Genomic DNA, 144,179 nt, shown 5'->3' with positions numbered 1-144,179 from the left:
TTGTTTATAAAATAGACAATAAAAGTTTATGCTTTTCAAGTCGTGTGAGTAAAATATGGAATGTTTCTTCATAAACAAACATGCTGTTTTTATTCACTGTTATCAAATGTTGATCATTAACATTATTAAAAGAAGTATATTCAACAGTAGGAAAGAAACAAATACATAGATACCAGATTGTCTGCTTTCATGGTGCTTAGAGAAATAAATGTTTAAGGGTTAATTGCAACAAAAAAGAATGGGATCATTGTTATAAATTTTGCATAGACCTTTAAGGAAGATTTAATATATCTTGAACTATATAGAAAAATAGGTATGAGAACAGTGTGAGCTAGACCCTGGATGTAGAAAAGAAAGTTGGTTTTCTAAGAGATAGTTCATATTGACTGAAGTGGAGATGGTATAAAACAAAAGACTGGAACTTTGGAATTGTAGATAATTTTGTTAACTAGAATTATATATATATAGATATTACTTTGTAACATATATATATATATATATATATATATATATATATATATATATATATATATATATATATATATGTTACTTTGTTTAGTAAGATAGCAGAGAGAGAGAGAGACAGAGAGGGAGAGACAGAGAGGGAGAGAGAGAGAGAGAGAAAGAGTCAGCAAAAGCCATTGAGGAGAAAGTTATAAGAATTCAAACTATGCTTATAAAGATTGATATCCAGCAATTTGACGATGTATAAAAGCATGGTGACCAGAAGGCGTGTTTTCTTATGTGGGAGATAGTGTTTATCTATGTCAAGTTTCAGGCATGACATAGGATAGCCCAAAGACTATGGTTATGATAACTGAAAGCATGTAAGAATATGACATATTTTAAGAAAAGAATTTTGATGACTCAATGAGTGCCTGATGGTTTTCAGGGAAAAAGGAAATATCAATAAAAATAAACTTTTTAGTTTGAGTGTAAAGGGCTTTAACAAGTACAGAAAAACTGAGAATGAGCCTACTTAGAATAACCTTTGAAAGCAGGATCAGAGGGTTAAATCACTAAACTAAGGATAATTTTCACCGGGAGGGTGAAATGTTACAAAACCCCAAGGAAAACAATATTTTAAGAAAGTTAACAGTGACTATTTTGTAATAAAACAGAACAAAACAAAAAAGGTGGACCTTCTATTTTCTATTTTAAATAGTTTATGGAACTTGAGTATTAACCTGTATATTTATGGCCTAATAGCCTCACATTCACTTGTCATGTGTATGTGATATATGGTAGTGTACAGTTTTTCTCCCTGATTATCGAATTATAAACTTTAAGTGGCAGATCACAGTACTTTCAGAGCTACCGAAAAGCTGACTTTAACATGGAATTTCTGAGGTATCTTTTCAGTGCAACTCCTCTTAAATGAATCCCAGTTTTAATAGAGGAGCTAAGACAAATGTAGGTGACTTCTTATGTCATTTGACAATCAAAAATATGGATTACGCATAGACAACTAGCTACTAAAAGTTAAGATAGTTAGAGCAATAAACCATTAAACTCAAGGTGTTATTGCTAATTAAAATAAAATGTAAAACCAAAATAATAATGTATAAATTAGGATAGGCTAATTTATTTACTATGAGGTAAAACCCTCAGATTTGGGTGGCTTAAGATAATTAAGACTTATGTTTGTACACATGCACAAAATACAGCACCTGCATGTGCTCCAATGGTGACTCAGTGATACAGGATGCTTCCAACTACAGTCTTTCTCCAGCATCAGCATGGCAGGGGAGGGTAGAAGAGGATATCACACCAGCAATTAAACCCTTCCACAGGAAGTGGCTCATTTGCATTCACAGCCCACTGGGAAGGATTTGTCAAATAGCCCTGCCCTATGACAAAATATAAGGAAAGGACTGTTGTCTTTGTCACAGAAAGGTGAGGAGTACTAAATTATAATTAGTATTTATCAATCTTTGAGTATAATTAATGTTTACCAATATTATCCTGAAAAGTACTAAGGAATCGTCCCAAATTCACACTATTAGCAGTCGGTTCGTTTATTTTCTTTCCATGAGGATTATTTATGTAAAAATCGTGTTTTTCCCTAAGATTATCTGGGGTTTTATTGAGAGTTTCTGATCACTATAAACTTCCTGTAATGATCATTTCTGCCAAAGAAACAAAGTGTAATGTGTGGAAAGTCTTTGACATCTTATTAACCATTCATTTGTTATAGTATTAGAAAGAGTTCACAAGGCTCCGTTACTTCACTATGTAGCACAACTCTTAGACTGATCTACAAGTATTTCATTGGGAACTTATCTGTATGTGTAAAAGGTTATTTTTATTTGTGTGTATGAGTCTGTGTGTGTGTGTGTGTGTGTGTGTGTGTGTGTATACATGAGTGTGTGTGTGATCCTTTCACTTTCTTGCTTTGATCACTTTAATAGTCTCCAATTGCTCTTAGGTTAAAGTTTATAGAATTTAACAATTCACATGACACCGATCATAATCTGGTCCCTACATGCTTTTCATTCTTAGCCACTTCTCCTTCTCCCTCATTATACTCCAAAAATAATGAGTATAATAATTTAACTTTCTCTTACTTTGAATGTGTCAAGCACCTTCCATCTCAAAATCTTCAGTATTATTTTCTCTTTGTAGCAATACCTTCATCGATGAATTTGCTCTGTCAACTCAGTGAATCTTTATGTGTCAGATTACATGATACATTATTATTTTATTCAGAAAAATTTCCATCTTAACTTAGTCCACCTTGCCTCAAAATACTTTGGTTTTCCTATATGTTGTTATAACAATGGAGATTTTCCTACTATAGCATATAAATATGTGTTTACCTGTTTCATATCTACCTTTCTCGTGTATTAAAACTCCTTGGAAACAGGCATAAGATGACCACTATAACCCTAGTATTTATCATACTGTCCATTAAATAATTATATGTTAATTTTATAAAAGAACAATTGAAAAATACTTAAGTTGCATATTAGTTTCTTTAATTTATCACATAGGCTTTGTTCTTTAAATGTGAGTCAACATAATATAGTCATGTGTTTGAGCATAACAATGTTTTGGTCAACTATGAACCCCATATGTGACAGTGGTCTCATAAAATTATAATTGAGCTGAGTTTTTGTGAGAAATAGAGGAATACATGGCTCAGGAGCATTTGTTTTTCCTCTGATGGGAGTAATATCTGTGGGGCTTGACATAGATTCCCTCTCACTCACAGAACCTCGATTTCAAGTGCACGGATCCCATTGCAATCAGTCAGCCAGTGACCTGTCTCAGCACAGAGGAGCCTGTCCCCTAGGGCTCCATATTCAGAGAGCAGCACAGCCCTCCCAGATCTAGCTTAATGGTCTTCAGAGTACCTTGTTAATTCTTTGTCGAGGACCGAAGACCGTGTACAAATGTCCAAGTCCATAGGAGTTACCAAAACAGGTATTAAATTCTATTACCACTTTAGTAAAAACTTTTTGGGGTCATGTAGAGCCAGTCTGTCCTTGTACTTTGGAAATATTTTCAGGGAGTAATGAAGTGCAGCATAGATAAGTTTTACTTCTATATCAATTTAATGCTGGAGAGAGAGCCCTTTTCTGCTAGAGAGAGGGTCAATGGAACCAAAACCAAATTTCCAATGTCAAAAAATTGAGTCCTCAGTTCTACATCCTCTCCATGTTAAACACCCTATTTATTTATTTATTTATTTATTCATTCATTCATTTATTTATAATGACTACCACAAGTTCCTTAGTTTGACTACTGCTCCAACATGCGATGGTCAAAACCACATTACCATGTGTCGTGCAGGGAGGCCTGCGGGGTCTCAGCTCCTGCTACCCACATAAGAATGCAGGATATGATGAGGACAAAAAAGAACACCCACAGAGCCATAGATGGGGGAGTCATACCGCTATATTCTCGTTGGCAGCACTATAGTCTCACTGGAGGCTGGATCCACACTGTCAGCAACCCGCCATCCTAACGGCAATCCACGCTTGTTAGCTCAGCCACCATCTTCTTGCTAGCCCCCCATTTTCTGCTAGCGTAGCCACAGCAGTTATATTAGTGGCCAATGGCTCACTGGTTACAGCTGATGACCAACTAGCCACAGCTGATGGCCATCTAATCACAATTGATGGCCATTTACTACCTGAGCCAGCACCTTTCCACGTGAGGCTGAGAGTCTGGAAACTGCACTCCTGGCTCTGTCCCCACACCATGACAATCACCTATGTTTCCTATGTCTCCATCTTGGTTTCTTATTCTTACTGATCCTCAGGTTACTTTGCACTCCCTTTGACAGTCACCATTATAGTGATCTATTCATTACCCAACGAGTTTTTCCTTGATGTTTCCAATCAGTCCTACCAACAACCCTGCTCATGGACAGCTTTGATGTTCTATTTCTGACCATATCAGAAAGAAGCAGGGGGAGGCTTTGTGGGATAGTGTTTATAAAGCCTACAGTAGTGTAAAGTAATGTCTGAGGCCTTCACATTCATTCACCGCTGACTCACCCAGAGCAAGTTCCAGGTCTGCAAGTTCCATTCATGGTAAATGTCTTATACAGGTACACCATTTTTTATCATTTATACCACATTTTACAGAACCTTTTCTATGGTTAGATATGTTTATATACACACATACTTACCCTTGTGTTACAATTGCCAACAGTATTCAGCATAGTAATATGCGCCATAGCTTTGCAGCCTAGGAACAATAAGCAATGCCATATAACCTAGGTGTGTAATAGGTTTGTGTAAGTGCACTCTATGACGTTTGCCCAACAAGGAAATCACCTAACAACACATTTCTCAACACATTTCTCAATTCTCTATTGCCATTGTTAAACTATACATGACTGTGTACTGTTTTCTTTTTCTCTCCCATTTAGAAAATAAACATAATTTCCTCTCACCAAAGTGTTTAGAAAGGTAAAAATGTCTTTGAATTATGAACATGTAAACCAATCCCAAATTCACTGAGGTTTGAATATATACCGACGGTGCCAAAAAAAAATGTATACCCATGACTTGTATTCATCTTTTGTTATCGGTCTATATTGTTACAAATTTAATATAGTTTTTCCTTTCTTAAAAGGTGTGTACCTTTTTTGGCACCGTGTGTATATACAACTGTACAATACTCAAAAGGAAGGGGAGAGAAGAAGAAGGAGGCAGCAACAGGAACATTCTGAAGATGAAGGAGCAGTCATAGCCATTTGACACTTTATCTGTGTTGAATGGAAAAGATATTAAAATCACAATTGACTCCATTTCCTCAAGACTCAGTGCAGGAAGTAAGCTTACTATAGACTGTGGCCACTTGCAATATGTTGGTATTCTGCCTGTTTCCCTTGTCTGTGGCCACAATGCAGACTCCTTATGGATATCTCGTGCTGGCTGGACTCCCAGAATTGGCTCCCAGCCCAGGTCTATCTTGTGTGTGGAATATTCCTCAGAGAGATTTTATTTGGAAACGTGACCACATTGGAGAGTATCAGAGCACTTAGATTTTCAGGTATTATAAATAGTGTATGTAGTTTTAAAACTGTACTTACCAAAGTCTTCCTAGAGTGAGAAGGTGACTACCAGAATTTCAAGTGTCTGAGATTTCTGGTTGGAGTAGAAATGTGAAACGTACTTGGGCATGTTTAGAACCAGAACAATAAAAACCACTAAAAAAAAAAAAAGAAAGAAAAAGGAAGAAATGTAGAGTACACCATTAAGTAACACACAGGACTAGACTGAGTCAGAGACCAAATGCCATGGTAGAGCAGTTCATTAAATTAGGTGTGTTAGTTTTATATTGCTGCTATGATTATTACCACTAATTTGGAATTTTAAAACAAGAGATATTTATTATCTCACAGTTATGTATGTCAGATCTGGTAGGATCTCTTGGATTCTCTGCTCACAAGACCAAAACCAAGGTGTGAGCTGAGCTAAGTCCTTGTCTAAAGGTTCTGGAGAATAATTCACTTTAGGCTTATTCAGATTGCTAGCTGATTGCAGAGTTTTGCAGTTGCAGAGCCTGCTCACTTGTTGGGGTTTATTCTCACTTGCTAGAGGCTGCCAGCATTTCCTGGCACGTGGCCTCCCTCATCTTCAAAATTTGCGACAGTAGCTGAAGTCCTTCTCATACTTCAGATTTCTCCTGCTTGTTTTTCCATCACATCTCTCTGACTCTGGCCGGAGAAATGTTTCTACTTTTAAGGATCCATACAATTAGATTTGGGCCAATCTGGTTAATCCAACATAATCTTCACATATCAAGATTTGTAATCTTAACCACATTTATAAACATATTCACAGCTTCTGGGGAGTAAGATGTGGCTATTTTGGGGAGACTGTTATTTAGCCGTTACTAGACTACATCAGGCTAATAGAAACGAGCAACCACACATTCCTTCTTTTTACAATCAAGAATGAACAGAGGATTAGAAATACAGTCAAAATGAACCATAGTTGAGTGTGCTGAAACTGAAACAGTCTTTCTTTTACTAATACAACTGGTACCAAGATTACATGCCCAGAGTCTCAGTGAAATGCTGTTATTTCAAACATATTTTTTATTGAGAGATGTCTAAAAAATAAGATGTTTCTGGGAGACGAATGAACTTCCAGAAATAAATCTGGTCCTCCCTACTTTACTTGGCTAAAATTATATGTGGTATGATGTGGTCAAATGCTAGCCTTCATTGAAGACATATGAATTGGATATTCTGGAATAACTTCCTCAATAATATTACATTTAATAAGAGCTAAGCTAGCTACCTCCTTATTTGTGCTATCTATTTCAAGTTGCATTGGAGAACAAAGTTACACTGTAGTTTCTTTTCTAATTTCTCTTTTATCTCAGCCAAATCGCACCAGTGATACCTTTACTTGATATATTTAGGAACTTGAAAATCTCATATTGATTTCTTTCCAAGCTTCAACTCAAATGGCACCCCAGAGTTTTTTAAAGTAAACACTGACTTAATGGGTCTCTTCTTAATGACAGATAATTGTGATAAGGGCATGACTTTTGGCAAGTGCAGGGGCTATCTCTGCTTGGCTTTTTGTGGTACACCTTAGAATAGGAGGCTATGAATGAAGACTCCTTTGACAGTGTGTGCAATGCCCAGCTACCTGTAAATCCACTTTGGCACAGAGAGATACTGCTGTATGCTCTACCTGTCTCTTTTAGGGAGTTCATAAACACAGCTTGGGTTATTTATTAGAGTTCAAAAACCTGGCAAAGAACATCTCTGCAGCTCTTTTTCATCTGCTGTGTAGACATGAAGATCAGTGACCCTTTCTGAATGATCGAGATTTTGACAGCTTAATTTCTGTGTCATGAGTTGCTAAGGTAACACTATTTTTGTGAATTCCACAGTTAATAAATCCTTAAGAAATGTCTTCCATTTTTAATGTTAAAAGTAATTTAATGTTAAAGTTAAAAGATATATTTCTTGCTTCACTTTATTCACTGAGGAAACTAAATCTACTTGTCGGCTATTGTCCTCTTTCACGTAATACCTGATTCAACCTGAACAGAAAATTTGACTTAAAACAGGATAACATTAACTGGAAAAGAAATAAGGTATCAAAATAGAAAATAGGGCAGCACCTTTTTGATAACTGGATTATGCTTTTGAGATGAGCAGACAAAAGTACAGTTTTCAAGTCCACTTTTAGGTTTTAGAGTTTGCGTTTTTATTTTCAAAGTCTGGTATTACTTAAGTTATATTTGCATATACACATAGCATTTCCAGAGGCAAACATGGAATATTCATTTTACAGTGCTGATTAACCAATTACCACAAACTTAGCTTCTTAAAACAACATCTATTTACTCTCTCACAATTTCTATAGTCAGAAATCCACATATCATTGAATTGAGCTCTCCACTCAAGGTCTCACAAGGCTGAAATCAAGGTGTCAACCAGAGTTACCCTCCTTCCTGGAGCTAAGGTTCCTCTTTCAAATTCAAATCGTTTTTGGCAGAATTCTGTTTCTTGTCTTTATTTAGAGTAAGGCTGCTGTCTGTAGGACAGGAACCATTTTCAGCTCCTAGAGGCCACTCACATTTCTTAGCCAGGTGGCCTCCTACGTATACCATCTCAACTTCCAATGTTTCTGAGTCCAGAAAGGACCGAGTTTTTTAAGGGCTTACTTGATTAAAGGAAGCCCACCAGGACCATCTCCTTTTGATTAAATCAAAGTTGACTGATTAGTAACAAAACCACAGGAATAATATTCCATCATAATCACAGGTTCTGCCAGAACTCCGGAGGGGTTGTTATACAAGGGCTATACAGCAGGGGCAGGAATCCTGAAGGCCATCTTAAATCCTGTCAACCAAAGGTAAATGGTATGCTTTCAAATGCAAAGCACTGCTATTCATAAAACAAATATTTCTAAACCCATTTTAAGGACTCATTGAAGACATTTTAAAAGGTAAAAACCCATAATTTTTGCATTTGCAAAAGTTCTTATTGTGTTTCCTATTTTGAGTCTTTACATTGATAAACTAGAAAAAAAAATCTAGCATATGCACCTGTCTATTATCTAACAATATAGACAGATAAGCTGTCAGAATATCAATATTTAAATAACAATAATAATTAGATCTTTACAACTACATGTATACATATATATGTTTCTGCTCCTCACCTAATTATTGCATATATAAATGTTGGTACATTTAGAAGAATTATCTCATATAATTTTGGACTTTAAAAATATCAAAAATTCTAAAAAACAGTCCAGTCTTAGGAAAATATTTCATTTTCTATAAAGTATCTATCACATGAAACAGAAATATAAAATGAGCACACAGCTTGAGAAATATACACTGGGAACAGGCCATCTCAATAATTTTATAGAAATTAGATGTCTTGATGGAGAATAGAAGTAACTGGTTAGACATATAAATCCAGGGAGATTTATGAGATGACAGTAAACATCATGTGAGAAATTAATCACCTGTTATAGGCCTTGTGCAGCTTTATCTTAAGGATTCAGAATGGAATTGTGTCACTGGCTATCAAATCTGGAAGTCAGTTACCCATTAATGCAAAGTACTCAAATGGACTATGAATCCAGTCATGAAAAAATATTGAAATAAACAAAAGAAATATATCTGAAAATCTTTCCTGTACAGGAAAATACAGGAAATACCTTTGGTCAAAATGTCACAGAAATTATAATATCACATAAATAAAACCAGTAAACGCATAAGTAATTTTACATAAAACATAAACATATGCTTCTAAAACTGTACAAATGTTCATAGATAGTGAGGAATCCAAAAAAGAATTAAACTAATTTGTAGTTTATCATGTTGAGAAAATCCAGCATCAATATATTGAAAACTCAATTTCTTTTCTATTGTTTCAAATATTTTTCTCTTCTTGTGTCCTAATATTTTCAAATATCATCACTGTTTACTTAGTCATAGTAAACACATTATACATCAACCATCAGAACACATCAACATATTTTGATTCCAGCGCAGAAAGTTATCTTCAATCTATTTGTCTTCTATGTTCATTGCAATTTTTTTTACAAATTGTATGAGTAAGCACAGATAAACCTATGGAAAACTTTAAGAAATACATAATGAGATATTTCTTTTTAACATTCTGATTTAGAAAGCCTGGATTGGGGTCCAGACATCTATCTTTTCTAAAAGCTTCACATGTTGTAGTAATGAGGTGTTTTGGTAAAAAAACACAACAGAAAACAAAGCAAGACAAAACGAAAAACTGCTTGGTTTTCTGACTTTCGCTATTGATAGGTACTCCTAAGTGGCTTTCTTTTTAATAATTTATTTCTTCATTACCAAACATCATCTACAAAGTTCTCAGAATATCCAACCTTAAAAATAATTGTTGGATCAAATATATGGTAATGGAAGGAGAACTGACTCTGGGTGGTGAACACACAATGGGATTTATAGATGATGTAATACAGAATTGTACACCTGAAATCTATGTAATTTTACTAACAATTGTCACCCCAATAAATTAAAAAAATAATAATTATTATATTAATTTGCCACTTGCACATTTCTTATTACCCCATCCTTTGTTAGAATTTCTAAGCGTGATATCTGAGATTCACCAAAATGTATGGTTGCTGATCTCATCTTGTACCAATTATAGCCTTTCTTCCAGCAGTATTGAATTTTCACTATTCACTGGTATAGCATACATTTTCATAGTACTGTGACTTTTCATACTCCTGCATGAGATGTTTCCACTCCCAAACTACTATCCGCCACATTTGCTGTCTATGAAAATTTTTACTCACTTTTAAGAGATGGCTTAAGTATTATCTTCTCAATGACATCTTACCTACTTATCCAAACAAAATTAGTTTATCACCCCTCTATGGTCCTGTCAAGTTTTCTCTATACTTTATTTAATGAGGTATGTACATTTTTACAAGTCTGTCTCATACCGAACTTCCACTTCTTAAAAAATAGAAACCTTGTTTTATTCATCTTTGAGCTAGCCATACTCCATGTAATTTTATACAGACCAGGGAACACAGACTTTCCTCAAGTATATATTTGTTTAATGAATAATGAGTGCATAAATGAATGAATGCTGTGTGCATCAGAGGGGGAAGTTGATTTCTTTTCAGAAAATTTTACCAGGTCTATTTCACTAGAGTTGAAATGATGATGATAAAATTGTGATAATTTGAGGAAGTATATAAAATAGTGTTTGTCTCAAATTAGTTGTGGAAATATATGTGTGGACCTTTATCAATTTGTCTTAAGTGAGAAATAGTAAAAGTGCCAGTGTAAAGTAAGTGTGACCTGGGCAAGGGCTCTGACTTGAAGCTATCATTTTAATTTTTCACTACATTTTGTCAGGAACTCAGCTGAGCTGGAAGGGATTACTGAGCTGCCAAGTGTCAGAGTAGCCAATTAAAGCAGCAAGCCAAAAATGAAAGAGGTTCAAGACATAACCACTTCCTGCAATACAATAAGCAAGAGGCTAAACCCCCCCAAAAAACAACTCTCACTGTGCAATTTTCCCCTAAGAATGGCACACCTGTGGAGGGTCAGGTAGATCAGCACAGATGTGGGAGTCCTCTTACTACTGAGTGAGCTCTGAACAAAAGGCTGTGGCAGTTTTATGGACCCTGGGGTGGGGCTGAGGGAAGGAGTAAGGGCTAGGAGAGCACTGAATCAGACAGCGGGAAAGATGTCAATGTTTTCCCCTTCTCTCACCAATAAGGAGGCCTCAGCAGAGGCTCCAGTAGCCAAGGGACCTTGGAATGAAGGCCCTGGGACTAGGAATGCAAATATACAGAACAGCATGACCATGCCAGGGGCCCTGAATCCTGGACTGCAAATCCCTGCAGAGACCACAGTATACTGATTGGCTGGGTGCCAAGTCTGGTCTGAGAGGGCAGCTTTTTCCATGAGGTCTGTCAGGTAAAGCTTTTGTAATTGCCTGTGCTCTAGTTTAGAAAGTCACATAGTTTTGGGGCCTGGAGTAGGACTCCTCACATTTGACTGTAAATTAAGTGACAAATTGATGCATTTGATAAAAATGGAAAGCAGTGAAAAAATACTTAGGAAGAAATTAATGTTTCACATAGTAAATGTGATCTTTCATTAACTAATTTCCATTACATAAATCTCCAACTGGTAGAAATCTAGAGGGTGTTAGGCACGGCCAGAGGAATGAGTCGCAGGAGACCAAAATTGGTCGATTAGAATTTATTTGTCATGTTTGAGCTGCTGGAGGTCAGGCTAGAAAAGACCATAACCTCACCAAGCAAAGAGGGGTATGGAGTTTTACAGGAGGGGGTAAATGAGGCTGTTCCCCCTTCAATGCTTCAGGGGTTTTTTGTTGACAAAGAGTTTCAGGGCATGACCAAGCCCTCCAGCTCCACACCCTCGCCCCAGGTAACCCTCCCAACTGCCCAGGCCCACCCAGGCGGTCACAGGCCCCTAGGAGATAAAGCAAGATAAGATGAAGACAATATGGCTTTTAAGATAAGGTTTCTGCTCCTCGCCTAAATATGGTTTAACAGAGGGTACTTAGGAGTGAGGCAGAAATTATTGCATTTGAAAAATTTTTTTCCAGTAATATTCTTGAATAAAGCCAGGCATCAGCATCAAATACAAAATAAGTATAATAGTTATTTATGAAGGATTTAATTGGTTTGTAAATTCATTTTACAAATATGAAAAAGAGATTTACCATGTATCAGACATAGTCTCTAATTTCACAAAGACTATAATGAGAGCCCATGAGGAAAAAAAAAATCATTGGTGGGTAGTATTGCAAAATTAAATTGAATTCTTGGAAGGAAAAACTGCAGTACAGAAGACAAAAAATTGCAAATCTGAGCTCCAGGAACTTTGATATTTGGAGGTCATTTCTTTTAAAAGGCATTTGTAGATAAGTTTATTGGAAACAGGAGATTGTAATATAATCATTTCTATCACGTGGGCATCTAAACTTTTTTTTTTTTTTAATACAAATATAAAACTAAGTGTTACAGTCTTGAGATATTGGCTTTCCAAGAGTTTGGGGGCACTGGACTTCCTTTAGACGATAACTGCAACATCAATTTTTCCCTGGGATTTCAGCCTGCTGGTCTTTCCTGCAAAATTTAGTCGTTCCAGCCGTCCCACCCACCATTTCCTTAAAATTCTCTCTCTCTCTCTCTCTCTCTCTCTCTCTCTCTCTCTCTCTCTCTCTCTCTCTCTCTCTCGTTCTGTTTCTTGGAAAATCCCAATACACCATAAAGTCTTTTTTTTTTTTCTCCTAAAGATGATTGATCATACTATCTCCCTCTATTCAAATTATTTACTCTGCCCAAGACATTTAAACATACTCTGACGACACATTGAACATTTATTGAACTATTATTTAAATGTTTTAATGTTCCAATTTTCTAACTTCTTTTTATTTAGTCATTTCTCAAAAAAATAAATAATAAATAAATGCATGCTCTTTTGAAGAAAGTATTATATCTCATAATGTTTCTTACAATGTCCAACAAATAGTTTTATATGTAAAATACAGTCAAATGAATTGCAATTCAATTTGATAATAGTTTGATAAATTTGTCCATATTTATTTTCCTGATCAACCTTCCTGTTCCATTTGGCTATGATGTGTAGCTGTGTGAGGCCTTATTTATCTGCGCTACATGGTGGTCCTCATAAACAAAAATGGCAATGACAAATGTCAAAATGGGACGGGAATGAACTCATGCTTCATCCACCTCTACCAAATATATGTGTGTGTATATATACATATACACACATATATATACATGTACATATATATATATGTGGGTGTGTGTGTGTGTATATATATATATATATATATATATATATATATATATATATATATATAATTTACGCACACACATATACAAGATCTGAAAAATAAGTCCAAGAACTCATCCTAGAAAAAGTGCTACATGCCTCATTGCTGAATATCACTACAGTCACCTTTGAAGTACTCCACTTGGGAAGCTATGCACCAATGTCAACACCTAGTCCATTCTTTAAAACAATTTTGGAACTCTTTTTCTGGAATGGCCATCAGAGCTGTCGTCATATTACCCTTGAGGTCCTGAATGTCATCAAAATATTTTCCTTTCAATATTTCCTTTATCTTCAGGTAAAGAAAGAAGTCATTGTGAGTAGGGAGGGTGTTCTGATAGTTATTTATTTGCTGACTAAAAACTCCCTCATGGACAGTGCCATGTGAGTTGGTGCATTGTTGTGATGCAAAAGCCATGAATTGTTGGCAAAAAGTTCAGGTCGTCTAACTTTTTCACACAGCCTTTTCAGCACTTCCAAATAGGAAACTTGGCTAACTGTTTGTCCAGTTGGTACAAATTCATAATGAATAATCCCTCTGATATCAAAAAAGTTTAGCAACATCACTGCAACAAGTTTTCAAACTTAATTGTCCAAATTTGTTTTGTGTGTGTGTTCATATATATATATATATATATATATATATATATATATATATATATACAAATATATACATATATTCACAAATGAGAGTGTCTTCTAGAGGAATTCTATACTTAACTTACTAACACCAGCTTTCATAAAGAGAAAGTTATCACAGTGCTGGTTTTGCATTATAATTGTTCCAATTTTAATAGAAAACAACAACCCTACAACCCTATAGATTTAACTGATTTTTTCCTGTACCTGTATAGAGAAGTTTTCATTATCTATTTTCATAGATGTATAATCAATTAATGCAGCCACTATTATTAATAAGTTACATACATCAATCATAACTAAATCAAGTTCAATATTTATTGACCCAAATATTGGTAATTCCTGAATAATAAATTTGGAAAAGTTTCTAAGGTCCTTGAAAATGTTCACCTCATTTAATATAGAAAAAAGAAAAAAAATGGCCCACATATTTTCTATTAAAACTTTAAAGCAATTCTTGTAAGATTTTTCTACCGTCATAGCGTTTATAATATTTTCATAGGTCATTAGACTTCCAGGTACTTGTTGGACATGTAAAATTCTCAATGGAACAAAAAAAATTTATTGACCGATATTGAATCTATTCTATTTTAAATTTAATTCACTTATAAAAAAGTCATACAGATTTATATTTAGTCAATACATGTTAAAATGCAATCTAAAGCCCAATTCATATTTTATTCTATTATATATTAATATAATATAAAATATATCTTCTTGATTTACTCTCATGTGCTTTAAATTTGCTAGAGTACTTAAAATATGTTTTAAAATGTATACATAAGACTGGTCATGGCCTGAAAAAAATGTTAGCCTTACGGTAATATCACAAGTTTGGCTTCTATCCTAATGGAATTGACATAAACTAGGTTTTCTTGCATATTTATCTTTCGATAAGGGGAATAACCATCTTTACAGAATTAGGTACGTTCTATTTCCCTTGACATTCAATTATTAACAAAAGCAGTATTTAAAGTGAGACATATAGAATTTGCCACACATGCTCATATTAAGAAATACTGTTTTGAACATATAAAACTAGGACTTAAAAACATGTATATCATTTGTTATCAAGTACCTTTGTCTTATTTATACCAATTCTGTTTTCTTGGACTCACATAATACTTTTCTCTAAGATAAATGCCACTTAGAGATATATTTGAATAGTTTTGATTTGCCTCGATTTATTTTCCTCTGCATGTTATTAACAGGAAATAAGCTCTCCAATGAGGAAAGTTGATATAATTATTAGAGAATCACGGTATCACATTTGAGTATTGATTGGCTGAATCAGACTTTCCCTTTCTTATTTTCTTGCTATTGTGATTTGAAAAACACTCAAAGAAGCTTCCGCGAACTGACAACTACCTGTACCATATGTGTCTGGGTTGAAAGAGGCCTTACAGTTTAATGATTGTAAGTCTTGCTGGCAGACTTACATTTCATGAAATCATGAGAGAATACTGAAGTAGCTTCAAACTTGTGTAAGTGGAAACTGTGCCTATAGCATATTCTTAGCCATGGCAAATGTTTCCAAAACCTCTTCCTCTAACAAAAAGAGCAAAGCTGGGATTCGAGAGGGAAAAGGGATATTTTATAACAGAAAAATTTAAAAGAACTGAGGAAGAAAAATAGAGAGGCACCAGGTACAATTTTACAAAAATCAATCACACACAGCAGTGAAAAATTTTGAATTTAACATATCTTTAGTTCCTTTAGTATTTCCTTTCTTTAATTATAGCCTCTCTACCAAACAGATCTGTTTGTGTTTAGAACTATCACCCTAGTTTTTTTTTTTTCTAATTCTGTAGAAGGTTCTCAACAACAAAAAAACCTTTTTAATTACATATAGAGTATAGTCTACTAGATCCATATTTAGATTCTGAAACATGTACAAATTAATTAAGCATTCCGTATTTTTTTGTTGTTCTGGTATCCCTCATTATTATCCCTTCCTGTAAACATATTTCTAATTGTTTATATGTCTGTGTTTGCTTATTTTACCATGAGCTGCTCAAATGAAGTAGCCATATTTGTCTTTAATGTTTTATCTTTAGTGTTTTCATATTTATCTTTAATATGTAATGATATTATTGGTATTTAGTAACTATCAATATATTTGTTATTGGAATATTTCTCTGATAAATCTAGGATATTACCACAAGTTAGTGCTGTTTTATTTGCTTTCCTTTATTTGTATCTAAATAAACATGAGATAATCATTTAGAGTATATAGAAGTTCTCTGCCTTCCAACCAAATAACTGCTTTTTCCTCCCTTTACTCATATATAATATGGAAAGCAGAGAAAAAAAACATAGAAAATAAAACAAAAAAAACTGTATAATATGGCGCTGGAAAAATTTTGGTTGTTGTTGTTGTTTTACATAGAAGTCTTGAAAAGTGAGGGGAAATCCATTATTTCTTCCCATCATTTAAATTGACCTTGGTGGGTCAAGCAAAGATGATTCCAAAATTAGTGTCTCTTTGGAGAACTTGGAAGCCTTTCCTTTAAAAGGAACAACTAATTTCTGTTATTATAGAGTATGCGTTTATAAAGTGATGCATTTGCTAACTGTGAATTAATAAAATTATAACGAACTATAGTATCACAGTCTTTATTCTAAAAGTATATATATGTGGGGTCCATGAACTGTTTCACACAGTAATTGTTTCCAAGCATATGGCCTTTGCTGGATCATGTAGATTATAGTACTGAATACCCTACACGATTTAGCAAACCCAAATTATCAGTGGGCTGAGTATTGTGTGGCAGCAAGCTGTGGAGAACATAACCAATTGCAAAATTTAAAGAAATAATAAAATACTTGACATGATAGCCTGGTCAGCGAAAAGAGGTCATAAACGCTTGAACACTATTTTCTTATTTTAGGAAAAGCCATAGAGTTGATATTAAAACACAAATATTATTTCATAGCTAGAGGTTCTGAAAGCGATGGAAAGATAAATGATGTTTATTGAAATAATTATTTGTATCATGCATTTGACATTATTCCATCAGGCCTTCAGTAGCCTAAGGCCTACTTCTACATAATGCGTGACAGACAGAATGAGTACTTTCCAATAAAGAAAACATTACAATTCCACAAAACTGTGCTAAGTTCAGTTATTTGAAAGGATCAGAGGGGTACTTAGTCAAGGAGCACCATGGCAGAGACTGAAAAATAAGAGGCCTTGACAAACAAGTTCTTATTCAAAGCATCCTTTGCTGAAGACATTGTAAGATGCGGAATGCTACCCAACACAGAGCTGCTAATATTGCATTATGAAAGGTGTCTTTTCTTAATACTTTGCAATTCTCTGAAAGAATAAAACCTAAATTAGAAATATTATATGGCACACTTATGAAAGCCACAGAAAGAAGTATCATACAGGTAGTTTTTCTCTTACAAGGAGGACAAAAGGAAAAAAAAACACTGCAGGACAATATAAATTATCCCCTTTCTACTATAAGCTCAAAGGCAGATGCTATTTCTGAATAATGAATACTAGCCTGATTTCCTTACCTTCCTTTTCCTTTGGCTAGCTTGTCTATAATATCAGTGGGATTAGGCAATCTGGCAGTTTTACTTAGTCTTCAGCATTTCTAACTTTGCAATTACTTGATGGATGGCAGCAAATTATCCAACTCTTTTTCTATCCTTGACCAGGACTACAAAGCTTCTTGTAAGAGTAAGTAGTTAATAAATATTTGCTGAGTGGAATATTAATAATCAAGCACAGAGTGCTTAGAAGGAATGTTCTTTGTGTCAGTTTTATCTGCTCTTGATTCTACTTAATTATCTTTTCCTTATTGAATTTTTTTATAACTTTGATGTTATTATGATACATGATCATTTTGGGAGCACTTTTAAAGTGTTCAAATACCTTTCACCTTTAGTATTATCCTCTCTCTCTCTCTCTCTCTCTCTCTTTCTCTCTCTCTCACACACACATACACACACACACAAATTGAAGGGTTGATATTCAAATCCATGCAGTTGGAAGTCTATCCATACTCCTCACAGAAAATAATCAAATGAAGTTTTTCACAGTTCAATTGAATTGTACTATTTTTATGAAAGTTATATAATACTTTCACTTTTGGTAATTGTATTAGTCAAGGTTTTCAAGAGAAACACAATCATTAGGAATACACGCATATATATGTGTGTGTATATATATATATATATATATGTATATATATGCAAATATAAATGTGTATATGTATTAAATCTACATCTCTCTAAATGTGTGTGTGTGTGTGTGTGTGTGTGTGTGTGTGTGTGTATGTATTTATAAATTGATTATTATAAGGAATTGGAATTGGCTCACATGATTATAGAGACTCTCAAGTCCCAAGATGTACAGGGAGAGTCAGCAAGCTGGGCAAGCAAGAGAGCCTGTGGTGTAGCAACAATTCAGAGGCCAATGGCTTCGAGATCCAGGAAAAACTGAGGTATCAGTTGCAGTCTGAAGGCAAGAAAAAGCTGATGATATACAAGTTCAAGTCATTCAGGCAATAGGACTTTCTCTTACTCTGGGGTTGGAGAGCAACTTTTTTGTTCTAGTCAGACCTTTAACTAATTGGATTAGGCCCACTCACATTATGGAGGGTAATCTGCTGTACTAAATCTACCAATTTAAATGTTACTCTCATCCAAAAACACCCTCCCAGACACACCCAGAATAATATCTGATTAAATATCTCGGGACCCCTTGGCCCAGGAAAGTTGATGCATAAAATTGACCATCACAGCAATGAATAGTTATTTTATCTACTATGTAGATTAAAATCATAAACTAGCAATAGATCTCTTGAAGGAGCTGCTCCATATGATACAATGATCCTAATTTGATGGTGTTAGCGTTATGAATTTTGATATGTTCGGTATAAGAACAAGCTTCCTTTCTTTGTTTCTTCATTTCTTTGTTTCTTTTCTGTTTCTTTTTCTTTCTTTCTTTCTTTCTTTCCTTCTTTCTTCTAATTTGGTAAAATCCAGTTTAAACATGTTTATATAATTTTTAAGTTGTGTTTAACTGAGTAAAAAAACTATTTGTTCTACTGTTTATATGGTTTCTATATATACAGTATAATATAATATGCATTTGCATGGTAGATAGTGCCTACTAAATAAATATCTGTTGATAGAAATAGTTTTTTTCTTTTTATTAAGATAGAATATGCATACCCAAGACACATCTTGATTTATTTGGCATGAATTTATGTCTGAAACCAGCCCCTCAAAATCAATTAACATAAATAAGTAAAGAAAAAAATAAATCATGCCAAATACATACCATACACACACAGACACACACACACAGACACACACAACTTAATGATTGTGGGTAAGATATCATAAAACAAACTATATGCAGAGGGTGCCAATAAAATGTATACACATTTTAAGAAAGGAGAAAACTATTAAAATTGTAATACTCAATATAGACTGATAACAAAAGATGAATACAAGTCATATGTATGCATTTTTGGGCACCCCCAATATAGAGTATATGCAAATACAGAAGAAATGAGTAAAAAGAGAGAGGAGAGATAAGGGTATACTCAAGGAATGGAGAGGGATACATCAAGAAGCAAAATGGCAGCAATCATCTCAATAACAGCAATAGAAGCTAGAGAACAATAGCACAAGTAGACGTAAAAATTCTAAAATATTGATTTCCAATACAGAATTTATAAAGGATTTTTATTTTCTCCAAAAGAGCATGCAGGTTAGAGAGTGAAAAAAGGTATACATATAAAAACTCAAAAATTCACTTTCCACTCACTTATTCTATGGATGCTACTGAAATTTGACACAAAGGATATCAAGAAGCGAGGGAGGGCAAATTTGTGTTACAGGAAATATAGGATCCAATACAGAAATATGATATAGGTAGATAGAGATATAGATGTAGATATAGATAGATATAGATATGTTTTATATGTCTGCAGGAAATTATAACGTTAGGATCTAAAATTAAAGCTACACACTTTTGACTACAAAACTAATTAGCAAATACAAGAAGAGATTATCTGCTCTATAATGTTTTAGTAGTATATTTATCACTATATGTTGTAACTCATTGAAGAATATTTATACAATGACTTTTAAGTTTTCACACTTTTAGCATTAAATGAAGCTACACAAAAATAGCAAAGCGACTTTCATAAAGCATTCATAGTGATGTCCAAGAGAGGACTCGCCCTGGAGCAGCATGTCTTCCCATGAGAAAGAATACAAGAATGAGACAGGTGCAGGAAAGCGCAAGGAGTTTATTGAAATGAAAGTACACACCTGAGAGTAAAGTGCGGGCAAACTCAGAGGTTGAGTCCTGCCGAGGAAGTCCTGATCATGGGTGTGTATATGTCCCAGGGTCAGATTTCTGTAAGTCTCTTTGTAGTAACCACAATGTAGATGAGATGATAATAACATTATAATTAGCTAAAGGTCAAGTCCCATCAAGGGGATTAGTCTTGCTGGATGAAACTGGTTCTTGTTCTTCTCCAGTTGCAGGTGCTGGAGACAGTCACTTGGTACTTGTGTAACCAGTGAGGTGCCTCAGTTGTACCCTGGAGGGGTTTGTCAATTTCCTAGGCTACCTATTTTGTCTCAATAGTAAATCCATGTATGTGATTCCAATGAAAAAGAGTGTTATGCTGACTCTGGGACTTTATTATATTGAACATGTGACTTTAAATTAATATAGAGTTAGGAATTTACATAATGAAAATAATATAGCTGATCATGAATGTTAATTCAATAACAAAGGATGTATTTCAATTGTGTGCATGCATATAGGCATAACTCAAGCAGAAATATAAAGAATGTATCCAAAATCCACAAGCTGTTCTTAATCTTTCACCATCCCCTCCCCAGTACCATTGATCCAACTACTTTTGCAAAATTGTTTCATTTTTCTCATAGTTTTTAAAATGCATGTTTCTAAATAATATAGTTCATGTACTATTTTTTTTTATTTGTTAACTTTAGATATTATGGTGTGTTTTCTATTATGGAAAAATGGGGTTTTCAGTTCTTTTTTGCAACCCTCTTCATATTTCTCAAAACCTATTACATTTTGTTCAAGTCAATATGCAATGCTTAATTATTCTGTATATGAAAACATTGTTATTTATTAAACTAAGAGATACATCACATTACCCATTACATATAAGTTTTATTTTCTCTCTAGAGTTAATTATTTTTGTGTCCAAAACTATCAGATGCTCTAAATGCCTAGCAATCTGTGCCCTAACAAGCTCTATAGGTGATTCTGATGCAAGCTAAAGTTGGAGATTCACTGTTATGAGGTCATAAGACAATAAGTTATCTTTAAATTTATTTTCCCCCATTGGGAGAAGTCCAATTGGTAACCTGTAGTAGACTTTCTCAATGGAATACTCCAGTGAGGTGGAAGAAGGAAGTGGTCATTTCCAAGTTCAGTATAAAAAGTAATTAAAACTCTTGAGTTTCCAGCACTGTGCCAATCTTTCTTGCCCAGTTTTCCTGACTCTAGCATCTCTTTCATGCCATTTCTCTAGAAATTAAGTCTTTACCAGTAAAGATGTAAAGAGAGGAGGCTGATCCAGGCTGGGTAGTGATAGGACGGCCGGTAAAGGAACGCGCATGGTCAGGCAAGTTAGGGAAGTTTTTATTGTAAGAGACAAAAGTTTATCTGGCTGAGCAAAAGATGGCTACAGCCCGGGCTGCATGTCTAAATGAGACTTGTGGCCCCAAAGGAGGGGGTGAGGAGGGTTTTATAGGGCCTGTGCTGACAGGGTAGCATTGTTTGAACAGAAAATGCTGACTGCCTGCAAGCCAGTAGCTGTTTTGTGGCATTTTCTGTTATTGCAGGTTTGGCTCTGTCTGCAGGTGCAGGCCAACAGACATTTTGTTGTTTTCTTGAAGACATGGCTCTGTCTGTAAGTCAACGTCTCTGAGACCTAACATTCAAAGACCTAACATTAAGTCAAGGTCTCTAACATTCAGAGACCTAACAGGGAGGTGTGGTGACAACTGACCTATAGGCAAACTCACATTTTATCCCTGTGCTTTAACTCCTGTTTTCTGGAGTACCTAGTATTAGAAAAGTGCTTGGAGAAATTTAAATATGACATTTTTTTTTTTCTTTTTTATATCTTACACAATAAACTAAATAACACAGCAATGGATCTTCCTGTTGCTTTTGGTTTTATGATAATAGAATGTTGAAAATTACCTTTTGAAGAAGTTATTTTTAATTGTATGAGTGTCCCTTTGCTAAAATAATTGACTCTATTTACCAGTTATCTCATTTACCATATGGTAAAATTATTTCTTTTGAGACACTCAGGTTTGGGAAGTCAAGATTATTCATGCAAAAATAATTAGTGAATGTCCACTATTTTCCAAATATTGACCTAGAAGCAGGATAACTTTCTGTTGTCATCTCCTTTAAGAGACTTATAGTCAAGTTCATGGAAAACTATACATACCCATAGGAGATCAAATAATAATGCAATTTAGTACAAACATGTTATTTTGGAATCGATATCAATGGGAATTTGAGTTACTCAAATAACTGCATTGAATTGGAATGATGATTTGGATAAAAAAAATGAGTGGGAGCATATTCCAAGTAGGTTAAAATATTATCAGATAATCTAAAGACAGTTAAAAATTCATGTAATTATCTTTATTCTACTTTTTTCTCTCAATATTCAAAATGACATTTTAAAATATAACCCATATTACCATATTTCCCTGAAAATAAGACCTAGCCTGACCATCAGCTCTAATGCGTCTTTTGGAACAAAAATTAATATAAGATCAGTCTTATTTTACTATAATATAAGACCAGGTCTTATAATATGATATAATGTAATGTATTATAATGTAATATAATATAATATAATATAATATAATATAATATAATATAATATAATGTAATACCGGGTCTTATATTAATTTTTGCTCCAATTACATATTTTCTAAAATATAGAAACGTATTTATATAAATAATACATTTTAATAACCATATTTCCAATATAATTTATACATATAAAATTGGTTTACATCTCTGTGCGTGTATGGATAGACATAGAGCACTGTATTAGGCCCTAAAATTTTTTCTCATGCAGTCATCAACACAATACTATCACTGAAGTACTATAATTTTTCTCATTTTTCAGATACAGAAACTTTAACTCATCAAAGGTTGTTAATGGAAGAAGAGGGATTCATACCTAGATGGTTCAACATGAGTCAGATAATAACCTAACTTTCATTCCAATTAAACACATTAAATAAATGTAGAATTTGAATACTTTATCCTCCAAGGAATCAGAGTGGTGTATGTTTTGGGGTACTAGGAAAATTGAGTTTTCTGTTCAGTTAGAGCTTAATGAGAATCAAATGTCTATTTTTCTTTTTTTTTGACAATTGTTGAACAGCTTGATAAGTATGTGCTCCAACATGTAATTACTTGGGGAGCAGCCAAATTCAGAAGGATAAACCTGAATGAGTCATAAATTGAAAGTAGTCGGAAAAGAGGGAGAATCTGGGTAGGAGTCAACGTAACAGAGAATAGCAGATAATAGAAAAAGTCTGTACTATTAGGCAAAGGCAGGAATAGACAAATTCCCTAGAAGGATTTGTACTCAGCAAAAGCATCTGGAAATTATGCCTTTTGAATAATTAAAAGTCTACTTCATATAGTATTTATCACTATAAATTTATTTCAAATTTATTTCAAATTTATATCATTTGCTGATTAAACATTAAACCAATATCATTAATTTTAACCATAGATAAATTTGAAATTTGAATGTTTGTTAAGAATTTACATAGGATTATTATTAATTTGTCTCCTACTTTTTTTTTTTTTTTTTTTTGTAAATCATCCCCTAAATACTAATTAAAATAAAGAAATATAATAAACCTTCTGTGTCTGGCAAAGTGACACACTGACGATTCTGAAACCTCCTTCAACATGCTGAATATATTTTGAAAATCTTTCAGTGTGTAGCATAGTTAGCAAGAATGTTTAAAAAAATGAAATCAATTAAAAATTTAAAAATACCTAGAAGAAAGCAAGCATTAATAGAGGAAAGCTCTCAAAAAAGCTACAGTTGCTCTGAGGAAATATGCAAATTTTAGGAGATTTTAGGTTTATGGTTTTAATCCAAGTGTAAAGAAAAACAAAACAAAAAACTTCAGACTGACAAAATGTCAGAACAAAAACTCCTCAATAGAAAGCCATGACTCCAAAATATTAAATCTCAATAAATACCTAACTGGGAGAAAAATATCACTTTCCAAAACAAAGAGACAATAAGTAAGGATAACAAATGAGGGAGTGGGGGACAAAAAGCCTTCCTTGACAATTCATAATCTTCCAATCTAGCCTGACACAGGATTGAGACCAGAAAACATATTACCTATAGAAACCAAATACAAAAGCGCAAATTTTATGTAGAATTTGAGTATTATCAATACTCCAGACACCTTGTAGAAGTAAGCATAGCCCTCATTATAGCAACAGATGTCATTACTGCCTTCAAAGTTTTCTGAACTAATACAGTGAAATAGTCATCTACTAAATGTAAGGAAATAAAACAATCAAAGAAACAGTTTACTGTGCGCAAGAGTTAGAATATACACAACAAAAGAATCAGAATCAGATGTAGAGTATTAAAAAGTATAAATATTATGTTTTAGTAATAAAAGGGGATGTTTAAGTAGGTGAAAGAGAGGAAGCTATCAAAATACTAAATATGATTTCAGAAATAAAAATTCTAGAAATAGAGAAAGAGCTCCTCAGATAAGATAAATAGAAGAGGCACGATGAGGAAAGAATGAAGCACAAATCATAATAAAATTACTCAGAATTCAGTTTAGAAAAACAGAGACAGAAAAATAAAAGGGAAATTAGACATTTGAGAATAAAATGAGATATTTTAGCACTTATTAGGAAAACCAAATGAAGCTGGTGAAGAAGGTAGTGATAAAGTTGTACTAGATGAGAAAATTTCAGAATTGATTTAAGATAAAACTGTTCAGACTCTGAAATCTTCATGATTCTTATGCAGGACAAATTAACATAATTCCATACCTAGAATCATCGTAATGTAACTACAAAACAATAATGACAAAGAAAAACCTTACCTAAATTAGCAAATAAATACATACAATCCCCAAAGGAACAGAGATCTGAGCACTTACAGCAACAGTATTTGTCAAACTCAATGGAATAATATCTCAAAATATTCACTGCCAATAACCATTATCTAGCCTAGCATAAAAATAAAATATGGTCAAGATCAAGAATGAAAGAAGGGCATGGCAGCAAAACAAAAGTTGAAAAGTTTATTGCCAACACAACTATGTTCAATAAGAATGAGCCAAACAAACTAATGGAAATATGGTCCAAAAATATGAATGAACACCGTCTGAAATATATAGGAAGAGATAAGAAGAAGAGGGAAATGTGAAATGACTACTTAATGGGTATGGAGTTTACTTTTGGGGTGATGAAAATGTTCTGGAACTATGAATTTTGATGGTTGTATAACATTTAAAATTTTCTAAATTCCACTCGAGTTTACACATTGAAATGGTTAAAATAGTCAATTTTATGTTATGTACTTTATCACAGTAAAAAACAATATTTACAAAGGCGTATTACCAGAACAGTTGTGCTATATAATGGCTTGAAGTTTACCTCATAAAGTGTAGTATTTCAAGAGTTTTTGAGTTCAAATCCTGGCTTCACCACACATTATCTACATATTCTTCTGTAATTTATGAGCCCTTCCTTGGTCTCTTGTTTATATAGTAAGATGGAGTTAATTATAATAACAACTACACTGTAAAGATTAATAATGTGATAAGGCATAGAAAATCCTAACATAAAATCTCATTTAGGTTTACATATTAACTTGTTATAATTTATTATGATCATTAATATCATTATTATTACTGCTAAGATCTTGCTTCTCATATTTTCTCAACTTGAAGTATTCATATCAAATTTTTGTGCCATTCTTCATATTCAGGTTGTGGATTAACTTTTCCGGAATACCTCTCCTAAACCCTCAGGTTACATTTATGCCTTTGCTCTCCACTTCCCTTGGTTGCTGTATATAACACCCCTTTAAGATTTAGGTCATATTGAATTTATTAGTTTATTTGTCTCATTCCTAAAGAGTCAGTTTCATAAAAGCAATGTATTTTTCAACGTTGATTCTTGAGCACATACTGCAACACAACACAGACATGCACACATAACACAACATCCAGAATTCATGTTTGCTCAATTGAACAGTATCATCTGCATGACTGACACATGCTTTATGTAGTTTCTTTTATTGAACATGTTTTATTTTCCATTTCATGAATGCCAAATTATGCCACTAAAGAATGTATGAACCTCTCAGTGTTTCCTATATTAAGGTAAAAGAAGAACTTAATAGTATATTCATTTAGCAAATATTTAGTAGCACTAACTGTATTCCAAATAGTAGTTCTCAAACTATTTTTATAGTTCTATGGTTTGTATATGAGTTTGGGAAAGAAAGAGAAAATACTTTAAGAGCCAAAGTGAAACCTTAAATACTGACTAAGAATGCATGCTGGCTAGGAGTTGCACTGATTCGCAGTTGGCATTTTTTTTGTTTTGTTTTACTGGGAAAAAGAAAGTTTTTTCCAAATAACAAAAAAGTACAAACAAAGATTAAACACACACATGCTTTTTGCAAAGATTTTCTCTGTCTAACCACATATTTAGTTAGTATTTAGACTATTACTCAAGCAAATGGCATGAGTAGAATGAGAGGAGCTATGATACAGTCAACCTGAATATCCACAGTGCTATCAGTTTGGCACAAAAGACCACAGAAGTGGTGAGTTACATCAGCGTGGCATTAATCTCCTAGGGAAAAAAAGCTAAGGGGGAAAATAAACAAACACAACAAAACAAAACACACACACATACAAAAAAACAAGCCATCATCCATAATCTTGTTAATTCTGAGAATGGAAATACATACATATTAGTAATTGCTTTTTATCCAGATATTGTAAAATTATATGACATATAATACTGTGTCTGACTGATTTTTCATTTTGAATAGTGTTTGTCAATTTCAGTGGCTACCAACTAAATTGTTGTCAAAACATTTAAATTATTATATACATGCAAAGCTGTCATTTTGTGCAGGTTTAAGGGATAAAGATGCATCAATTAATAATCCTGGTTTGACTTTATCTAAAAATTTTTTTTTCCATTTTGAGGTACATATAATACATAATTTGTACTCTCCCTCATGCATCTGCTTTTAGGAGCTTATTCACTGTGATACAGCATATTTTGCCCTAACCATATATAATAAAATGAAAGCAATAAAGAGCACTGTAATAAAATGGGATCCTGCAAGTTCTTTCAAAACCAACATACATTTGTTAGAAATCTCCATCAGGCTAGTCAATAAGGAAAATGATACAGTTACGGCTTTAGCTTTATGCATTTGAAAATTTGGTAACACAACAGAGAAACCATTTTTACTTTGCCTTGAATTAGAGCTCCACAAGCTGGGAGCACTTATCTTTTAGGAATGGTTTACGAGTCTACCGAGATATCAGCTAGGTTCGGGAATGCTTTGGGCATCCAGAGGACACCTAGGATGACCACAGCATGACTCGGATGCTTGTTCAAGTACCCAGTCTTTTATAGAAATGTATTGGAATAACCTCTGTGAGATACTATGCTAAAACCCATGGAGTCACCGGAGCTGCTGTCTTCTGCACAAAATAACTGGTACAAAGGGTAGAGGGTGTTAAAATCCAGTCCTAGTGTTGCTTCATCCACCAAGATAAATAGGCTTTTCGGTAATTTACGTGTGCTTTTGCCTTCCACTTCATCTTTCAATATCCGCACAGGGTGTGTCTGTCATGTTATGAAAATAAAATGTGACTTTAATGATGTAATAAGCAATGTTGATTATAATGATGATAGCTAGAAATTGAATGCTCCCTTTCTAGTCACTAACATATATTTACTTTAATTTTTATTACTCTTCCCAGAGGTAGTTAGCATTATTTATTTCTATCAATAAACATTATCAGGCATTACTATGAGCTATATGCTCTCCAAGTTGCTGTGGAATATCAACAAGAAAAAGACCTAGGCTCCCCTCAGGGGGCTTTCAATCTAGTAGTGCATGCAAATAATACAATGCCAAGTTTTATAAATGCAACAGTGGAGGGGGGAAAAAAAAGAAAAAACTGCACACTGTGAGATAACAACAAAAATACATAAATGATTCTGATTGAGTGATCGAGAGATATCATTGCAACCAAAAATATATTTGTCACTTAAAAGTATGTGAAATATATGAACAAACATGGAACAGACTAGAAGTACGGTGGCTGTTATGAGTGAAAAATGGAAAGAGACGGTCTTCTGTGCAGAAGAAAGTGAGAAACGAATTTATTTGAAACTGTCTACTTAATTTTGAAACCAGTAGTCAAACTGACAATTGGTTTTATCATCACCTCATTTCATTCTTGAAATCTACTCCAGTCAACAAAATTGTTTCTAAAATAGATATCTTATTTCTAAATAACATGAATTTATGAGTTACTGTGGTTTCTCTCTTTTTTTCCCTACACACATAAATATTTCCAGAAGTCAATTTAATTTCAATGTTAACCTCATACTCTTGAGATAAATCTTTGGGTCATAAATCGTTTTTAATTACTGGATTAAATCTGTTAATCTGTTTAAGATTTTCACATGTAGATTAGTTGGTGGTATTGAACTATACTTTTACATGAACTACCTTTACCTGGTTTTGTATTATATTAGTTCTCTATTTATGCATAGCACATTGCCACGAATTTAGTAACTTAAAAACTATACCATTTATTATGGCACACATGGGTAGGTCAGAAGTCTGGGATGGCTCAGAACTTGATGAAATCAAGATTCAGGGGAGACCTAGATCTTATCTGGAGGATCTAGGACAGAAGCACATCCAAATGTATTCAGGTTGTTAGCTGAATTCAGTTTCTTGGGTTGAAAGTCAGATCCCCATTTCCTTGCTGGCCATCTATCTACTTGGGGGCTGCTTTCAACTTCTAGAAAGAGCTTGCATTCCTCATCATGTGGTCTTTCATCTCTAAGCCAAAAGTAGTGCTTGTAATACTTCTAGTGCTTCAAATCTCTCTGATTTATCTGCTCGTATGATTAGGTTAGGCCCACGGAGATAATCTCCATATACAAGACCAACTGATTTAGGGACAGTCTGTTTGCAAACTCTCTTCACAACACTTCAGTTAGTGTTTGACAGAATATCAAGGGTGAGGATTTGGAGAACCATCTTTAGAACTCTTCCTATCATAGGTAACAAGATTATATTCCAGAAAGTAAATAGAGAGAAAAATGATAACTAACTTATTAGTTATCAAAATGATAACTAATGATAACTATCAAAATGATAATTAAAATGAAAACTAACATATATATGTATATATATATATATATATACACATATCTATATATATATATATATATATATATATATATATATATATATATATATCTCCAATTTTTGAATAAATGCATTCATTTATTGTTGGTAGAAATTACTGGTAAAAATAGCTGCACCACATGTTTCATTATTTAGTTTATATCCTGTGGGTATATTCCATTTCTTTAATGATTACATTTCTTATTTTAGTTTTGACAAAGTTTTGAATTAATTGGCATAAAGTGATAGAATATTCATTGATTTTTAAATTACTTCTCTATATGTAATAATGCTCCCTGTCAGTATGAATATTATTTGTGATCCCTCTCTCTCTCTCTTTTCCCTCTTCTTCCTTTTTCTCTCTCTCTCTCCATTCCTCCCCCTCTCTTGTTTAACATCTATATAGCTCTTTTCTATGTAGTTATACTTTTCAAATAAAATATTTTTGGCTTTGTTGATCCTTTAAAATTTGTTCAAAATTTATTTGATTCTGAGCTTACTTTTGCAACTTCTTTCCTTCTAATTAATGGATTTACTTTATTTTATTTTTATAATGTTTAAGTTGAATGATTAGATCATTTGTTTTCAGACTTTCATTTTTCTAACATATTCATTGAAAAATATGTTTTCCCTATATTTAAATGCATTTACACATATTTCAATATAGTATTTTGATGACTATTGAAATAATGTATTAAAATATGTGTATTTTCTAATTTCTTTTTTTTTTAAATTAAAGTTTACTGGGGTGACAATGGTTAGTAAAGTTACACAGGTTTCAAGTGTACAATTCTGTAGTACATCATCTATATATCACATAGTGTATCCACCACCCAGTCAGTTATTTTTTATATATAAGCTATCTCTGTTATTTTATTTTAATTTCCAAATATATTTAATTAAAATTTTTCTATTGATGTCTAACGTGATTGTAATATGGTCAGAGAAGTTAAATGTGGTCAAAATTAAATATTCTTTATGCTTAAGATTTATGTACAGGTGTTGATATTTTTTTATGATCTAATAAATGGTCCAGTTTTGTAAGTAGTCCACTATATCTTAAGGTGAGTATTTTAGCATTTTTAGATGTAAGTTTCAATATGTATTCATTACATCAGAGTTGTTATTTGTCTTCTATTTTTCTACTATGTACATAACTAGATTTCTTAGCAGTTGTTTTTATGTGAGAAAGAATTATATTCAATAAAATTTGAATGAAAATCCTATAGCAAAGCTTCAAAATGCAGTAAATATCTAGATTAAATGACCTACTCCTGATCATACAAAGATGCATACTATAGAGCACCTAAAACAAGATGGCATGTGAAAACCTCACAGTGTTGTAGATTTTGACAATTTCTCTTTCAAATATGTCTGTTATTAATTCTCATACTTTTAGGTAGAAACTAAAATTTCCTTTTGGTAAAATTTTCCCATTTTGTTACTATGTAGGGTCCAATATTTTATCCTAACAATATTTTTTAATAAGTGTAGATTTCCTGATATCAATATACCTGCACTTATTTTTATTTATTTTCACTTTGCTTGGTATAACCTTTCAGCTGTTTTTAAAGCCTTTTGTTCTCTATGTTTTAGATGTTTCTCCTGTAAGAAGCATATAACTGGATTTCTCATTCAATTTTAAAGCATGTGTCTTTTATCAGGAGAATTTCATCCATTTGAACTTGTTTCACTGGTATATTTTTGGTCAGTTTGCCCACCACAATCTATGCTTTCCTTTTACCCTTTTTACTATACTGAAAATTCCAGTAATGTGTATGTTAGCATCGTCATGCATTTTCATTTTATCATCATAATAGTTATCATAACTTCTAGGTATTTTGTAGTTGGTGCATTTTCAGCATATTTAATCCATTGTATTTTTTGAAATGTGAATTCCTGCTACTGAATTGTGATTTAAATTTTATTGTGTTATCCTGTCTCAATTAAAATTCTAAGAAATCTAACAAATTATGGTCATCTCAAACGAGGTAATAATGTTACTTTGAGTAAAACAATGTCTAAATGTTTAAATGCACTATAAAATAGTGATCATGATTCCAAAAAGTCAATAAGGCATATAAATAAAATGTGGCAGTTAGTATAGAACTCCATGCTTTTTGTTTAAATAAAATACAATTTTCAAATGTTCAGTTCCTCTTTATTTCTGGTGCAAAATTATAAAACACTTATTTTTTCTATATTTTGTTAGAGAAGTCAGTGATTAAATTATTCAATTGTTTGAAATAAAAATACACTTCTAAATAAAATTATATTATTCAATTTAAATATGTGGGTTATACTGTTTAAATTTTCATTTTAAATAAATTTTTTTATATAATGTATTTTGCACCTGTTAAAATTGTTTTCAAGAACATTTAGTGTTGGGGAAATACATAAGTTAACTAGAAAAAAAGAATGACAGGAAATATTTTTGTTGTACCTACTGAAAGTTACCAGTGGTATATGTAACATATTAGCAATCAAAAACCTGATAATTTACCATTGGTTTTAACATTTACTGTCACTAAACTTTCCCCAAGGTATTTCAATATTTTTAGCTGCCCCCTTACATCATTGGTTTAATGCTACCAATATAATCACAATTAATTTAAAATTGTGTAATGAATGTGCTTTGTAATATATACACTGTTCATTCAGTTTCTACCTCCTGATATGAACAATATGTGAATTATGTACTTTTTCCACATAATAATTCTTCAAAAACTTGATGGTAGCTATTTTGCCTAATTATTGTGTTTTAATAGTCTCTGTCAATGAATAATTGGCTTGCCCAGAATAAATGGTGATATTTTTCCTTGATTCATTCTATTACTCCATGATATAAGTCCTGGCCTTAAATAAGATTAAAATAAAATACATGTAAAGATTTTATATCATATTAAATTTGCAAAATGTCTATGAATGTGCCTGCAGGTAAATCTACCAGATAAGTCTTATTATGAGAATTATTTGTCACTGATCTTATGAAGGTTTTGAGTGAAACAAGTCATTTTTTTTCTAATTTTTTCCATTATGTAGAAATGTGTAGGAAATATCACATTGTTCATGTAAGAACAATGCTCTTTCAGTATAAGAATGAGTCAACCACTTCTTACTTTTGAGAGAAGGGAGGTTATGATGTTATTTGAATAAAGCAAATATTTCCACTGCCAACTGAGAAGACAAATTCCATAAACCAAGACCAATCTAGCTTTTTTCCCCAATTGTTTATATTATTTTTAACATAGCAATGCCAGTTGTTACACAATTAAATATCTGCCACATGATTGATTCATATTGTATCATAACACACTTAAATAAGATTCTCATATAGGTATTTAGAATTATGTTTATTCATTTAATGCAGTCGATCAAAAAGTGCTGACTGGACAGATATATTGTGCCACATATTGTGTTTGCCACTCAGGATTTATTTAAAAGACAAAATTCCTCCCGCCTCCCTGAAACTATAGATTTTCCCCCAAAATAAAGAAGAAAATACGAAATGAAGACGTTTTATAGGTGATTTGGATTATCTATGTAGCTTGCTAAAATGAAAAGTAATATTTATGAAATACATGATTATAAAACAAGCCATGAAATATAACCTACTTTATGATTTTAAATGTTTATGTGTTTCAAGAATAAGCCACTTATGTGTTTTAAATGATCATAGGCTCAAATAGTTTATTCCAAAAAATACTTTTTATTTTCTACGCATGAATATATATATATATATATATATATATATATATATATATATATATATAATATTTTATTTAGTTACAGATATTTTCACCAGAATATATATATATATATATAATATTTTATTTAGTTACAGATATTTTCACTTTAACCAAAATGGAAATGCAATTTTCTTGTGACTCAAAGACACCAAAATACAGAATAAGATTTTTTTTTTTAAATTGGAAACATGGGCTTGAAAAATTCAGAGAAAGAAATATAAATTAGAGAAGTCAAATTTTTTTGAAGCAGCACCTTTGACAGATTCATGACAAGACGGAAGAATAATTTTTGTTTTGAACAGTAGGGTGAAAGACTAATGGTAAGAAATACAAAAATCATTTTTATTGTGAGATGCAGTGCTGCGAGATTTGTGAGTTAAGAATTCTATTTTTTTTTTGAAGCTGAGGGTCAAAGATATATATGGATATATATATCTCCATATTTTTTTTTCCTAGAAAATTTACCTAGTGATTTTTTGGGAGCTAAAGTCAAGTTTGCTGATTGCTGATATTTTTTTCTTTGCACTAAGGTTGTTAAGTATATCAAAAGAAAGTTAGTTTACAAATACATTTTATTTCTCGATGTTCATCTGATTATGTCAAAGAAAAACATGCAAAGGTCGTGAGAGATTTAAGTCACCAAAAGGTCAGTATTTTTTCATATTATATGAAAGCTTATATTTTTTTCAATCTCTGGTGTCTCATTGAGGAAATAAATGTGTCTCTGCTGATAGGTAATGAATATATAAATTCTTCTGTGGCTATTTTGGAGATAAATTCTTGTTAGGGAAATATGTAAGACATATTTACCATCAGCATTGTATAAAGTCAGTTCTTTAAACTCTAGAGTTATTTTCCTCAAAGAGCAGTTGAGAAATTATTTTTAGCCCCTGCGTAATTTAAAGATATTAGAATCTGAAGTGATCAGATCATACCAAACTTAGAATTGAAAGGGGTTATGTTGTGTTATTCAAATTTCCCAAAGTACAGCCATGGTTCAGGAAAGACAAGTCTTAACATAGTGAATATGTTCATAATTAACTTTAGACTCAATACAACTGGATTTGAATCCTGACTATTTCAAGTTCTTCCTATGGGAATTTGACCAGGTTATTGAATCTTTCTATTTCTCTTATCTCATGTATAAAATTAAAATCCTAACACTTTATAACTCATTTCCTCATTATGAGCCTTAAATAGGCATTGTGTTGAAAGTTACCAGAGGGTAAAAGGGGAGGTGGGTGGTAGAAGAGGATAAGAGGGGGTGAAATATATGGTGATAGAAGGAGAACTGACTCTGGGTGGTGAGCACACAATGTGATATATAGCTGATGTATTATATTTATAGAAATGTACACTTGAGACCTTTGTAATTTTACTAACCATGTCATCCCAGTGAATTTAACTAAAAAAAAAAAAAAGTGATTATCATGGTGTCCAGCATAACATAAGAACTCAATAAGTAGATAGAATTATTTAGCAATAGTTGTCCTCAGTAGTGCTGTACTAGAGATATGTGGTTAATCAAACATTTTGGAAGAGAACCCACATTTCCTGTTTCCCAATGTAGCTTTTAGACATATCATTCAAGAATCTCTGAAAGACATTTTGAACATATTATTTCTTAGTAACATTCTAAATAATGAAAACTAATTTGGGAAATTTCTCTGCATAGCAAGACTTTTAGTCCCCAACCTCCACCTCCGCCTCAGCCAAAACAAGAACAACTACCATTTTTGCTAAATTTGTGTTTGTGGAACAGTACACTTGAAATGGACTTTACTTGACTTTTAAGTCCATAACATAAATATAATTAATGAAATAATTATAAATCACCTATGGTCTGAAATTTATTGTTGCACCTACTATCTGCCTATTTTAGCTTATATTTTAAATTCATGAAAATATCACTGAAAAAGAATGACAAAGATTATTGAGTTCTTACTATGTACCAAATAGTTTTCTATGCAATTTAAGTAAATTATATAATTTATATATGTTATTGAATCATTATAGCAATAACATGAGTTAGGTAAACTAGGATCCTCGTATTAGTTTTCTATGATTGCCACAACAAAGTACCATAGACAGGATGGCTTAAACAACAAAAATTTATTTCCTCACACTTCTGTAGACTAGTAGTTCCAGACCACCATGGTACTGGCAGGGTTTGTGTCTCTGAGGTCTGCCTTTTTTTTTTTTTGGGGGGGAGATGGCCATCTTCTCCCTGGATTTTCAAATGGCTTACATCTGTGCTTGTATCTTAATTTCTTCTTATAAGAATACAGTCATATTTGATTAGGGACCACTCTAGTGACCTCATTTAACCTTGATTACCTCTTTTAAGACCCTATCTCCTAACAGTGTCACCCTGAGGTACCACTGGGGTTAGGACTTCAACGTATGAATTTTGGAGAGACATAATTCATCCTATACCAATCCCCATTTTTAACAGGTGGGACAAGCCAAAGGGAGATAAATTAGTTTTCCTAAAGGCATATGACTAGCTATTAGTATACTTGGAATTTTAACTCAGGTACTCTGACAATAGAGGTCAACTCGTAGTACCATCTACACCATCTCTGCTAGAAATAGGTCAGAAAATATCCATGCCTGTGAAGCATCTAATAGTTTTTTTCTATAATAAAAACAAAACTATTTTCTTTTCTACTTAGCTGACTAATTCTCTAGGCTTTTTATATACTACTGTGAAGGGTGGTGGTTACCCAGACTATTACAGTATATAAACCAGAAACAGGGAGAATAAATCACTGAAACAGGAAAATTGTCATCCATAATAAAGAAATTTATATTACAGTCAATTAATCATGTGCATGAAATGTGTGCAAATGTATAGTAAAGAGTTAACCTTTGTATTAATATATAAAGAGTTCATAAAAACAGATAATAAAATATTAATCACTTAATAAATTAATGAGAAAATGGTATTGATAAGTATTAGTAGTTCATTTAGACAGTTCATTTAGACCTAATTAGAGTTGGTAAATGTTCTATCTCAAAGTAAAAACAAAACAAAACAAAACAGAAAAAATGAGGTACAACGTCTATATTAAATCAACGACTATTAAAGGCACTTAAGTTTTGGTTGTCACAAAAAAGAGATCTCCATTAATATCTGGAGAAAGTGTATATTGGCAAAACATGACAGGAAATAAAACTGGAAATGCACAACAAAATCTTTAAAACGGATTTGTCATTTGATCTCATAGTCTTCTGGGAATGTATAATAATAAAATAGTGTTAAATAATGCACTAACAATTGCACCAACACGTTCACTTTAATATTAGTTTAAATTAGTTTAATAATATTTTAAATAACCTCCATGACAACGTTATCATGAAAGGAAATAATTTAGTAAATTTTTCACATCCATATGTGAAAATTCACATCCAGGTGTGAATTATCATGCTATCTAAGATGATTTTGCTAAGCACCAGCAATATGAATGTTGGAAGGTAAAAATGGAGAGAAAACACTCAAAATATAAAGTTATATCTTTTCTGTGAAAAATAAAAATGACTGAAATATATTTTTATAAAAGTTAGTATCATTTTATAGTTTAGGCTTTTGATAGTTTTTAGTGAAATAATATAAACAATCAGAAAGTGAATGTAAAATGAATCTAATAAAAATGTTTAAATTTTCCCAAATAGATCTTAAGAGTGCAATATATATTTTTTTCTAGCCATAAATTGTGATAGAGGGAAAAATTAAGTACTTATTTTAGGATACAGTGTGAAGGAGGGGGATTTTACATTTACATGAGAAATGTACCGTTATTACTTTGTAAGATCAAGCCAGTACATGGAAAGGAGTCAACCATTAGTAAAACAGAATATTTCCAGGGCATGTCTATTTATTCAGACATATTTATTGAGGGCTTAATATGTAATGGACACTGGAGATATGTTAGTAAATAATACTGGGGAAAATCACTACTCTCATGGAATTAGTTCTTCTGCAGAGAAAGAGAAACAAACAAAAATAAGCACTTATATTTTAAGTTAGGTGGTAATGAGTACTCTGTAGTAAAATCAAGTAAGTAAAATGAGATGGGAAGTGCTGATCAGGCTGGGATTTTACATTTAACTCAAAATGGGATATTAAAAAAAAAAAAAAAAGGCCTCCATGAGAAACCAGAGTTTGTGCCAGGGATGGAAAGCAGTGAGTAGTAAGTCTAATGGATATTTGGGGAGAGGCATTCTAGAAAGAATGGCAAGTTGCAAAAGCCTTGAGAAGGAATGTGCCTGGCATGTTCAAAAGGAAGGATAGTGTGGCTGAAACTTGGTGAGCAAACGGGAGACTTGAGGTGAAAAGGTAACAAGAGGCTTCCTCCTATCAGGTATCTTAATAAATACTAATTTGAACATTTGGCTAAAAATTCTTCTTAGTCAACTAATAATGATATCATTTATTCATTTCACATTAAAGTACTTGTTCTCTTTATTTAAAAACATTGGTGTTGAAATGCATCTTGTATATTGCAAATGCATTCCCAGTTTCTCTTCAATTTGAAAGTATGAATGTTAACAGCAAATAAATAACCACTTAGCCTCTGAAAAGATAAATCTTTATTATTGCATACGTCATCATATTTTAATAAATTATACATTCATATATCGTGACACCTTGATAAAGTAAAAATAATAGAAATCATGTAATGTCTGTTCATATACTACAACGGAATTAAAATAGAAATCAAAAACCAAAAGACAACTAAAAAATCCCAGAATATGTGGAGATGAAACAACACACTTCTAAATAACATATGAGTCAAAGAAGAAATCTAGAGAAAATTAAAAAAAATATTTTATCTAAATAAAAAAACAACACAATTTATCAAAATTTGTGAGATCCAGTGAAAGAAGTGGTTAGAGGGAAATTTATATAATTTTAAAATCAATAATCTAAGTTTCCACCCTAGGAAACTAGAAAAAGAAGAGCAAATTGAATCCAAAGTAATGGAGCGCCTGTTCCAAGGAAAATGACCATTTTTTGTAATTTTATTTAATAAAAGACTTAATTAGTGTATATAGAAAATTCCTAAGTGTGGCAACCAATGAAACTGAAGGTTTTTTGCAAAAAAAAAAAAAAAACTATAAAAGCAGGAAATAATCTCTGTAGGAAGCTAATAAAGACTATTAGATAAGTACCTGAAGAAAAAGTAAAATAGAAGTTAAAAAAAATAGCTAGAATTTATTGATAAAAGTAAAATTAAGAAAATAAAACAATGATCTAGCAACTTGAATTTAGAGTTGATAAGTATTAAAAAAGAAAAAAAAAGTTTCAACCAGAAAACAAAAAATAAAATTACCAGTTGGTCAAACACCCCCCAAAAGACAATTAATCAAAGATTAACTGCATGTATTTTCTATTGCCTACAATGTAAAGTTATAAGCCTGGCATTATTCTTGCCACCTAGTTTTGCAAGAGTTGGTGTGATTTTATATATCTCCCCTACATGAAACCACTTGAGTCAATTATATTCTAATAAAATTTTACTAAGCCTGTATTTTATGATTTTTTATGTCAAGAAAATTTTATTATTATTGTTTACTGCAAATATGTCTGAGGCGTTCCTTCCCCTCATCTCCCATGCAAATAATGGTACTTATCTCTAGAGATCTCATGAGTTCTAATTTTTCCATTGATGTTGCGCTGAACCCTTTAGTTTATATCAATTCACACATCCTCAGACCTTCATATAATGCCCATTCAATCAGTTGATATATCATCCATCTCTCATCTTAAATAATAGAAAAACTGGTAATTTTTTAGTTATAAGTGTTTTTCTTTCAACTAGAATTGAAATTTTTTAACAATATAAACCTTAACTTTAACTGGATTTAGGTTAACCTGGATGTTAGCTGAATCGAAGAAATTTGCAATTTAGAGTAGAGAGTTCCTGGATTAGGGTAGATAACTTATTAATTTACATTCTTGTTAGAGAGTCTATCCACTCATTGATTTATTTATCTGCTTTAAAAATAAATAGTTATGAATTTCAATAATTGTTTACAATTTTGAAGATGCATTAAAAACCAGGCTTGAAAAAAGGCAATATGTCTGTAATAAATAAATCCATTAAAGGATTGTGTATGGTGATTTGTGTGATAAATAAAAGAAGTTAAAAAATAAAAAAAATAAAAAGAGAAGAGAATAAAGGGGAAGGGAAAGGAAGTTCTGTGAAAAAGAGTGACCTTTTGTTTGGATAGAAGAGTTGTCAAGGAAAAGAGGGAGACTATATCTATCCCTAGAAGCCAAATAAAAAGTGACTCCCTACGAACATTGTTCTTGAGATTAAGCTTGTTTGAAGGAAGCTGATATCAACATGTTACCACTAGGATTTGATAAGCTGGAAACATTTCTACCATGGTGTCCCCATTCAAAATCTGTTGAGAAGTTGTTGAGAGAGCTTGTCCTGAGTCCCTTGGAATTTCTTGCCTTATGTGAGACTGATGATTCTTCCCTATTCTCTTCTGATGTCAGGAGCTTGTGGAGGCATCCTTTATCATCAGGATAAGTAAGAACTGTGGTGAAAACATATGGTTCTTGATTTTTTTCTGTCTGATTTATGTCGCTTAGCATAATAATCTCAAGAACCGTCCATGTGTCACCAGTGACATTATTTCATCTTTTCTTATGGCAGAATAGTATTCCATTGTGTATATATACCACATCTTCTTTATCCAATCATCTATCACTTTGATTATTTCTGTGTCTTCGCCACCACAAATAAAGCTGCAGTGAACATTGGGGTATATATAGATTTATGGATAAATGTTTCCAGATTTTTGGAGTATATACCCATGAGAGGGATTGCTGGATCATATGGTAATTCTCTTCTTAATTTTTTCAGGGTAAACAGGGTCAGATATATGGTGATGGAAGGAGAACTGACTCTGGGTGGTGAACACACAATGGGATATATAGATGATACATTACAGAATTGTACAGTTGAAACCTATGCAATTTTACTAACCATTGTTACCACAATAAATTTTAATTAAAAAGAAAAAGAACTGTGGTGTCGGGAGGTTGCAAAGAAAGGAAGGAGAGCAGTTGCTTACATCCCTCTGAGAATACAGAATTTAACTCAGTGGTTCCTGTAACTCATACAAAGGACTCTGAAGAATAGAGAAGAAATACACAGCCTAGGGCTGCTCAGGTGTCCACTCAGCTAATTATTGGATAAAAGGATATTTGAAGGCTTGAGTATTTTAAGGAGCTGAAGGGAGACAAGATTATGTACTCCAGGGAGTCATCAACGAGAGGGACTTGAAGTGAGACCATCTACTATTCCCAAAGACATCTCCATCAGCGTGTTATGCAATCACATCAATGAAAGCAGTATAAGGAAAGAAACCAAGGTAATGAAGAGAGTGACCAAAGATACCTTGGAACACTGACAGAACACATTAAACTGCTCTAAACTCAGGCATTACACATTAAATATTCAGGTTTTGGGAGTGTCTAGAGAATGTCTGACACTCACAACCATTGGCAAGACAGGATTCACAATGGGTTGGAACCAATTCAGACAACACTGAACTCTAATACATTCCCCAAAGTACCTCTGAGGCTGCATACATGTCTCCTCCAAAAGCACTCACCGAAGCAAAAATGGAGAGGCTGAAAGAGTATCAATGCAACTCATTACAGTTATTAGAAAAACAGACTGCGTGTTTGAGGGTGGCTCAGTAGATAATCTCAATATGTTAAAAATAATTCCTAGAGAAGCATGCATATCTTAATTAAATTAGGACTTCTCTAAATAAGTAATCTCTAAGATTATTTGCTTTAATTTATAATTCAATTTGGTTTTTAAATTCAACTTCATAAGGCCCAACTGTCTTTCATGATAATAAAAGTTATTTCAAGACACTAGTGTCACAATATAAAGATAACAGAATCCACTTCTCAATTTTTTTTTCCATCCATATTATGGTTACAAAAGAAAGACGTTCCATAAATTCGACATTCAGCATCTTATATTTAAGGAAAACAGTTAAAGTGTAAAATAATGTATGAGTTTTAAGATATAGTAGATGCAGTAGAGTCCCTTTTCATTTCAGACAAGTTTATTGTCATTCTGAAAGTAAAATTCCTGAATTTCCCTATTGGAAAAAGAAGTGATCTTAGTGAAATCTTACTTTACACCGATTGAAGTTACACATATAGGGTTAAATTCACAACTGCATTTTTCACATATCTTGATGTTACACAAAAATTATTAGCATTCATATATATTATATAATGTTATATAAACATGAATGTATATTATATGATATATATGAATGGTAATTATATATATATATCAAACATAATAAGTTGCAGATCCAAACTAGAGCTCTTACCAAGTCAGGATAAATAAAAAAACACAGTGAGCTCCTCTCACCTGGGCCATTTCTTGTTTAGTTTCTAACAAATCAGTGATTTTTACATTGTTGCACAGGAGTTCATGACTAAAAGAGTCATTATTTTGGAACTGTTTAATGTGATGCTTCCACTTCAGTGGAAGAACTAAGCAGTAATAATGAGCAATTAGAGGATTCATATTGATACTGCATCAACCTAAAACATTTTACAGGGAATGTAATGATTTAATTTGGGCTCCAGAGAATAGAGAATTAGAATCTGCCAGATTTAGGTAGGTTTATCTTTTAATGTCTAAATTATCATCATGTGCTCTTTCCTAAATGTAGTAATTTTAGGTCTCTGACATATGTGCTATAGAGAAAAAAAATTAGGGCTGTTCTATTTGGGGAGTACGTAGATATTCTAAAGTAAAACCAAGAATTTGTCCCATAAGAAAATAGCTACACCAGAGATACTGAAATGGAAGAAGAAATGGGACTTCTTTTTCCTTCAGTACATTTAAGACCGATCTGGAATGACTAGATTACCAAGCAAATTCTCAGAATCTTAGCTGGTGCATCTTCCCTCTCAGGCTGTTTCTCCCACAATATCATCACTCAACAAATGGAAGAAATGACCAAGGAGATCTCAGAGAGATGTTGTATGTGTTCATAAATAAAAAGTAGAGATATCTCAAGCATGACCAGATGGAATAAATACGTCTGAAGTTTATCTCAGAGTAATAAATAAGTATTCAATAGTGAGGAATCAAATGATCAGAAAACAAAGGAAACATTTTTGAAGAGACTGTAAAGTGTTACAGATATATCAAGCAAGTTTAGAATGACACTGGCCAAGTCATAAACTGAAACTCATAGAGTGACTAAAAAATCCAGTGGGAGAATCGGCTGTTCTACTGCAGAACCATAATGAGGAGTCAAGAAGAGGCTAACCGTTACCCTGTTTAGTAAAATCCCTTTTTAAAAAAACATGGTTAGATAATGTTACTTTGCTTCAACATATAGTGACATACATTATTTTTCTAAAGCATTAATTTTTTTAAAGAGTTTTGAATATAATTACTTTATAATTCCACCAATATAATAAAAATTCAATCAGGAAATAAACATTTCAACAAATATTAAATAGTAATTATTTTAATACCTCTTTTCACGATCAAGAATGTCCTTACTTAATTGATATATTCTACCATTATTCCAATTCTAAGTGTGTTAAAAGTAGTTCCAAATCTCCATGATTATTTATTTGCATGTGATAGCTACACATGCAGATTGTGTGTGTTAAAATGACAATTAAAATACCACAATAAGAAGTGTCAGATGTGCTTAAATGGTGAATTATCATTTTAAGTGCTGTTTTGATAGAAGTAAAGTACAACCTCTTTTTACTAGATTATATCATTACAGGAAAATTAAGAATATATAAAACTTTAAAATACTTAGTCTTCATATGTTTACAACACTTAGATTCTAGGTTTAGTTAACTATGAAGGATTCTGGGTTTTATTGTTGTTTTTATTTGTTTTGTTTTGTTTTTCTTGCCTGATTATCTGATAAGATTACTTCTATCCTCCCAGAAATTCAAAACTTATGGTATGCAGGACTTTTGTTTTTTTTTCTTTTCTTTTTCTTTTTTTTTTACTTTTTGGTATTCTGTATACAAGGGAAATCATACAGCCTTGTTTCCACATACTGAGTGTCATAGATGCTCACAATTATTTAAAAACTAATAGAATTAAACAATTTCTGGTAGCAGTTCTATCTATTTTGAAAACCAGTGCACAACATTTTGTGGGATTTGTTTTACCTTCAATGAGGTGGAGATTGGTTAAGGGGCTGTAACTTGTGGGAATGGAAATGTGGTAGGATGTGACATAAATAAACATGTATTTTAGGGGCTAAGTTCTGGGTTACAAATGGAAGTTTGGCACAGTAATGGCAACAGGGAGAGAAAGTAGATCAATCAGGGAGTTATTGCAGAAATTTAACTCTGAAGTTATGAATATCTATGTAATCTATTTAAATATATCAGCATGAAACAAGATAAAAATGGAAAGAAAGGATATGTTTAGGCTAAGATTCAGAACTTCAGAGCAAGAAAAATTATGGTTATGGAGAAGTTGGAAAAGGCAGAGGAGAAAGGCAAAAAAGTTTGGTATCTTACTTAGATATTAGAGGAAAGCTTCTATGCTCATTTAAAAAGCAGGAAGATAAATGTATTTTGAAAATAAAAAAAAATAATTTCCAGAAATTATAGTACATTCTAAGAGAGCAATCTTGTAGGAGGATTTTGATAAACGTAAGAATGTAATTTATATATTAAAATAAAGGCAGCATTTGGATGAGATTTCAAAAGGGCTATTAATGTTTTTCTGATTATTAATAGCTGATGTGTTTTCCACTTTCTTGTCAGTGATATTGAAAAAAAAAATTAATGGAATGATTCAAATTAATTAATAGGCTTTTCAGTTCCAAATCAAATGTTCATATGTTTAGGAATAAAGAACTTGTAAAAACCCTGCACTTCATGTTAAACATTATTATACAATATGTATTGAATCACAAGCAATTCTGGGAAGAATTTAACTCTTTTCTTCTTTTATGTAACAAGTTGCTGGGTTAAGTGTAACAAGAAAGAGAAAAAGAAGAAAGCATAGGAGGAGGAGGACAAATTAAAGGAGAAGAGGAGGAAAAGGAAGGATTCAGGTCTTGAAATTAATAATAACATTATTAATGTTATTAGGAGGCTGGAACTATTGGACACTGGTCTAGTAGAAAGTCATGTCTGCATAATTTCAGCAGTGTATCTCTCAAGTAGATTCACATCTACATGTGAAAACATACATCCATTAAAAGAATAATACCAATATTATAACAATAAAACAATAAGATTTTTACATTTGCAATGTGCTAGGCATTGTTTAATAATGTTTACAAATGTTAACACACTGAATATTCACTTAAAACTTTTAGGTAAGTATTTTCTATTATTTATAGACAAGTAAACAAGATACATACATAGATGGTGTTTTCATTGGTGAATATCACTGGATGTGGTTAGCACTTTCAAGTAATGTTTCTTCAGTTAATATTTGTAGTTTATAAAAAATCATGCAAGTTCAGGATTCTTGAATTCATTATCTATGAGTTCTATAATGTGGTATCCACCACATTAAATTTGAAGTCATATAAATTTGGATTCAAATTGTGTCTTATTCAATCTCACATAAGAAATGTACCAATACTTTCTTAATTTAATTGTGTTGTTTTATAAAATTAGAATAACAATATCTCATATGTTTTTTAAGAATCAAATGTGATATTCGTTTAATAATTGAACTTGCTTATTCATTTACAAAATTCAAAAATTTTGTTGAATCTAATATATAAAAATGCATGAAACTGCTAATTATCGAAAACCTGTATAAATGACTTGTATATGAAAGATAAAAATTAAGAAACTCTACTTTAAAATTATGAAAATTATTTTGAAGCACACAGCAAGCTTATTACAAACAAATTATGTGCATGGGAACTTAAAATAGAAGACAATTTATAATTTTAATGTTACATTTTAAAATAATATAAAATTATTCTAGGTAGTGTATTTCAGCTTCTAATGTTGAGTCATTTATAACTTTTTTTAAAAAAATGAAAATATTTAGAACATATATAAAGTGACATTTATTTTATATTTTCAAATTATTTAAATATTTCATAATCAAATCTAATTTAACAATTCTTTAACTTATTTTTAAAATAATTTCAGTGCATTAAAATAATGTCAAAATATTATACAGAAATTATAGGTAGATGATAGATTGATACATAGCAGATAGATTTATTTCCTAAGACAGGAATTAAATATATACCTTAGGAAGTTAAAATAAATATATATATCACCATCATCTTGCCTATTAAATTTATAGATTTTCTAATCATAATTTTGTTGTCTGTTTTCTTTCTTTAGAACTCATTTCATTCAGTTTTGTTAAAAGCATGGGACATAATTATTTAAGATTTATTAGTATTATATATGTAGTTATTGTAGTATTTTAATCTGCATTATTAAACTAGATGAAAGTCTTTGGGATTTAAGTGCATTCAATTTAATGCGTGCTAGTTAACAGAATTTCTAGAAAACCGTTATTGGGGACCATTTCAACATGGCAGATAGCCAATAATATACTCAACCAACTTGTTTTTTAAATTTATCTATCTCTCAAAATAGACTAGACAAGTTATACAATAATACAGTACCATTGCCTGACTGGAATTTGAGTTTCTTTAGCGAAATACGTATAGAGATAAATTTACTAATATTAAACCCTGTTTGTCAAATTATGTTATCCTCAATAGGTACATTATGTAGATGCTTATTTGTTACATTTATACTTTATTTATGCATGAATTATAAAATATAAGGATATTTTACACAATTATTTTAACTATAATATGTAAATACGATCAGTTAATCAACTTGTTTGATCAACTAGTTTAACACATAGCATCTGCAAGATAAGTGTGGCATATATCATCACATATAATCATATTAAAGAGAAAACATGTCAAGTTTTAATGAAATTAAATAATGAATTATCACAACTGGTTCCTAAGATTAGTAATAGTGCATAAGAGGAAAGAAAACAGTAATGTTATACATTGATATTAACAAAAAAACATTTATAGGAAAGCACCTGCTAAATGAAGATGGGAGTGATTTTTAAATTTCTTTCAACTTCATTATTTTACACCCCCCAAAACCAACAACAGCAACAAAAACACTAGAATTGGAAAGTAACCAACAAAATTTTCACAGGGGCGATCACTCTTGAAAAAAGAGCAGTTTCTAAAGTCAGAGCAGAAAATGTTCACTTAAATTTTAGGTAAACAAAACTATGAACATATTAACTTATTTTATTTACTCAATCAATTTTACATACGTATCAGATATTGTGTCAGGAAATTAACCGCATTGAGAAAAAAGACACATTAGCAAAGTTTTGACATGGGTGAAATGGATGACTGAGGGTTATGAGAGTACAACAAAAGAGCATGAACTATTTGGGAGGTGTGGGAAAAAAGATAAAAAATATTCCCAAGAAAGACTAGATATAAAGCAATGAACAGATCATAGCCAACAAAGAAGAAAGCAGAAAGTTATTAAAAAAAAAAAAAAAAAAAAAGGAAAAAGGACATGAAAGTTATAAAGACATCAGGAAAGCAGAATAGCAGAGTGAGTTCAGGAATTTCAATTAATTCAATATGACTGAAGGTCACAGTGTTTAAAAAAGAATAGTGGGAATGAAGTGAGAACAGTAGAAAAAGTCCAGATCACAAAGAAGTTTGGAGTTTATCTAAAAGCAATAATATGCCATTTGAGTGGTTTAAGTATAGAAAATAAATAATTAAAATTACAAATTGGACTCAAAATGTATTAGGATGTTTTGGAGGAAGTCAATCTAAAGAGAGAAAATCTGAGGCTATTGCAATAAGTTTTCGTATTCGGTTTCACAGTGTATTCTTAGTAGAATAATTTACATATGAGATTCTCAGCAAGAAACATTCTGTTAAATACTACCTATTTTACATTACTCTTGCAAATTTACAAAATATTCTGACGTGTACTGCAATTAATAAATATATCTGTTTAACACACTTCCCAATCTTTATTTTTTCTTTTTCTTTTATTTTTTAACAAGATATCACATCAAATATTGATTCCTCCTTGAGCTACAAAATTATATCTCTAAACATCCACTGCTCGTATCTCTGTGTGTGTTTCTTATGCTGCACACACTATAAATGTGCAAACTACAAAACTTATTTTTCCTTTTTTTAGAATGAAAAATCATCTCACTCCACTGTTGGAAACCATCTAATGGCTTTTCATCTCACACCCCTAGAAGCCAAAGGCCTAACTTGTGGACAAGTTCTGCAGGATCTCAAAAGCTAAGGTTTTCTGACCTCAGCCTCTATTAGTTCTCCCACCATTTCTTCTGCTCACTTCACTAAACATATAGCTATATTCTGACTCCTCCACGCTCAGAGCTTTCCACTCTCTGTGCATCCAATCTGCAATGCTTTGGTACTTACTGAAAGGTTCACTCCTTTATTTCATCAAATTTGTACTCCTATGTCACTTTATTGAGGAAGTTTTCTTCAAACATTCCATTGTAACCTGGCATTCCTCCTCTCATGCCCAATTCTCTGCTGTTCTTATATTATTTCTTTTAGTACTAATCATCAGGCACACTATATGTTGCATTTATGGTTTTTTAACCAACTGTCTCCTCTTAATTGATTATAAGCTCATTGAGGGCAGTTTTGTCTCTTGGTGATAAGTTATAGTGTTAGTACCGAGAACAATGTCTAATTTATAAATGACATTCAAAATATTTGTTGACTCGGGGCTGGCCTGGTGCCTCAAATGGTTAGAGCTCCATGCTCCTAACTCCAAAGGCTGCCGGTTTGATTCCCACATGGGCCAGTGGGATCTCAACCACAAGATGGCTGGTTCAATTCCTCGAGTCCCGCAAGGGATGGTGGGCAGCGCCCCCTGCAACTAAGATTCAACTAAGATTGAACATGCCATCTTGAGCTGAGCTCCCGGATGGCTCAGTTGGTTGGAGCGCAGGCTCTCAACCACAAGGTTGCCGGTTTCGACTCCCGCAAGGGATGGTGGACTGTGCCCCCTGCAACTAGCAAAGGCAACTGGACCTGGAGCTGAGCTGTACCCTCCACAACTAAGACTGAAAGGACAACAACTTGACTTGGAAAAAAGTCCTGGAAGTACACACTGTTCTCCAATAAAGTCCCGTTCCCCTTCCCCAATAAAATCTAAAAATAAATAAATAAATAAATAAATAAATAAATATATATATATATATATTTGTTGACTCGATTAACATATAAATATAGTGTTGAGTAATGGAAATACAAAAATTTTAGTCCAATAAAGGTGAGATAGTTTAATTCTTTAAAAATTTTACTGCAAAGAAAAATACTTAAGGGTGTATTTTATTAATAAAGAACTCAGAATAAATAATAAAATGCAGAATAAACAAACAAGAGTGATGTAAAATGTGATTGTAAGTGAAAAAACAAAATCTGTGAACCTATTGGTAAATCTAATAATTATTCACCTTAAACAAATAGATGTAAATCTGTTATGGTTGTTTCAAAAACAAGGTCAAATTAAAGTAATGAAACTATTAAGGAGGATTATTCAAGTTTCTTTGATATGTGGTGGAATAATAAAGACATGGGTTACCTTCATGTTTAAATAGAATATCTAACTTCCCAACCAAGAAGAAAATAAAAGTAACTTTGCATTATTCCCTATGCTTTTACAAATTTGTAATATTTTCAAACAAAACAAAAAGAAAATGAGTCAATAAATAGCAATTCAAAATTAAAATAAAAAACAACAGCAAATAAGCAATAATAAAGACCTTTGTGATTTATTCTAGACCTGTTTTTTTCTATTTTATTTTCATCATCATGTAATCTTACTTACTCTTTTCAGAAATTTCAATAATGCTTTGTTTAGTAGCATTGTTCAACTATTTACCACTTGATCTCCACATCCCATACTATTCCACTTACCTGAAAATGTGTATTTGCCTGTGTGTGTGTATAAATAATGATTTTCAAAATGTTAATAAATATGATTACAGTACAAGTACAAAATATTATATTTAACCCACTAATAAAATATAGTAACCAATACAAGTCTAGGACCAGTTCAAAGAGCATTTGAAAAGGTATCATTCTGGAGCAATTAAATAAATAAAAAAATAAAAAATAAATAGGATGAGGTTGCTGTGCTAAATACAAAGTTAATTATATCGTGCAGTGTAAAAATCCTTAAGGCTTATCTGTAGCATAAATATTTACGTGTCTACTGAATAGAAAGTTACTGTTTAACAGGTAACTTCTCTAAATCTAGCATATGCAATCAATAGTAAACAATAAATTAATTTAAGAATACTATTCTAAATAATCCCTGGGTGGAATTCACCTCCATACCATTGAGAGGAAGTAATGAAAAGCGTTTTTCTGATTTTCATTGTCTGTAATAATTATGACAATATGTCCCTTAATTTGAATATACACACACTAATTTTCCAATTCATAAAGCACCCTACATTGCGCTGACACTTCCTTCCTCTTAAAGTAGAGATCATTGCTTTAACATATTCACCCCTAAAATACTATAAGTTCTTTATTCACATTTGCATTGTTTTTTTCCTTACATTTTCTTTACATTTGTCTTTTCTCTTTTTCTCTACGTTTCTTGAAGGAACAACAACAACAAAAAACAGACAAATCATATTAATGTCCCATTTCTCCAGGCATGATGCAGTGTACATATTTTATATTCAGTGACTGAAATTACTTTGCTATCATTTAAAAATATTTTTTGAACTTATTATAATTTTAATCATCTGTGAAAATAATTTAAAAAAACTTTATCAATGCAGCTTTACATTCTGAGAAGAAAATTTGGAAAAGTTACTATTTATATCAATTTTAATTTGTTTCAATATTCTCTAATATACATACCCCACTATTTATTCTTTGACTTTTGGTTCATCAGAAAATTTGAAATTCAAAACAGATTCTTAATATCTTCCATAGATCAAATGGAAATAAATATTTTAAAACCTGGTATTATGGCCACTTTCTTTGGGTCTGCAGAGCCCTACAGAAACTCTACATAACAGCACTGAGTACTTGTCAAGATATATTACTTTATAATTCACTTGACAATAAAATATGTGTTTAATAAAAATCTCTACTGTTGTCAGTCTCCATGTGCCTTCCAGAAGTGCTTAAAGGAGAGTTTTTTTTGTGATATGTTAAAAAGTTTACCCTGATTGAAAACTGACATGCTTAGACAAGTGTAGACTTTATTGGCACTCCTGCAAAATGGGGGTCATTCAGACTTAATGAAATTCACTATTTTATGAAAATCAATTGTTTAGCTTTAAAATGTATAAAAAATTGTTTGGAAGAAAATAAATTAACTGACTACAAATCCTTCGCTATCAAACTACAATAGTATAATAGTATAACAGTTCTTGCAGTCATTAAAAGTAAATAAATTGTCAAACTAAAATATATTTTATAATATATAACATAACAAAGCTGTATGTTGTTATATATTATTAAAATATATTTTAGTTTGACAATTTATTTGTTTTTCATGACTGCAAGAACTGTTATACTATTATACTATTGTAGTTTGATAGCGAAGGATTTGTAGTCAGTTAACTTATATATGTATATATGTATACACACACACACACACACACACACACACACACACACACACACACACACACACATGTTTCCCCAAAAATAAGATGTAGCCGGACAATCAGTTCTAATGCATCTTTTCGAGCAAAAATTAATATAAGACCCGGTCTTATATTATACTATATGAGACCCAGTCTTATAGTAAAATAATATGAGGTCTTATATTAATTTTTGCTTCAAAAGAAGCATTAGAGCTGATGATCCGGCAATGTCTTATTTTTGGGGAAACAGGGTATGTAGTCTACATAGTGTCAATAGATCTGTAACAGTAGTAATTGAAAAAAAATACACTAGTGGTTAATGTATTTCAAATTGGAGGAATGAGACTGTATTAGATTATTAGCATCTCATCTGGGGAACAAAATTAGGATAAAGTAACATGAAAATGGCATTGTTTAGAAAATTGTGCATGAAGAAGACGTTTTTCCCATTTTCTTCTTTGACATTAACCAAGCACAAATGAAGTCTAGAAATCTATCATTTTGACATCAGTATTGACAAAGAAGTAGTTCTTAATATTTTTAAAAAAAATATATCTCCTGGAAATGCTGATAAAAGCCATCGACCCTTGGGCTGACAAACTCCCAGACACACAGTTTTGAATAGAATTCAGGTTGTTCAGATTCCTCAATTAAAAAGGCTGATTAAAACAATTTTATATTAATTCAGTATGTATATTAGGTAATAAGTAAATAAATATAGCCAAATCTCAACAGTGGTTATATTATATGTTTGCTTTAGACTCAATCATCACTTTTTTTTCTGCTTATCTATAATTTTGGCTTACTCTATGACTGTAATCAATATAATAGCTTCATTTCATCTGGTTTATTTCTTAGGCTAGAAAATATTCATTAAAAGCAAATTAGATAATCCAGCATGATTACCCAATTAATTGATATAGCCAACACGTTTTAATTTTATTTTTACGTTTTTCATAATTTTAAAGCCATAATGAGTAACGTCAATAATTATAGTTAGATAATTGAACCCACTGACAATAACTACCTATTTTGCATCACTACCTATTTTAAAATCACAGCCTTGCTTACTGCTCTCTGAGATTGAGCCACTTGCTGTTTCCCCAAGTAAGTGAAGCCCTTTTTTTATTTGTCACACTTAAAGCCAAAGACACCTTTTGTGATTCTCACCCAGAAAGGTTTCCCATATCCTGTGACACTCTTTACAACATATACATGAAACTGTCTCTCCATCATATTATCTGTATAATTCAATCATCCAATAAATATTTATTAAATACCTACAGTCTCAGGCCTGGAGGTATACACAAAGATGAGGAAAATGACATTTGCCTCTGCTGTCATGGAGGTAAAGGATAGAAAGAAAGACACACATTAAAGAAGTAATTACCTGCCACTTACTAGTCTTATCACCTTGGACAAGTCACTACAATCAGAATCTACTGTTTAGTTTGAAATGGGGATAATAGAATGATACAGAGTTTCTGTAATGACTGGAAGAGCTCATGAGTGCCTGACATAGAGTGGGAGCTAGGTAAATATCAGTTGCCAAGTACTCATCCTTGAATTCACTCCTTTTCATAAAAAGTCTTTGGAATCTTTAAACAACACACAAATAAGCCCTGATTAAGGAAAGTCTTCCTGAAGAAATGACACTAAAATTTAAGACCTGAAGGTAGAATAGGATAGTTGCTTTAGAATATTTCAGTCTAAGGAAGCGATATATTTGAAGACACTGGGCTATGAGATAATATAAAAAAGAGCAAAAAGGAACTTCTAGAGTTCAGTGAAAAGAGCAAAAGGGAGGATAATGAACAAATTTCTCTGTGATGTCGGGCAGAGATGTGTCCATTCAAGTTCTTGACTCCCTGACTCTTAAGTAAAGCCTTTGCATTTCATCCAAGAGCAAATAAGATTCTGGGACAGGACTTTTTTTTTTAAGAAAAGCGGCATGATTGCCATTTTGTTACTAAAAACTGCTTTGCCTTCACTTCTAAAACTTCCAAAGTCCACTTCAACTCCAGTGTCTTTTTGGCAATGGTTACCCAGCATTGGAACCCTGCAAGTGGTATGAGGCACAGTCCCCTTAACCTCTTTTCTGAAGAATATTAAAATTAAAATTACATTATTCTGAGGTCTGTGGAAATTCTGTGAATCTGGCCTTATTTCAAGTACAATTTTCTTTAGCAACCACGTATAGTAGGTAAGTCACCCAGTCAACTCACCTAATTCTGGTGAGACCTTGGTCCTTGGCATCTTCCTTTGTGTCTATAATCTCATGAGGGATGACTGATGTGCTCTGAAGGCCAATTACAGGTGGAGGGGGAAAAAAGTACTAAAAAAAATCATAATAAATATGGATAATTATAGTAAAAAATATATCCAAGCTGAAATCATTTCTAAAAATAAACTAGATATGGAAATTTAACAATTAATGCCATCATTCATTTCCATAACATGTATGTGATTGATGGAAGGAAAATCACATTTCTTCTATGTTCCCAAATTACCTCTATCGGAAGAAGGGTAAAGAAGAGTTTTGTTGTTTCGAAAAAATATGGGCTGACAAGAGGTTCTATACAAATACTGATTACCAGATTTAAAAACTCTCCTAACAGCATTTAATAAAAAAATAAATAAATAACTCTAACAAGTTTTCTGGAAACATTATTTTCACATATTAACATATTTTGGGGGCTGTGTCAGACTTTAATATAATAGCTCTTACAAATAGGACCACATGTTTTACTTCTGATTCTGTAACAGTAGCAAGAATCAGTTCAAAAGTTCTTTGAGTTTTTGGCACAGTAAATTCCAAAGGAATATGTATAAATATATGCCCTATTCATATTTTTAATTTGACATTTAAAATTTAATTTGATGTATACATTTAGAAGATTTTAAAGTATTTCCATTCAACTTTCCCGATAAAACTTCATGCAATGTATGCCTAAAAGACTATTTATAATCATATCATTTTTCTCTTCAAAAATTTATTCACAAAACATATATTATTTTTAATACTTCTAACAATAGGTATCATACTGTAAAAAAAATCTTGTACATTTTCATTTGTTTATAATTGAACATCACAGCATAAGTAACAACAGATTTTTTTACATGTTAAATTTTAATGGAAATGCTTCCTTTATTTAGATGAAAGAGATTCCCTTCTTCAATTACTGTTTCTTGTGTCTGTGGGTGGAAATTACTTATTGCTGGAATGAGGGCTGGTTTTGTATCCATGTCATTCTTATTAATTTATTTTTCAGATGTAAAGGCCAAGGCAATCCATGAAAATAAGAAAGCAATGGAAAGTTTTGTTACTGTGATGCCACCCTATTTTCTGAAATCCTTTTGAGTTATATAGCCAATATCATAGAAAAAAATAATTATTGAGAAAGATCTTAAGGTTATGTCTGCTAATGACTTGACTAGGTGCTCCTTGATTTGTTGAGAGTAAACATTTGGAAACCACCCTCTTGTAAAATCCTTTTGTTACCCAATCCTTATTTCCTAACATTCCTTTGATGAACTAGAGACATTCTTGTTTACAAAGTTGCATCAGAGTTAATGTTCAGGATTGTTGCGTAGTGTGTGTATATTTGGACAATTGAAGAACAACTGAGAAAGAAAGAGATGGGTGAGGAGACATTGTATCTCATCACAGGAATGCATTCTCAGATTTTGGAAAACTATAGACATGAATGTTGAGTATCTGTAAATCAATTCCCTTTAAATCAATTGTGTTCAAGTATCCATTAGAAAGCTATAGTACAACCATAGAAGTACCCTTTTTTTTTTTTTTTGAAGATCCCTTATCAGCCACCAAAGGCCCAGTAATGTCTCTACACTATTCCATAATGTAAGGCCACTCTCTGTGTTTTTCAAGTAATGGGAAATATTGATACCTGAAGCAAAACCAAGACTACCCTCCCGATTTTGTTACTGGATTAAATTACCTTTACCTTTTATAGCAGTTGAGTAATACATGTGAAAACATATTGAGAAATGTGAAGTGTTACTTAAAGTTATAATTCTGAGGGACACAGAGTGAAGTTAGAATACTGGACAGGTGCAGTCATGGAGCCTCCCTTCAAATATGATTTCAGGTACTTATGCAAGTCTCTCCCTTTTCAAAGTTATGTAAACCAACTGAACTGCAGTTGACTAATTTTTTAAATTAAGTATCATTATCATTTTCTGTAATAAATTCAAAAAGTTTTTTAAGATAGAGCAATACTTTAAAAAATAAAATGAGTCTTTCTAAAGATGATTTAGTTGCTTAAAGGAACCATGTTAGGTGTTTCAAGCATCCCTATGTTCACTCACAAACATTGGTTACTTTTGTTCATCAGGCGTCCTCCACCCATATCGTCCCATCAACATCTTGTGGGAAAAACAGCAAAACTTTGTGTGCTCACTGTTTCACTTTATCAGTATTCCAAGTGTCAATTCCTTTGATTAAGTTTAAGGAGGAGGAAAGAGAAAGGAACACAGAAGTATAATGTTCTTCCAATGCTCTTAAATAAGGGACAGTTGGCAAAGGATAAGTATAGTAAATAGTAAGTTATATATATATATATATATATATATATATATATATATATGCTTCTATGTATATTCTTAATTATGTACATATCCATCTTTTTATTCTATTTTTATTCTGTTTGGTTATCTTTAGTTAAATCTTTAATCAGCTCTTACCTGTTTCCTGAACTGACCTCAACTGTAAGATACAGTCATTAGCTAGGATAACACTCAAAAGAATGGGCAGAAAGATAAAACATTGATTATTTAACATGAATTTTATAATTGTTTTTATCTCTTCCCATTCTTCTGCTTTATTTTGAGATCTGCTTTTAAGCTCTAAGTTTAGTTCACATGCTATTCACAGGGATTCTGTGAATTCTGAATTCTGGCTGTAGATCAATTGCTTTCCATAGAGTCATCTGTTCAGATGGTTTTCCTTTATTTATTTTTTATATTTTTTCTTACCTTCTCAACCTATTTTTTGTTTTAAGGAGCTGTATTCCAGGGAGGATTGAATGGGGGGTAACAGTTTAGCTTCAGAGCCCCCTAATTTGTCTAGGCTCTGGAAGTGACTTTATCCACTTTTATATTCAAAATGTGTCCTATATTCTGTAATGAGGGCTTCCCAAATTGTACAAGTTTCTGATTCCTCAAAACCTGAATCTCTTCCTTTTTGTGATTGTCCTGTTGCTATAACACCCTTCTTATCACTTAACCTAAGTTTGGGGTAGAATATCTTGATGTAATGTATTCTTTTTCAATCTTCACCAAGACTTCTTGATGAAAGACAATTTTATGAAGTTACAGAAGAAACTGGGAAACTAGGTAAATAAATCGATACCACTGCCAAGAGCCCACAGATCCTGCCTTAACACTCTCCTGAAATTACTCATAATTAATTAAGCAACAGGGACTTTGATTTTTATAAAAAAACATTAACAAAAAAGAAAAAATGAATTCTAGTTTCTTGTAGCTCAAACACATCCTGAGTAAAGATAATCGTTGGCATGTTGTTGTTGTTGTTGTTATTGTTGCTGTTGTTGTTTGTGTGTGTGTGTGTGTGTGTGTGTGTGTGAGACATGTTTTCTTTCAGCAATTTCAACCATAGAAAATAATGTCAAAGAAAAATTGCAAGGAATCCTCTTCAAGAGTATTACACTAGAGGTCAATGCTACTGCAATAAAGAGGAGAGATGGAACTCAACTCTGTTAAAGCAAAAGGCATGAGAGTTTTTAAGCACTGGGGTGATGTAGTGGAAAAATACCCAAGGACATTAAGAGAAGGGTTGGTCAACATGATTAGGCCATGTATGTTTGGTAAGTGTGGTTTACCTAATTAGATTCCTACCCTTTCATAGAGACTGGGAGATAGGATCCCTATGTTTCTTTCTTTCATTCTTAAAACATTTTAAAAACTACAACTATTTCTATACTTTGGAAAAGTGTATAGGATGGAATTCTTAGCACTGAAAGAAAGAACAACCACTGAAAATTATAAAAGTCTGCTCTGTGAGCAAGCTGCATGACTAAGTAATCAAGGTAGTTAACATTTGACACCATGGAGACTGAGGTTTTTTGAGGCCCACACCATCCTCCAATCTCTGGTCATCCACTTCTGTGTAGTTTCATAGCAATCTTCAATAATTACATTTCAAAGAGGTGGTTCCCAGGTGTTTGAGAAAAATAAAACTGGCAAGAAAAGGGGATGAGATTTGTATCTCAAAGGACCAGAGAAAGAATTTACATTTGTAAATTTTCTGAAGTAAATGCTCTAAGAAAAGGGAGGTGAGAGGCTTGTAGTCAGGAAGAATCTTGTGTGAAGCTTAGTCAAGCTGAGAGGAATGCTGAGGCTATTTGGTCAGTAAGCAACTTGGAAAATACACACAATATTTGGAGTTTCATCTGTGACACTAAATAACATAGTAATAAGTATTGACAAATGTTCCTTGCAAGGGGCAGAATTAGAGATTGGAAAATAAAATTGGATATAGTGATACAGAGTTGAAATCATTGGTCATTTATAACATTTACTAAAAATATTAAATAAAACACTAAAACAGATTATTGTGGGATTTTGGTGAAGAGTAAGCAAAAGGTTGGTAAGTGGCATAAAGACTGTCAGGAAAAACTAGCTTTCAATACAACAGGCAATGAGGCAGATAAAAACAAAAAAAATCAGTTAAATATTTTATATTAAAAAAATCAGTGATGTCTCAGTACTGCTATATTTAAACATGAAAATATCTTTCCTTATATTGATAGTATATTAATTAGAAATAATTTGGTGCTGTGTTTGTTAGTGTTGGAGTCAAAACTCTCGAGCTAATTGGCAGTTTTATGATTCAGAATCACTTCTGCACATATGGAAACACAAATACAGGTTTCAAATTCTTTGAAATGAAATCAAGATCATTATATTAATAGAAAAGTACTTCCACAAGTCTTCAAAGATCTGTCTTCAATGAGATTCATATGCAACTAATCAAATAAAGCCAGGAGAGGTGCTAGAGAAGATTGTTTAAAATATACCCTCAGAGTACACTCTATTTGACATTATTTAAGGCCTTTTATTTTCTTTTTTTGTTTCCTTTTTAAAATAAATATATCATGATTTACACTTCAAAAATTAAAATATTTGTTGGAGAGCTGTTAATATTGAATATAGCTTTATCTTAAAATATAAAAATTGTACCCGATAGATTTTGACTCTCATGAAAATAAATACTAAGGCCGATAGGAAAAGAATACTTGATGAAGCACTGCCATCTTTTGGTTGTATAAATTAAAGATATAGAGAAGTTCAATATCCCAGGAAGTGATATATACATCTCAAATATTCAGAATTAAAATGTTGATAAATGGCAACGAAAATAGATGATAAAAATTAGGTTTCAGCAAAGATAGGCACATATCTTAGCAACAGAATTCTGAAAGAAAAAGTGTCAATGTAATTAAAGTCTGTTGGCATGGATAGAAAATAAGATAGAGCTAATATTATTTAGAACACTTGTTACTTGACCCCTGGTCTCCATATGAGGCAAATTAATTATGATAGAAAAACAGTTTTAAAATGACATATCCATTTAAATCTGTGGTTTGGAAGTAGATGTACGATACATTTGTTACAGAATCATTATTTAGCATTTATCAAGTTTTTAAGTTAAATTTATGTTACTAAATTAACCGACAATAAGATTTTTCAAAGAAAATTATTAAATTTAGGCTATGTTTGCACTACAGGTTATAAATCCAATTTAAAACACCCTGAAATTCTACATTTTTAATTATTTTCCAACTGATTATGTAGAATGATTTAGTGTTCTGACAGTTACTCCAGAATTTGCCATTGTTTCAGTATTTTAATTAAGGTCTTATGAGAACAATGATTGGAAAGCTTAAGTTCCTTGCTAAGTCACAATGGTAAACATATGGTGACATCACATCTATATTTGAGAAATCAAGGTGTCTTTCTAATAAAGCTTATATTTATAAGAAAGTCAATCTAAACAGATTGTCTGATTCTATTTTAACTGAGCCTTCCCTAGTCAAATTAATTAGGTGTACAGTGTATGACAATCAAATGTTTTATATTATGCAGTTAATTGGTTATTAAACATAAATTATATAAAATGAGGGCTTGCTGAGGAATGATTTAGAAAATATGGTTATTGCTGTATATATGGTAGTCATGTTTCTGAAACATTTTATATAATATTTGTGATTTCAATGATTTTAAAGAGAATTATAAATTAAAATTTCTACAACTTGTATTTTTAAACTTGAATAACATCTAAATGATTATTATTTCTTAAAGGAAGATACATCTGCACCCAACTGAAACTGAAACTTAGTTTTGCGATATTTTAATACTACTATCAGTAGTTTGGAAAAGTTTTTATTTCCTTTTTAATTTTCATAATCATGAATTTTTTTTTCAGAAAAGCCTTTCCTTGCCTTGAGATTATAATCATTAAAACCTTACAATATTTGTTCTAATACTCATGTAACTACATTGTATTCCCAAAATAAAATATTTAGGTAAAATATTCTTAAAATATCCGAATCCATTATTCTGATTACTTTAAAATCAGAAATTTCCCATTTGCACATCATTACATAAAATTATGTAATAATTTGATGCCTTGCGTATCAACATATTTTCTAATAAATTCTATCTTTATTTTTGTCTTTCTCTCTTTTATAAATGTCCATATTGTTTAAATTAAAAAAAAGAGTTATTTACATAAATCTTCCCTTGAAATAAAATATACCTAATTTGTTAATAGATTATTTTTAACTTCTTAAGCATTGGATATCGAATGACATTATTTGCGTATTTGCTTTCCTCATAAGTCTGTAAAAGTAGCTAAAATTCTCCAGTATGTATGCATGTGTGTATATGTATGCAAGTAAATAATGACCAGGTATCTTATCCAATGCATGCAATGTTAATGTTTGACAATACTTGCCTCATCCTTGTATATTTAAATTGTATTAACTATATTTGATCATTTAAGAGTTTTAAGGAGTTTTAGTTAAAATTCCTGAAGACACAGCATAAAGTCACACTTCCTGTAAGACATTTTTTGACCCTAAATAGATGTGACTTTTACATGATAACAAGTAGCACCAATATGAAAACCTACTTCTAGTATTTGTTTTTTATCTATTGGTATAATCAATCATTGCTAATGTGTTTGTTTGGGCATGTGACTCAATCGTGTTATACAAGATAAGAAAGGAAATATGCCAAGAGTTTTCCTGGAAAAAAATATTCATTTACTTAGTTTTTTAAGGAGTAGAACACAAGGAAGATGCAATGTCTTTACTCCTGCAATTGGTTTGTTATGCTGTGTTACTGAGATCAAGACTAAGCTCACCCATATCCTCAAATTTCCAAATACTGTGTACAGACGTGAAAGTTGGACAGTGAAAAAGGCTGATAGGAACAAATTTGATTCACTTGATATATGGTGTTGGAGGAGAGCTCTACGAACACCCTAGACCACCAGAAAGACAAACAAGTGGGTCCTAGAGCAAATTAGTCCCAAAACATCGCTGGAGGTAAAAATAGCAAAACTGAAGCTGTCCTACTTTTAACACATTATTCAAGTTTCTCTGGAAATGATAATAATCCTGGGAAAAATGGAAGGCAGCAGGAAAAGATGATCAAATATGCTATAGAATGACCACAAAAGAAGCCATAGACGTGTCTACAGGAGCTGAGCAGGGCTGTTGAGGATAGGACTGTGTGGATGTCACTCATTCATAGGGTCATCAGGAGTTAGTCAGATCAATGGCATTTAACACATAGATGGCTCGGCATTGTTTCTCCTCTCTTGTGACCATGAGGAGAACTGGTCGATACTTTTAAGAATATCAGGGTTGAAAGATTTCTGTCTCTCTGTCTCTGTCTCTCTGTCATTCTCTCTTCCACCTTGTCTTCTTTACTACTTTTTTACCTAGCATTTAAAAATACCTAGTCTATTTAGTATATAGCTTATAGGTTTCTGCCTCCCCAATGAGAACATAGCCTCCATATGTATAGGAATTTTTTTCTGTCTTGTTCATTGCATGTTATATGGTTATGGTAGCATGGCACACAATCCCAAAACTCAGAAATTGAAACAATATTTTATTGTTATTTCTCATAGATTTATGGGATGTCTGCGCTTAAATGGCTGGTTTTCACTAGGTGTCTCTTATATGGTTGTAGTCAAAAGACAGCTGTGATCAGAGTCAACTAAAAACTCATGTTGCTGGAAGTCCTCTGCAGGCTCAGGATGGACTGCTAACTGAAATGCTTCTGGGTAACCTTCCCAGAAATTTGGGAGAAGTTTGAGCTTCTCCCAGTGTTCCAAGAGAGACTGTGCTGAAACTGAGCATTCTGAGAACCCTGGGGGGAAGCTGCAAGGATTCTCACAACATTTTCTTGTTAATTCTAAAACATCATTTCTGCATGTTCCTGTAGAGAGTAAGGCCAGCCAATATTCAATTTTTAGGGGAATCAGACTCTATGTCACTCTGGGGGGAATATTAAAGAATTTGCAGCCATATTTAGAATAGCAGACGGTTAATCTCAGTGCTTAAATATATAGATATGTTTGGCCTGATATACAACAAGTATTCAATAAATATTCGTTGAATGAGTAAATGATAACTCATAGCCATGATGTCATCTTTAAACGGAAGAATTGACTAACTCTAGAATCACTTGTCTTCCTGTCTTCCTGCTATGAACTACACTAATTCCTTTCTTTGTAACTGTTTGAAACCGGCTTTTCCCTACTTATAGTTAGAAGCAACCTACATTATAAATAGATAATCAAGACCCTATGAATCTCAGGGGAAAAATAAATTGTTGAATTAGTTGTGTATACTCATTGAACTTGCCTGAATCCCTCAGCTGTTAGATAAGAGGTGTTCTTATCTAAATCTGACTTGTAGACCAAAGGTTTGTCATAAAATTGCCTGTTTTACCTGAATCATAGAACCCTCAAATGATGATAAGAATATTAGTTTTAAAGTCCTCTATTTCTTTTATCATAATTGTCATACAACTATTTTCAAATAATAACTATAAACCATTTTAACGGAGCATCTTCACTGTGACTGAATAAATCAATTCAGGCAAACCACTTGGCTGGAAAATGTTGGTCTCCACTGCTTTTGCCCATGATGAAAGAAATGACATAAAGGAAAAGATAAAAGTTATATTCTTTGGATTCTAAATATAGAGAATGAGAACAAATAAAGTAGAACAATAAAACATTTTGGTTTATCTATCACTGTTTTTAGTGAACTTGATGCTAAGCTTACTGAGAAATGTATCTAGTTAACAGAAAGGAAGTAGGTGTAGTTATGATCTGCAAAGAAGTCATAGTAGCAGATCTTAGCACTTTTGATTTGTAAGAAATTTCATAATGGTGGAAATAGAAAAATAAATTATACTGAATCTGGGGTAAATACAAGAAAATTATGCCATTGTGAAGTGAGCTGTCAGTGAAATGAAGGAGAAATATTATGTTCAAGGATGAAAAAAGAGTACTTTCAACTACTAACTGAAAGTTGGTGAAGGTAAAATTTTCAAGAATATACCTTGGAAAGAAGAGTTTTATTAGTATCTACCACATAGATTCTGAAATTCAAATAATTTCATCAATTAGCTCCATCTATTTTTAATCCAAAGCTTAAAATCTTTTTTTCTTTTTAATCTAGCTTGTTTTTTGATTTTTTGTTGTTGTTGTTGTTTTTAAATAGAAATCTTTGATTTCTCTAGGGCTTGTTAATCACTTATAAACTACATGTTTCACTAAAAGGTAATTTTAAATGAACCAGTGATATTTAAGAGATGCTTTTAAGGTTAAAATGGACTAAGGTCAATCTAAGAAGCAAAGACTAGACATGTCAATGTGCATAAATGATGCAATTTAAAGGTTGCAAAGGTGGTCTAGGGTCTGATTTCCAATACAACAGCTGTTTTAAAGCATGATTCTTCAGAAGCTTAGGGCAATTTTAAAACATTATGTTAACTATCCTTCTGTACCATCACGAAGGAGGCTGAACCTATTACATCCAATTTGCAGGTAATAAAAATAAGTCAATATGAGGTTAAGTAGCTTGTTCAAGGTCACCAAGCAAGTTCTAGTGGAGCTGAAAATGAAAGTCACATCTCATACACTTGAAATGATGTCATCTGACCAGGGGTTCTTATTCAGAGCTCATTATGCTAACATAAGACATGATTAAAACATTGATTTCATTGAAGATAGAACCTAAAAAGGTAAAAACACAAATATATTTTTCATGCAGAAAATTTTAATTTGCCACATTCCTGCTTAAAATTCCTAATTCCAAAGCACCTCATTTTCAAAAAAGAATGAAATCAAGGTAGACTCAAATGACAATGAAGTTAATATCACTACAGGGCAGTATAAGCTTGCAGACATCTGGGAAATTTGGGGCTATGATTGCTTGATCTATAAATGTACTGCTAGGGCACCAGTAGTTGTCTAATCTTTGTAGCCAAATTATTAGTCTTTGTGTAATTAAAGCATGATTATTTGAATCGGGCCCAGAAAATGAGATTGCATTGCTACGCTGTCACAGGAAAAAGAGAATCACTAAAAGACACTCCAGCTTTTCAAACAGAAACTAGACAGATAAATGAAAGTGCCTTGTGGTTTCTCATGCCAATGTCTAAAATGGTCACTTATTGACGGTGTTCAAAGCACAAAGGTTATTGCAAAACAGCTAATCAATTGTGTGTGCCTCCTTCATACAGCCAAATAAATTATTTCCCATTGAAATCACATTGACTATTTAGGAAAAACAAAGGAATAATTCGGCAAATATTTCAGTATTGGTTGTTTTTTAATAGATAAAAGGTTTATTTTGTTATTTTACTTTTACAAAAATACAAATGTCCTTCCCAAGAATCGAGTTGGAGTGGATGATTTTAAAGATGTAAAAATATGTTAAATGTAAGAAGAGTCGTAAGAAGGGATATTTTAACACAAAAACAATAACAAATGCAAGATTTAATGAGAAAAATTAAAATTGATAACTTCGGCACACCTTGGGTGCTTTCACAAGCTGATTGATTTCTGCAAAGTATAATGGTAAAATTGAACATATATTTAGAGCAAAGAGTATCCATATGCGTTTTTGTCATTTTTCAGCCATCATTATAGCTTTTATGGAATTGTTTTGGAATACAAGCCCCTCTCCAGCAAGCTAATAAATTCTCTATGTTATATGCTTTTCTGAATCTGTAATGAAACTCCCATTTCACCTTACATACCTTGAGAGTTAGCAGAACTGAGATTTTTACCCAGTGTCTGGACAACATTCAATTTCACACTAAAACATGTTTGCTTCTGACTTTTGCGCTCAGTTGGCATTACCATTTGCCACATAACTTGATGTGATACATTGGTGTCCCTTGACAAGCTAAGATGCCATGAAGACATTTAATTTTGCCTCATCCTTTGAGAGTTAAAATATGTGGGATATTTTTCCTATACTATAGCATGTAGAATCAATGTATAATAATGCAATAAAGACACTTTTTTCACTCAGGTTATATATTTCCTAATGTTTTGAACTACAGTCAGCATATTAACAATCATGACATAATACATTTCCAAAGTATTAGCTGCTTCCCATATTGCCAGTTTCTCTCTGATACTAAAGAGCAATGCCGGAGGCCTTGTACTCCAGAGATATAAAACTTCGAATTTGGAACAGGTTGCCTTTCTCTCAAACTATTATTGTCAGAATTCTTTGTGAATCAGCCAATAAATGTAATAACCCAGCAAGTGTGAAAACCAGAGTTAGGCATGTGCATTTTCTTACCCAAATGTTGAAAGATTGTATATGAAATTTACTTGAATTTGAGTTGATGAACAAAGTCATGCAGAGAAGTGCCAGAAAAGTCTTTTTAAATGGATTTTCAATGTTTACAGAAGAAAATATATACTCTTTAAACTGATATTCAGTGCTTTCCATAGTTTAAGTATCATATACCAGCTGGGGTTTGCCTTGCATCTCTCTTATTTTTGAACCCCATGCTCAAGAAAACAAGGTTAATCTTTAAAAACTCCATGAAATCATGTTCTTATGCACCATTTTCATTTCCTTTTGATTTCCACTTCACTGGTCTAATTCGGAATAAAGCCTTTCTGAAATTCTCCACCTTTCATTTGCCATTATGTCTCTCTGCTTTTTCTCTCATTCTTCCTTTCAAAATGAGGAAAAATAGAAACTAGGATGTTTTTACAGGATAAAATGAGATAATATATGTTTTTAAAATAATGTATTAGAGCTCCTACATAATATTACTTTTAAATCATTCTTGATATTTTAAAATTAATTATCCTGGAGTGTAATTATGACAGAGTGACTGTAATCCGACTGCCATTACAAATGTAGACCAGACTAGATTATTGGAGAAAATACATGCAACTCTTTCAGAAATTGAAAAAAACAGAGCAGGTCTACGACACTGAGAGGAAAAAACAAGTGAGGTGAATCCTGTAATCAAGATGGGCTTCTGTCTGAGGGAACTTTCAAGAACATAGTATGGGCAAGAAAGAGTTAAGCAGATCCTGAAGCTTTTATCAGGCAAGAAGAAGAGTTTGTATTTCAGGGAGCAGAGAGTAAGGTGGTTGGAGTAGGCAGAGCATAATAATGGAAACAGCTTTTATATAAAGTTTCAGAGAAAGAGCTCCAGAAATGCACAAACATTACCTTGAATTTTTGACTGAATACAAAGCTGAACATGTATAGGGAAAGAATCCAATACAATGACTAGAGAACAACAACTGAGAAATCAGTAACTACTAAGAAATTGTAAGCTGAAGATCTACCAGAACTCACACGACTAAAGGATGTTTAGATTTTGACTAGGTAGGGTAGAAAGCCCATGGTGAACACTTCATACATTCAATAGGAACACCAGAGAGGTCATTTCTTGACAGTAGGACTATAATAGCCCTAGAGTTAAATCCCTACTCTAGTTTTAAAATAAGAATGTTTAAAAACAATTCTCAGAAAGATGAAGATAATCCACAACTAAATTAAGTAAAGAAAACTCAATACTTTTAAAGAAAGACAAGAAACCTATGTGTTCTACAATATAGTATTCACAATATTCATTACCCATTTAAAAATCTTTAGACTTTTCAGATAAGAAAATTAGACCTAAAATGAGAAGAAAATTAGTTAATAAAAATCAACCCAAAAGTGGCAAAGATGATTAAATTAACATACAAGGACTGGGAAATAACTGCTGTAAATACATTCAAGAATCATAACAACATGAATATAATACAAAGAGGAATAGAAAGTGATAATTTGAATATTTACAGCTGAAAAATAAAATATCTGAAATGAAAAATCTACTATTTGTTTTTAACATAAGATTAGATACTATAAAACTAAAGATAGGTGAAGTTAAAAATAATTCAAGAGAAAGCATATAAAGTTAAACACAAAAAGAAAAAGAAAAAAATCAAAACTTAACAGAGGTCAAGTGATCTATGGGAAAATGGAAGGCAGTCTACTGCACATATACTGTTACCCAGGTAAAAAGGGAAATATTTGAACAAATAATAGCTAAAATTGGTCTGATTTTAATGAAAAAAATGTAAACTAAAATATTCAACAAAACTAAAAAAAAATGCACACATGATAAATGTTAAGATAACCACACCAAGGATCATCATAATTCAGCTATTTAAGACCAGTGATAATGAAAATAAATTTAAAAGTATTCATAAACAACCAACAAAGCTATATTACATCAGAGTGAAGAAACAGTGTCACAAGAAAACAATGGAGTGAAATTTTGAAAGTGTGGAGAGAAAAAAATATAAACATGACATTTAATTTTTGGTGAAAGTATAATTCAAAAATAAAGGCAAACAAACTTCAAACAATCTGACCTGTGGACTGAAACTTTAAAAAAAAATATTTTCATAAGAAAAGAAAAACAAAAATTAATGAAACTAAAAGTTAAAAAATTAATGAAACTGAAAAGTACTCAAATTGCCAATCTTATATCTACATTAACAAAAATGTTAAAATAGAACTTAGTAATATCTGGAATGAATGAAGGGTGTCACTATAGATTATATATACACTAAAAATGATAATTAGGAAAGACTATTTACTGGCATAAAAACAAACATATAGACCACTGAAATAGACTAGAAAGACTACAAATAAAGCCATGTCTATACCATAAACTGACCTTTGAAACAGGTGCCAAGAATGCACAATGGTGAAAGAAGAGTTTCTTCAACAAACCATTTTGGGAAAACTCTATATCTGTATGCAAAAGAATAAAGTTCATTATTTTACACCATATGCAAAAATTAACTATAAATGAATAAAAGATTAAAATGTAAACCCTGAAATCAAAAACTCATAGAATAAAATATACAGAAAAAACTTCTTGACGTTGATCTTGGCAATGACTTCTTACATATGACACCAAAAGCACAGGCAACAAAAGCAAAAATAGACAAATGGAACTACATCAAATTTTAAAGCTACTATGTGGCAGAGGAAATAATCAACAAAATGAAAAGGCAAATCTAAACCACAGTGATATGTCACCTCACACCAGTTAGGGAGTTATATGTACATATCAAGTATTAAGGATGTGGAGGAAAGAGAACACTTGTACTCTATTGATGCAAATATAAATCAAAGCATCCACTATGAAAAATAGAATAAAGGCTCCTAAACAAATAAAAATAAAACAGAACTACCATATAATCCAGCAATCCTATTTCTGTGTATACTCGTATATCCAAAAAATTTCAAATCAAAATCTCAAAGACATATCTGTACACCCATGCTCATTGTAGCTTTATTCACAACAGGCAAGACATAGAAGCAACCTAAATTTCCATAGACAGATGAATGCATAAAGAAGATGTGGCATGTATATACAGACAATGGGATATTATTCAGGCATAGAAAAAAGAAATATAGCCATTTGCAACAATATGGATGAACCTGGATGACATTATGATACGTGAACTAAGCCAGACACAGAAAACAAAATACTACATAATATCAATTATATAAGGGATCTAAAATAATAAACTCATAGAAGCAGAGAGTAGAATGTGGTTGTCAGGGTCTGAGAGGAGGGGGAAATGGGCAGATATTAGCCAAAGGCTATAAAGTTTCAGTTATGCAAGATGAATAAATCCTAGAGATCTACTGCACAACATATGGCTTATAGTTAACAATAGTGTATTGTATACTTAAACACTTGCTAAGAGGGTAGCTCTTATGTTAAGTTTTCTTGTCTCACCTACATCCACAAAACAGGGTGGGAAGAAACATTTGGAGATGATGGATATATTTAGGGAATCAATGTGATGGTTTAGCAATGAGCTATTCTCCAAATTCGTCAAGTTGTATATATTAAATATGTACAGCTTTTTGTATGCAAAGTATACCTCAAGAAAGTGATTGCAAAAAGAAAGCAAATAAAAAAAATTATAACTTAGTCCCTCATTTCAAATTTCATTTTGAATGATACAATCATGATTGTATGATATTTTTGTAAGAATAGACATATTGATAAATGAAGCAGAATAAAAATTTCAAAAAGAGAACCTCATATATATGCACAACTGATACTTGATAAAGAATGTTCAATTTTTTTTTTTGGAACAACTTGAAATCCATATTAAGAAAAAAATAATCTTTACTATCTGAATAATCTTGACTACTACTATACAAATATTAACTCCAAATCAGTCATCAATTACAGTTGCAGTGATAAAACCTCTAGAAGTAAACATAGACATCTTGATGAACTTGCGGTAGGCAAAAATTTCTTAGGACATCCAAACCACAAAGCATGAAAGAAAAAGAAGATAAATTGGATGCCACTAATAGTAAACTCTACTGCTCTAAAAACGAAAAAAGGCACCATTAAGGAAAAAAAAAAGACAAGTTAGAGACTGGAAAGATATAGTTCCCTCATAGGTATTTGAGAAAGAACTTGTATTAATGCCACATAAAATATGCAAAGTGCTCAATAATCAGACCAATAAAAATTAAAAATGGGCTAAAATTAAATGAGCATTTTATCGACGAATATATGAATGGCTTATAAGCACATGAAGAGATGCTCATATCATTAATCATTTGAGAAAAGAAAATTAAAACCACAACACAATATCACTGCTCACCCACTAGTATGACTAATACTGAAGCTGGGAAGGATACAAAGCAACCGGAACTCTCATACATTGCTGGTAGAATGCAAAATAATACAGCCACTTTGGAAAACAATTTGACAGTTTCTTATCAAGTTTATCACACATTTGCTATCGACCTGGCAATTCCATTCCTAGGTATTTCCTGAAAAGAAATTAAAAGATGTGTCCAAGTAAAGATATATACACGAATGTTCAAAGCAGCTTGGTTCTTCAGACAAAAAGCAGAAATAACCTAAATTACATCAGTAGGAGAATCGGTAGACAAATTATGGTATATTCATACTGTAAATTAGTATTCATAGAAAAATAAAGTTACTGTCGGTACCCAGAAAAACATGAATGCAGCTAGCGTGCACAATGCTAGCGTGCACAATGAACGAAACAAACAAGAAAGATCACATATTGCATAACTTCATTAAATGAAATGGCTCTGACTAGTACTTATCCAGCCCATTTAACTATAACATTTTTCCTACATACAAAAATACTTGGAGTTGGATTCTAGCAAGGACTTATTAAAAAAAAAAAAAAAAAAACTACTTTAAAATAGTGATTAAGATTCTTATAAATACAAATATGTTTATATTTATATAAATATATATATAGTGGAAACATGGGGAACACTGTGATAAAACTTTTAAAGAAAACTATTGAATAAAGTAGAAATCAGCAGAGCGTAATAACGATCTTTTCGTTTGTGGATAAAAATCAGTTATTCCTGGAACAATCATTTACCTATTTAGAGCTTTTAGTAGGTAAAATATTTAGGGTATGTTTTGTCAACTTTGGAGCTATTGGCATTGATTAGTCTTTGTTGTGGAGTCCTATCCTGTACATTTTCGGATGTTTAGCTATGACTCTGACCTCTACCCAGTAGATGCCAATAGCACTGCCAATCCCAGTTATGACAACCAAAATTTTCTTCAGACATTGTTAAATATCCTCTGAGGGGCAAAATTGTCCTTGATTGAGGAGCACTGGTTTATAAGTCTTCACATACAAACTAGGCAAAATTAAGAAAACATATATGTACAAGAACAGATGGAAAATGGCACAAATTTTTTTTCCCAAGTGCACACTAGGTTTAATTCAAGGGGATTCTGTATATTTCCAGATACACGTCAATTCCTATAACCCAAATTTAATAATTATGCAATGCTTCCATCTGTAGTTCATGTTGTCCAATATTTGTCTAAGTGCTTGAATCCTGGTATTGATTTGTGAGGCCTTTTTATTCCTCATGAAATTGTGCCTTTCCATTTCAGCTGCTCACAAATTTGTCTCTAGCTTTGTTCTTACTGGAAAACATTAGTAGCCAATATTCTTTTTCTCAGTGTACTAGGAATCAATCATCCTTGTTTATAAATTTCAGCAAGTGAATTGTAATAACATTTTCTCAAGTGTTTACAAAAAATAATACCATGTGTTGCTATAGACAAAAGGCTACATTTTAAGTGCCACACAGCATATTACAAAATATTCTGTATCTTTAAAATTACTTTGTGTAAGTAAATTTTATATTGAATAAATGAGACAAGTTGGTCATTTAATCACATTTAAAAAAAAAGTCACACTATCAAAACTTTAGGAAAAGAGTGAATAGACACTACAAATTTAGCACTGTATAACACCGTGACCCGTGGGAAATTTAAATTATGTAGTCCAAAAGTGAGAGATTATAAAAATAATTATCAACACACTTTACAACAGAGGTCCTGTACTGGAGGAAGCAGACAGATGAAAATCACATAGGAATACATTTTCAGTTCATATAGTTCTTCCGTAAAACATTTTTGAGAACCTCTGTTTCATGGGAGAAAAATAGCATCCTTAATACTAAATGTTTATTTTATCTCATTTAAAATTTGTATTTAACACATTATTCTACTATGCTGTTAGAGCAACTCAGAATCAATGGTCTAAAGATTTATTTCAATCAGGGTTCATAGATTGGGCAAGGAAAAGTTTTGGCTACATAAAATAATGTATCTTAGTTCTCTTAGTGTATTCACCTAGGTAAAAGTTGAAAGAGCAAAAATTTTCTAGGATTTATGAACATAGACTAAAGGAACCCTTGTATTTTAGATACATTTGTAATTTTATAGAAGATCAGGCATGAGATGGGAAATAAGGATAAGGACAATAGGAGGCACAACATATTTATTAGAAAAAAATACTTTGTTGAGCAGGTACATTTATATTACACAAAAGTATTTCCTAAATATCAGTCACGGAACACTGCTAGCCCATGACAAAAGACCAAGGACCTAGAAAACATATATAAAAAATATATTTGGTAAACTGTGTCTGAATAGGAAACTTGTTTATTTTGAGATTGTCTTTTCTAATAAAATAAGCCTTCCTTTTCGAATGTTAATATTAGTGCATTAGTTGTCTTAGTTTCTTGTACATTTGATATGTTATTTGATATGTGTGTTCTTTTTAGCAATTTTTAAAAAATACAATTCCGTGTTGGCACCTACAAATTCTTCTTTAAAGTTCAGTCTTTTATAAAATCCAAAAGTTTGAGAAACATTCATTTAAAGTCTTTTATTAAAAATATCATTTTCTCTTGGAAGTAACATTCTCCTCATTTTAAGAAACCAATGAGAAAGAAGGACTTTAGGGAGGAATAAATTTGCTTTGTAGTCAGTTTTTCTGAGAGGCATCTATTCCAAAGGTGAAGGATAATGATCCCAAAAAGTATTTGAAGACTGAAAAGATATAAGAATGTTAATAGAAGGAAAGAAAGCTAAGCTGTTCTAAATTGCTTTAGGGATCACCTTTCTGAATATTATTCTTGGCAGGCTTATAGAGTCATTAATATTTCTTTTGAAATGTTAAAAAATGTGAATTACAATAATAGTCCTTAATTAGACTATAAAATGGTGGGTGTAGGCAAGATAAAACTCTGTATGTATCACAGCTTCAATTGTTTCAAATAATTGTATTGGATGCATTCTACCGCAAATCACTATGTTTCTACAGCAATTTGTGTAATCTATTGAGACAAAAATATTAACAATAAGCTCATTTTTAGAGTGATTTAATCAGAATATTAGGGATTTATTTGGTGTGTAAAGTAAATGAATGGAGACAAAATGACCAAGATTTTATTCAAATTTGTAAGTTGCAATCCAGCAAAAGTAAAATCTGTACATTTCTTTCCATTTCAGTTAATTATACTTTTTTGTATGTCTATTTTCTATCATGGAAGTAGTGTGTCACAGTGTTAACAAATCATGATATGGTATCATAGTCTCCAGATTTGGGTTCTGTCTCAAAAATTTTATAGTTAAGTGAACTTGAGCCAATTCTTATTTTTCCCATCTTTATTTTTTCATCTCTAGAATGGAGATCATCAGAGTAGTTGTTACTTCATAGAAAGCACTAAGCATATTGTCTGACTCATATTAAGGGTCCAATGTACATAAGTAATTTTTATTTAGCCATCATCATTTTCAAAGACATTTAGTAGTATTTAGGAAAATTGTAGATTATAGAATATCAAAACTGTTTTGTTTTTTTTTTAATAAAAATCCTCTCTGAAAAGAATAACCAAGTGATCATCTATCTAGTCATGTAAATGTTGAGGAAGTTAACGTTTGCTTAGGTAACCTGGCATATTAGGAGTTATGCAAGGGCAGAAAGAGAGGAGCGATTTTCTCTATGCTGACTTAGGTCCATGCTGTTATATTAGAAAGAAGGTATCTGAGTTTTGTGTGCTCCTTGAAAGCAAGCTGACTATTTCCTTCACCATGATTCATAGTCTCACCCCCACCCCCATTAAATTGAAACAACTAGGAATCATAAAGGTATTTGCTTCATCCCTGTGTATAACAGTCAACATAAGGAGCAGTACATGCATACAGATCTTTGCAACCCTCACCCACCTTTTTTTTTTTGTCACCATGTACCATCCCACTCCCAATCACCGAAATCCTTTCATGTATAACTTATGGTACATCACCTGCAACATTCTTTATATGTTCCAACTCCTTCAATGTTTCCATCCCTTCTTGTTCAGAAACTTGTTTCTCTTCTCAGTGTACTGTTTTACCTACTAGTCTCTCAAATGATGATTATTTTTTCTCTCATACTGCTTTATCCACTAGGTGTGAAAGTCACTTTCCCATTCCTCACTGAGACTTCCAGACCATTCTCCATTTTATTTCCCCTTTACTACATAGAATCTCAATGAATCAGATTCAATACATTTTATTGCAGCATGATATTAAAAGTCTTAACAATTTTTCTTGGTCATTTCACAATGTTGTTTCATCTTACCATTTCTTATTCTTCTCTTTTATGTAATTTTGACTTCATCCAAAGTGAACTACTTATATGCCCATTTCAACCTCCACATCCTTTCAGATCATGTTTATAATAAAACATTCAGTCAGCTGCCCATTCTATCATTAATTCAATATATCTTTATCCACCTGTCCTTATGAAGATGGAGGTCACAGAGTACAGCATGGCTAATTAAGCTAGATCAAGGTGATGGTGTGTAGGAATGAGGGTGGACAATTCAAGGAAAAGTCTTCTAGAGGCTTCGCTAGAGTTTGGAGATAGGAGTTCTTCTAATAAAAATGGTAGACATTTATTGTAGGCAAAATAAGAACATGAACAAAGCAGAGAGTATTGTACATTCAGGAACTGATTGCAAATAAAGGTTAGAGTCGTTCAAATAGATTAAATTGAGGAAAAATGTGGAGATGTAGTTAGGAAGTAGGACAGAATTAACTAATAAACAACCTTAAACTACAAGCTAATGAGCTTAGTTTTTTTATCAGTAGATATGTTGAGTCACATGAGAATTTGATTAAGTGATTTGAATGTTAGCCACCTTACTCTGACCGCAATGTGTAAGATGTACAGAATAAGGTGAGTACGATACTAGATGAGTTGAAAGAGTTTGTAATGATCCAGGTGAGAAAGAACAGGATTATGAAATTTATAAACTGGACACGAGGGTCATGTATAGAAAATGCAAAAGAGGTAATTCGGCCTTACCTCCTTACAATGAGGGGTCTGTGTGGTGCCATTCACTAGGACAAAGAAGGAGGAAAATGTTTTGATTAGAGAAGATAGTGAGATTACTGAGTGGGTGTGAATAGGAAAAGAAAAGGGGACAGCAGCAAAAAAGAATTTATTCTTTCATGAAGTCTGACTTTGAAGAAAGAATCAATAACACACATTTAGCAAATTATGTTCCAGTGCCAGTTCCTTCTTCTAGAATCTAAGCATGCAGTATCAAATAAACCAGACAACTCCTTGGGCAATAGCTAGAAAGGCACACTTGCTTCAGTATGTAGCCTTTCTTTTTGTTTTTGTTTTTTCCCCCCTTCCTTTAAATTAGAGGAAACTTAACAAAATGTTAGGCTCTAGAGAGGGAGATGCTAAAAAATGTAGGAGAAATGAGAAATAATAAAGAACTCAGGTTGTTATCTTGGAGGTCAAATGTTGGGTGGGAGGAGAGCAAGAATACAGGTGGATGCACTGTCTTTAAAACACACGAAGGGATTATTTATATAGTTATGCCACACTGAATTCCATCTTTATGTGTATGAGGATAAGTTGCCCAGTTGGTGTGTCACTAATGGCCTCATTTTTTAATTCTTATTGAAATACCAAGTCAAGTGCTGAGAGAGATGAGGGGTGACCTTTGGTAGAATTCACTTTTAATTATAATGGCTCTAAACTGTAGCATTTCTGCATGTCACCCTAGATGAACTGGATGGGTGGTTAGAGGCATGTGAGCATGGGTGCTGGACAAAGAGTTACAGACGCGATCCATAATGAGGGAAGGACATGACTAACTGGGAGATAAACAGTACTGATAGTGTTAATGTCAACGAGCTCTATTTTGTCAAGATTGCTTCCTAGCTGAAAAAATGTGTTCTGTTTTCAAAAATAGGAAGACTGGCATGAAGGGAGAAGCACAGTATTTAATTCATTGACGTAAGTTGTTAACATTTATTTTACTTTTTCTCTATACCATTGCAAGCTTCTATTTCTGACTTTCCTGACTGAATTTTATTTTTACTGTATCGTTCTTACAAAATGGGGTATGGAATGTGTATATAAAAATATGTGAGCAAAGGCATTTTAATGTGTTTCAATACTATTTATTATTTTTCCATAAAATAATTATGTATATTTAGTTAGATTTGTTCCTGGTACTTTATCGATTTTGTTGCTATCATAAATGTAATTTTTAAAACATACAGTCCCTAACAGATCTTTGTTACTGTGTAGAAATAAATAAAATTTTATACACTTACTTCTTAATCCAGCAATATTGCAAAATTAGCTTATCAATTACAATTAATTTGAATAGTCATACTATTACACCATCTAGAAGCAATGAAAGTTTTCTCTCTTTCCTTTGTGCAATACTTCTTTATCTTTTCTGGCCTTCTTACAACAGACAATGACTTCTGTAGAAGCAGTGGTGAGGAGCGCCTATCTTTTGCTCTTCATTTTTAAAAGTGTATTTCCAGAATTTCTGCTTTAGATTTAGATTTCTAGTCCCTCATTCCGATTAAGTATGTATCTCTTTTGTCTGATATTAGGAGAATTTTTTGTTTGTTTTATTTTAGTTTTTTAATCATGAGTGGATATGAATTAAAAAAAAAAATTTCAGAGGTCATCTATCGAGATAATCATGTGGTTTTTATCCTTTAATAAGTTAACTTTGGTGAATTGCACTGATCTATTTTCTAATGTAAAATCATTTCATTTTTTATATAAATCCCCATTTGGATTTTTTTTTTCAATTTCTAAATTTCTTGTGGATTTTTCTTTCATTTTATGTTCAACCTAGTAGCGTTACGGCAAAAATATGTCCAGTTCAAACTCAATTTTAACATTTGGTGAAGGCAGCTTTTCTAGTAAATATGTGCTTTTCACATATATTTCATGTATATTCTCTAATTATTTGGTACAATATTCTATGTGTGCGTTTTTTGAAGCCTGTTATTTGCACTGTTCAAATAATGTGTATCCTTATTGATTTTGATCTGCAAGTTCAATTAATTATTGAGAGAAATGTACTAAAATCTCCAATAATAATGGTGCTTTATCAGTTTCCCTTTGAAGTTCTATTTTTACCTCATCGACCTTGAGGCTATGGTAAACACATACTATTGTAGATTTTTACAGTCCCTGGTGAATTAAACTTGTTATCAGTAGGGAGTAAATATGGTTATTTCTAGAAATGCTTTTGGCGATCAGGTCTGTTTTGTCTGATTATTATAGATACATGAGCTCTCCCTGGGTATTGCCTGTTATATCCTTTTTCATTCATCATTTTCCCAACTTTCCATGTCGTTAACTTTCAAAAGTATCACCTGAGTAGAGAATACAGGATGAGGTCTTAAAATGGAGGTGGGACTTGGGTTGGTTCTATAGCGGCAGGGCGGTAGGTGGTAGCCACGTCAGAGGGACAGTTGGCCAGGTGCAGTGAGGGCCCCAGTGGTAGAAACCAGCTGATTTTCAAGAGTTGAGAAGGGCATTTCTAAGGCTTGCATTTCTGAGCAAATAATAACCAGTTGCTGGACAGAATAGAAGTGGTCGCATGCAGGACCTATGAATGACAGTCCTGTTTTTAAGAGTGGTGGTTCAGATTACAGGGAGAAAATGGTAGAGACATAAATACCCACGGACTGTTGAAGAACTTACGGATTTATCCACAATAAAAGCACTGGGTTTCACTTTGGATGGTGATCATAGCCTACTGTCAACATTGGCTGGTTGCGGTTCAGATCCTTTAGACAGGCCTTACCTTCCTCTGCCATTGAGTCTGTGCAGTTTAAAAATACAAAGCCCAGTCTGAGGTGCTGCAGCCACTCCCAAGCCTCTCTGATCCACCCTATGTGCAGTTGAAAAGCCAGCCATTTTACGACCTTCCAGTTCTCATTAAGCCTTCCAATTTAGTTCAAAGCATATTCAACTATTTCAATCGAAGTGCTTCCTGTATTTCTTTTGTGTCATTTCATTTTTCTCTGACTCTTCAACCAGTTAGAGAGATACTTATTTCAAAAGAGAGCTTACAGAGTCCAAGTTCACTGAGACTGCCTAGCAGAGACAGACCGCCCTCAAGAAGATAATTACCCCAACAGTTATGTGTAAAAGTAAAGAGGAAACTGTTTCCTTTGCCTGGCTGTGCGATATGGTCTATTGTTTGGAGTAGAAATGCCTTGGACATCCTTGATTAGTACACAATGAGTTAGGTGATCTTTTGTCATGCTAAATCAGATATTCATTTCCTGGAAACAGAGATCGGAAAGACTTATTCCATATCCTTAATCTTACACAACAGTTTATGTCAGCTCTTTGCCATAGAGATTAAAAATTAAAAGTTATTAGAATTATAATGGACTGAATTGTGTTCCTCCAAGATTTGTGTTGAGGCACTAACACCCAATGTGACTGTATTTGGAGATAGGGCCTTTTAAAGAAGCAATTCAGACTAAATTAGGTCATAAGGGAAAGGGTGGGACCCTAATCAAATATAACTGGTGTTCTTATAAGAAGTGGAAGAGGCAATGAGATGCACAATCACAAAGAAAGGATACGCCAGGACAGAGGGGGAAGGCAGCCATCTGCAAGCCAATGAGAGGCCTCAGAGATCAAACCTGCTGACACTTTGATTTTCGACTTCTATTCTTCAGAACTGTCAGAAAATGAATTTCTGTGGTTTAAGCTACCAGGAAGCAGCTCTAAACAAAACTAAAACAGAAATCTAATATATTCAGAGCAGTAACTAAAGAAAAATGTATGGCCATTATCATCATTCAGTGTCCTTGATTTGCTTTTTAGGAAAAATAGGCTAACAATCCCATATTGTGCAGGGGCTTGCACACATGTTAATTGCTTTGATATTGTCATTTGTCTACAAATGAATAAGTAGCCGACCTGAATTCTGTCATGTTGCCTTTAATACTAACTTGGGTCTTTGTGGAGATTCCTAATGACTTTTCTTAAATTGATGGGATTAAATTCCAAGGTGTTTCTTTTGGTGCCCAAGGAAACTACAGATTAAATTTGTGAACAGAGCGAGCCAACAGTGCACAAGTATAGAAAGTTCAAGCCTTCGTAATCAATTTTGTTTGGTAGCCAGTTAGTCAAGGAAAAAGAAAGTGAATGTTACTGGTTCAACATTAAAAAATCTCTTCTGATAGAGAAAGACTTCCCTGATAAAACAAACCAATAAATTAATAAATAATGCATTTTATGCTAGAAACACAAAGAATTCCAACCTAAAGGGTTTTTGTATAGTCACCACCTTTTCTAAGAATGTCTTGTGTGAGTTGAGGGTAACTTGCTGCTATTCCAGCTTTACTGAGCGATTACTTGGCACCATTCCATCATTTCCCAATATCAGTCATGTCCTCAGATTGGCCAGGTTTGGATTTTTCTTTCCTTTATTCTCCTTGATCCCCAGTAATATTGTTGTACTATGGCTTTGAATAGTCTCACCTCACCCTAAAAAGCAAACAGTACACCTGTCACAACCACCAGGCCCTGTGTAAGCATTCCTCATGTTAGTTCATACAGCAGGAAGAGTAAGGCAGAGATCAAAGATAGCAAAGGAAGTAATATTCATGATATAATCTCATTGGACTAGAAAGGATTTACTGGACTTTAGCCAAAGTTGCCTTTCATTGCACCTCTAATTCATGGAAATTATTTTATTGGCACTTACTGTGATACCGAAACTTCAAACAGATATTTTGGCTTTTAATTCTTATTTACACTGTAATTGGCATAAAATACATTTAGCTATATCTGCTTTTTCTGAAGAAATGTATTTCAATTTTACGTGTTGCTTGATGGAGTCTACAAAATTTTTTCAATATCTTATTTTAATGTAAGCAGTACAACTATTTAAATATTGAAGCATTATTTTCTAAGAAGGTATAGTTAAGAATTCTAGAAAAAATAATTGTTAGACATTTTAAAAAGTGGACTTGACAGCTTTTTCCTCTTCAGGACTGCTCTCGATTCTTCTCCTCTCTCCATCTTGGGAAGATGATCTTTGCAAAGTCCATTGACAGGTGCCATTGAACACTGGTCTCTAGTTGGATCAGCCAATGGGGACCCCCAGTAGATCTTAGGGGGATGTAGAGAAAGAGGTCAAGATGTTTATTCGCTTGGCTTCTTCCTTAAAAGATCACCTTGCACTTCACTCAAGGAGCCTTCCTCAACATAACTCTTCCCCTGCACTACTGGTTCCCATGCCTAGATCTTTGGACGTAAGGGTAATAATAGTCCCAAAGATATTAACTCCAAGTAACTGCACTATTCTTTATGCTTCCCTATACCAATATAAAATTTTGTAAATGTTCCATTTCTAAATTAATCCTACTGAAATTTTCATATGTTGAAATACCATCTGTGTTCTCTTTGAAACATTACTGATAAAACTGGAAAGGTCATTACCTGTGATCTTTGATATATTCAGTTTTATTTCTACTATTTTATTATGTGCTGGCTACTGTCTACTTTCCCTTCTATTTTAACCTTTCACTTTTTAAATTGAGGAGTCCTTCTCCCTTTTTTCTCATTCCATTTGTCCTTCTTATTTTTTTTTTAGAAGTTAGTACTCTTAGTCTGATAGTTGTCAGGTAATTCTAGCTATTTTAACATGAATACTTAATTACAGAAAGTTTAAAATTATCAACATTTTTACTCACCTTATTGATAGTACACTTAGAATAATTTAATTATGTGCCCCTTTCAAAACTAATATTCAATTGTTGTCAAGTATTTTGTTCTAGATCCTGCTCCTCCCCTGCAAAGAAAGCTGATATTATTATTATGGTTTTATATTATCATTCCTTCGGTACTTCTACTGATATTTTGACCATGATCATTATGTTCACCATTCCTATTTGCATAGCAGGTCTCCCATCTGGAATCACTCGTTATGTGCCCAAAAATACAATTTAAGATTTTTCTTTAGCTCTTCAACTCTGTTTTATTTTGTGAAAATATTTATTTTTGCTTTTATCCATAAAACATAGTTTTGCTGTTTAAAGAAGTCTAGGTTGACAATTCATTTCCCCGTTCCTCGCTGAGGATTTTATTCCTGTGTATTCTGGCCTCCATTATTGCAGTTGAGAGATTATCCATCAGTCTGTCATTCATTTGTAAATAATCCACGTGTTCTTTCTGGTAACTTTAAAAATCTTCCTTCTCCTATCCCCAGGTTTTCTGCAGGTCCTCTAGGATCTGTATAGCTCTGTTGGTGTATTATTTGTTTTACTATCCTGCTTAGTATTTGTTGGATTTCCTGGATCTAATGATTGGGTGCTTTAATAATTCTGAAATATTTGTAGTCAATATGGCTTAAATTGATACTTTTTTGGCATTGTCTGTATTATCTGACTCTGGAACATCAATTAGGTGAAAATTCTTCCTCTATCCTCCATGTTTAATAATCTTTTTTCCATAATTCTTTGTTTCCCCCTATCTTTTACTGCTACTGTCTAGGTAATTTATTTGGATCTAACTTTCAGATTTCTAAGTTTGTCTAGATGTATATAATTAATTTACTCTCTGATATTTGTATAATTATTTTAACCATTGTGATTTTTATTTCTAGGGTTATGTATGGTAATTTTTCAAAAGAGATAAATTAGTTTATGTTTTTGGTCTTTTAAAGATATATTTCAGTTTCTGTTTTATTGCTTTAAACACTTTAGGCGTCTGATCCTGATTATCCTGTAAGGTGAAAAATTTATTGTGTCCAAGTTTTTATTCATTATATTTTCTCCAATATTTTCTTCTCCTCTTGTGTTCTCTATCATATGGAATTGCCTCTCTATTTATGTAGCTTCCAAAGCAAAATCCAAGATTTCACCTTCAACATTTACTTTTACTCCCCTACCCCTTGATAAAGTCCAATCAGTTCTAAATTCTTAATATCACTTGAGCTTTTCTAATTCTCTCAAGACCTACTGATAATTTTATTTTTCCCTTTACAATTCTGATACCTTTTACTTTTTTTTTTTTCTTGACTCATTAATCTGGTTAAGACTTTCAGTAATATTTGAATAAAAGTGGTGAAAGTGGGCATTCTGGCTTTTCCTGATGTTAGAGGAAAAGTTTTCAGTATTTTACTAAGGATGTTAGCTGGAGGCTTGTCATACTTGTATATGGCCTTTATTATGTAGAGGTATGTTTCCTCTATGCCCAGTTCAAGAGTTTTTATCATGAAAGAATGTTGAATTTTATCAAATGCTTTCTCTGTATCTATAGAGATGATGATATAATTTTTATCCTTAATTTCCTTCATTTTATTAATGCTGTGTGTCACTTTTAATGATATGCAGATGTTGAACCATCCTTGCATCCCTGGAATAAATCCCATTTTATCATAGTTTTTGATCTTTTTAATTTGTTGTGAAACTTGGTTTGCTGTTATTTTGTTGAGGATATTTGCATCTATGTTCATCAGGAATATTAGCCGACAAATTTGTTTTCTTGTAATGTCCTTGTCTGACTTTAGTATTAGGATAATGTTGTCATGTATAATGAGACTGGAAGTGTTTTCTCCTCTTCAGTTTTTTAACAGTTTGAAAAAGATTGGCATTAACTATTTAAATGTTTGGTAGAATTTACCAGTAAAACTTTTGGTCCTGTGTGTGTGATACATAATTTTGATTACTGATTCAATTTCCTTATTTTTTATTGGTCTGTTCATGTTTTCTATTCTTTTTTATGATTTAATTTGAGTAGGTTGTATATTTCTAGCAATTTATCCAGTTTGTCTGAATCATCAATATTTTTGGCCTATAACTCTGTTATCTTGTTTGCATATTTTATCAGTAAGATTATTCTAAAATGAAAATGTTTTTATGTTATTCACCTATGTGAAATCTTCCATACCAGTTAGGATGTTTTATGAGACATTTCACAATAACATCACAATTACTATTTCAGCATTATAGCTACATTATTTTTACTCTCAGACTGACTCCAAGTTTAATTAATAATAAACTATTCATTCCTCTTCTGGGAACTGCACATAGTATTCACTGTTCCTTGAATGTGCACTTTTTCCAGCTCCATGAAAACCTATGTGGTTACTGTCATTAAGCTAGTTCATATAAATCAGCAACTTTGCAAAATCATCTCTAATTTTGCAGATGCTTGCTATGTTAGGCAACTTTCCTATATATTATATTTTGCCTGTGACTATCCTTATCTAGGGTTTTTCTGTTTGTTTGTTTGTGTTTTTGTGTTTTTTTTTTTTTGACTGCTTACTTCCTCCACTGCATTCCCTACTACATCCTGAGCTCCTGAGAACAGTAATAGAGTTATGTTACATGGGTTGGTCACTCTAAGAGATAATAAACAGTTAAATTAATCACTAATCCACATAATTTGCTAAAGAACTCAGGAATTTCTTAAAAACGATTAGCCTATAGGTATAATATTTATTTATTTTTACTGTTAACATGTGGTATCTACATAAAATTAAGTCAAAATATGAGACATCTGAGTTTGCTTCCAAGCATATGGGGTGGAAAATAGGAATAAGCTATACTAAATAATGCAACTCGAGTTTCTATTTGTCACTCTCTGTTAGCCCTGCATGACCTGAGCATTTCATGTAAAAACAGCATTTTCCAATTGCTTTTCTCTAGTGTTTTTATTGAAACAAAACGTATGATCTACTTCAGAGAATGCTGTACCTGTAATATACCCCTTGGCACATAATTTAAATTGATAGTGTAAGCATTGGTGTCTCCTTAAAATTTTGTATTTTTTTTTTCATTGCCTGCCTAGACTTCACTTTTGATATGTGTGCTGAGGACAATTAGGAGATGGTAAAATGGATAGTTGTGTTTTTAGATAGGGAAAAGTGTCATTTACAAAACTAAGTTTAAATACAGGAAATGGGACCTTAACTCACATATAATTGGTTAAAATATAGTCAATTTTTTTCCCATCAGTCTGACCATTATCTCATTTTATGTATTTTTGAATAGATATAAAATATAACTTGGCAATGGAGATTGAAAAAAAGTGTGTTTCTCTCTGTAAAAACTACAGATGAGTTTTCATGTTCTCTCTTATACATAATATTAAAACTCTATAGGAGGATTTGTATTAAAAATTATATCCTAAAATTAATTATTTGTAATAATCAAAGGAATAAAAATATAAAGAGTAAAAAAATATTGCATACGTACTGGAACCCAGGGCATGCTGTCCTCCAAATGTCATAAACTTTGAAAAACTTCTGTTACTTATATTGTGGGAAGGAATAGTCCTACATAAAAACCAAGATGACATTATTTGTTTTAGTAAAGAGGCATAGAAACAGAGAAAATAGCAGAGAAACTGTCACAAACATGCTAACATCTTACCAGTTACTCCAGTTGGCCCGTTTAAATCAAAAACCAGGGACAAAGGAGTATAGTGACTGAATATTGCAAGTAAAAGGTGAGACGTGGATTTGAAAGCAAACCTACAATGACTCATATGACATTTCCATATATATTTATGAAGTCAATAAATTCTATAGATTAGAAAAAGTACCAGTTATGTTTTTAAACAAAATGTTAAACAACAATATAATAGATTTTCTTTTCTCATATACAATCATCATTTCCAAGTATCAGAACAAAAGAAAAAAGTATGAATTAAAAATTGATAGTTAAGGTTTTCTAAACATGAATAATAGCTATAGATTGAAAACTATAAAATTAAAAGGCAAAAATGAATTGGAAAAATAACTTACAAATTATAGGACAGATACATAGGTTATGCAATCTCTGTATAAAATACTATTATGAAATATTTTTAAAAATATGTAGTGAAAAATAATATATATTAGAATTCACAAAAATTTTATATGGCAAACATTCATAAAAATAAAAAAGAAACATTAATTCAAAATAAAGTAACATTGATACACCACATGTCCTTCAAATTTCATTTTTTTTAAAGAAATATACTCAAAATTGTCAATGTGGAGAGAGAAATAAGGTGTTCTTTTGTGCTGCTGATGGGAATACAAATTAGTTTAAGTTGTCTAGAAATTATTTGGCAACGTCCATCCAGGCCTTAAGACGGATTATACTCTTTTATTTATAAATTCACCTTATAAAAGGTATAAGGAAATAATTTTGTATATAATCACAGTTCTGGAAGCTGAACATCCAAGATCAAGGCACAGGAAGATACGGTGTCTTGTGAGAGCCTGCTTGGTGGTTCATGGGCATCCATCTTCTGGCTGTGTCCTCATATGATGTAAGTGCAAGAGAACTCCCTGGGATCTTTTTTATGTAGACACTAATCTCATTCAGGACGGTTCTGCCTTCATGGCCTAATCACCCCTCAGATGCCCCATTTCCAAATGCAAACATACTGGAGATTACGTTTTAATATATAAATTTGGGGGGCACAGAAACATTAAGTCTATGATACTACCTCGTCAGTTTCTCATGAAGATAAAGTGAAAATAAAACATTTAATGAATTTAGCACAGTGACTGGCACATAGTGGATATTTAATAGATGTTAGTATAGGATTGAACATATGGGATATGTGAGAGGCAAATAAAATTCCTTCTGAGGATTCTAGCTTAGCCAAATGGACCAATAATTAATTATAAATAGAGCAGGAGACGGACTGCTTCAACAGTTTAAATATAATGTTTTCACAATTTCTGCCCCATCTTTTTCTTTAACCTCTGCTCTCCATATCATTACCTTTATACAAAATTTGTCAATACACCTTTAATTTATCAGACTTGAAGATCAGCCCAAAGCAAGTTTATCTGGTTAGTCACTGGACAAAAAAAGATATATGAGATAGAAAATTCTCCCTAATGCAAAACCACTGCAATAATTGCCATCCTACAAAATTCATTTTAATATTGGTATTAAAGAAAACACTGTTACATGAGCAGACAGATATGATGTTGACATTCTTAAGGCATGTATATTAGTGTATGCCTATTCATTCTGCAATGCATAATTAATATAAGGCTCACTTATATTTTACTGTTGGTATTAAAGACTAAACTGCTTCAAAATTCAGTCATAAAACTGAGGCTAACAGAAGATTGTCATTCCATCTATAGTAGTCTCCTTGACAAGTAATTGCTTTGTGTTGACCAAGCAACATTTTTCTAACAGTGTTCTCGCTGTAGTGTCTGTCAAAGGCCTATCATACTTTTCTATAATAAACTCTATTTTCTAGAAGCCTCTGCATTGGTCAGACAAATAAACAGTGGCATGACATTTTTCTTGCAGAATGTGGTCTTGTTCTGAAAGCAATTTTCCTTGTATAATTTCTATTTGAAAATCCATTCATTTGTGACAGCAGTGTAAAGAGAACATTAATTTTAGTAGTTTGGGGATTGTTTTCCTTAGTGGGCAATGCAACACTGTCTATGACAGTGGGGAAATAGTGAAATTGACAGCCCGCTGGCAGCCTCTCAGGAATAAGGCTATCTGAGAGACCAAAAAAAAAAAGGGCTTCATGCAACTTTTATGTAGTTAGTTGGAGATCCCATGTATCAAAAAATAACCATGTTTTACAAGTAAACATTGCACTACCATTGTATGGATAGCCAACTTTATAAGTGTCAAACCCCCTATGTGTAGTGGGCTACTTCTTTTAATGTATTGGGATTTCCAGTGGGAATTTGAGGAGTTTGAAAGATTGGAAATGGTGGATACAGCTGGAAGTTTCAGATCTCTTATTTTAGAAAAGCTTCCCTTCTAAATGCAATTACAAAGATTTATTTCTGCAGAATTACATTTTCCAGGAATCAGGGAGACTGTACTGCATAATACAAAGTATCTCAAGCTGCCTGTGCATAATATGTTCCAGACATAATTGTTGAAATACAGATTCATAGGATACAACCTGAGGTCTCTCTCTAAGGGATAGAGTCAGTTTTTTTGTTTTGTTTTGTTTTGTTTGTTGTTGTTGTTGTTTTAAATGGAGTTGTCATGTTGCTTATAATAAGGTGATTTTGGGGAAATGCCAGTATGTTTAAATATATAGGTTTTGCTGGAAAACGTTTGTGAATGAATGCCATTTCTGCAACTTACTACTCACTGATTTCAGGAAAGTATTTTATCTTTCTTAATCTCAATTTCCTTTTTAAAAATATCCAGTAAATTATACTTCCAAGGAAGCTGGTTTTGATACACAATCCCAACATACTTTATTCTCAGAAACACAGGATCAAAAAAGAAAAAAAATCCTCAATTCCTTGAAAAACTAGATATTGCATAAAATACACTGAGAACTCTCCTTGGCACTATAAATGAAGGAGTGGTTGATGTCAAAGTTGAGGTCACAAATCCAATTTTATAAACAGGTTTGAATTGTTCCACTGTACATCTTTTTTTTTTTTTTTTTTACTAAAATAAATTATAACTGGATTGAAGCCACATACACCAAAGTTTCCATTAATTATTTTTAAGGTGTTCTTTTTTGTTCTTTTTCCAAGCCTAAGGACTAAGTGATCAAGGAAAAGTAGGAAGCTTCCTCATACACTACCTTTAGTCTAAAGAGCCACCATTGTTGTGGCACCTTGTTCTATACCATTGCCGTAACCAATAATGCTCTTGTCCCCCAATGTTCACATCCTACTCCCCAGGACCCATGCATGGGTTCTGATACATTTTAAGAGGGATTAAGTTTGCATATAGAATTAGATTTTCTAATCAACTTATTAAAAATTATCTTAAATTGGATTACCCTGGATTATCCAGATGTGCCCAATGTAATCATTAGAGACCTTTAAAAGTGGAATAGGAAGGTAGAAAAGTTAGTGTTAGAATCAGAGAGAGAGATTTGAAGATGCTGTGCTCTGGCTTTAAAGATGGAAGAAAGGGCCATGGGCTAAAGCACTTAGGCAGCCCCCGGAATCTGGACAAGGCAAGGGAAATGGATTCTCTCCTGGAAACTCTAGAAGACAGCCTTTGTGACATCTTGATTTTAGCCCAATGTGACCCATGCCATCCTTTGAGCCTCTAAAACTGTAAGGTAATTTTTTTTATTGTTTTCAGCTACTACATTAGTGCTCATTTGTTACAGCTGCAAGGACCTTAGGATACCCATCTAAAAGGAGCCAACCTCACTGATAACTTTGCTCCCTAAATGCCGTTTGCTTGTTTCTAAGTCGATGGCATTTAGTTCTCAAGTATCAGTAGGCACTCAATGTATTTCCTTTTCACTCTTTCCAGTTTGGGATGTCCTCTTCCTCCAGGGCTGATATGCTTCCTTCTGTCTTTCAAATTGCCAGGCAAGTCATCCTAATTACTTTGACAAGCTTCAAACTCTGAAGACTAGAAGTCTCTTGGAATAACCTTTATGGTAACCTCTCCAGATTGTAAAAAGGATAATTGGAACAGAAGCCATTTAGTTCTCTTAAGATGGCTCTAGAAGCCCCAGTGCTTAGATAGAATATTTTCATCTTTCCTTCCATGAAGAGGGAAAGGGAGAGAGATGCTAAGTACAAAGCCCCAAGGAAGATAAGACAATAATTTATTTTGTATGTGGCATCATGTGGTTAAAAGGTGTTTTTTTTAAGCTTTTTTTTCCTGCATGATTTCCACATGAGTCAGATTTTTCGACATCGAAGAGAGCTAAAGTGTAAAAACCAAATATTCAACAAAAAATTCAATTAGATCTCAGAAATATTTGTTTAGCAATATTTATGTGTTTTGCATGATGTTACCTTAAATTTACAGTATGATTAAAATCTTTCAAAGTACGTTTCATGAGCCCATATTTTAATTTAAGCCTAAATAAAATCGCTCAGCAAACTAATGCTTATTAAAGAGCAATTATGTTCCCAGCACTAAGAGCTTTTTATTCACTGTGTGGGGACAGAGGCAGGAGTGCAATTTCCAGGCTCTTGCCCTCATGTGGAAAGGTGCTCACTCGGGTAGTAAATGGCCATCAACTGTGATTGGATGGCCATCAGCTGTGGCTAGTTGGCTGTCAGCTGTAACCAGTGAGCCATTGGCCACTAATATAACTGCCGTGGCTACGCTAGCAGAATATGGGGGCTAGCAAGGGCGGAGTGCGGGTTGTGAATTGCAGAGACGTGGGCCACAGGTTGCAGATAGTGTGGCTCCTGCTTCCTGTGCCTCCAACCCAGCCACCAGCGAGAATATAGTGGCATGACTCCCCTATCTATGGCTCCATGACTGTTCCTTTTTGGCCTCACCATATCCTGCATTCTTGTGCAGGGAGCAGGAGCAGAGACCCCGCATGACACCCTGCATGACGATATTATTCCTCTTATTTTCCCCATTTTAGCATTAGTAACTTGAGGCTCACAGAGCTTGACTTGAGGTTACATGATCTAGAAAGTGGTTTCTGAAAATACCACAGAAACCTAAAGTTTATGTGCATGTAAAACTCCCACTTATCAATTGAATTTAATTGACATAAAAAATATTGGTATAGTTTGGTCAATATTGTCCCAGAAATCAGGAAAAGGAATTGACGGATATCATCTTATACATCCTATCTGATTTTATGGTTTTTGTTTCTACAAAAAAAATGAGCTCACACCAGATTGTTCTATCAAGAACTAGTGACATTGTAATGCTGTAGTTACATTGGTTCTTGGATGATGTTGTCCAGAAAGTTAAAGATTTATGCAACTAAGTAATGAGAAATTAACACAAAGTAAAGTACACAGCTGAACATAGCAAATCTTAGAGGATTATGAAGTCATTATCTATCTATCAATCTACAGTGCTAGATATATATAGTATATCTATCCTATCCACAGTAATAGGTATAGGTATAGATATAGATATACAGAAGTAATCTACAGAACTCTTTCATGTTGTCTAGTGTCGTCCTCTGATAACAGCTGGAAATATTTATGTTATGCTTTTCCCTTTGTTAATGAGACAAAATGCAGCTGTTTATTTCTGACTGCATTGTATTAATACTTAGTACAAACACTGTCATTTCTTCCCCTCTAACCTGCAGTTCCTGCCGATGATATCCTTCCAACTTCGTTTCTACACCTAAGTGATCTCAACATTTTCTTATTATCCTTTTCCTCACCCCCTCCCTCTTCAAACTACCCTCACAATTTAAAGGCAAGGCTTATATTTATTGCCCTATGTAGTATTTATGTATTTGAACTGAACATGTATTTTAACGTATGTTTGTGGGTGCATTAGTTTTACCCAGGAATATTGAGGAAATCAGAAAATCTGGTCCTTGTAGTACAATGGGATTAATGACATAGCAAACATATTTCATGTTGATTACAAAGCTGTTGCCTAATGCATCAGACAGTCACATAAGATCTGCCGGCATTCTATTTTATCCCTTTTCAATTGAATGAGGCAGCACCGAATAACAGGTACACTTTGCTTCTATGAAAAGCCTGGGCTCAAGTGTTCAAATATGTTTTAAAATCTCTAGTAAACACTCCTTGTGAAAGGGTTTGATAAAAATTGTTATGTATTTCTGAAAATTGTATATAGACGTCTCCACCTTAGTTGTAAAGGCAGACATGTAAAAGAAATAATTGGTTTTCATTCCTGAGCCTGGACCATCCTTGGTCTTGCATGAAGTCACTGTCCCATTTTATTCTTCACATTTCTGCTAGGAACATAAGAAAGAACAGAACAGAACAGAACAGAACAGAACAGAACAGAACAGAACAGAACAGAAAAGAAGGAGGGAGGGAGGGAGGGAGGGATGGAGGGAGGGAGGGAGGGAAGAGAGAAAGAGAAAGAAAGAAAGAAAGAAAGAAAGAAAGAAAGAAAGAAAGAAAGAAAGAAAGAAAGAAAGAAAGAAAGAAAGAAAGAAAGAAAGAAAGAGGAAGGAAGGAAGGAAGGAAGGAAGGAAGGAAGGAAGGAAAGAAAGAAAGAAAGAAAGAAAGAAAGAAAGAAAGAAAGAAAGAAAGAAAGAAAGAAAGAGAAAGAAACAAAAAGCTACCTCTCATAGGTCTACACTACTCAGAATTAGTTGAAGCCTTCAAGTGTCAAGCACCTTTCCGTGAAGCCACATAACTTCCAGTCACAGGTCTTATAGGACATCACTTGAAGAAATGAGGACATGACAAAAGACTCACACTTTCAGTTCAACCAGTACATCTATGTTTACCTACATTTTGGAGAAATCTCTTGTATTCGATTTCAAATATGAGTGAGGAAAAGAAGAAAACAGCTGGTCTATGATTTCAAATTTAAATTAGACTTAAGCAAAATCACCCACAAACTAGCCACCAACTTATATGACATGTCTTAATTTAAACTGAAATATCCATATACTATACAAGTTTCAACAACCCCACTATATTTACTATTATGAAACTAGCTTGCCTTTCTTATCACTGTTTTAATAAAGTTTTTTTCCCCTATAATTTTCTTCTTTCTAAACCAAACTATCATTATGGATGAATTACATTCCTCTTCTGAAGCCTTCTAGAAGCCAAATATATGGTGTCTTTTTGTCCTCTTATGTCCTTCTAAATTGTCCAATAGTGTTTTAAGAGCTCTTACTAAGTTAGTCTCCATATTATGTTATAAGATGTCTATTAATTTATATTTTTCATTTTACTGCAACATCATTGCAATAAGAGTATTTTGGATATTTGTCAGAAATTAAGGTCCACTTTTCATTGGTTTATTGGCTCTGGAAGAATGAAACATGTAAGGAGAATGCCAATTATGTAATTGTGAGTACGGGAGCAAAATGACCAACTACCTGCTACCTGAACATGTATATTGAAGATATCAAAATATATTAGTAGTTGATTTCAGTCCTTGAGAGGGAGATTGCATTAATTAAGAGAGGGTTTCAGTCATGGGGTGGTCAGTAGGGTTTTAGAGATTATATACATGGATGTACACTACAGGTGTCTAGGCCAAAGATCAGCTATAAGAAAAGGTCAACCATACACACACACACACACACACACACACACACACACACACACACACACACACAGCTCAAGAAGGAACTAGTCCATTTGTCAGAACATAGAAAGAAAATCTGCATTATATAAATAGCTAGAGTAACTTGATAATGAGTATGGAGCTCTATAAATTTCTCTCTTTGATTCTGAGAAGTGAGGCAAGACCAGATCCTCAAATGGATTTCTAGTGGTCTGGACATGAAATCATTCCCCTATGTATGCCCCCTTGGCAATTACAAAGCCATAATTAGTGAACTTAAAATACTAGTAATCTCACCACCAGGACCACCAGTAGAAGAAAACCGTGTTCAGCTAAAGAACTAGTGAAAAGACAAAACTGAGAATGGTATATATTTTGCTCACTTTAGACTGTGCTATCTTGTATGGGAAATGTTTTCTTTCTTTCTCACTTTTCTTTCTTCCTCCCTTCTTTCCTTTCTTCATTCCTTGATTCCTTCTTTTCTTCTTTAAAGCAAATTAGTCACTTAACCATCAAAACATATAGAATAATTATTTAGTGCAATTTGTGTGTAATCAATAGCTCTAAATCTAAAATACAACAACAGTGAGGAAGTAGTCTAAAAGTTTGTTGTTGTTGCTGCTGTTTTTTACATTAGCATTTGATGCACTCTTTTTAAACATGTTACATACATCTGGGTGGATAGTTATAAAAATGTTCAACAGTTCTTACCGCTTTCAGGGTGTAATATAAAATTACAAGACAAGTTTCTCACCAAAGAAGTTATTCACATCATTTAAAAAAAAAAAAAAAGAAAGAAAGAATAGCTCTGTTTTGCTTGCGTGGGCATTATGAAAGAATGAGAGCTGATAACTAAACTAGGCACCTGATGATGAGTTGAAGAGGGTCCTTGAAAGTGCTATAGACAAAAGTGATACTCAGAGAGCATGTAGAAGCCGAACTTCCAACAGAATAGTAACTTTCTGAAAGGACTGAACCTGACATGCCATCCCAATATGAAGCCTTCAGAAATGAGGAAACTGTTTATCAACAATGTTCTGTTGCAAGAGTGAGGTGAAGAGGTGAGGAATTGGTGCTTCTCCCAGTGACAAGAGGTAACATAGCTAACTTTTAATCTCAATTTTATACATGGAGAGGTGCACTGTCAGTAAAGTGATTTTCTCAGTGTCATTCCCAGAAAGTTTAACCTTTTTATTCACTATTCCATGGAGCCACCTACAACTGAAACAATGACTATTAATTACTATTGGCCATTAGACTAGAATGCCACAGGCATCAAGAATACCTGTAACATCAAAGGTCAGCAAAATCAAGAAAACATTTTGTTATGACCATTATGTAGAATTGCAAGACTAAAGACTTAACTCCATTTAATATACAATGTATAACCAACATGAGATTTAAGAGTACTGGAACTGGAATTTTTAATGTCATCAGCAACAAGATCCTTAATATAGCTGTAACTATATTTCTTTCTCTGAAAGAAGGACTTGAAACATTCTTCCTTACCTGCCACTTAAGATTTTCTCTTGGATTTAATCAGATACAAATAGCAATAACTAACTCTTCTGGAAATTTTACATGTATTAAATATTTACCAATTTAATCTTTGTAAAAACCTTAGGGGGCAAGTACCATGTTTCCCCGGAAATAAGAACTAGCCGGACAATCAGTCCTAATGTGTCTTTTGGAGCAAAAATTAATATAAGACCTGGTATTATATTATATTATATTATATTATATTATATTATATTATATTATATCATATTATATTTATTAAATTAAATACCCTGTCTTATATTATAGTAAAATAAGACCGGATGTTATAATAATTTTTGCTCCAAAAGATGCATTAGAGCTGGCTAGGTCTTATTTTTGGGGAAACACGGTATGGTTATTTTCTCCTTTTACTCTCAAGTATGCAGAGATTAAATAACTTTCCAAGGCCACGCACAAGAGTTGAATTGTAGGAACTACCTATCAACACAGTAATTCTGATTCTAGCACTGGCAGATACAATCAATACATTATTTGAGACGATATCTTGGAACAGATGCAAGAATGCTTGGAAAACAATAAGTAAATGCATAAGAATAATGGTTTATTTTTCAGACTTTTTTTTCTACCATTTATGAGCATGTTGGAATGGTTGGGCTGGGTGCATCCTTTTATGTAATGCTTTATGGTATATGAAAAAGAAATTGACTTAAAATAAAAATATTATTTTAAGATGTGCATTAGCAGTTGATTATTAAAAACATCTAGGAATAGCTCATCTTCACTATATAAAAGGAGGGATATCGATACTTTTCAAAGAACAGAAAGAAAAATATATATAAGGCCTTCAGAAACTCAGCTATTTCTCTATGATCACCTAACTTACTCTTCTCTCTTTAATTAAACATGTTTTCCTGATTTCTCTCAGTTCAAACAATATTCAGAAAAGGACCCATCCAGAGGCCAAATTTACATTAATGTGGCATAGTCTCTTAAACTACAATATCCTATATTCAATTTTTACTCCTGAGAACAAAATTGCTGCTGTCCCAGTAGAGTCTACTACTATCCCACAACTGTGGCCAAAGATTTGAGTCATAAACAATACATAAACAATTGCAGTTTTATTTTCTAAGAATGTAAAACAGCCCATTTGTTGCTTATAACAATTATGGAAACACTTCTGAGATAATGGTGGGCAGGAGTCAGCATCTTCAGTTAGGAGAGTGAAAGGCATTTTGTATTTTTCGCAGATGCTGGCTCTTTTCCATCTTAGGTAGATGTTTCCTTATAGAATCAAGTCTTATTCATTGCTTATAGGCTCAGGCCAACCCACAATATATTAATATATACATAAACAGTAATATACTTTTAAAAAAGGAGAAAGTTTGTCATGACCATGTGGTATTATAGAGTGATGTCTCTAAACCCAAGAATTCTATAAGTTTCTTTTTTACTTCCCACATTTCCTACCCTGAATCTGCTGACCTTGTTCCTTTATTATATTAATAGTGTGTGGCCTTGGTTTGGGGATGATGGTTAAACCTCTTTTAAGAAACCGAAAATGATTTTCCCTCATTTATACAGAGCTGTAGGTGGCATGAATCATCTGCGTCTCAATGGTATTAGGAGGGGAGGGGAGAGCAGAAGGCAGCAGGTTCAAAGGAAATGAGGTAATACAGTGAAATACTGTGGTATTAACTTACTTCATTCAATCTCTTTCAACCTCCCCTATGTTCCATCCTCCCCATTTCTGTGGTTTGGGAGTTCACATAAATTTGAATCGTTTTGGTATCAATCTGGCTGTCAGTCCACAAATGCTTTTCAAACACTATGCTGTATGCCTGACAATTCACTGCAGAAAATAGAAACCTTTCAAGAGTGACTTGTATAGTCTCTATAAGAAACACATAGATTTACAGGACTCTGGTACTACTCTTTCTCTGAATTCACAGTCTCATCCCCACTTTCTTATTCTTCCCATTACCACCCAATTTAGTGCAAGAAACAGATTGTACCTTGAAGAGTGTTGTGCTTTGGAGGAGAGGGCACACTGAAAATGAGGAAAGGTATTAATTAGTCCAGCTGTCACTATAAGTGATGGTGGATTTATGGGGTAAAGATGTTCCTTTAGAATATACATATGGAATGTGGTATTAATCCTCTTAAATATTCTATTGTAAGAAAACACAGCTGCAGGTTCTTCTTACTCTCTGGGTAAGTGTAAGATCAAGCCCTGCTTATAAGGTGCAGGTTTGGGTTCAGTTAGGTACTTGTGGGTCAGAATGAACCACGCTCTCTATGAACTAAAATGAAAATAGAACTATAGATGTGAAGTAATGCCCACCTGATACTTTAATAACACTTAACCCAGAGACAAAGCTAGTCTTTATCGAAAGAAACATTTCATGACTCATTGACTATAATCCTGAAAGAAGCATTATGCACTTAACTACAAAGGGCTCTTGTAATTTTGAGAGACTAGCTGATGGCTCTAATTTTCATCTCCCATTCCTCACTTCAGGAATTTAATAGACAATATCAAGTGATAAAAAAGTTAGAAAAAGAAAACTGAATGGAGAATAAATTATGAAAAGTAGATCAATGATATGCAAAATACAATATCAAGAATATTGAAGAGTTATAGTCATATAATAAATAACTAACATAGTATAAGAAAAAATCTTAATTGAACATGTTACAGAAAGCTAGAAACTAGTTTTTGCTTTTGTTTTTGTTTTCTAATAAAAGTGTGTGTATGTGTATGGTATAAGCACATACATACGTAATTATAAATTTTCCAATAACTAGCAAGATAGGGATAAAATTAATAGTTTTGGCAATAGCTTTTCATCTAAATCATAATTGTTAAAATTCTCCACATTCTTAATTTAGTTGTTCAGGTCAACTAACATGCATTGATTCTCTCCAAAGGAATGGCACCAGGTGTAAGAATCTGGTTCCAATGATGTAGGTGATACAGTGAAAACTTGACTACTATCTCTGACCTCCAAGCCCTTATAAATAACTGAGTATGCATGTTAACTGTGTGTGTGTGTGTGTGTGTGTGTGTGTGTGTGTGTGTGTGTAGGGGGGTGACATGTGACACGTAGAGAAAAAGAAGTATTAAGAATAAGTAAATAACTAAAATAGCTGGGAGGATTTTAAAAATCCAAAGAAAATCATCAATTAAATAGAATTTTAGACTGGTAACTAAATAGGATAACTTTTGATACCATCTTCAACTCATCTACTCATCTTTTTCAACTTGTTTTATTATCTGTATACAATAATCAATATAATTTATTTCAGCCTTTAAACTACCTCTGGATGTGAAATGCATTAGAAACTCCAAGAAAAAGAAATTATACCTTGTAGAACTATAATTATTTATATATAATTATATATATATATATATATATATATATATATATATATATATATATAGTCACAGGATGTGGAGTACAGTATAAGGAATAGAGTCAGTGGAACTGTAACAGCTACATACAATGTCAGAGGGGTAGTAGATTTGGGGAGGGAGTTTATCACTTTGTGAGGGGTGTAAATGTCTCACTATTACATTGGTTTGTACACCTGAAACTAATAATGAAATAAAAAGAAATTATGTCTTGTAGTGGGAAATTTAGAAAAGATGTCACAAAAGATATAATATTTAAAAATGATTTTAATGTAAGTTTATTTCAGCTATACATTCAAAACAGACTTGAAAGAATAAAACTAATTTGCAAGTAACTTAAATAAACACCAGAAATAAAATACAAACTCTTCAAAGAAATAGAAAAGAAGTCAACACTCAGTGGGCACTATTACTGAAATGAATACTATGATGATTTAATTAAGTGTATTGTAAACCCTAAAAAACCCACAAAATATCAAAACATAGAATTTTATGTAAAAATCAAAAATATAGGTAAAAGAATTATAAGTTAATTCATAGAAGGCATAAAAAGATGAAATTAAGAGAACAGATGGGACTAATAGAAAACAAATAGCCATATATATATATATATATATATATATATATATATATATATCTCACATTTTAAATCTAATTGTATCATTAATTATATTAAATGCAAATTGCGTGAAGCCTAATTAAAATTAAAGATTGTAAAACTGGACACCCCCCAAAAAAAGAACTTAAATCTATGCTGTCCTCAAAATCACATTTTAATTATTGGGATACTAAAAGGCTAAAAGTTAAAGGATATGAAAAGATATACCATGAAAACAGTTATCAAAAGTGAGCTGGGGTGAGCATATTCCTATCAAGCAGACCTCAAAACATAGAATATATAAACTAAATGAGGCACATTTACTAATGATAAAGGGGGTCGATTCTTCAAGATGATATTATCATGCTAAATGAAACACATAACATAACTTTGAAAAAAATGTAAATAAAATGCTGATAGAACTGAAAGGAAAGACATGCAAATCCACAATTATTATTGTAAATTTCAACACTCCTCCCTCAATAATTGATAGGACCAGTAGTCCCTAAGATACAGAAGAGTTAAATAACAACATTAACCAACCATATCTAATTTATTTTTAAAAATCAGTTGAATACACAAATTTAAAAAAAAATGACATGGGCCTTTTAGCAAGGTAGACCATAATCTTGGCCATAAACCAATCCTCATATTTAAAATTATTGAAATTATAAAAATTATATTTTCAAATAATAATGAAATTACACTAGAATTTAATAACAGACAAAAAACTGGAAAATGCCCAAATATTTGGAAATTAAACAACACTTTTTCCTAAATAAACCAAGCATCAAAGAAGAAATCACAAGAAAATTTAGAAGTTATTTTGAAGTGAGTATAAATGAAAAACCAACATATCAAATTTTCTGGGGTGCAGCTGAAACAGTGGTTAATAACTTGCATGTAATCCTAGACTCAACAAAAGTAACGTATATGAGGTCTGACAATTAAGTTCTCAACTCATCCTAAAAAAGGTGATACATGCCTCATTGCTGAATATCACCTTTGAAGTACTCCCCTTGGGAAGCTATGCACCGATGCTGGTGCCTAGTCCATCCTTCAAAGCAATTTTGGAACTCTTTTTCTGGAATGGCCATCAGAACTGTCCTTGTATTAACCTTGATGTCCTGAATGTCATCAAAGTGTCTTCCTTTCAATATTTCCTTTATCTTCAGGTAAAGAAAGAAGTCATTGGGGGCCAGATCAGATGAGTAGGGAGGGTGTTCCAATACAGTTATTTGTTTACTGCCTAAAAACTCCCTCACAGACAGTGCCTTGTGAGCTGGTGCATTGTCGTGATGCAAGAGCCATGAATTGTTGATGAAAAGGTCATGTCATCTATGCAGCCTTTTCAGCACTTCCAAAATGTAAACTTGGTTAACTGTTTGTCCAGTTGGTACAAATTCATAATGAATAATCCCTCTGATATCAAAAAAGGTTAGCAACATCGTTGCAACAAATTTGTGAACTTTATTGTCAGACGCCCTATAAAGTAGGAAAAACTTGAGTTTAAATAAAGTAGCAAACTAAGTATATTTTTTTGTATGTGTTATTTGCTCTCTCAGTCCAACAGCATAAGCATATTTGAAGGCCTATAGTTTTCACACAAGCCAAACAACTTCTTAGTCCACGGAAACAGTGGAGCTACTTATTCCTATGGCTTTTGGCTTTAAAGGCTTTCTTAAAACTTGTTTTGAGAAACAGCTAAATTTTATTAAGAAATGTCAAAAGTTACCTGAAATCAGAATTTGAACAACTTTTCTATTATGTTTATTTGCTAAGGAAAATGATCAAATCTGAGAAAATTTTTCACTGCTTCTTTTTGGAGAAATCGGAGAGTTTCATACTCTAATATGATTCCTGTAACCAAATTGCTCTGGCCATGTCGAGAAAATTTCCCAGATACACTTAAATTGAGGCTTTAAGAGAATGTGACACAATAAAAGTGTGACACAAAGTAAAACTTCAGAACCTCTTTTTAAAATACCTCTTCTCACCATTGTGTCTTATCACCATCAATCTTACTTGATTTCCTGGTTATACCAGAGTGTACATGGCAGGAAGGTCAAGAAGAGAAATTGTGGCAAAATTCTGAGAGCCATTTGACATAGATTGTGAACAAATAGTAATGTTTCCCCACCCTGTGCTGTATTGTTATTAGTTCTGACTGCCTAAATATGTAAAATAACTGAGTTTAGATTGTGTCCAAGGACATTTCCCTAAGACTGGAGCCATAAATTCTTCAATGCTATTTTAAATTAGAAATATTTTCATAGAATGAATCATGATTTCTAATTCTATTTCATGTTTTACCTTTATTAAAATATTTATTAAAATATCTCACCATGAACTTACAAAAATTGCATGACTTTAAAAATGGCACATTTGCACTTGATCTTGAATAATGAGAGTGCAGCAGCAAAGCATGTGGAAAATTTTTGTCAGATAAGAAGTAAATGGGTATACTATTCAGGGAAAGACAATTATGATCCAGACAATCCAGAGAAGTAAATTTGCTAACTTCAGCTAAATGGGCATTAAGCTAATGACCTTGAATGAAGAAAATTATTGTACAGTTACTATCGTACTTACGAATGCCAAACCTAATGATTGGCTGAAAGGATAGCAGATACTCTATAAGATCAACTCCATTTAAACCAGAGCAATCTTTGTGTGATTCTGGACATGGTTGGAACATGTTGTAAAATACTGGTTGGCATATAGCCACTTAAAGGCATAATTACCCTTGAGAGAGCAAAGCACACAGTATATCAGAATCAATAATGTTATCTGAGAGAAAAGTTTGAGGAAATTGGTCTTATTCATTTTAATAAAGGAGCATTAACCTTTCATGACCTTATCGAAGATACAGAATTCTGAAAGCGATAGATAAAATTGATCCTAATAAATTCTTCTGTCCACTCTAAAAGTCAATAAGTAGAGAAAATGTTCTTGAAATTGGGTACCTTAGGGACAGAAATGAAATTGAGGTGTAGGCATTTCATTCACAGCATGGGATAAATTGCGACTAAGGCAGTCAGAGCATTTGAGCCTGTATGAATGTGTGAGTGAAATGCAGGACAATGGGGGAGCAACAGGATTTGGGGAAAACAGAATTCATAACTTACTATGGATTAAACCTTTTCAAGCCTAACCAATAAGGAGACACCACTTGAAATATTTATATTAAAGTCTGATAAAGCAAAGGATTTCAATTGTTACAGTAACCTCCTGGACTCTCCCTCTAGCAAATCTCTTCCTCAGCAGTTTTCTCTGCAAACTGACACCTGGTTCCTCTTAAAACATCACTTTCATCACCCTGCTCCTTTTAAATGGTATGTTGCCACCTAAATCATTAAATTGAAACTCATTATCCTGTCTTTCAAACATTCTAGATCTGACCCCAAAGTACCTTTCCAGAATCACTGGTCCCCAGAAAGACTCAAGGAATATAAAGGATCAAAAACAAATTTAAAAATTGCTGCAAAGTAAATTTTCAAGGTGAAAGTATAGAATGAACAGCATGTCAAATTTATTTGACAAGAGTTTTGTCCGTCTGTTTATTTTTTGTGTTTGTGTTTGTAGGAGGCCACAGTGGGAACACATCCATAGACTAGCATTCCATGGGACACATTTTGATAATGATCATTTTGAACGCAAGTGTAGACCAATATTATTATCCTATTTTAGTGTCACAGAACCAAAAATAAATTTCAGGAAAGTACGCTCTGGATCTTACCCCACACCCCAAATTCACATACTTTAATTTGAATACAGTGTAGAGGAATTCACAGAACTTCTGACAAACTTCCTGTTTTAAAATACTTGCTTTTAATAGTATGAGCCCTTATTCATAGAAAATACATAGTATTGAATCAATTTGAATTTAAAATTAAACGTCAACTTTAAGAAAATTAAATGTCAACTTTAAGAAAATTTTAAAAAATTAAATGTAAATATCACATTTTTTCATAATGAGCACTGAATAATTGTTATTGATAAAAATTTGAATCGTTTTAAAATATCAATGTTAAGCAGATTTTACATTGTGATTAAAAAAAAATTAAAGCTACTTATTTTTTACCCAAAGATTACCAGACTATTTTAACTGGAAGGAACATTATTCAACATAAATGCCTATATGCCTATATGTAGAATGTAGAATGTGTTCTAATCTTTCCACATATTCTTCTTGTCTTAAGTTTAGTGTCTTAACTGTACTCTTGAGTGGCTTAAGAGTTTTGTAAATATGTGGATTTTTCTAGAACCATGCTTCTTTCATCAAAATAAATTTTGAGTTCTTAAAACTCAAAACCTGGGGCTGGCCCGGTGGCTCAGGTGGTTAGAGCTCCATGCTCCTGACTCCGAAGACTGCCGGTTCGATTCCCACATGGGCCAGAGGGCTCTCAACCACAAGGTTGCCAGTTCAACTCCTCGAGTCCCGTAATGGATGGTGGGATCCGCCCCGCCCCCTGCAACTAAGATTGAACACAGCATCTTGAGCTGAGCTTCCCCTGAGCTCCCTGATGTCTCAGTTGGTTGGAGTGCGTCCTCTCAACCACAAGGTTGCTGGTTTGACTCCCGCAAGGAATGGTGGGCTGTGCCCCCTGCAACTAGAAATGGCAATTGGACCTGGAGCTGAGCTGCGCCCTCCACAACTAAGACTGAGAGGACAACAACTTGAAACTGAATGGCACCCTCCACAACTAAGATTGAAAGGACAACATCTTGACTTGGAGAAAAGTCCTGGAAGTGCACAGTGTTCCCCAGTAAAAATCCTGTTCCCCTTCGCCAATAAAATCCTAAAAAAAAAACCCCCCAAAAAACCAAAAAACAAAACTCAAAGCCATTAACCTTATTTTGCAGAAGAAATTGACAACTTGAGCTTTTATTGATTTAAATAGCATTTTTTTTTGCAATTCATCCTCCTCATAGTTTTCAGACACTGTTACTGCTCCAGAAATGATCAATATTGGTAAGTCTGATTGGTAAATTTACTTATGAATTTCTTTGATATTCCAATGACAGTAGGTAAAAGTCAAATTTATACTTGGGTCTTAAAAAGGCTTAGGTGCAATAAAAATGTGATATTTGTCAATACAATTAAGGGTATCAAGAGATATTAGCTATATATTGTAATTTTTATGTATTTGCTTCTACAAAAGACAGAGCAAGTACTTTTTGTATAATAGTTTGTAGGTACTTACCATAGTCTATAGAATGTTTTAAGGCTTATGACTATTATACAAATTTAAAAAATATATGAAGGGAGACATACATACTTATTGTCTTTATCTACCAATATAATATATATGGTTACGTAATAGAAATATATATAAACACAAATATACTCATGTGTATGCATATATATATATATATATATATATATATATATATACATTTATATACATATATAGGTACACATAATATATATTCAGAAAAAATCTACATTGGTATTAATATTACATATATATGTGTGTATATATATATATATATATATATATATATATATAAACAGGAGGATTTAAAAAATTATGATGATAACTCTGAATTTTAAAAACATAAATTACAGTAGCATTCTCTATCTCTTCAACAAGAACAACAAAACTGCAAATCTGTTTCCCATGGATCCCTACCATCTCCATGGATACTCTCTAATTCAGTGACTGAAATGTGATATGGACCTTAATGAAGTTTGTGGAGAACAATTTAGAGAACCTCTAGGAATTAGGTGTCCTTTTTCTTCTATGAGCCAGTACCACGGGGAATCCGAAAACAGAAAAAGCTTGTCCTGAATTGAGAGCTTCCTTTCAGGACATTCAGATCTTTGTTCTGGGTTGTAAAGTTCTGATAGGCAAAGAAGGCCACCTACAGAGCTACCATAATGGGCACAATCAAGGCAAAGACCAAGCTAAGATATACTAAATATGTGATTAGAAGCAATCAGGGCAGGCAGATGGAAAAAAGGGCAATTGGACACGGCTAAGGCTACCATGGTGACATTCACTGGCAGAGACAGAAGTTAAAAGTTCAGAGTCAACAGACTCATCCCTCACCCTTTGGGATCAACTGTCACATAAGCTAACCTTTTAAAATCATTCTGTAACTAGCCCAGGAAATACATCCATCCCCAACATGATTTTTGGTCTCTGTATATTACGGAAGAGACCCTGTTTGAATAGGATTTCCATAAGATTTCATTATGCCATCCATCTTCCGGACTTCTCTTCCTGTAATTAGGAAAGCCAGTTTCGTGGATATCTCTGAAGTTGTATTAATATGTTCTCCTGGACCAATCCAAACTTAATTGACTTCCCCCTTTGTCCTTTTAATAAAACAACAATTTATTAAGTACTTCATATTCAAATACTACCTTTCATTAGCATGAGATAACTTAAAGTTAGGTATAGAAAAGAGCCGTGGTAATCGTGTGATAAGCAGTGTATTATGAGAGTAATAAAGCAATGTACTGTGTTTCCCTGAAAATAAGACCTAGCTGGACAACCAGCTCTCATGCATCTTTTGGAGCAAAAATTAATATAAGACCTGGTCTTATATTATATAATGTAATATAATATAATGTAATGTAATGTAATGTAATGTAGTGTAGTGTAGTGTAGTGTACTGTACTGTACTGTACTGTAATGTAATGTAATATAATACCAGGTGTTATATTAATTTTTGCTCCTAAAGATGAATTAGAGCTGATTGTCTGGCTAGGTCTTATTTTCCGGGAAACACGGTTTTGTAATGCAGAAGCATCAGTCTTACTTTCATCATAACTCATTTCACTGACAGTGTTTGCTTAATAATTAATTTATTAACATTTTTGGTTTGTTTCCCCATTAGCTTCGTGATAGTGGAAACCCTTTTTGTTGTTTTGTTTTGTTACCGGATGCATCCCTATCACTAGGTTAGTGCTTTGGCACAACAAACTGTAAATATTTGGTTAATAAATATATAGATTACTGGGACCTGCTTTACAAAACCCATCCGGGGACCTGAAAAGTGTTTCATGTAAAATGAGGAATGTAAAAATATTATGAGAAAAAAATATTAAAGAATATTTAGATTGAATCAATTTTTATTTAGGGTACATTTTCTAGATAATTTTATACAAGTAATTTTATTTTATCATCACAGTTTAAACTATATATGAAATCATGACCATTGTCATAAATGAAACAACCAAATCTCTAATCCTGCCCAGTTTAAAAATAGAATAAAGATGCAAAACCACATGTTCTAATTCTAACATAGTTTCTACTTCCTCATAGTGGTGTATTGTAAATTTAGAGATAAAATGCAAAACGCTTAACAGCTCCTGGTATAACATGAGTGAGTGTTCAGCAATCAGAATAGACATTAACCTTGGTAGTGGAGTTAAGTATCTGTTCTGTGTGAGGAATTAATTCCTCAATTGGTAAATCAAGGAGAGTTCCAGGGAGGGGCCAAAGCTAACATTGTGATGCTCAGAGCTGCAACTATTTATAAATTTGAATGGAAGTATCCTAATATTCAGCAACTGAAATAGTGATGCCAGTACATAGTGGTAGCACATCACTCTGTGTTAGTTACTGTATAAAAGTCAGAAATCACTGTGGTTATTTCTATTTCTCAATGCTTTTGAATAAAATTAAAAAATCTTGAGACAAAGTACTATATTCATGCATTTTTATTTTTATTTTACTGATACAATAATAGTAATACGCATGGCATTTATTAAGCACTTAGTTTGTTCTAGGAACTTAAAAAGCAGTTTATATGTATTAAATAATGTCTTTGGTAGCATTTTATTTTGAATATTCCTACAAGTTTATTTTATATTACACCTAACTATTCAATAATATTTCTGAAAATACTGTATCAAAGGTGGTGTGGAACTGAGATGTGACTGCTCAAGTCTCAATCAGATGGCTTGCATGAAGCATCTTTTCATATCAGCAAAATAATATTTGGTATAATGTTTAAGGAAAATGATACCATTCATGCAGAAAATCTTTATGTCAGGAACGACACGCAAATGCCTCTCCATTTGCTTATCTTCATGAGGACCCCTTACGTATTTGAGTAGAGAAAAATAAAGTCAAGTGATACTCTTTATCATTGACCTGTATATAAAGTATTTTCAGTAGTTGAAATCAAAGACAAATGCTTACAAATCATATTGGTATTCTTGGAAATTGGAAACATGAGAAAAATATACAGTTTTATGACAAAACTGACTTGTTTCACAATTTTCAATATCTGAACTCAAACAGAGTCACCTTTTTATTTTTCTGCACTGAATGTTCCCACATCTGAAAAGCAGCTTTACTATGAAAAGTTTAGGTTTAAAACTTTGATGCTGTAATATACTTAAAATATTGATAATAATTTTCATTTATCAATATCATATAAATTTGTGTTTTCTGTACTTTTTCGTGTAACAATTCATGATCTATAGTAGTATGCTAGTTTTGATTTATAAACTAGAAAATAATTTACGATCCTTCTGACTCTTTTCCAAGTGGAAACCACATGAATTTTTAAATAGCATGAATTAAGTTGAAAATTAGGAAAGATCAAATTAGATATCTTCAAATGCCTCTTTGTTTTGTGCATCAGTCATTTGTCCTTATTATAAACTTTTATAGAAAGTTATTTTTTGCATATATGTCTTCTTGAACTAATCTAAACCTTACTGAATTAAGGAGCTATGCTTACTCTTAAATTTCCAGTGGTGAACATAGTGGTGAAAACATAATAAGCACTAAGTTATTTTATGAACTAAATCATCTTAAAATGATGTATAATATAAAACTACTAGCTATAGACAACTTATCAGGAAAATAATTTAATTACCAAGAAAAAGGAAAAGAAACCCATAAAATGCCTCTGAGTTTTAACTCAGTTTAATGACAGATAATTAAACAATTTAAAAAATAATTTGGCATCATTTTATACTTGCATTTATTTATGGATTAGGGAATTAGTTATGGAATGATGGAATATTTAATTGCAGGTAGTTATGGAACAATGTTGACCTTAAAATTTGAGATAGTAAAGTAATAAAATAAATAGAATCCAAGAATAGTCTATTATGAAAAAGGTCTGCATAAATGTGTTTCATTTATTATTTATTTGAATGAAGAGAAATTTTGAAAGTTTTATAGAGAAAGAAAACTCATATTCACGTGAGTATTGATAAGTGCTGAATGCATCCATCATGCAGCTGGGTTAGTTTGCCCTCCAGCTCAAATCAATATGCTTTTGTTGTACAGTATAACACAAAGTCTTGTTGTTTCCAAAACTCTAAAAACATATTAGTTTACAATAATACATCTAGTTCTGCAATATAAGAACTGACATTATTCCCTTCTTTTATCTATTAGATAAAAGAAGCTTGAGCACAAAAAGATACAGAGGAAATATTGGTGTAATTATGCTACAGGAACTGATGCCTTTGATTTGATATGTGTGTATAGAAAGTACATTCAGGGAATATCTGAAATAATAGAAGACACTTGTGGAACATTCACATTTTTCAGTAAGATTTTGATGACTCGAAGTTCAATGTCAAGCACTTTTATACAACTCAGTTCTCTTTTTGACAAAGGAAAGTGTTAACAGCATGATTTGGGGGATGGAGAAGAGGTTATGATATTTGGTATCCTTTTGGATAGGTTTCCATGGGCCTGCACAATCCCAATTTTGGTTCTAACAGTGCTTGTTTTTGGCACATTATATGCGATTAATTAATTTTCTTCAATGAATATAAGCTTAGTTTTTACTTGCCCTAAATGGTACACTCCCTTTCTCACATGTGGGATAAGGAAGAAAAAAGTTTCCTCTTAATTTTGCAACTAAATGATCCCCTTTTTGTGCATTGCTGTGACATAATATTTTATTATTTTTTGTGGTTCAGAGTTAATTATTTCAAAGTATAGGTAAGAAATAAAAGTATTTGGAGAACTTTGGTTTATTGTTTTTAATCAAGTCACCGGACAAAGAAGTTTTAAAATCTGTAATGTTTAGCATGACATAAATATATCTGCTAAATTAATTACTGTTCTGTCAGTCACTATAATATATCCTTTTTTTTCCAGTTTTGACAAATTTGTTAACTATATCTTCCCAATTTCAGTGTGAAGAAAACAAAACTGAAATGCAGTAAACATTTCCAGCACTACTAGGTACCATATGGACATGCTAGGACAAGTTGAAATCTCAGAATAGTGTGTTCTAATGAATAAAGAACAATCTTTCAAAATCATTAAATAATTTCAGGTAACTATACTTACTTTGAGAAAATATAGCCCCCAAGAAACCCTACCACCTAGAGATGATAATTAATATATTTTTTTAAATTATGAATAAAGTAAGCAAATATGCAATATCTATTTTATAATCTTCTAATTAATCCCTTAATGTCATTAAAAATTGAAAGTTCTTAAAAATAAATCAGCAAGATAATGAATGTACCAATAGGAAAGTAAATTTAACTTCAAAAATGAGTCATGAGTGTTGCTATTTAGAATATTTAAAATCAGTCTAGGAACTGTCTAATCTGAATGGGCAACTGACCAATAAAACCATTTCTAGGCTGAGACCCCATATTAGAGTAGTAAATACTAATTACAATAAGAAACTATTACTTGTACGATTTACAAATGGAATTGAAAGCTATAATGCCCTGACATAGCATGTCTGTAGGAACATTGATGGTATCGTACACACTTCTTATAAACGTAAATAATACTCAGATTTGGATAGAAATAACTCTACATGTATGAAAATACGTTTAGAAGACTCCCAACAAGCAAATCTACTCTCAAGAATTTATTCTAAGGAAATAATGATTGTTGTGGTTATTGTGTTTATTTCTTTAGTTTGTTATTGATTTAAGAAAATCAGAAAACCACCTAGATGTGCAGCAATAGGAAGTATTGAATACAGTATTGTGCAACCATACAATAGTATGCAATGCAGCTAGCTAAAATTATGAGTTGAAACATCAATTTTCATGACAAACATTGGCAAGATTGCCCACAATTATGATTTTTCAAATTCAATTATTCTCTACATAAAATAACCAAATTAATTTAAAGAAATATAACTGGAATACACAAAATATATTAGGTAGTTCAGTATGGTTGTATGGTTGCTGGGTTCAAGATGAATTGACGAAACACACACACACACACACACATATATATAAATAGTTTCCATTTATTATTTTTTATATGTGAATATATATATATATATATATATATATATATATATATATATATATATAGAGAGAGAGAGAGAGAGAGAGAGAGAGAGTTCTACAAAGGTTATATATGTTCTGCACTGATAATTAAAAGAAATATTATTAAAGATCAAAACACGAATACAGGAAGAGCTACATTAAGTTCCTAAATAGATGTAATTTGTTAAAATGTCATTTCTTTCCAAATTAACTTAAAAACATAGAAACTGGAGAACCTGATTCCATAATTTACGTTGAGTACGATTTGAGGAATACTCAGCAACGTCTTGATGGAAAACAGTATGGGTGACACAAAGGAATTTGACAGTGAGAGTTATTTTATTTTTTAGAAATAAAGAAAAACAGGAAAAAAATGAAGACAGTGTGTGAGGGAGGGAGATGGAGAGAGTGGGAGGAAGCAGAACAGGAGAGAAGGAGGGAGGAATAAGTACATTTAGGGTCTTTGGTATTCCATAAATACAATTTAGTACTGTATCTTTCCCTGCTATTCTCTTTTTGTTTTATAATTTCCTCCATGTTTTTCATGCAATGCAGTACATCTCCTATTTTTTTCTTTCTTTATGGCTGAACATTTAGTAATGTCATATCAGAAAAAATTGTGGAGGTACATTGTACATTTTGCCAAGATTCAGTTTCTGGAAAGTTGATGGAAGTTCATGTATTATAATGAGATTCCTGACTATACAAATTGTTTAAATTACTTGATCTTTAGTTTTTACATTTTCAAAATTTGTGTTGCTTCCGCATCCAATTCCTTTGGATAGTAATTTTTTCCAAAAGTGTTTATAAATAAAGAGGAACAAATAACACATAGTATTTTTATTGTCATTTATTTTGTCTATGTGACATAAAAGCAAAGAGAAACAACTATCTGTTCTGGTTTGCTGCTCAAAAACAGAGTTAGAAATAAGCAATGATTACTTCCAAATATATATATATTTTGTAGCTCTATTGGATTAAGATTTCTGAATGTATAATAAACTTCACATATTTAAAAAAACACAAATTGGTGAGTTTTGACATGTATACATCTATATACCCATCCCTCATATACAAGATATGTTTCCATTTATTATTTTTTATATGTGAATCAATACACAGACATTTCCAAAAGACACAACTGCCCTGCAAAATAGGAATTTGTTTTACTATTGACACAGTAAAAAATCCTGGCTGAGAAAAGAAGATGGCTTGTTTGCATTAAAAATTAAATTAAATTTAAAAAACAAATAATTTATTATTACTAAACAGCTTTCTGTGTGTTGGAGCTGTGTGTCTTACATAGCTGTTTTACCCTAAAACCCTTGCTCTTTCAAATACATGAAATTTCTCACCCAAGCAATATTCAAAATTAATATGATATACAAATCTAGATATACAAATCATGATGACAGATCATTAAAAAATTAATTAACTGTGCTTTCTTGTTTATTTGTTTAATGTTACACTGAATAAAAAGGTATTTCAATTTGATATTATACAGTTTTTGTTTTCAACTTCTAGCTACTGTTGTGGTAACATTGGGTGACTATTATTCATCATTCACATTTTAAAATATGTTTGATAGAACATGAGTCCAAAAGTAATTAAGTTCTGTTTAAAAATAAAAAACAAGACAAATTTACTTGAGTTGATATAATTCAGGTACCATTTGTGGATGGTGCTTGATGGTTTTTAATTTTCATTTTCTGTGGCTTTATGTAAACTTATTCTCATAAAAAATGTTGACTGCAAAGATTTAAACTGAAATGTAGTTGTTAGGGTGTAATCATGGACATGTGTCAGCTTTATATAATAATAAATGGCGTAATAAAATGATCAGTCGCCATTAAGTGTCCAGGGACTGTTGGTGTGCTTTATACCTCGCTGGGCATCTAAGGACACACTATGACTTCCCTTAATGCTGAGAGCAACAAAACAATCTGATTCCCTCACTCTCCTAAATTCTGCTTTTCTATTCCAGTATCTTGACCTTTGAGTCATGTAAGCTCAGGTAACAAGATAATGAAGCTACAAGGCCAAGGAGCCTTCTTGACTTTTTGTTAGTCCTCTGCCTCGGCTGCATCCTTATGTCTGCTAAGACAGCTGAGTGTTTTATAACATTTTAAATAACACTGCATTGCTGACTCACAGGCAATTTGTTGCTCATCATGAGAGTCACATAACAGATAAGTGAATCACAGCAGAGAGCTCTAAAGAGCTATGCTGGGAAAACAGCCTGCCAAAGAATAGCATGCAGAAAGTACTTTCATATTCTTCTATAGAGTCAATTCTTTGACGACTACCATATATACTGCTCATTTCATTCTTTTTAAGTGCTGTCAGCATTCAGGGCTTCTGCATGTCCGTCAGCCTACGGAAGGCTGGCAAATATATTAAGATGTAACTGTCCACCTGGTGAGGAGCAAAATAGAGAGTTTTCAGAGACATAAACAACAGTTACCAGGAAATCTCCAAATTTAGGATTACTTTTTAACTCAGTTTTTTATTATGCTAATATTGTACCAAATGTTTCTTAGACTGAAATAGGACATGTAAGTCTTCTTATACAAGTATGTTTTATATCTAAAACTCGACTAAAATAAATATCAAATGATAATAATTTTTTGATGATGATAATTGTCATATTATAATAAATAGATTGTCTCTGGTATTTATAATGGCATAATGCAGAGCATATATTATGTAATTAAATTTTATTATTTTTATTATTTACAATGTTCAGTCATTGAGAACTTAATATATGCCAGTTACTATAATAAATACTTTATCTTCACAACAATTCTATGGAATTGGTAAGACTATTGATACTTTATAAGTGAAAATTGTAGTTTCAAGAGTTCAGTAACTTTTTACATCTTTATTTAAGCAGATGCCTTCATGAGAGCAAATGCCGTGCTCTTTCCACTGACCCACCGCATTTTTGAAATCTAATGATATTCAGATTTTATTTTATAGTTTTTGATAAAAATAAAGATCTACTTTATTAACTTTTTAAATTAATTTATCTAATAAAATACTGCAATAATGCTAAGAAGATAAGTGCATGGTTTGGTCATAATAAAATAACCACTCTATATCTTATTTTCAGAATGTTATATTTGTTGCAGTAATATCACACCTGAGTTCGACCAGTGTTGATTTTTCTAATCAGTTTTGGTTTAGGAGAATCTCACATTGAACTGTAAACATCTCTACAACAATAGTGTATTGAAAATAGTCTAGATCCTTCCTTGGCAGTGTATAAGAAATGTACTGTCAACATGTCATTATAGATCATAACACTAGCTAGACCCAGTGTTTATATTTTGATTTATCTACTAATTATCTTATAAATTGATTACTTCCCCAGTACTTAAACAAGATCTCTGAGATCCAACATTGAGAAATATCCATTTAACATTCCCACTCACCCATGTTTCATGAATATTTCAGTTAGGCTGTTGTTTTGCTTGCAGGTACCCATTTTAACCACTCTAAGAAACAAACTATTTTGGAAAGTGCATCACCCACCTGAAAGAAAATTCTGCTCATTGCTCTACAGTGAATACAATTTTAGGTCTATATCGAAGAAGAGAGACTTTATAAAGGAAATTACCCCAAGGTTCTCAGTAAAGGTGAGACCACACATAATAAAAACATACAGTGAGCCTGCGCTGGGGTGAACTAGTCTGGGAATGGAACAGAAAAAAAAATAAAAAAAAAATCTAGTTAAAAAGAGAGTTAAGAACTATAGACTACAGATTGCCTTTCTCAGATTATTAAAAGATCCTAAACCTTCTGTTACTTCTATTTGTTGTTGGTGTTTGCACGTTTATACTGATAAACAAAAAGATGTTTAAAATGAAAAAAAGAAAGCTATACTTGTAAAGTTGTATGTACTTGTTTCCAATGCAGTTAAAAAGGTATAGTGCCTTACTTATTACATATGAAATACTTCCAAAGATTTGAGGAAACTGTGTATCACTCCACATTCAGTCTTGTGTGGTTTGAAAGAAGAGATACATAAACGCTATAAATGGATTGGTGATATCAAGCTACTCAGAGGAAGGCAATAAGACTGAGGTCCAGAAACTTGCTTCAACAAGGAAGAGCAAGAAAACTGAAGGATATAGGGTAAATATGATAGGTGTGGCATCATTAGGTGCACTATTGGGATTTCCACTCCAGAAAGACCTTTTCAACCGACTACAAGTGCTGCATTTAACTGATAGCCGTTAGCTAGAGAACTCTTCCCCAACAGCTGCAAGGCAATGGCAGCTAAGATATGTTGCTACTTTGACATTTCTCCCTTTGTGTAAACTCCTCTATGGCAATCACCCCAGAGCTACATGATATCCTGGCCAAAACTTTCTCAGAGTTGCACTGCGGTCCTAGGCTTTTTCTATTCAACTATCTTTTTTTATATTTTCACTGATGTCAGACCTGCAGATTTTTTCTGCTCTCTCTCTCTCTCTCTCTCTCTCTCTCTCTCTCTCTCTCTCTCTCTCTCCTCTCATCTTTTATAGGTATTACATGCAATATTTTCTTGCACTTCCTATTTAGTCTTGATGTCTGCTTCCAAGAGAACCCAATTAACACAGTGGGGTTCCTGAGGCTCAGTTACAGAAGGGTCTAAATGCGATTTCCTAATTCTTGAAAGAGTAAATGCTAATATTTTTAATATATATTGGACTTAATCAAGTAATTCAGGAAGACTGTCTATAGACAATTGAACTTATAATATCTCAAGATAAAAATGGCAATCTGAGAGGAGACCCCATCAGAAATAAACAAGATGCTAGTGGAGCGTCACTTCTCTCTCTCGCCATGGCATCTGTTTTAACGTGTTTCTCCAAGACCTCACTACTATGTCCAAACTGCTGGACCTACTGTCACCAAAATCAGAATCAGTTTAGGGTATGTTCCATAACCCTAAACTGGGTGCTGGGTGTGGCATTTTTACAGCATTTTTCATTTTGTTTTGTTTTGTTTTCTGTTAAATGTCCACATGCCTGCTGAGATATAAGTTCCTCAAGGCAACAATTTCTATTTATTTTGTTAACTCATGTATAACGTGTGCCTATAATAGTGCCTCATGGGTAGTAAGTGCTCAATTGTTATTAGTTGAATCAATAAATAGCTTTTTGTATATGATGTTATGTGGTGCAGTGAAGTGCAATGGAATTTGAACCCTTAATACTGTACGTGAGGTACATTTTGAGTCATAACCTACACAGCGTAGGCTGGGTGATCTGAGGGAATATGCACAGTAGATACACATTGGTAGACATTGGAAGAAAGCTGGAACAGGCAAGTCTGGGACAAACTTATCCTTTAGTATAAGACTGATAATGTGAGAGACAGGAAAAATCCACATTAGATTGTACATGGGGACACAGAAAGCATTTTTCTTTTAAATTTGAACTGGGAGCCCTTCCCAAGGAATTCCTTGTTATATTAATATACAAAATATTCTAAAAGCTCCTTATCATGACATATACGATGTTCCTACCTTTCTACTGCAGCCACATCATCTAACACTCTGCTTCAGACTTCGCATTTTAATGATACCAGCTATAATTACCTTTCCACAACTAGCTTTTTATGTCTACAGGCCTTTTAATCATGGCGTTTGGTATAAAGTCGTTAGTAAATATGATGTCAGTCCAGTTAATATTTTTTTTAATGAAATAAATTCAACTTATATGTACACACACACACACACACACACACACACACACACACATATTCCAATTACTCTTTGTGGGGACGGAGTCCCAGAGAGCTCTCGGCCTCATGTGGAAAGGTGCTGACTCGGGTAGTAGATGGCAATCAGCTGTGACTGGTTGGCCATCAGCTGTGGCCAGTTGGCCAATTAGCCACTCATATAACTGACGTGGCTACCTTGGTTGGTTGATTGGTTGGTTGGCAGGTAGAGAAGAAGTCGACATCCTATTTCCTGTGTCTTGCCCGGCCGCCAGCGAGACTGGAGTGCAGGAAGACCCCTTGTTGGGGTGCTGGTGGATGTTTGCTTCTGTGTCTCCAACCCAGCCGCCAGCGAGACTATAGTGGTATGACTCCCCTATCTATGGCTCCGTGGATGTTCCTTTTTGGCCTCATCACATGCTGCGTTCTTATGCGGGAAGCGGGACCACAGCCTTTGCATGACACTGTTTTATTTTGGAAAAGTTGTTTGTGCTGTCTTTTCTCATACAAACAATGATACTTATGGTAGATATGTATTAAAATAGTGTAAATGGTTATTTAATTAAAGGTGTCAGTCCTGTGATTCTCCAGCTTGGTGCCATGTTAGGTACACTCAATCTCTGCCAGTCCTAGAGTCTATTAAAATGTGACAGTCTAAAAGCAATTATATGTCACCAGTGTGGGATAAGAGGTGTGTGTGTGTGTGTCTGTGAGTTACGAGGTGATGGGAGGATGGAAATGTAGCCCTTGTATTATGAGGCAAAATTAATAGGTGACTGGGGTAAATACCTAAGCACTCTTGGAATTACTGGATCTGTCTCTTGAATCTTGCCTTATTCATCACACTACAAAAATGGAGTTCTAAATCCATTTCAGATTTAAACTTTCATATTACTTTCTAGAAATTCTATGTACCTGAATAATTATTGCTAGTCTTTTATTGCCTATGGTCTTCATCTTGTCTTTGTCCCTTTAGTCACATTTTAGCTATAAATCAAAGCAGACCTGCCACCCAGAAGTAAAAATGAACACACGGGTTGTCACAGGATACACTAGCTTCTATGCCATGCCAGTTCAATGATAGGAAATTGAGTTCCAATTTTGTAATACCACTGTGCAAAGTTCAAAGTTCAATTTAGGTGGCTAAATTTGTAGAGTCATGAGATGTCGATTGATTAAAAAAAAAGGGGGGGACAGTGGACAGTATTGTTCCAACACTGAAAGTCTAAGTAATTTGTGGTCATGTTACCCAGGGTCAAAAAAATGTTAAATGGTTCTTGGCTAGTACTGGCTGGCTCCCATATCACAAAAGTCAATGCAGTGTGAAAAATGTTAAGCTTTTTGGTAAAACAGGTTTTGCAGATCAGAGACTGCAAGACAATTTAAAATCTTCTGCTAAGTCTTACACAGGAAAAGGGTTATGGAGAAGAACAGGTTTTCAACTTGATGAGATTCACTTGTTTGACAAGGATGTTGGCAATGAAATCTGCATGTGCAAATGACAATTTGGTTGACAAAACTGTGTGACCAGAGGTTTACAGGGACCTATTGTTGTATTTCCCTTCGGAGCAGTGGTTCAGAATTTGCTAATTCAGTGTTCATGGCTATTTTACAGAACTTACCTACTGCAAAAAATGTAAATCTACTGTATCATATGTGTTATGTATATTATATGTATGTATGTTCTAATGCAGGAAAGTGTAAGTATATAGTAAACAATTAAAAAACACGATGGTAACTCATAGTTATATCTTTCAACAAAATAACTAAAATAGTGTGGTAGTGTCTGAAGCTACTTTGTATACCGTGTTTCCCCGAAAATAAGACTGGGTCTTATATTAATTTTTGCTCCAAAAGACGCATTAGGTTTTATGTTTAGGTGATGTCATCCTGAAAAATCATGCTCGGGGCTTATTTTCCGGTTAGGTCTTATTTTTGGGGAAACATGGTAGGTCACCATCAAAGGCATCTTGAGGAGGTCACATTCCAGCCAAGATATTAAAAATAAGTAGAAGCCAGCCACATGAAAAACTTAACATATAATGAAAAATGTTCTCATGTGAGATTTGTAGTTAATTTTATTAAAGTATATTGCTAATTCTAAAGTGAATGTATATTGAAATAAATGATTTCTAAATATTTTAGCAAATGAAAATGTAAAACCAAAACATATTTATCATACTAATTAAATTGGGTCAAAACAAATGATGGACCAATAACATGATACAGAAGTGGAAAAACATTTATGAAAACCCTCCCCAGATTCAAAAGCTCTTGAGGCTAAAAAGATGAACCCAAATTCTTGTACAGATTTGTGCATTTTGGGTGTATAGTTGTGTGGAATCATCATAGAAACAGCTTTTCTAATACTGCTAGCAGTTCTGCTTCTAATACAAGCCAGAAACAAGAAATACAAAGGCATACAAAGTGGAAAAGTAATGAATAAAGTTAACCAAACTTCAAGGTTCTCACATTTGATTTAGGTCAACCTTGAATTTTAGATGAATACTTGAATCACAATTCATCTAAATTAGGTCATTCATCCCCGGTGACATATGTGTTTCAAAAATTAGCATTGACTTTTAAATCATTGAAAATGTTTCTGTGAAACTTTGGAAGAGTTTCAAATAATTAAATATTTGACTTCTATTTTAAGTAAAAATTTGAAGACTATATTTCAATTTAAAAAAAATGTACCTGAATATATTGAATATATTCCAAAGTATAATATTTTCATTGATCACAAAATTAAATGACAAGCATTCTTATATTTAAGTATTTAACTTCTATTTTAAGTAAGAATTCTAAGACTATATTTCAATTAAAAAAAAGAAAAAGTACCTGAATATATTGAATATATTCCAAAGTATATTTTCATTGATCACAAAATTAAATTAATGGTAAGCATTCTTATATTTAAATGTATTATATTACATATATTATATTAATTAGGATGTTATCTTAAAATAGGCTAAGCTATAAAGTAAACCAACGTCCTTATTCAAACATTCATTAAAGGTGGTCAAATTATCTATGCTGATAATTACATTGTTGGGACACTGAAAGAAGTATACTCATGCTTTTATGTTGGGGGGCCCTCCTGGCTTCTCTTCCACCTCTCACTAACTTTGGCCCACTAGAGAAAAGATGGGTTGTCTAGTTAGTGAATTTGGGAGACAAAAGTAAGACTAACACCCCTTCCTGACCTCACTGGTAAGGCCAGTCTGCTTTTACAGAAGGCAATTTGTATAAGCCTACTCTCTGCGATGGGCTTAGTGGGGAGGGGCTTTCCCTGGGAAAGGGCCTACAGTTGGCCACTTCTGTCTCTGACTGGGTTTCAGAATCTCTCTACTTCAAAGGTGAAGTTTTAAGATGCCTATTTCACAGTATAAGCACACCGTATTTTCCAAAACTGATAATAAAAGCACAGGGCAACCGAGTCCAGGGCTCATGCTGCCTGCACAGTTCAGCCAATAGATCAACACAGAAGTTGGGTCATAGAATAAGCATTTATTATCAGAGCATCAGTGAGCTGAGAAAGCAGTGGATTAATACCTTCAAAAACTGTCTTAACATTCTCAGACCAGCTTAGGGTATTTAAGGGAAAATCTGGGCGTTCCTCCAGAGGTTACGTGATGGTTTGGGGTGTCCGTTCTGCTTCATGGAGCTTTCCCTCTGGCAGCCTAGTTCTCCAGTGTCTTCAACAACCTGGGGACAATGGTGGGAGTAACCTGGAAAGAATGGTAGACCATATAGATTGTGATCAATAAGCAGAAGGGTTTTCATCATAAGTTTCAGGGTAATTTTTCTAAAGCAGGTAACTAGGACAGGGGACATTCCGATCTCAAGCCACGGGGACAATCTATTACTAAGTTTGTCCCTAGTAGGAGACTGTAAAGGCTAGTATAGTGTTTATGTCCAGGAAAGGTGAGGCCACGACACAGTGAGGCCTTTACTACTATGGGGATCCCAACCAGGACATGCTTCAATACCTTGATCTCCATTATTGTACCTACTGTGTCTTATTGCTAAAAGGGTTCTAAAATCAAGATGGAAAGAAGAGGTAAGATGTATTGATTTTTAAGTATACCAAATATAGAATGATTTTAGGAAGGGAGAAAATGTGATAGCAGACACATTTGGAGTCAGAGAACCTTAAATTCAAATTTGAGCTCTTCTATCTTTGAGGTAAAATCGGGCAAGTTACTGATCTTCTCGAACTCGTGATTTCCCAGTACAAAATAGGAATACTTCAGGTTAACTTGTAAGGCATATATGAAGATTGAAAATAATGGAGATAAATTTCACAAGACAACGGAGGTTCTAAATGAATGTTCATTATCAATATTAATATTATTTTAATTTCATATTGACAATTTAAAAATTCAAACAGTATAAAAAGTTATGTGGTTAAAATTTTTCAACTCATGATTATTATTATAATTGGTATTTCTCCTTTATCACAATCATTATCAATTAATTCTTATTAATATCTTAAGAAAATCTATCACTATTACATTAAGAAACATTAATTAATAAATTTTCAAATTATTGCAAAATCATTACAAAATCCAATTTATTTTAAATAGATAAGAATGTTATGTACTTAACTCAATTGCTGAAGGATAAATAGATATTATCTATTAAATTTCTTGATACAAGTCTTATATCAAAATTTCCTTACGTCTAATCCACTCTTCCACCTCCCTATTCCTCCACCAGCACCACCATTTCACCAATAGGTACAGTGATTTCTCATAATATTATTGACTTTGCTTTTAAGATAGCAGAAATATTAGAAAAAAAATAAGTTTTTCTCATTATAAAAGAAATCTGTTACTTCTGATTCTTATGAACAAGAGATTTGAAAATTCAAGTGAATAGAGTATATTGCTTTGCTTTAGAATGCATAACATAGTGGGGAAAGCTATGGCTTAAAATAGAAGCCATGGTGCTAGGGCTGGCCTCTTGGGGTCTTATTTTCTTTATCTGTAAAATCGCACTTTGCATCAAATGATCAACTGATACATTTCTGGTTTTGATTCAGCACTAAGTTGATGCTGTCTATCTAGCATGTGAACGGCAAGGTGAAGAACAGATTTTGAAGGATTCTATGAGCAGTGTGTCTTTTTCATCTTGTTGAACATTTCAGAATGGTTTCAATGTTCTGACAAGGTGCCAAGGAATTTCTAAAACCTACAATATATCTATATTAAATTGTAAGCTGCATAGGTAACCTCCAGTATCTTATTTTTTATGATGCATAAAGCTATTTTCTTCAGCACACCAGCACAAAAACGGGTCTCCAAAACAAATGTCATTACCAAACTACTTTAAATTCATATCTGCTAATTAGCTACTGGATAAAAACAACCATTTTGGTCTTGGCATATAAGACCCTTTTTTTCTGAACCGTATATACTCATATTCTACTCTTTCCTGCATGAACCATCTGCTCCAGAAATGTAATATCCAAATAATCGTGCCCCAAATATATTTAACATTTATTCACTTTGTTCCTCCTTGTATGTCTTCCCTGCATTAAGAAATGCCCTTGTCTTCAGTTTATAAAAGTATTACAAAATCAAATTTATTTAAAGTAGATAAGAATGTTATATACTTAACTCAATTGTCAAGAATACATGGATATCATCTATTAAACTTTCTTGATACAAGTCTTATACCAAAATTGCCTTACCTCTCACTCACTCTTCCACCTCCCTTCCATGGCATTTCAAGTACTGACTCAAATCCCATTTTTTCATTGAACCTATTCTTGTTTTTCTCTGTACTTATTTAACCAATAGCCCTTAATGTACAACCACTACATACATTATTTAATAATATTTACATGCTCCTCTCCATCTCTCTTCATCTTTCTCTTTTTTTCTCTCTCTTCCTCTTTCTCTCTCACCCTCCTTTTTCTCTCTCTCCCCACCATCAAGATGATAAATTCTAATAAAGAGGAACTATGTATTACAACACTTCATAGTTTTAAAAGAACCTATCAGAATTTTAAACATAGAAGTGGTGATGATTAATTTTGTGTTAATTCATTTTATGTCACAGAGTGCCCAAATATTTGGCTAAACATTATTTATGGGTGTGTCTGTGAGGGTATTTCTGGGTGAGGTTAGCATTTGAATTGCTAGACTGTGTAAAGCAGACTGCCATCCCCATTGTGGGTGTGCATCATCCTATCCATTGAGGGGCCTGATTAGAACCAAAATAAGCAGGAAGAGAGGATCCCCTTTCTTTGCCTGACTGAGCAGGTCTTAACTCTGACCTTGGACTGAGATGCCATCATCACGTCTGGTTCGCAGGCCTTAGGATTAAACTTCAAGTTGTACCATCCATTCTTCTGGTTCTCAGGCCTTCAGACTAGAACTACAACATCAGCTTTTCTGGGCCTACCGCTTGCACACAGCAGGTCGTGGGACTTCTCAGCCTCCGTAATCACATAAACTAGTTCCTTATAATAGATCTCTTTTTATATATCCTCCTGGTTATGCTTCTCTGAAGAAGTATGACTAATACAAAGTCAATTCACAGATTCGTTTTGAATAAATGAAAATGTAAGAATAAAGCTCTGCTTCCTCATATGTAAAAGAGAAATAAAATGTACTTTGAGGTCATGAGAGAAGTAAAATCTTTTAAAAATCTTGACACATATGTATTATTGAGAATCAATGCTGGGATGAAAAATCAATTACTAATTGTAATTTTTTTTGCAAGACACAAAATATTCTAACATTTGCAAAGAGAAACTCTAGATCATTAATTCCTGATAATAGTTTCTTTGCAGTATATAAATTGTTTTAAAATGTAAATTCATGGTATCTTACAGTCTATCCAATACAGAGAGACAAAATAGAAATGTAAAGAGGCAATTTGATATTTCTACATGTATATGAAATGCACAATGCTGGCTCTACACAGTGCTTTTTACCAGTAGCTTAAACACTGACTTAGGTAGAGTCCACTACCTTTTAGCTTTTGACCAGGATGAGACAAATTGTCCATAGGTTTTGGAAATAAAGGACATATGAAAAGCCATGAAATGGGGGGGCGGCCAGATGGCTCAGTTGGTTAGAGTGCTCTTAACAACAAGGTTGCCAGGTCGATACCCACATGGGCCAGTGAGCTGTGCCCTCCACAACTAGATTGAAAACAACAGCTTGAGCTTGGAGCTCAGCCGCTGGGCAGCTGGTTGGTAGAGTGGTTAGAGCGAGGTGCTTATAACACCAAGGTCACCAGTTCGAGTCCCACATGGGCCAGGGAGCTGCACCCTTCACAACTAGATTGAAAAATAACGACTTGACTTGTAGCTGAGCTGTGCCCCCCACAACCGGGTTGAAAAACAACTTGACATCCTGGAAAAACACACTGTTCCCCAATATTCCCCGATTAAGAAAAAAAAAGCCATGAAATGAATTCTCAAAATAAACTCGTGATATAAGCAGTACCTCCCAGCTACTTTCTGCCTTATTACATAATCATGCATTTATTTTACTACTCAGGAAATGGTGAATTGTATAAAAAAAGGATTTTGTTTTTCCTTCTCTAGAATAGCAAATTAAAGTATTTGAAATAGGTAGACTGCGGTATTCATGCCCAGGAAAATACAGCTAGTAAACTAAAAACGAAATGAAAAAAGTCTGAAAATCACTGCTTGAATCTAAGAACTCTACTAGTAAAGCAGGTAGCTTAGTAATAAATTTTATGGTGTATGTGTTAGCAAATTTCATAAAATCTTATTTTAGGTTTATGCTTCAAAAGCATCTTCCAGATATTTTAACATTTGTGTGTGTGGTTTTTTTTTTTGGGGGGGGCGGTTAAATTTAAGTCAAAGTAGTGCTGATTCTCCTTCTGGTGTTTAGCCTTTTGACATTTTCCAAGTACCCTCTCATCCCCAGGAGTAACTGATTCATTCTAATCAGTAAATCTCTCTCTCTCTCTCTCTCTCTCTCTCTCTCTCTCTCTCTCTCTCTCTCTTCCTCTAGCTGCTTTCAGAAGTTTCTCATTATTTTTGAATGTAAAGAAACAAATTTACATTTTTTTTTAGTTGTGTTAGAAAACAAAATTCAACTGAAAAAGTTTGATGATATAATTGGCTTTATGCAAGTATTCCTGAATCAAATAGGGCAGCATCCTATCGCAATTAGAAACAGAGCTCCAATAAGCTGTAGAAAAGGAAAGCTGTTCTATAGCAGAAAGGGAATGGGAGAAGTAAGTCATAAAGAAAAGAAAGGATTATTTCAAGCAAGGGTACCCTCCTTTAGGGAATGAAAGGTGTGCAGCAGGCAGATTACCTCACTAGCGCTGAGCAGGATATTCCAGACTGACAGGTTAAGATTATATTCCTGGGGAGGTTGAAACTGCAATTAGGTTTCTAGGTATTCAGTTTTAGGTTGCTGAAGTGAGTTTAGCACAAGTGAATCCATTTGGGGCCTGTTGTCTCCTTTCTGAACATTTGTGAGAAAGATTACCCAGCATGCACAAATGACATGTTCTTACACCCATGCTTTTGTTTTTGCCTTTCCCTTTAAACACTGCCTTGGTACTCGATCTCATTCCTCTCTAGGATTTTTCTTCAACACTTAAAATCTAAATTTCTTCAATTCTCCCTTGCAAATCCATAATAGGTTTTCTATTCTTGCTTTATCAAAAATTCTCAGAAGATAAGCAATCATAACATGAATAACCTATAAAAGATTGAAGGGGTACTAGGTTTAAATGAAAAGTAGCTGAATAAATATTATTGTAAGACCTTTGTTCTGACACCAAATACATTTTATTTTCCCACAGTAATTCTCCAATTCTCTGACACCAACGGGGTGTCCAACAATCTAATTCATTCTGACACTACTACTTGGAAGTTTGTGCAAACCCTACAGGTTAAGGGCTCTATCCTGCAACACTACCCTTACTTAAAAAGCCAGTCACAAATGAGGTGCCAGGCTACCCACACTTCTGACTGGCTGACTCACAGAAGTCGGGGAAGTGTTCTACTCTTTCAGTTTATTATGAAGGATATAATTCAGGAACAACCAAATGGAAGAGGTGCACAGGGCAAAATATGGGGGAAGGGAGTACATCATCCTACCAACATTTTGATGTGTTCACCAACCCCGGAATTTTGCAAATTCTGTTGTTTCGGGTTTTTATACAGAGCTTCATTACAGAGGCATCATTGATGAAATCACTGGCCAGTCACGACAGAATTCAGTCTCCAGCCTCTTACACCTCCTCAGAAGTTAGGGGCAGGACTGAAAGTTCCAACCCTCTAATCACATTCACATAATTGTTTCTTCTGGTGACCAGACCTCATTCAGAAACTAGGGGCTCCATGAAAAGTCACTTCATTAGGACAAACTCAGGTATGGTGGAGAAGGACTTATTCTGAATAATAAAAGACACTAGGATCACTCAGAAAATCCCAAGGGTTTTAGGTACTCTGTGTCATGACCTAAATCTACAGCAACCCCCAAAATACATATAGTTTTTTATTATGCTACAGTTATGAAGGCAAATTTTTAAGTACCTTTCCCCCTCCAAGTTATTCCTCCTTAACTACTGAAGGGTCAGATCCAGCTGACTCTGTAACATTGAAGACTGGTTAGATAACTGAAGAATTATTTAGCTCCCCATTATCTTCCTCTTCTTTTTAACTTATGATAATGATAGCTTGGCCTTTCTCTCAGATGGTAAGGAAGAGAATTGTATTTCAAATCAGACGATTTTGCTGTTTTCTTAGGAGCAGTCTCTGAAAGGTCAATAAACAATTATACTTACTAGAAAAAATAAGGTTTAGTACTTATCTGTCATTATGCATATATTCAGTTTGAATAACTATATTAGATTGTTTTATTACTTTTGTTTTCTACATATATGTTTTTATTCAATACCAATTTGAAAGCCTTTTTTAGACAAAAGCTATTTAGGCATTTGTTATATTCCTCAAAGCACTAAAATTTTGACTTTACTATAGGAGCTATTCCTTAACATTTGTATTGTATGCATTTAACATCTATGTGCACTTGATATTTTATATACCATAGATGTGAGTTCTTTGTTAATTTAATTGAATAATAAATTAAAGAATAAAATTAATAGAGAAGACAAGAAAAAGGAAATTATGTGAAAAAATAGGCACTCTTTCACAGCTACTTTAAAAATAGATTATTTTAACAAGCATGTTGATTCTTCTATGCATAAAAATGTGCTATAAGGAAAAGGTTAAGAGTCCACAATTCAGAAAATCCTGGTTCTGTTCCCAGCCTCAGTAAAACCTAGCTATAAAACATTTGTCATGATACATCCTGGATTTCCTTATTGATAAAAACTATGGGTATAAATGTCTTCATGTAAATTTTATTATTTGTACAGAAGATGAAGTCACACAATTTGTTAGAAATTATTAATCATCTCCCTAAAAATGCAAACCAAAAAACAATAAATAAATAAATAAATAAATAAAATACTATACCACTCAGATAAGTTTGTATGATTATAATTCTTCAGTGATAAAAACAAATAATAGAAACAGAAAGATGCAAAATGGCAATTTACTTTTGTTTAACAAGTAATCATTTCCTGGTTATTACCTGCCACCAGAATTGCCCCTGATGATCTTTGCTTCCAGGTATTTATCCCACATTGAACAAAGCTGACCTGCAAAGTTAACATTTTAAAAGTGAAGGTGTGTGACTCCAAGGATCAGTCATAAAGGACAGTGCAACTTTCTTCCTGCTCCCTTGGATTGCTCATTCTGGATGAAGCCAGCCGCCATGCTATAAAGACAGTCAAGCAGCCTCATGGAGAGGCACACATACGATAGGAACTGAGACTTCTCACCATCAGCCAACACAAAAATAATCTGTCAATGATAAGGGAAAGCTGCCTTGATATAAACTTGTAAAAATAATCAATCACCTAGACTTCCTAGTTGGAAACAAACAAACACAGCTCACTCTGTCTTGTTTAAACAGAAGAAGAATTTTTAAGGGCTATAAGGTAGAAAACATAATCTCCAAAAAGCACCAGATGAACAAGGCTGCAGCCAGTGTAACACAGCAATTTTTTTCTTTATAAATAGAAAGTCTCTTGAATTTATCATTTTCTCTTTTGCTTGATTTAATCTCATGTTGTTTAGTACAGGAACATGCTGTATGGCCTTATAGCCTAGGAACAATAGGCCATACCGTACAGCCTAGGTGTATAACAGGCCATACTATTTAGGTTTGTGTAAATACACTGTATGAGGTTCGCACAACAATGAAATTCCCTAATTCTGTATTTTGTAGAATGTATGCCTGTGCTTAATCAGCACATAACCATTATTAATACTAGCCAGATACTGGAACATAGGGCCAGTGGTGTGTGACATGCTTGCTAATCCAGGATCCTCAGGGAGGACTAGTGCTATCCCCGGTATTGGAAAAAGTAGAAGCAAATTCTGAGGAAAGCTTTCACAATTTAGGTCCATGGTTCTCCACATACAAGGATAAAGTTATCAGTTCACAGTCAAAAGACAATCACAGTTCTTTCACATTCAAACCACAAAGTTCAAGACGAAACAAACCATTAAAAGTGACAATCAGCAAGGAAACAGATTTAAAACTGACAACATCATTGTCATCACACACAGTGTATCAAACAACTACAAATAAAACATATAAGAAGTTAAGGACACATGAAAAAATGAGTAAACCTCAAAATGCTGATGAATGAATAGTAAATAAAAAAAATTAAAAACTGATAAAGCGATGATGACGTCATTGAAATGGCAGCCTGAGGTGAGCCTCTTGAAATCTCCCCTGGAATTTACAACAAATTGAACAACTATAATTCCACAAAAGACTCCCTGCACAGCAGACAGTCAAGACTAAGAGATGTGCAAGTGAGATCATCTAAAGCTGGGCAAATTGGGCGAGCGAGGGAGGAGGAAAGTGGGAAGTGCGGGCACAGGACACAGTTCAGAGCTCTGAACCTGCTGCATTCCAGAGCTAGAAGAGAGAAGAATTCAGACTGCTAGTGCTCCACTTATGGCCCACAGTCCCCCCTGAGGGATCAGCATATACTACAGCTGAACCCAATGCTCACAACAGAGACCTCAGAGCAAAGACTGAGAGAAGAAGGGTGAAAACAGAGGTTTAAGCCTTCACTGCCGAGCACGGAAGGCTTAGGCACTGAGCCTAGCTGACTACTCCCCACCCTCCCAGTGCTAGAAGCGGAACGATAGCAGTGTCAGATCAAAAGGACAGAATATTTTCAGTTCTGAGAACTGCTGCACACAGCCATAGACTCACAGCCCAACTAGTTCCGGTGAAGGGGAGGGAGCCCTGGGGGTTGTGCTGGTGGTTTCCACCATTGCTCACCTCTCATAGCACACCCTGCCCCCATCCCCATCTATCTGGGCAGATCCCTGCAGGAGTAAACAGAGCCGCTGAAACACACAGGCCCTGAATCTGGTGAAGGAAGAGATACAGAACTTCAGAAGTTCTCCACATCCCCCAACGGAGGCAATGCCCTGAGACATAGGCAACCTCTTTACAGAGGAGAAGCTCACCTTCCAGAGAATCCCCCCATTGTGTGAGAAGCCAGAACTGTGCAGAGAAAACATGACACTACATCATGAGAGAGAATTAAAGGCTGCAGATAGAAAGAAAACAAAGCATTCTACCAACACCTACTGGAAAGCAAAGGAAAGACCTCTTCCTACCAACCTGTTGCAGAACCCACTCCTGTAGATACCTAGGAAGAGAAACAGTAATTCACTAATTGCCATAAATAACCAGGGTAACAAGGCAGTTCAGAAAGAAAATGAAAAGTCTCCAGATAATGAACTTAAAGGCATGGAAATATATGACTTAAATGACAAGGAATTCAAGATTGCAGTTCTCAACCAGATGCAAGAAAACACAGACTGGCAGTTTAATGAACTCAGAAACACAATCAATTAACATTTTACCAAAGAGACTGAAATTTATAAAAAAGAACCAAATAGAATTTCTGGAGATTAAGAACTCAATAACAGAAATGAAGAATGAAATAGCCAGCTTAGGTAATAGAGTTGACCAGATGGAGGAAAAAATCAGTGACATCGAAGATAGGAATCTGGAAATGACACTGATGGAAGAAGAAAGAGACTTGAGACTTAAAAGAAATGAAAGAACTCTACAAGAACTTTTTAACTCCATCAGAAAGAGCAATATAAAAATAATGGGCATACGAGGAGAAGAAAGAGAGAAGGGAACAGAGAGTATATTCAAACAAATAGTCGACGAGAACTTCCCAAACTTGTGGAAAGAACATGATCCTCAAATCTAAGAAGCAAATAGAACACCCAATTACCTCAACAGGCCTTCTCCAACATACATCGTATTGAAGCTGTCAAAAATTAACCACGGAGAAAGAATCCTCAAGGCAGCCAGGGAAAAGATGACGGTAACCTACAAAGGAAAGCCCATTAGGTTATCACCAGATTTTTCAGCAGAAACTCTACAAGCCAGAAAGGAGTGGACTCAAATATTCAACTGTTGAAAGAGAGAAATTATGAGCTAAGAATAATATATCCAGCAAAAATATCCTTTAAACATGAAGGAGGAATAAAGACCTTTCCAGACATACAGAAGCTGAGGGAATTTTTCTAACATACAACATCCACTACAAGAAATACTGAAGGAGGCTTTTTCACCAGCATAAATAGGGATAATTTGTGACAACAAAAACATAAAAGGGGGTAGACTAAAGGTTTGAACTGGCATAAGGGAATGGAGAAAGTAAGCATGCTGAAGAAAAGGGAATACTCTAAATATGAAACTTTCTTTTACATAAACTTAATGGTAACCACTCAGAAAAAAAAAAAAAATAAAAAAAAATCCAGAACTGAAATATATAACATAAAAAAAGAAGAAACAGAGGGGAAAATCATAGAATACCACCACACAGAAATAATAGACAGCAACAAAAAGGCAAAGAAACAATGGAGACATAGTCCTACCAGAAAATCAAAGATAGAATGATAGGAAATACTCATGTATCAATTATCACCCTAAATGTAAATGGACAGAACTCACCAATAAAAAGGCACAAGGTAGTAGATTGGGGAAAAAAAAAGAAACAACATAAAAAACAACTGAAGCCAAACATATGCTGCCTCCAAGAGACATGTCTCAGCTACAAGGACAAAGTGAAAGGGTGAAAATTGACACTCCAAGCAAATGGTATCCAGAGAAAATCAGGTGTAACCATACTGATATCAGATGAAACACACTTCAGGATAAAAAAGGTAACAAGAGACAAAGATGGACATTTCATAATGATAAAGGAGAATGAACAACAAGAAGACATGACAGTCATCAATATTTATGCCCCCAACCAGGAAGCACCAAAATGTACCAAGGAACTGCTAACAGAACTAAAGGAAGAAATTGACCAAAACACAATTATAGTAGGGGATCTAGATACATGTATAAATCATTGATATCCAAACAGAAAATAAAAAAAGCAGCCCTAAATGACACATTAGATGAAATGGACATAATTGACATTTATAGAGCACTTCACCCTAAAACATAAGACTACACATTTTTTCCTAGTGTACATGGAACATTCTTAAGGATAGACCACATATTGACACATAAAACTAGCTTCAGCAAATTTAAGAAGATTGAAATCATACCAAGCCTATTCTCTGATCACAAGGCTTTGAAATTGGATATCAACTGCAAAAAGAAAGTAGGAAAAGCCACAAATATGTGGAGATTAAACAACATACTTTCAAAAAAAAACAACAACTGGGTCAAAGAAGAAATAAAAGGAGATCATAAGATACATAGAAACAAATGAGAATGAAAATACATACTACCAAAATTGTGGGGATGCAGCAAAAGCAGTTTTAAGAGGGAACTTTATATCATTACAGGCCTATCTCAAGAAATAAGAAAAATCCCAGATAAATAACCTCATGTTACACCTTAAAGAACTAGAAAAAGAAGAACAAATAAAACCAAAAATCAGCAGAAGAAAGGAAATAATAAAAATCAGAGCAGAACTAAATGAAATAAAGAACAAAAAGACAATAGAAAAATGTAATGAGACACAGAGCTGGTGCTTTGAAAAGATTAACAAAATTGACAAACCTTTGGCTAGACTCACTAAGATAGAAGTGAGAAAAGAGAAAAGACCAAATAAACAAAATCAGAAATGAAAGAGGGAAAGTTATTACAGATGCCACAGAAATATACAGGATCATCCAAGAATACTACAAAGGAATATATGCCAACAAATTCAATAATCTAGAAGAGATGGATATGTTGTTAGAAACATATAGCTTTCCACAAAGTACTGGAAAATCTAAACAGACCAATCGACAGTAAGGAAAGTGAATCAGTCATCCGAAATTTTCACAAAAGAAAAAGTCCAGGACCAGATGGCTTTACTAGTGAATGCTACCAAACATTCAAAGAGGATCTAATACCTGTCCTACTCGAACTCTTCCAAAAAACTGAAGAAGAGACCTTACTCCCTAACTCATTTTATGAGGCCAACATTAACCTGGTACCAAACCCTGGTAAGGATAACACAAAAAAAGAAAATTACAGACCAATATCTCTGTTGAATACAGATGCAAAAATTCTAAACAAAATTCTAGCAAATCAAATGCAACACTACATTAAAAAGATTATACCTCACAACCAAGTGTGGTTCATCCCAGGGGCACAAGGATGGTTCAACATATGCAAATTGATCAACGTGATACATCACATATACAAAAAAAAGGACAAAAATTGTATGATAATATCAATAGATGCATAAAAAGCATTTGACAAGCTCCAACATCCATTTATGATTAAAACACTTAATAAAATAGCTATAGAAGGAAAATACCTTAACATAATAAAGCCCATATATGACAAACCCTCAGCTAATATCATAACTAATGGCAAAAAACTGAAGCCCTTTGCTCTACTTTCAGGAACACGACAGAGCTGTCCCCTAACACCTCTGCTTTTCAACATAGTATTAGAAGTCCCAGTCAGAGCAATCAGGCAAGAGAAAGATGGTAGGCATCCAAATTGGGAATGAAGAAGTTAAATTGCCACTTTTTGCAGATGACATGATAGTATATATAGAAAACCTTCAAGATGCCACCAACAAGCTATTAGAAACAATAAATGAATATAGTAAAATTGCTGGCTACAAAATCAACATACAAAAGTCCATTGCATTCCTAGGTATGTATTAATATTGAAAACACAGAAAAATAAATTTAAAAAAAATCCTTTTGCAATTGCGGCAAAAAGAATAAAATACCTAGGAATAAACTTAACAAAGGATGTGAAAAACCTATATACTGAAAATTATAAGACATTTTTAAAAGAAATTGAAGAAGACAAAAAGAAATGGAAAGAAATTCCATGTTCATGGATTGGAAGAATCAACATAGTTAAAAACAGCCATATTACCCAAAGCAATATACAGATTTAATGCAATCCCCATCAAAATCCCAAGGGGATTTTTTAAAGAAATAGAACAAAAAATCAGTAGATTTGTGTGGAACCACAAATGATCCCAAGTAGCCCAAGCAATCTTAAGAAAAAAGAACAATGCTGGAGGTATCACACTCCCAGATTTCAGCTTGTACTATAGGGCAACAATAATCAAAACAGTATGGTACTGGCAGAAAAACAGACACACAGACCAATGGCATAGAATTGAGAACCCAGAAATAAACCCACATAAATATGGACAGATGATTTTCGACAAAGAAACCAAAAACATACAATAGAAAAAAGACAACCTCTTCAATAAAGATGCTAGGAGAATTGGAAAGCCATGTGCAAAAGAATGAAACTAGACTGCTATCTGTCACAATGTACCAAAATTAACTCAAAATGGATCAAAGACCTAAACATAAGACCCGAAACAATAAACTTCATAGAAGAAAACATAGGTACTAAACTTACGGACCTTGAGTTCAAAGAGCATTTTATGAATTTGACTCCAAAGGAAAGGGAAGTAAAAGCTAAAATAAATGAATGGGACTATATGAAACGTCAAAGCTTCCACACAGCAAAGGAAACCATCAACAAACTAAAGAGGCAACCAACGGAATGTGAGAAAATTTTTGCAAACAACGCCTCTGATAAGGGTCTAATATCCAAAATATATGAGGAACTCATACAACTCAACAACAAAAAAACAAACAACCTAATTAAAAAATGGGCAGAGGACCTGAAGAGACATTTCTCCAAAGAGGACATAGAAATGGCCAATAAACATACGGAAAACGCTCAACAACACTAATCATCAGAGAAATGCAAATAAAAACCACAATGAGACATCACCTCACACCAGTTAGAATGGCTATCATCAACAAGACAAACAGTAACAAGTGTCAGAGAGGCTGTGGAGAAAAAGGAACCCTCATATACTGTTGGCAGGAATGCAGATTGGTGCAGCCGCTATGGAAGGCAGAGTGGAGGTTCCTCAAAAAATTAAGAATAGAATTACCATGTGACCCAGCAATCCCTCTCCTGGGTATCTACCCCAAAATTCTGAAAATCTTTATCCATAAAAGCATATGTGCTCCAGTGTTCATTGCAGCTGTATTCACAGTGGCCAAGACATGGAAACAAGCAAAGTGTCCTTCGATAGATGATTGGATAAAGAAGATTTGGTATATATACTCAATGGAATACTATTTGGCCATAGAAAAGATAAAATAGTACAATTAGCAACAACATGGATGGATCTTGAGACTATAATGCTAAGTGAAAAACGTCAGACAGAAAATGTTGAGAACCATATGTTTTCACTGATATGTGGTATGTAAAACTGAAAACAAAATAACAAGGCAAACAAATGAAGAAACAAAAACTCATAGACACAGACAATAGTTTAGTGGTTACCAGAGTGTAAGGGGGAGGTGGGGTAGTAGATGAGAGTAAAGGGGATGGAAAGAGAACTGGCTCTGGATGGTGAACACACAATGTGATATACAGATGATGTATTACAGAATTGTACACCTGAAATCTATGTAACTTTACTAACAATTGTCACCCCTGTAAACTTTAATAAAAAAAAAAAAGGAAGAAAAAATACAATAAATTAAAAAAAAAACTTGTAGAAATGAAAAAATTGTAATTATTGAAAAGAAATTAAATCAATCAACATATAATATAACACATTAGATAAAACCAAATAGTTTAGTGAAAAATACCCTCACAGAATTTATCTACAATGCAGCATAGATAAATATGAAGATGAAAACATGAAGATGTTATTGAAAGGTATGGAGGATAGATTAAGAAAATTAATTGCAGGTTCAGAAGAAGAGACAATATTTAAAAATTTAATAGCTAAATATTTTCCAAAAATTCAAGACAAACTTGAATCTACAAAATCAAGAAGCGAAGTATATCAAAAGGAAAAACTTAAATTTATAGTTAGTAAAATGATAGTAAAACTGTAGAACACTAAAGACACACACAGATAAGAAAGAGCTTAAAAGAAGGCAAGAGAAATTTTAAAAAAAAGACAAATTGCTTGCAAAAAAATGGTCTTTAACTTGACAGTCAGCTTCATAAAGATAGTCACAATATAGTGGAATAATATCCCACTATTTAAGTGTTGAGAGAAATTAACTGACAACTCAGAATTGTATATACACCAAAACTATCAATCAGAAAAGAAAGTGAAATAAAGATATTTTTGGATTAAAAAAATAATAATATAGTTTTCCACCAAGACATCTGGACTATAGAAACATAAGATACAGGCCCAGGCAAGACACTGAGTACAAGTTATTAAAGTGCAAATAGGATGGTTAGCAAATAAAATAAAAATTATAAATTAAATGCAAAAGACTATTCTCAATAGTCTAACTTGTGTCTTTAAAAAGAAAAAAAGAAAATTATTGGGAAAATAACATGTATGTTGGGAAGAAGAGCTCAGAAACTGAGTTAAACTTTCATTGTTCATGGTTAAAATTTTGCTTAAATATTAATAGAAATATCCATGGTGATACTTCAAAAATAATTTGTTATACAGCAAGGGCTGGCAAACATTTTCTGTGACTATTATAGGTTTTGGGGGCTAATGGTCTCTGTCTCTACTCAATTCTGCCATTGGTGCTTAAAAGCTTATATGAGCAAGCAGATATGGTTATTTTTCAATAACACTCTACTTATAAAAACTGGTATTCCGCTAAATTATCCCACAAGCTATAGATTACACATTTTATAAATGTTTCAAACTTCATATATTTTTGATGCCTCAATATCCCCCCAGTTTTTGAGCACCCAATGTAGGCAACCAGGTTACCAGTGTGATAAAACTGGCCCCTGTCACAAGCTTCCCTTCTGGCTCTTACCTTGACTGCGACCTAGTGACATTCAAATGTATCAGTTAAGTCCCCTCGAGCTTTTGCTTGTATGCTCCACCCTGACCCCCAATAAAGGCAGTTGCCCACAGGTCCTCACTCTCTCTTGGCTCCCCACCTGCTAGGTTGGATCCCCTCTCTAGGAACTCCTCGCATACAGGCCCCTGTGTGGTGGGCAGTGCCTCCTTCTTCCAGCACCTGTGAATATAATAAAGCTCTCACTTTCACATGCCTCTCCATTGTGTTATTCTGTTTCTGAACCATACTAATAACCAACAAACTCCATTTCAAGTAACAATTATTTCTTACAACACATTGCAGACCATGCTCTAGAATATAAAAGATCCAAACAAGGAAGGGGAGAGAGAGAGAAAGAGAGAGAGAGAGAGAGAGAGAGAGAGAGAGAGAGAGAGATAATTTATTTTTTTAATAAGAAAAAAAAAAGCCCGATCAATCTAAAAAAAAGGAATAAATGTTGAAAAACAAAAGTGTAGAAATGTAGAAATAATAGAAATTATAAAGTAAGCTGGTAAAAGTAAGCCATAATTATCAATAAATAAAATGAAAACTTTCTAGTTAAAAGACAGATAAAAACAAATAGGATGGAATGAAGAAACTATTTCCAAGAGTCATTTTTAAAGAAAAATACTAAAATGTTGAAAACAAAAGATTGATGCTTCATAGTTTCAGGGGCAAGAGGTGATTTGCATACTGATTGACATTTTAATATAAGGTATTCAAAGAGAAGTTCAATGTTGGCATTCGGTCAGAGTCTTAAGTATGGAAGTTCTAGGATAGCCAGGAAAAGAACACTCAAGAACTAGCTGACATCAAATGAGCGTTGACTTGGTGAGTCTGACTGAAGAGCAAAGGGAGAGTGGTAAGAAGTGAGACTGGGAGAGGCAGGTGTAGGGGAAGGGAGCTGGGAGCAGAGGCAGGGTGCAAGGGAAAGGTAAAAATTTGTTTCTCTTTTGGAAAACTTTTATGTAGAGTGAGCGATCAGCCTACTCTGTTAAACTGTTTATAAAGCTTGGAAACTACCCATTATCAGCAAATCAACCTTCTTCAATGTTAAGTCATATTTATAATTCATATATATATATGTGCAATTAGCGTAACTATTTTTTCAGTACAGATACTCTATAGTAGAGGTTATACCTGAAGTCCTAAATAGTGACATGTTTAAATGATTGTTTCACTTTTTGTACTGAGGCTCCATTTTCTTCACAAGGAGACAAAAGACAGGTGGAGTACACTGGATGCCTGGCAGGGGAACGCAGACACGAGAGAAGCAAAGAGATTTGGGTGGCATGAGAAATCTGCTCTCTGACCATGTACTTGATTGGTCCTGATATTCACATTTATATAATACCCGTTTCAGGAAAAGTGAGGTAGCTTTTTTGAACTGGGCATACGCATTTGGGTTTGTGGCCACAATTCCTTCTAATTAATTGTGCAATACTACTAGATACTACTAGGTAAGCCTTGTCTTAGTGCGAGGATAACACTACGTGCCTAATGATATTTAGATCTGTGTCTGTGTGAGTGTGTGAGTGAAGCTGCCAACCAGTACCTGTACTGGGACCCTCTCGAAGGACTCGCATGCTTGGCTGTCAGTGAAGAACTCCTCTTTTGGGGCCTGGGCAGCTTTCTGAGAGGGGAAGCAGGCTCAGTCCTGTCAGTTTTTTAGTTTCTCTGTGACAAACATCAGTCGGCTGTGCATGACCTGCTCCTATGTCGGGGGGTCATAGTATCCCCTGTCATTGTACCCGGACACCAAGAGAACACTGCTTGTCTCCTCTTCCAGGTAGCCCCTGCCACAGGCGATGTCACGGGTATGCAGGATCCATGATACCACCTGGGTACAGTTGGGCATCCACCAGGAACAGGCCTTGGTCTCTGGGGATAAGGACCTTTTACAGAGCCTAGAAAGGAAAGATGCTCTGCCCAGAGTAGGGGACCTTGTAACCTGTCACAGCCTCCTCTGCTGAGAGCAGCTTCTCATACAGCTCTGGTTCCGCCAATTCGTCCTGTACTGCCTCATCCATAGTCATCTGGCATTCATGGTAGGGTTGATTATATACTTGGCACTCACCTGGGCTTCCAGCAAATCTATAGTCACTGCCAACAGGTCTTCCCACAAGACAGAAGCTGAGCTCTGCCCTGCTTCCTTCAGTCACACATCCTGGGTGACAGCGTGCTGCATATCCACATTAGCCGCTCCTTACACACAGCACTAGCCCCACCATAACTGCAGTAAAGGTCACGACCAGTGACCACGTTTTCAGGCAGCTCCATGGGCTGACACCAGTGTGCGAAGGCCCTTGAAGCCAAACTGTCCCTTATGCTGTGCTTCTCGACCAGGATGATGACATACACAGTAAGTCACCAGCCAAGCGTATTTCACACCGTCTTTCCTTTGTAGCTGTTAATTCAGGAATCATAAAAGGCAGAAGCAAAATGAGTAACAAGCACCGCAAAACACACACATATTCCTTTCCTATTCTAAAAGAGGCAAACACATATACCTTTTCCTTCTACTAAATAGAGGCATTCAAATCGTATGATCCAGTTTCTCAACTAATTACCTTTGAAAGAGAATATATTACAATAAAGTTAAAACAACAACAACAGAAAATGTCCTCTTCCTAGAATTGGAAATAGTTTCGGGTATTTTTCATGATGTTGAGTTTGTTCAAATATGAGACCAAACATATTTTGAATTTAAATGTCTGTGTGAAAAGACCCCAAAAGCAGATAGAAAAGCAACAACCAAATTTTCTTTTTTTTTCTAATGACAGAACAGTTTTTAAGTTTTTCCAAAGTAATGAATTTCTCTCAATCTCAAAAGAAACTGAAAGATTAGTTTTGCTTTCTTTTAACTGCATTTTCTCCACAACTGAGGTATTTATCATTTATAACACAGCTTTAATTTTAAAAATGGAAACTGACTTATGAGGAGTTTTATGCAGCAAAAAAGGTATGTTTTAAAACTGAATAAAATATATATTACAAAGATGAGAAAAATATAGCATTCTACATTTCTACAGGTTTACAGAAAAGCAGAATCAAATGTATTTCATTCCAACCTAAGTAAAATGTATCTTTGCGGAAACCCAATAAATAATCCTTGCAACTCTACATCTGAGTAGCTCTCTTTATAGGGACCAGATTCCTCATTTTCAAGTAACAGAATTCCTCAAATTCATGTAATTAAATAAGGAACACTATTATTTTATGTACATGAAAGTTCTAGGAATAGATTTCATGCAGGACTGGATCCAGGTGCTCTTTCCTCAAGACTCGGTATTTTTTGGTTGTTCTTGTTGTGCTTTCTCTTTCTCTTTGTGCTCTCACTTTTGTTTTCTTTACATTGGCTTAATTCTCAGGAATTCTCTCCCTGTTTGATGCCAAAATGGCAGGTAATGTCCCAGACTTGCCTCCAATTACCTTAACAAATCGAGAATTTAAAGTAAAGTTCCAGGGAATATCCTGGATTGTCTCTTTGGAACAACCAGCATCACTGTCCATCCCTGAGTTGACAACTGGGCAGAGTGATGGAATGTAGATTGGGCCAGCCAGGATTTGGTGTTGTTACTGGAACCACAAGTATGATGTTAGTTCATCCTAAAACACATGGACCTAGAGTTGAAGAAAGTTGTCTCCCCTCCAAAAAAGAAAAATTGAATGATTTTCCTAGAAGATGAAGAATAGATATTTGGAAATACAAAAACAAAACAACAGTCACTATCTATACTTTCACTGCCCCTAGAGTAAGTACTATGTTTTGGAAAATACCACTTCGTTTTTACAGATTGTAAATGTACTGACTGAAAATGAGTCTTTCTTTCACACACACACATGCAGATACACACACACACATACACACAGAGACACAACACACACATACACGTGTGTGTTTGCATATGTATCACAATAGGTCTTTCCAGAGACGTTTATTTAATTTGAAAATGTAGCTAAAATGATAGGACTTTCATGATTAATAAAGTTGTCTGCTGGAGAAAATAACTGGGGATAAATACAATCCTGTGCCTGTCCATCTCCACCCACTCCCACTCCTGCCTGAAATGATTATTATGCATAGTCCACCATGATTAGAGTTCAAAGTAATCTGCTTAAACCATCAGCCTAGGAAAAATACTAAACAAGGAAAAACGAAAACTAAAAATTGTAAGGGCAAAACTAAATAGATATAAAATAATCTGCAACCATTTTTTTAGCAGGCAACATGTGCTCATTCTTCCCTGATAATTGTGCAAAACAAAATGATCTTTTTTGAAACATTTCCTTTTAAAAAAATGCCCTCATAATACTTCAACCACTCACATTCAAATGTAGTTTCTTAATTTTCTGCTTTCCTTAAGAAAACTTGGAGATGTATAGATAATGCTGCAAATAGAGAATGGCAAGAGGAAACAGAGATTTTTTTTTTTTAATTTGCCAAGAAAGCATTTAAATTTTCTCAGCATCCTCTGTCTCTCTATCCAAATTAAACTCCTTTTCACACCCTAAAATGTCAGTAGCATCTGTTTTAAGAGCTGATACAGCACTTTAAAAATATTTATTTTATTGTTGTTTGTTAGTTCTTTCAGACATGCAATGGAGAAAGAATGCATTTAGGCATATCTGAAGCAAACTGACTATTTTGATATATGTATATTTTTCTGTTTCTATACTCCTGACATTTAATATGTAATTTAAAATAAAAATTCATTAAGTTTAAATTTACTCTTATGCTTAATATCTCTGCCATATATTTTCTTATCTTTCTTATTTTTTATACACAAAATATAGCTTGTTTACTCAAATCAACTGCAATCTCATCAGGTCTTCAAATCTTTCCTATGTACTTAAAATAGTCTCACACAATGCATAAAACAAGGAAATATTAAACAATGAACACTAAAGACAAGCTCGAGTGAGACTGACCTATGAAATAGTCAGTGAAGTAAAACCCTATGTTCTAAGCCCATCGGCTGAGAAGTCATCTCTTCAAACTGCTGGAGAAAGCCTGCCAAAGAAAATTTACTGCCTCTATGGGTAATGACAAACTCAAAACTTCACATAGGTCCAGACTCATTATTCAATATGTAAAACAACACAAAATATTAATGATATCTAATACAATATTCCTTACTTTAAAAATATTTTGTTGGGATTAGTGGGCTGTATATCTATACAAATTACTTCTGGGTACCAATCTACGGGCTGTTAGTTAACATGTGAAGTTCTTTAGTCAGAAATTCGTATCATCCAATTTATCTTTTCTTGGGGTAAACATTAGAAAGACACCAATGAAGAATCCATACTGCAAAGGTTATAGCAAACAACCTAAATCGCTTCAGTTAACTATGCACAGAGGGCTCACTAATTAGTATGAGTAATGTTGGACATCATTTTTTCATTGATAAAATAAATTCAGGAAAGTAGTTCCTTGGAAAATCTGTAGGGATCCTGCTATTTCTCATGTAAGAAAATATAACAATCCATTAAACTCTGAGTTTGGCACTAATATCCAGATCAAGATTTCTTGTTGGTTTTGTGTCTCCCATCCCCCAGTTATTAATGGAGGGTTCCATTATTTGACCCCACCAGATATTTGCTTGACCTGCCGTCAGAGTATGATTCTTCCTGACTCAGAGGTACCTTTTCTTACAAAATACTGGTCACAAAGCCTGAAAGAAGAGAGCTAAGATAGTTTAGGAAAGCAAGTTATATGATGGATTTGTGCTTCTTTGCTTAGGGATGTTTATACATCCACTGGTATTGATTTGAGACTTACTTTCACTTAAATCTATCACCTGGTTAAAGGGAGGGAGACATAACTCTGTCTATACCTAATTGTGGGAAGTGATTATATTTATCAATAGAATTAGACACTTGTTTAAAGGACAACTTTTTCTAGGTACTCACAGAGATGTTACTTACAGATTTGAATACTATATTGCAGGTATCATGCCAAGTGATTTAAAAAATATCATCTCATTTAATCTTTTTCAACTCTGAAATAATGTAGGACGTACTAACTTGTGAAAAACAAAATGCACCAGAAAATTAAGGAAATAGTTTTGCTTAGGCTACTGTAATAGGGAGAACATTCATTAATAAGAAAAGTTTCAAAACAAAAGAAAGGGGGCTTTGGGATTTTATAGAGGCTGATAAACAAGGAAGTCATCCTTGATACTTATGGCAGGCCTGAGGACAGAGGAAGAAGCTTCTTCTCTGAGTCACTGAGGCAAGATAGAGGTGGGTTTTATCTCAGAATAGGCAGTGTAATGAAGAAGGCCTTAATTTCCCTTCAGCTTGAACAAACTTTTGAGAATGTCCTTCCCTGACTTCATTTTAGTAGAGCATTTATTTTAAGAAAATTCACAATTCTAATTTTTTTTTTTTTTTTTTTTGCCCCTTTAAGATATAAATGTTCTTTCAGACCCTTGCTAGTTTTACAACCCAGGAATGTCTTTCCGAAGGACCTAAAAGCCATGCCTTTGAAATATAATCATCAGGAAAAAAAAAATCTTAACCAAAAATTGATTAACAAGCTTTTTGTTCTAATTGATCAGTGGGGACAAACAGTTCAACTAATCCTTTGAAATAGCTGTCTAGTTTTGTTATAGGTAAACAAATGGGGCATCCTGAAGACTTAGCTAAATTATTTGGGGAAGGGTGGTGGTTTCAATTAATTGTACACTGGAACAAAAAAGTGTGGGAATTTCTTAACTATTGTTTTCCAGGATCACATGACTTCGATAAAGTTCAATAATGTCAAAAGAAAACTGAGGTTCATACTTGTTTAGAATCCTGTCAAAAACTCACAGATATTAAAGGGATCTGTTATGTTAATTCTAACTACTGTCCTCTACTACTTCTTGACGGTTAAGAAGGATGATTGAATGATGAAACAATCTGAAATAGACTATCAAAATATTTACCATAACTGGTTTTTTTGTCAGCATATACTCAATCTTTGAATGAGAGTAGTGATACATTCAGGAATAAGGTTTTCACCTCACCCCCATGTTTAATTGTCTACTTATCTTTTGAGATATACCATTTTAAATTTTGAATTATGCGACTTGCATACAAGTCATCCTGCCTCTTGCAGAGTTTGAACTCATCAAATCTATAAATTTTGTCAAGTTTATTTTCATATCTCTGCATATTTTGTATAACACTGGATGCAGAAAATCTTTTTAAAAGTCCCTAAAAGTTGAAGGGAAGTTAACTATCTCCAGTTGTTCCCAATTCTTACTTAGAGTCTCTTGATTTCCCAAGATATCTGATAGATAATGCATGCTATTGCTTCATAAATCTTCCTACATTTTGTAAGAAAGTACAGTTTCAGTCTTTTAAAATCCTTAGCATATTTTCTATTGCTGAACTTAGTATTTATCGATTTGCTATTATACCTATAACACTTTTGTGACCATGTTTTCCAAACTAGGTTTTTGATTTTATTACAGAACTGAGATCGTATCTATTTGCAGATGAATAGTTGTCTTAATTCAGTACACTTAAGTTCAAAACTTCAACAAAGACTCCAGAACTGCCAGTTATTTTTTTTTTTTTTTGACTGAAGTCAAATACCTATCTTTCTGCTCAGTGACAGTGCAAAACCTTTAAAATTCTCAAAATTCCTATACATTTCCTACCTCTTTCTTTGTTAGCTACCTTAACTTTGCTTCTTTGAGAACAGTGAGGCCATCTGATACCATCTTCCTTAATTCTGCATCTTCCTTCATCTTTTGCAAACATCTACATTTATATTTCTTTACACCCTTTTCTTTCACACATCTCTACATTGCTCCCATGCAAAAAAAAAATAATAATAATAATAAATTCCCCATGTCCCCTTTATTTCACCCACTGTATAATCATACCAGTCTCTCTTTCCATCAAGAATTTCTTAAAAGTAAGTAAGGAAGAGAGTAAGTGATAAAGGATAGAGAGAGGAGAAGAGCACTCACTAATCCTAACACATCAACACTTTAAAGTCTGGAAGAGAAGAAAGATCTAAAAAATCTACTTTGTATAAAATGGATACAATTTCAACAGAGATACTGAGACATGTAGATTAAAAAAAATCAAGAAAGGGAAATAATAGCTGTCAATCACTGAGAATTCATTGGGCAAAATGCAGGTACCATGTTGAATACTTAGCATATAGTCACAGAGGTAGCACTTGGAAGTTAATTAACAATATAATTCATAAAGGTTGGCCACACTTTTTTCTTAGTATAGTTGTGGGAGATAAAAGAATAATAGGCTGGTCCTCCCCTCTCAGAGACCATAAAATATTTAGGAGGTAAACCTAATATTTATGAAATAATACAGAAACAGATATGAACTTAAGGTATTGGGGAATAAAGTATCCAGAAGAATAGCCATGAACGATCTTAACAAGAATGAAACAAAAGATATTGAAAAGTTAGTGTGATTGAAAATGGTGTGGAAGGAATTCTAGACAAACGTGAAACTTGAGCATTAGAATAAAAGCTGGAGTGATTAGAATCTACCCTCTCCATGCTGAGTGTCAGCTCCTAGATCAGAAATCTGTATGAAAAGTAACAAATAAATATAAATCGTTTGAATGGTTTGGGTGGGGACAGTCTGCAGAGATAGTTTAAAATACACATAGCATTTACTCTTTATGAAAGTCAGACAAAAGTTAAGACTCATGAACTTTTTTTCAGGCTAACTAGAACTAACTTATCTCAATCAGAAATAGTGCCAAGATATGAGTCATAGATTTTCAATAAAATATGGTTGGGAAATGCCAAATGGAAAAAACTCAAAACTCAATTTTCTTAATTTACAAGAAAAGAAACATCAGGAAGACTTTTTTTATTTAAGAAAGCAAAGTTTGATGCCTTTATTTCTTATCAGATAATAAGCACACTACATTTTTCATAAAATATAACTTAGTTATAAATGATTTGAAGTTTTAGTACACAATAGCAACTGCACACACCAGTATAGAATTGCTTTATGTGTTATATAAAATAGTATTAAGTCTGATATTTCCAACTTATATAATAAGAAAACTAACAGCAAAAATATTTTTTAAATTTCTTTGTTCAAATTTAGCAACTCTTATTTTAAAGGAACGTGAAAGAAACGTATTGCATTATGTCTAATGATTTTTACCAGTGGGGAGAAAAACTAATTGTTAAAAACCAAACATAAATCAAGGTATTTCACACATTTAATATTTAAATTATGTTGACATTTAAGTGAATCAAATTTTTTTCAAATACTTAAAAATTAATTCTGTATACTAACCAGCCTAACCAAAACTGGATGCGTAAACCTGGAAAAAATATGCTTTATTGCTTTTAACTAAATTATAAACTAATTGTGAGGCTGAAAAATTATGTTAATTTTTATGCAGCCCACTGCATAAGTCCTTTAAATTGAATGTACTGTATTTTTAGGAGAAAACACTGCCTTTTTCAGTAGTGGTGAGCGAGGGTTATGGAGTAGGAAGGGAGAACTATTACATGTAAATATTAAATACCATCTTTGTGTAATACATTTATAAGATCAATAATTATATTTGTGTGTTACATGTCATTGAGTCAGCTTCAACTCCTGGAGACCCTACCATGGGTGATGTACACAATGTTTTGTCCTCAACAGCCCTGTTCGGCTCCTAAAGATTCAATCCTATGGCTTCTTTATGGAGTCAGTCCATCTCATGTTTGGTCTTTCTCTTTTCTTGCTGCCTTCTATTTTTCCCAGCATTACATTTTTTTTTTTTCCTTCCAAAGTACCCTGTCTTCTCATGATGTGCTTGAAGTAGGACAGCTTCAGTTTTGTCATTTGCCTCCGGCAATGTTTCAGGCTTTAATTTGCTCTAAGACCCACTTGTTTGTCTTTCTGGTGGTTGGGTTTCCATAGAGTTCTCCTCCAACACCATATGGCAAACGGATCAACTTTTTTTTTTTTTCCCCCCTATCAGCTTTCTTCACTGTCTGACTTTTGCATCTGTATGCAGTAATTGGGAAGTAGGGTGAAGATGATCTTAGCCTTGCTCTTTACTGACACATCTCTCCTCGTGATCTTTTGTAACTTGTGCTTTGCTGCCTTTCCAAGTTCTGAATCTCAGTCTTCTCTTGATTTCTTATATTATTTTATATATAGAATATATTTTATTCTATATACAAATAAAACACATGATACATGTATATAGAACTTCATTATGATAAAACAAGTTTCAGAGAAGCTATTTAAATTGACCAATATGGTAATTCTAGTAGGTATAGTAGGTATACTAGAATTAGTAGGTATAATAACTGTATGATACTATAATCTCTATGCTACACTGCTTCCTTAACATAACATTTTAAAAACAACCATACTAACAAATTCCACATCAAAGAATATTTAAAGTAAAAGATGACAGTTTATAATTAGTGTTTTACATAGATCATTTTTATATGTTTTAATACACATTGGTTAGAGCCACCAATTTAGGCTTTAGGAGTTGTACTGAATTATTTCAGGGACTGCAAGCTGAGTAATAGGATTTATTTTTTCTATTTTTTATCAATAAAGATGAATCCCCTGTATTTCACAATTACCATTTTTATCTGGAATTTTGTAACTCCTAGCAGAAATCCCCTTTAACAGTCCCACCCCACATTCCCTGGATTGCTTGTGTCCATTAATTCTTTGTCAATCAGCAATAAGGAACTTCATTGAAAACCTACAAAAACCATTCAAAAATCTGTTATCTTCAACATTTTCCCCACCCTAAGGTAAAATGCTGATTGTCTTTCTTATTTATAAGACTGGAGAAAGAGTTGAGGGAGTTAAAGGAATTTTATAAGTTAAGACTTGGCTCCAATTTAAGCCAGGGGATTCTGTGGGTGGATACATTTGGGAGTCTAGATAATTAGAAATTGGGAGAAAAGATTTTTCTCTAGAAGTTCATAACGGACAAAAACCTGAAATGGCAGCAGTTATTTATCATTGACTGAGTACACAGGAGAATGTGCACAATGTCTGCAACTACAGGCTATAGTTTTCAATTTCCTAGAGCTAAATGTTTACCAAAAAAAAAATATGAATAAAAAGAAGAGGCCTATTATCAACAGGATTTCTTCATTCAGTATATTTTTACATAAGACCACTCAATCTGCATATGTCAGGGGCT

This window comes from Rhinolophus sinicus, linkage group LG02 (genome assembly GCF_036562045.2).
Source record: "Rhinolophus sinicus isolate RSC01 linkage group LG02, ASM3656204v1, whole genome shotgun sequence".
In the NCBI taxonomy this organism is placed as follows: domain Eukaryota; kingdom Metazoa; phylum Chordata; class Mammalia; order Chiroptera; family Rhinolophidae; genus Rhinolophus; species Rhinolophus sinicus.
This window is presented reverse-complemented; position numbering follows the sequence as displayed.